We start from the raw sequence: 136,341 nt of genomic DNA, 5'->3' as shown, positions 1-136,341 counted from the left end.
CTGAGTTGCCCTATTTTATTATCCTTTCATTATATTGCTGTGGACCTTGGTTTTACGGGTGTATTTGGATGGAGTCGTATCTGTAAGCTTTACCTGATTAGTGTCTTTAAAAGTTTACAGGTGCTTATATTCTAGGTTATATGAACAGTAGGGAAAGGACCAAACTACCCAGCTTAGTACACTATAAAAACAGGTGTACACGTTTTTCTTAAAGAAACTTGAGTCTTAAAGAAAACCTCTTTGCTCTGAAAATTAACTCCTTTTGGTTTCTGCCTTAACTCTGGCACCATACTAATACATACCTTGCTAACATGCTGCTAATATATACCTATATATTACTAACACTCACGTTTCTGCACTTCTTCTTATGCAGTTGTAGGATAACTTGAATCTTTTCCTTTAATTTTCCTTTTCTGCACTTTGCCCCCTGCAGTATGCATAGACCAAAACTAGGTTTCCTCTCTGCCTTTGTTCTGTAAGGCTAAATAAGATGAAGTGTTTGTTTTTTCAATTGGTACTTTTCTATACTGTCATATTTGGAGTCCCTCCCTGTCCCGGTAGAGACTGCTCAGGAGGTTCCTAAGGAAGCCCCCCACTGGACTGTACGTTGTTACCATTTATTCTTCTCTCTTCTGGTAGTATCTATCCTCCCACAGTACAGTTTGTGTTTGCCTATTTCACAGGCACATCTCTTCCAATGGACTGTAATGATTGACAGAGCTCCTACTTCTGTTGGATCCTCTTGACTATCTGTTGTCTAATGATCTTGGTAGAGAAATACAACCCTGAAGATGAATGACAGTCTCTTGGATCTAACCTCCTAAGTCTACTATCCTTCCCCTTAGGGATAGATAACATTTAGGAAAATCCTGTTGTGTATGGAATGTATCTTTGATCATTTATTAAATTATGCCAAAATATGAAGGTGTTAAAGGAATTAGCTTGCAGCAGGAGAGCCACTTCTGCTTAAGGGGAGGGGAAAAATATGCCAGTTCCACAAACTTTCTAACTTGTGCACGCTTCACTCACTTTATGGTTATGAGGACAGCTTCTTGTTTCATATCAACAAAACAGATATTTCTGTCAGGCCACATCATTGTCAATCCACGTTTAGATTTGGGGTTTTCTTCTTTGCTTAGGAGTTTCAAGGGCCTGTCACCTGAATTAGTATTACACTTTATAGGTACAGCAGTGGTCTGCTGTATTTAAACATTACTTGGGCATAGAAACTGTAAACATTCGAAGTCTTTTGTACACTCTGTCTCCCAGATCCCTTCCTGAGCACAAGGAACAAGATGGAGCAGAGAAATATTTTAACCTGGGATGCAGCAGGAGCCATACCCATCTTGTTCAGAAGATAGGTTTGTAGTCTAATTAGAACCTTGATAGCTGTATAAAGCAACTGTACTTTCCTTCCCCCATGCAGGAAAACACGACTGTTCTTCACTGATGAAACAATGCCATGAACATTTTTAATGGAGATATTTGCTTAAACCAGTTTCTTGCAACCATTAGTGCAAGAATACAGCTACCCTGCCACCCAAATAAACCCCAGGCAAGTGGTTTCAAAATTTATTTATGTTATAGGGGCTGGTTTTAATTCAGTTCCTTCTCTTGGAAGTGATTCATTTCTCTGAATGTTAAAATATTTGTGTGAACCAGAGCTATCCTGGTGGAAGATGGAGTCCAAATCCCCCTGCTGAGTTTTACAGAACAAGAACTGTACCTAGTTGACTGTTGGCTAGTCTTCAGTATCCCTTCGTATAGTCTCATGCATTCTACATAAAGATTATTTACAGTTCCTCACTGTCTTCAGCCTATAATACTCTGAGGTTATCTACTATGTTGATTTTTAAATTGCATAAATGGATTTTGTTTGGTATGGGGTTTTTTTGTTGTGGGTTTTTTGTTTAAACCAACTAAAGAGTTGTCAGTGAAAAATCATTTGAAGTTTTCATTTTGGATAGGATCTGGCAGGCTCTGAACTCTTGCGTCTGGTGACATTTCCCTCTAGAATCTGATCCAAAGTCAGTAGGTGCACTCAGCAGCTGTGGCGAAGTTTTTGCTGATGCTGACAGATCTCTGAATACCTCAGTTTTCTGTTCCAACGGCTCCTCTAGTAATACATCTACTTCTCAGGTGGTTTCAGTGGTTGTTCTGAGTCTGCTGCATCCATCCCAAATACACATGTCCGCTGTTTCTCCTCTCAACCTGTTTTCCGAGAGCATCACGTACAGAACAACCTCTGGCCCCAGTCCCTAGGAGGCTGTGTACTGTCCTGAGCTGCCTTCATTGGTCTGGTAAAAATCTGTACCATAATGCTGCAACCAAGAGCAGCAAGAGCTCCTGGTCACCCTGACAATCAATAGCCATACACTTGTGATGCAAGTCCAATACAGGCTGAGGTGTCAGCACTAAAGGTGGTCAAAGTCTGATATTGGTATCAGGTTCTGCAATGGGAAAAGATCGTTTGCCAACACAAACTTTTTTCATTCCTTGCTTTGGAAGAGTTAGCAGAACCTCTGGTGGTGCTGAGAGTCACTGGTGTGAAGAGAATTGCTGCCCTGAAGCTGGGATATGAAGAGTGACTTCCACACATCCTTCCAAAGCAGTGTTTGATTTCCTTGAAGCTGTACCTGTTATATTGCAGAGTTAATTTAACTGGTAAAGTTTGAAGTCATTCTATGTGAGATGTTTCAGTTTTAAGATTTAATGTGAATATCTTAACAAAGGTGACTGCATATTCATCTGACATGCTTACTCCCAGCTCTTGATATCTTAGGTGTTCTCAACATTGCCTGCTCGGTCATTTAACGTACCCGCTCAGAAGAGTGTTACCTCCATGATTTCAACAGCCTTCCATCTATTTCATTTGCTTGCAGCTTCAGTTCAAAGGAAATTGCCTGTGTCAGCCATCTGCAGATTTTGGCAATTTGTTAAAGATGGTGTGCTTGCTCCTTCCAGTAGATTCCTTGTCCCAGCTATGTATGTCACACTCCATTACTTCCATCAGCTTCTCAAGAATCCTGGGCCTGTTTCAAGCAGGGTGTTTTTTTCTACTAAAACATGGAAGTTCAAACGCCAAGGAAATTCTATCTACATTATGGTCTTTGTTTCCAGATTCTGTTGTTTCACCAAAATTCCTTGAAAGACTAGTTCTGATTTAAACCCCCCTTCCTCTTCCAAATACCAGCTTTATAGCTCTTATCCTTGCTGGCTTTGTGAATAGAGTCCAAAAGAAAGAAAAAACATAATAAACATGAATGTCTCTCTAGGAGTCCCTAGATAGCTGTATTTAAAGCTAGGAACATCGCGCTCTTGCCAAACAACCAGGGAAGGAAAATATGGTTTGAAATGGCCATAACTTAATAGGGAAGGAATAGGGTTTTGGCTCTGACTGTGCAATTAATTAGCCAAGGGTAGGGGTTTGTGGTCAGGCTGTGACTGCAAGGGCACCTTTCACTTCCCCTCTTCTTCTGCCCGTCGGCCAGTGTCTTCCTCCGTTAGTGTTGAATTGTACAGTCCCTGCTGGACCAGGGAGCCTGATATTTCCTCTACAAAACAGAACTGCAGATGAGTTTTTAATGCTGTCACTTTTCTGTTGATGAGGCTGTGCATATACTGCTGCCTGCCATGCGGCACAGAGGGAATGTGGAATCACCCCTCCATTCTACCATGGATTTGGGTACACTTATGTTCATCATGGAGGAACTCCAGCAACCCTCACACGCATTAGTAGTAGCTCTGTATCAAGTAACTGGTGTGTAAGTGGACAGTAAGCTGATTTGTGGGCTTTATCTTTTCCTAGTGACAAAACAAGGAGGCTTCTTGCAAGCATGGATTACCAACTACTCAGGGATTCTTGCTGTCTCCTATGTCCCAAGGAGAGCTCATGCAGCTTTTGAAAGCTGAAGACAGACAAATTTAGATGATAAAGTAGAGATGAAAAGCAAGTTGTTCAACATCTTTGTCGCTGACATGGACAGTGGGATTGAGTGCGCCCTCAGCAAGTTTGCCGATGACACCAAGCTGTGTGGTTCAGTTGATACGCTGGAGGGAAGGAATGCCATCCAGAGGGACCTTGACACGCTTGTGAGGTGGGCTGATGCCAACCTCATGAGGTTTAACCATGCCAAGTGCAAGGTCCTACACCTGGGTCGGAGGAACCCCAGGCACAGCTACAGGTTGGGCAGAGAAGAGATTCAGAGCAGCCCTGCAGAGAAGGACTTGGGGGTGCTGGTTGATGAGAAAATGAACATGAGCAGGCAGTGTGTGCTTGCAGCCCAGAAAGCCAACAGTATCCTGGGCTGCATCAAAAGGAGCATGACCAGGAGGTTGAAGGAGGTGATCCTGCCCCTCTACTCTGCTCTCGTGAGACCTCACCTGGAGTATTGTGTGCAGTTCTGGTGTCCTCAACATAAAAAGGACATGGAACTGTTGGAACAAGTCCAGAGAAGGGCCACGAGGATGATCGGGGACTGGAGCACCTCCCGTATGAAGACAGGCTGAGAAAGTTGGGGCTGTTCAGCCTGGAGAAGAGAAGGCTGCGTGGAGACCTCATAGCAGCCTTCCAGTATCTGAAGGGGGCCTATAGGGATGCTGGGGAGGGACTCTTCATTAGAGACTGTAGTGATAGGACAAGGGGTAACGGGTTAAAACTTAAACAGGGGAAGTTTAAATTGGATATAAGGAGGAAGTTCTTTGCTGTTAGGGTAGTGAGGCACTGGAATGGGTTGCCCAGGGAGGTTGTGAATGCTCCATCCCTGGCAGTGTTCAAGACCAGGTTGGACAGAGCCTTGGGTGACATGGTTTAGTGTGAGGTGTCCCTGCCCATGGCAGGGGGGTTGGAACTAGATGATCTTAAGGTCCTTTCCAGCCCTAATTATTCTATGATTCTATGATTTTAAGTACTGAAAAATCATTAGAAGTATTGTGCTGAGACTGCTGACCATAATGTTACTCACCCCGTGCTGCTGTTTGCTTAGCTTTTGGTTATGAAATGTTCACAGGCACCGGCATAACTCTGCTTTAGAGTTAACTGTGAATGTGAGGCGCAGGTGTACTGTGGTTGTGCATCTGTGTCCCCACCATCAGCACCCCTTATCAGCAAGCTAAGGTAATGCAAGAAACTGTCAGAGTTCTTGATCTCTAATGTCACCAAATACATTGAAAATAAATATAAATATATTACACTGAGGTAATATAAACCTTTCTGTCAGTCATGAGTTCAGTTTGCATATTACACACCTCCTGCATTCATGGTGAGCTCTGCTTTGGGCTTTTCCTTGTGGAGGGACAACATTTATATGTGGCTCCAAGTAAGCCACACAGGAAGTCAGCTCTTTCCTGGGAATAAAGCTAAAGAATAAAAAGCTCTACCAGGTATTTTAGAGTAATTTGGGCCCTCCCTCGCTGCAAACCACATGAATGGACTAAAATTCAGCTGTATTTTAGACATGGTCCCTTTGCTAATCAGACAACCAGAGAGCAATGGGCACTGGCTGTGCCTCTGTGCACGTACTGAGAATGTAATTGAGAATAACAGAGAATATCAAAGCTGTCAGTCCTACTGTCAGCTGGACAACTTAACATTCTAATGATGTCTCTTTCTTTTCTAGATTTTATTGTAACATGTCACACATGATATGTAATGGTTTATGTAAGTCAACAGATATTATGGTGAATGAATAAAGAGGAATACATAAGAGAAATACATGCATGAAGTTCCAGCACCAGTTCTAGTATGTAAATTTAAAAATGTTAAATAGTCATTCCTGCTGTGGTGCCCAAAGCAAGCAGAGATCTGGAATGTGACTTTCCTTTCAGACAATAATAAGTTCACTCTGCTCTTTTTATATAAACAAGAGCTAAGAATTGCTCAGTAATATAGTGCTTATTTAACTCTATTCAGCTAGGAGATTTCAGGCTAAGTAAATAGGTAATATAAGGCCACTTAAAAAGAAATTCAACTCATCATAAAGCTTATTTCAACTGATTCTGAATTTAGAGCTCTATTCACACCCCAAGCACAAGAAACATCTATTTGAGGAAGCTTTAATAAAAGTAAAACAGAACTTCCACACTCCTGGGTGCAATTCCAGTGAGATGCCAGCTCCTTTTCCATATCATAGAGGGCTGGGACATGGAGGCCGGACATGAAAGTGGAAGAGGGAAATCACTAGGGATGTGCATTGAGGGCTGCTGAGCCCGGGGCAGGCGCTGAGAGGTTGTACACTTCTCCTTCCCAGCTTCCTACATGGTAGGAGTGATGGGAGTGCCAAAGAGGGGGCTGGAGGTTGTAATGAGTTGGTTCATTTCTTTATGAAGGTCCAGCACCAGCACTGCCAGAAGGCAGCTGCATGATAGCCACTCTCCTGGGGGAGGTAAGGAGTGGCTGACCCAGCGGACAAGTTGCTTCAGGTAATTCCAAATATGCAATGTCTAACCAGATCCTACAGATAATGTCGGATTAATGGCAATCCCCATGTCACCTCTCCCTTGTTGCTTTTAGTTTTAGAACAGTTTTCCTAACCTGAAATTCTCTGTTGCAATTTATGCCATTTGTTTCCTGTATGACTGTGTATCTTTACAGCAGCTAGCCACCTCCTTGAAGATGCCATTTTGCTTAATCTTGTTTCATTACTTTTCTGTATTCAAAACTCAAAGCTGTTTTTGTTCTCAGCTTTCAGTGTCTCATAGGCTTGCTTTCCTCACTAAAAAAGAAAAAAGAAGAAAAAGAAAAAAGAAAAAGGAAAGGAAGAACTTGAAAGCCTCCATTTAAAAAGAAGCACAAAGTGAAGTTTTCTTCTGTTTTGAAATAAACGCATAGAACAAGGAAAGTTCTGCATAAAAAAATAAAAATAAAAAAATTAAAATTAAAAGGTGCTTGCTTTCCCCACTGTTAAGACATCTGTGATTGTTTTTCTCACACAAAGGCTTCATATTCTTGCCCTGCGGTCAAGCTTTGCAGGTATACGTTAGTTTGCCATAGCCAGGAGCTAACAGACCAAGGAGCCTCTTCAAGTGTAGCCAAGAAAGGAGAAAGGCAGCTGTGCCATATAACACATTCACAGAGCTTTACTGTTACATGGTGCTAGCTTCATTTTTCTGGCATGAACAAAACTCTGTCCAGTTGCCATTATACCCTCATAGATGCTCAGACAATTTTCTTGCATTTTCAGAACTAGGGAAGTTTTGCTTCTGAAAACAGCGATAGCCTCAGGGTGTAATTGCTGAGTACTTAAAGTACAATTGGATATTTGCTGCTATGATTATATACGACAATGCCAATAATCCAAAGTGGAATAATCCCTCACAAGCGAACACAAAGAGAAGCAAATGCTACCGCAGTACTGGATGTGGGGATGTGTTGTGCTGAGGCGCTCCATAAGACAGAGAAGGAAAATTTTCATTCCTTCATAGCAGTCTCCCTTTTAAGACAATAGCAAAATCTTGTTGGGGGGTTGTATTTCACTTAATTCATTTAATCCTTCTCTTGGGGCTGGTCAATTGATTTCTTGAGATAATGGGATTGTCCAAAGACACCAGTGAAGAAAGGGCATCCTTCCCAGATCTCATTCTTCTGCTCCTCTCCCTCTTTTCACACCTTTCTCAAATTTTCTTAGCTTTTATCACTTTAGAAATACTGGGGAAAGGACTGGCAGCTTTTAAAACAGGGAAAGAAGTTCAATTACTTTTGTTTTCACTCAAGGGCATCAGACTTGAAACAGTCCCTCTGCACCAGCTCTTCAATTTTCATCGACCAGGGGAGAGAGATGGTGCAAAGCCAAAATGCAGCGTATCCATTGGACCAATATTTGCTCTGTGCTCGCCCAGCAGCTGGAATATTGTGTCTTGGTCTGGTTGGGATCTGGCAAGGGTGAATATACTAAAATATAATGAGAAAACTTTCAGCTTATTCCAATACTCTGTTGGGGCCAGACTTGTTACAAATGAGAGGTGAAGGTGCTAGTGGGGCTGAACTCCTTGGAAGTGTGGCTGCTTTGCCAGTAAGGAGGCAGCCTTTTCTCAGCAGGGCTGATGTTCCACTCAGGTGGGTTTGAGACCTTCCCAACCTTCTCCCACAGCAAAATGGCACCTATAAGGTGAGTAACTTGCCTGACTGCGCAGGAAGGCCAAATTGTGCATGCTACAGAAAGGGAAGCCCATTCTCAACTACATGCATCAGCCCTATGCCAGCATATCAGCAGCCCTATCAGCATGCAGGTCACTCAGGAAGCTTTGGGGCAAATCGTGCAAATCTGCTCTAGAAAAGCAACTGCTGGGCTGCAGTTTGGTTGGAAAAATGTTTTCCACACAGAGATAGTCCTAAAATAGCCACTAGATGGCAACTGGTGCCTGCCAGGTAGCACAGCGGGCCACCTGCGCGGTACACGCAGACACGACCGCGGAGATGGATGGACCCAGAGCCTGGTCCAGGTTAGACCAGACCCGAAAGGGCTCGGCAGAGGAGCAAGGAAGCATGACATCGTCTTGGGGCCACCGCTGCTGGGCATCCCTACCTGCCCATCCACCAGCTCCTCCTGAGCAATGTGCTGCATCAACATAGGCAGGATGCCACCAGCTTCAGCAGGGATGCCTTTGTTCGGCTCTCTATATACTGTATAGCATACCACACATAGGTCTAAATCCATCAAGTGTTATGTTTACAGATGCAATATATGCATGTTAAATTCCATGTAACGTGGGTCTCTGTTTATACGTCAAACTGCTTGAGAAGCAATGTATTTAACATTTTTTTCTCAAGTGTAACAAGTTAGATTTAGAGGCTTTTATGATCCCAGACCAACCCCAGACCTCCTCGTTTCTCTCATTTTCCAGCCCCCTGCTCCTAGCACTTTTTCGGTGTAAATCCCTCCACCCTCACTTCTCATCTGACCTGTCTTTCACTGCTCAGTGCCCATTTGTTCCCATCTCATGCATTACAATTCCCTCACAAGGTCCATGTCAGCTCTAGATTCTTCCTGCCTTTCCTCTCCTGCCTTCCTTTTTCTTTCCCTCATCACTTTGTTGCATACTCCTGGATCAGACCAGACGTGAGCTCTCCCTCTGCCACTGTCTTCCTTTTATTTCTTTGGAAGTCTTTCCATCAGCTCTATTTTTGCCTCCTCTCAAACTTCTTGAAATGACCAAGAATTTTTGTGGATGGACAGACTGACATCCAAACACGTCAGACTCAGGCGAAGGGGCCTTCCTGTTTACTCTTACTAGTCACTAAGAGGAAAGATGATAGGAGAAGTTGTGAAAATGTTGAGTACAACAATTACAATCCCCTTTTCATAAGCCATTCTTATTCCTCCATTTAGTTTCCTATTAACTCTGATGTGACTGGAATCAGGTTCCCAGGACCCAGCAAGCAAGAACTGGGACAGAATCAACATCCAACAGCAGCTGAGCCAGCAGGTGGGAAAATAAATCCCCTCTTGAAAGAAATCATCAAACACTCTTTGCATCTTGGAGAAAATGCTCAGGGGATTTCTCTGTGCAGGCTGGGGTCCAGACGCTAGGGCACATGTTAAGGGATGCTCATCAAAGCTAGCTACAGCCAATAACATCCCAGGATTTTCATGAGCTGGTCTTACCATGAGGCTCAGAATCAACACTTCTTGAAAAGGAGTTTATTAAATGCAAGAGTTTGGGACTGTGATGTTCATGAGAAATACCACTACCACATACCATGTCCAAAGAGCTAGGGCTATTGAAATGAAGCGATGCAGAGTTTCCTGTCATGACATTGATTTGGAGATGACAGGCTACTTTTCAGCTCCACAGCTGGTAGTCTTGTATTGTCCTCCCTGAAAGGATCTCACTGTCTCATTATCTAGGTGTTCTGATATTTAATATTCCCTCTGTAAAAGCAGCTGTTGCCTCATACGAAGGCAGTTCCCGTGATCTGATCAGGCCTGCTTCTGAAGTCACCATATATTAGAAAGTAGCTCCAGGAGCTGTAGTAGTGCTCCTGGCCATATGCAGACCAAGGAGCAAGGCTTTTGGGGTTTGAAGGTGGGCGCTGTTCCATAGCCCCCATGGACTGCATGGATGTCAGCTCTTGCCTCCAGCATGCTGCTGCTCTTCCCACAGTCTGCCAAGAGTTCTCAGGGTCAACACACCTTATAGCTGCAGAGGTTTCTTACCTTTAGCTCTTGAGGAGCCACTAAAGCAGCTAAATTAAACTCTGTGAATGATATATGAAGGTCCTTTAGCCTTTGGACAATTTCTTTACCTTCCATGATAACTATGTGTAAGGTCAGAGATATGAATATCAACATGGGCATGACTGGTTGGTGTGCATATATATCATTTGTGTTTGGGGTGTTCAGTCAACCAGACAGTCATGGGGTAGTGCATGGATGCTAGACTAAAAGGGCTTTGTTGCATATTCCTCAGAAGACCATACTGCACACAGCATTTTAAAGCTATGAAGCATAACACTTTGCTTTACGAAGAGCTGTATTTCCTGATAAAGGAGCATATCTAATGCAAAACAACACATTGCCCTGCACAACCCTTCTCAAAAGGAGTTCCTTTGACACAGAGGTGTTGCACAAAGTGTGATCTGTGTGAAAGAAATACAGCCACACCAGAAGTCCTCCAGAGAGATAGAAGGACAGTTGATAGCAACATTCTTGGCTGAAGACTGGGTTTTGAAGCTCCCTACAGTCAGCAGTCTGCCATGGTCCTGTAAGGGGCTGGAACGCTGAGAGTACATAGTGAAAAACGTGGGTGTTTTAATCAACTGTTATAAAATACAGACAATACTATAAAGCACCAGAAGGCCACACCACACACTGCCTTCTTTCCAAAGCAGGGAGAGCAGAAAGTTCTCATTCCTCCTGCCAAAAATAACCTCATCCATAGCGCAGGAAATCACAGCTTGCCATCTTGAAAGTATTACCAGAATGTCTTTCCAGCCAGCACTCCTCTGCCTTCCCGTTCCACTTGCAGGCAGATTTCTGCATCCCTTTGTTGCAAAAAAAAACTGGAGAAATAAAAGGACTTCCTCAATTTTCCAAGGGATTCATAACTAATGTTCTGTCTACCCTCTAGTCTGGTCCCTCTCACATTGCAAGTGTTCCACTAAATCACAGGAGACCTTTAGTACTGGAGACTTCTTCACTCTATTCAAGCAGCAGTAGGTGCAAACTGCTTTTGTCATATTACACATATTTATTCTTTGTCATCTGTTACCTGCCTTAATATGTATTTCTGCTGTTAGGTAAATGCTAAATGTGTCTGGCTAACAAATTGTAGAGAGAGCTACTGCTATGACACTGTCATAGAGTACTCTGAGAATGCAGTCAGTCTGTGCTCACCTCGACACCATAAAAATGCTCAGAAGGAGACAACCTATATCTTGTATTTTATTTACCTAATATATTACCTAATATTTACCTCATATATTTATTTACTTAAATTTAGGTAAAACAATACTAATGAATACAGGAATCCTGACAGAGAACTGAGTGTCATAAGGACAAGATAGGGTGCATATTTGCAGTCATCTATAATTGACATGTTCAAAGTCTCTGTTCTCTAAGATGCACACAGAATATATGAACAATATCTGTATCTGCAGACAACTTGTGTCATGTTTGCTAATTTTCAGGCAGCCAATTTAAATTAGCATGTGAGCTGAACAAAGCAGAGTCACTAATTTATTTGTGAGGTTTATGTAAGTGTTTGTGTTCTCTCTGAGCAAGCCAAAAGAATTAATGATTTAATGTAAAAGCTGTGTTCAGATGAAATGTACAGTCACTGTGCATACAAAATCACTGCCAGTGGAAACAATTCACACAGTGAACCTGCTAACTGCCCTAACTTCATAAATGCAATGCTGGATCCAAGTTCTCTATGCTTAAACAGCTTAGCTTGGCTGCTCCACCATGGGTTATGGGGCATGGATCGCAGTGAGGCCACCACCATGGCCATTGAGGCAGCTGCAGGTGTGGAGTTCCGTGTCACACAGCATGTGGAACTGGGGCCTTGTTTTCCATGAGAGGTGTCAAAAAGCTCCTACAGAGCCAGGAGTCCTTTCAGAGAAAGGAGCTACCACGAGTGAGATGCTCAGCATGAACTGCCTCTCTTCCTTCTCAGTTCAACAGAAGGATGGATGCTCCCAGGAACTCAACCAACCACCCTGTGCAATTACCTGGTGAACTCACACCTCTGATTTCTCTTCAAACACATGAGGTCAACCACACAGCCAAAGCAGGATGGATGTACCACGATTCGCATCTCTGCACCTGAGTCCAGCACTGGAGCTCCCGAGTCAGATCTGCTTCTCCGAGCAGCCCACACTGCACACAAGAGATCACCAAAGACCTGTACAGAAATGCCATTCCCACTTCCTTCAGTTAAGCTTCCTATTCAGTGTGAGGAGGATGTGAAACAAATGAGTCCTTGATCTCAGGTTCTGGAATTTTTGGGTAATTGGGGATCTGTGTAAGTTTATAACAGGTAAGTCCCAAACACTCCCAGATATTACTTTTGGTGGGTGCCTCCTCCTGATATGAATAATAAAGACAGAAAAGAAAAATTAATATAAAAGGACTGTTGACTTGCTATCAATAAAGATGTGACTCTTAGACAAAGGTGTGAAGTCACTTTGTAAATGTAAACAGCTCCAGTATCCTGAGAAGCCAGCAGGCTTACTTGATTTACCTAAGTGTCAGAAGCAATAAAAATATTTAAATATTAGCCATTGATTTAATTACCAAGTTAGTCCATCACACGTGAAAAGTGAGCTCAACTATTTCAAACCAAAAGTAGGAAAGGTTATTACCTATTTATAGACTGAGGAGCAATGGTAAAGGAAACCTGGACTTCATATGATGTTGTACCAAATAAACATCAAATGATTAATCTGTGCTACGAGTGTTCTTAAAAGCCCAGAGACTTGTACAAGGCAAATGCACCTACTGTAATATGGTGAATGTTCATTTAAATGTTCTAGTAAATAATAAGGAAAAAATCAGAACAAGCTGATAGATCAGATACTGTACAGATGACTCACACATATATTACCCTGGCATAAGTCATTCAATCTGTTTCTACTTCCATTTTTCTATCAGAAAGTGCAAATTAATAGACTGCCTTCTCCTTTAAAAAATGCTTGAAACAGATAAAAAGCTAAATACAGGGGCTAAATGTTACACTAATTTTTTCACAGAAGAATTCAAAAGCTTTAATTAATGACTATAAAATGCATCTGGCCATTTGGATATGCTGGTTTGCTGTTCATTAGTAAATCAAATTAATCTTGTCCAGATTGTATTTCTGTGCTACAGATAAATACATCAGAAGATGAGGACTATGTTGCCATGTACTGGGGTAGTAGGAAATTGGGCATGAAAATAAGGAAAGAAGCAAAAAGAAAAATCCATTTCAAAGTTGGTGTGGCCTGAAGGTGTTTGTGGGACGAGGCTCAGTGTGAATGCAGCTCATGGCCTCCTGGCACCATGCAGCAGAAACAAGTGCACAGCTTCAGTCTTTCTTTGGAGTGTGATGATTGGAGAGCCCTTACATCCTTTTCTTTTCAGGTCTTTCGAGGAGGAATAATTCCAGAGAAAAACTGCCATGCAGTGAGTCAGATGTTGGTAGTTTTGTTTTCAGGGTTGGTACTCTGCATGCTGACCCTTCACTTCTTACTTGGGGTTACTTGGTAGCAACCAAGAAACAAGAAGGTGATTTGGATAGGTTTTCCCAGAAATAGCATCTCTGAGCAATAAAACTGGGCCAAGCTGTGTCACTGTATATACGCAACCAGCAAGATTCAAGTGTTCCTTTCAGTTTGGTTCTAAAATCCTACCAGAATGCCCGTGTTTGAGCCTTGCAGCTCAAAGGACACAGGCTTTTCCCTGAATAAGGAATATGAGCAGAGAAGGGGAGTGCAAACCAGCTATTAAAACCTACTGAACTAATTTGCTAAGAGGCTGTCAAAGTTCTCATTGTCAGTATTACATTTGCACATTCTCCGAGTTTAATATTCAGTTGGGTACTAAAAATCATTCAGATTTTTCTCTCAATTGTAGGCGGTGTATCCCCCTCTCACGAGTCTGGAAGCATCTTGGAGTTGACATCTCAGCAGCAAAACAGGATCCTGATGTCAACAGCAAAAAGCCACTTGAAGGCTGAGTGTTACAGCAGTTACTTACATGAGGTCCCTTGTGAAATGCAGGGAGAAATCCTGCTAGTAACTTGTTTTAGAGATGCACAACTGTCACCTACTGTGTAGCTGTGGTTACAGTTGCTTGGAAATATATTGTTATTACCTAAGGAATGGAGTCAAAACCTGCTCAAGTACAGACGACCTGAGGTTTTCCTGCAAAACCAGCAAGTTTTCCAGGACGTATTCATGTGCCTTGCTTCACAGCCAGAGGAGCAAAGCCGAGGTAAAAGCCATGAACTGAATCTTCCCCAACTGTCACAGGGGTTTGAAATTCCTTCTGGGAGAGAGCATTGTTTGTACCATTTGCCGTCTTCCACCTAAGCCCCTGGAAGACACAGTGGGAGACTGCGATGATTTGCATCCCTCTGTGTATATCAGGAGGCAAACTAGGAACAAGTCTGGGAGACAGCTTCTGTCTAGGAAAAAAGAGACCACCTCTAACTGGCTATGGCAGAGGTCTTGTCTACGAACACCACTGCAGGCTTTGGGAAGTGCTGTCAAGAGAGCAACAGCATGGGGTAGCCCAGGGCCTGAGGAGGGAGAGCTCAGGGGACAGACAGTAGGGACAGAAGTGGAACTGAGCTGGCATGGCTCTGCTTGGGAGCTGGCACACGGAGCCTTCTTCCCTGAGTAATTTCCCATACTGGGTTAATCCTATCCTGAAGGAAAGGCTGCACTGTTCCCTTTTCCCAGTGCAAGCTGCTCCCACCAGGGAGCCCATCTGGGTCTTTTTGTATAACATTATACGGTGTATAAAAATTGTGTGCTCTTTACAAATGTTTTTTAAAGGTTTTGCAGCCACCGTCGCATGTGTACCATCTTTCACATGTTTATCTGATACTTTCATAAGATGCCCGTGAGCAGGGCACATCCTTCCCTGTTTCATCGCCCTTTGCACTATATGCAGTGCTTCTGTGAGCCAATTTCTCCCCACCTGGAAAGAAAACGCCTCGGGTGACTGCAAGAAGCCCCCTCACTCACGCTGCAGCCACACGGGCTCCGCTCCCCCTCTCCCAGCCCACACCACGGTTTGTAATTGGATAGAGGACGGGGCACTGAGGCTGTGTCTGGGCACCGCTGTGCTCCCCCGGCCCTCGATGTGGCCGCGAACCCGCCGGGAGCCCCGATGCCGGGCAGTGCGACGGGGCCGCCTCTAGGTGGGGCAGCCCGCCCGCCGCAGCCGGGGCTCCCCGCGGGATGCAGAACTGGTTGGGGGGCTGTCGGCAGGGCTCCCAGCGGGGCTCTAGGGGCTGCGATTGTGGGGCACGGCGGGGTGGGTGCTCCCCGCTGCCGCGTGAACACGGCGGATCCGCGCAGTATGTGGGGTTCAGCTGCCTCCAAACCGCGCAATGGCGGGAGCGGAGCCCTTGGCAGGGGTGCGGGAAAGGTGGAAGCTGTGCCTCCGCCTGCAAAATTTCAGGCGTTGCCCTGCCCGCCCTGCCGCCTCCTCCCGTGCCCCCCGAGCCTTTCACTGCCCCGTTTGCACCCCCGCCGCCGCCACTCCCGGAGGGGTGACCGAGCCCGCCGCCAGCAGTGCCCGGTGCCCTTGTCCTCCCGTGTTGCCCCAGCTGAGCGCGGACGGGCGCCGGCTGCGAGCCCCGCTCCGGGTGGGCAGCGGGGAGCAATGCCGGGCCGCCGCTCCCCCATCCCTCCCTCTGCTGCTCCGTCCCGCTGTTCGTCTACCCCGGAGGGGCTGGAGGGCGGGGGCGGAGGGACCACCCAGCTGGCCCCTGGCCTCCACAGCCCCGGGGCCCCCGGCCCTGCCCGGCCTCCCTCCGCCGCTCCCCTGCGCCTTACCCCCGCTGCTGCTCTCTCTCTCCTGCCGGCCTCGTCCCCAGGCATTTCCTTCCCTGAACAGTAGTTTTCTGATCGGGAAGAGGGCGCAGAGATCGCCCCGGGAGGCGGGAGAGAGCAAGAAAAAAAAAAGGGGGTGGCAGGGAGTGCGCTGGGCAAATTAGCAAAGAATTGCAGCCATTGTAAAGTAACCGCAGGTATTTCCAAGAGCTTCGGAGCGAAACCTTGTAAACCAGGGATTCCACGAGTTGGAAGCTGCCTCTGCCGGAGCTCGGTGGGGGCTGCGCCGGGGAGAGCGCCTCTTCCGCCGCATCCCCAGTCCCAAAGGGCCGCCTGCTCGGCTGCCTGCTCACCTGAGCAGAGCCCTAGCACAGAAGCGGCCTTGCGCTGACTTCCTACTCTCATCCGTGCCCGGAGACCAAACCACAGCTCCCACCACCCGCACCTCCAGCCTTTTCCCCTTGGAAGCGTGGAGCCCTTCCTCTCTTCACGTCTAAGTTCACGCATCTCCTCCGATTCCCCAGATTTCACCTCTCGGCTCTTTAGCACCCCTTAAAACGCACGCACAGGGTACCCTTCCTACACCTCCCGCACATCTCCGCTCAAGCGGATTTCTCGCAGCTTCCCCAGATATCTCTTACTTTTCTCCACCTCTTAAAATAAATTTCCATTTTGCAGGAAATACACTGAAGATATTTCCTGAGTGTATCGTGGCACCGAAGTCTTGGGTGGCAGAAGCGCTGGCTTTCCCGGGAAATACCTGGATGGGGAAAAGGGATAACGAGTAAATGCAAGAGGGGTTATTAAAACGGACTGGATTGTTTGTAAGGTTGAAGCCTGCTCTCGCTCAGTCACGCAAAGGTGCTCTCCGGCTTCCCGACACAACTGCGCTGTGAAAGCAAGATTATTTACTTCGTTAATTTATTTTCCTGGTAAGAATAATGACCGAAAACATTTATTTGGTGCCGCACTCGTTGATAATCAATTGTGGTGGCTTCTCGGTCTGCTGAGAACAGACGCTCCTCTCTGCGGGTACAAGGAGGGATGTGCTGGTGGGGGACACATGCCAGAGAAGCAGCAGGTTGGCACCGGGAATGGGGTTCCAGAAAAAAAGGGGGAGTTTTGGAGGCTGAGGGTCAGCGTTCTGATACTCTCCAGCTCGTTATGTCGCCGCGTCACCCCAGCACCAAAAACGCGCGGTGGTAAAACGCTGATTTTTCATTTCCTGCGTACCTGCCGGATACCCTGTCCGGGATTTTCCTATTAGCTCCGAGGATGCAGATAGTGTCTGAAACAAGGGGAGCCGAGGTGCTTGGGGAACCCAGCGGTTTGGTAACGGGCCGCGTCGATACCGTTCACACGTGTGTGATGGTTTCCAAAAGCGTACTGTTTAGGGCTGTTCCCTTTCAGGGGAAGCACAACTTCTCGCAAATTAAAGTCTGCTTTCCTTGAACCTGCCATAAATTGTCCTCTTAAAAAGGTTTTTAAGAGACTCATGGACCCAAGACCGTCCCTGACAAAAGACCGAACCCATTTTTAAATCAGCGAGGTGCGGAAGAGCCCGTTTTCGAAAACCAGTCGAGGCCACTGCGCGCTGACACCCGCAGGGCGAGCGGCCGGAGGTTTGGGCGCTTTCCTCGACGCGCACACTGCGCTGGTCCCGGGAAAGACGCGCTCCCACCGCGGGGCGATGCGGGCCCGGATGGGGCGCAAGGAGGAGTCCCGCGGGCCTCAAGGGGTTAAAGCTCGGTGCGCCCCGCCGCGAGCCCCGCGGAGCCGCATCTCCCCGCTGCGGGGAGCCAATCGCCGTGCGGGCCGCTCGGAGGCTGCCCAATGGGAAGGCGCGGGGCCGGCGCTGTCAGCGCGGTGAGCGATGACAGCGCCGCCGGCAGAAAAAGGAGAGGGCGGGCGCGGGGCGGGACAGAGCGGGGCGGAGGCAGCCCCGCGCCTGCAGGGACCCGCGGCGGCGCCCGGCGGAGCGGCGGCCCCGGCGGCCCCGGCCCTATGGGCGGGCGGGCCGGCAGCGGCTCACACAGGCTGCCCCCGCTGGCGCCCGCCCTCCCGGCGGCAGAGAAGGGCCCGGCACCGTCGCGGCCGCTGCCGGCGATGCGGTCGCCCAGCTGAAGGCGCGGCGCGGTCCGCTGCAAGCCCGCGGGGGCCGCCCGCCAGCCGCCGGGCCATGGCCGTCCGCGGCGGCAACGCCCTGACGCCTTTCTCCATCCAGGCCATCCTCAACAAGAAGGAGGAGCGCGCCCGCCACGCCGCGGGGCGGCCGCCGCCACCCGGGCCGGCCGGTGGCTGGAGGCTGTGCGGAGCCGCCGAGGGCCCGCCGCTTCCATCGCCCGCACCCCGCGTCCCGGCACCGCGGACGCCAGCGGGCTGGGACTCGGACTCTGCGCTTAGCGAGGACCCTGAGGGCGAGCGGCGCTCAGAGGAGGAGAGCGCCGGTGCCAGCGCCCGCCCCGCCGAAGTCACAGGCAGCGGGCGGCCAGCGGTGGCAGAGGAGGCGCAACCCCCAGAGGCGGCGGAGCGGGACACCGCCGGCCTCAGTGACAGTGAGATGTCGGCCGCCGTCTCGGGTAGGGGCAGTCCCGGCAGCGCACTCGCGCGAGGGGAGCGGGTGGGTCCGGGAGGGGTATGAGGGGGATTTGAGAACGGGAGATGATCGGCTGTTTCCACCGGCCCCGCGGGTTTGTGCGGCGAGCTGCGCCGGGGGAAAGAACACCCGAAACGCGTCCCGCGGGGAGAGGGAGGGAGGATCGGGGAGAGCCCTTTGCTAGGCCTAGTCCCCAGCCAGAGAGGGCGCCCGGCGCTTAACGAAGAGCGAGAAACCCCCACTGCCCTGGCCCGCGACGCGGTGGGCAACTCCCCGCCCGTCCCGTCGCCTCAGGCTACCCGGCTGCGCGGGTGCAGTCCCGCCGAGGAGTGGGGATGCGGGTGTCCCAAGTGCCCGCCTGCCCTGACCGCCGTGCTCTCGTCCTGCCTGCAGATCGCAGCCCCCCGGAGGAGGAGGACGGAGCGGGCAAGTGCGGGAATCTGTTGCCAGGAGAGGAGGAGGCAGCTGCGCCGAAGCCGCGGAAGAAGCGCTCCCGCGCAGCCTTTTCACACGCGCAGGTCTTCGAGCTGGAGCGGCGTTTCAACCACCAGCGGTACCTGTCGGGGCCCGAGCGGGCCGACCTGGCCGCCTCGCTGAAGCTCACCGAGACACAGGTGAAGATCTGGTTCCAGAACCGGCGGTACAAGACCAAGCGACGGCAGATGGCCGCCGACCTCCTGGCCGCTGCCCCCGCCGCCAAGAAGGTGGCCGTCAAAGTGCTTGTGCGCGACGACCAGAGACAGTACCACCCCGGCGAGGTGCTGCGGCCGCCCTCGCTGCTCTCGTTCCAGCCCTCCTACTACTATCCTTACTACTGCCTGCCGGGGTGGGCTCTGTCCACCTGCGCCGCAGCCGCCGGCACCCAGTGAGGGGCAAGCAAACATAACCCACAGCACCCCCACCACACACACTGGCAGCCAGGAAACCCATCTCCCCTTCTGCCACCTCCCATCCCTCCATCCGGCTGTTCATCCATCCAGCCAGCCAGCCAGCTTCTCAAATCCAGAGCCCCAGCTGCAGCTCTCGGTGCCTCGGACAGTATTTATTATTATTTTATTGTTATTTTTATTATTAATATTATTTGGATGGTTCCTCACTCTCTCCTCTTCCAACGTAGGACTCGCGGGCCACCCCGCCCCGATCCTCACCCCGTCCCCACCCTGCCAGCTGAGGACTTGCGCGATTCGGCACGACTAATTCATGGTATCCATGTTGTCAGTGTATTTGGTGTAGACTTTTTGTTTGTTTATTTCACTTCGGATTGGTAGGGACAAAGAGAGAGGAGGAAAAAAAGTAGAGGAGAAAAAAACCTCAAATAAAAGCAACCAACCCGCAAAACCAAACGCAGCTCAAAAGAGGAGATCAAGGACTCCCTCAGTGGATTGTAAGGAAGATTATTTTTGACGTCTGTTTGAGTCCTTGGTCTTCCAACTTGTTGCAAACTGATTATGCCTTGTATGGTGCTGAATGTAAGGAAGCCTCTTTCAGATCCCCCCTGCTCTTGTTGCCCATGTTATTCCTGTACTCCGTGAGCCTTGGCAAAGGATAAATATGTCACCAAAGGGTGAGACTTACATTGAAACGTCAGATTTCTTTTCTTTTTTTTTTCCTGAGATCTTTCCGTGTTCGGGGAGGGAGGAGTTACGGATTTTTCGCACTTTCCAGTTGTATTAAAGTTGTTATTATTATTTTTATATTCAATGTGAATATTTCTAGTCAGGCTTTTTAAGAAATCGATGTAATGGGAAATCCTAATACCATCAGTGCCTTTTAGAGTTCTTCTGCAGCCCTCTCCTTCAGGGGTGGGGATTTCAGATCTGCTCAGCAATGTAATTACACTCTCTTTCAAGGTAACTCATTGCTTTCTACTTTTTTCCCTTCTTTTTTTTTTTACCCCCTCCCTTTCTCTTTCAATGGCACTGTGCACTCAACTAGATTATTTACTTCGAATGAATTGTGAATGTTTGTAAGCTACCCGCTGTACTTTTGGGGTGGTATTTTTTTTTCCTTTTTAATTTATAAACTTTAGTTTAACACTTGGCTCTGCCGCTTGTGTCGTTTCTGAGAGTGGGCACGGATTTCCCCAGCGACCTTTTCCCCGCAGCTGACTTCAGGCTGTAGCACAGACCACATCCCGGCTTTCCCACTCGCCCGCAGGCTGGCAGCGGCTCCCCAGGGCCGCCTTGCCGTGCTCACGGGCAGCGCCGGAGCCGGCTCCTGGGTCGGTCCGGGAGCCTGGGGGAGTTACTTAACGCGTGTCCGGGATGGAGCCGCGGAGCTGCTGGTATAGTTTGCGGCTGCGCGGGTTACAGTGAGCCGTAGGGACATGGGATCGGTTTTCCCGGCAAAGGCGGCTTCGCTATGCAGGACGGGCAGTGCCTGCTGCCACAGCCCGCGTCTGTTTAAATACCCTGGCGGCTCTGGTAAAGGTGTGCGGATAGGAGAGCGGTTCTCTCGTTGCCGGAGCCCGGGGGGTCGGGCTGGGTCTGAAGGATGGAGCTGCGCACTCTTCGGAGAAAACGGCCGAGGCCGTTTGTATCCCGACACAACAGCGCTAGCCGCTGGGGCAGCCTCCCCCTTGGACCGAGCCCCCGCGGCGACACCGGGCCCTCGGCGCGGTACTGGCAGTGCACCCTGCCGCAGTCCGCTGTCCTCCGGCAGTCCCCGCCGGGGCCAACGCGGCCGTACGAAGCGGGCAGTCTGTGCTGTGGGCAACGGCGTTCGGAGGGACGGGACCCGGTAGTAGCTGTGGTACTTTCTCCAAGACGACGGAGCCCTTTCACAGGCGGCAGCGCTTCCCGGCGCCCTCGATCCTCCATCGCTGCCGGCTTCTCTTCCTCCGCAGGTGAAACGTCCCCAGGGTCGGGCTGCCTCTGCTCAGAGGTTGAGATGACTCCGGCTGCACTCGGCGGTGGGGAGACGGGTGACGGCGACTCTAGCCCTTGGGGTTGGAGTGGCTCGGGGCGAGCACTCAGCTCCTAAAGCCATCAGCCGTCTTGGCACCGCGGGAACGCTTCGGATTTGGTTTTGTTCCGCCGGCGGGTAGGCGAGAGGAGCACTCCGGGCGTAGAGGTCCTGTGCGCTAGAGCCAAGACCTTGGCGGATGCGCAGAACTGACCCTTTTCCTTTTTTTTTCTTTTCCCTTCCTTTAACTATTTAATATCATCATTCCCCACCTCTTTCTCTCCTGGAAAAATTAAATGTTTGGATGTCAGGAGCACTTGGGAAGATGAAAAGGAGTCTCTGCTGCCGCGCAGACAGCTCAGTTTGCTCCTTTTTTTTTGTCCTTGGGGAAATCTCTCTGCCCGCAGCCCCGTGCTCCCCGGTAAGGTTTGCAACCCCACAGCAGACACCGGCCGCCGATTCCCACCCCAGCTTCGACGGGACAACTCATACCAGGGGAGGTGTAGCCCCCGGTGGGAATGGGGAGGCAAAGCGGTGGGGTGGCTTTCGGCGAAGCTGATAATGCTTCCTACCGGGCTCCTCGTTCGAGAGATAGGATTGTTTCGAAGCCTTCTTTTCCCTGTAGGTCGCCGTGTTTTGTTATTTTGCTTCGTGCTCGCTGTCGGATACAGTGCTGGAGGGAACCGCCTGATATGAAAAGAAAGCGTCTGTCATGAAAACTTCCCGGGGGGGGGGGGGGGTAACACAGGAGAACAGGCTCAGAATAAAGCCTCGGACTATTTTCCCTTGAACCCGGTAAAACCATGATGCGTTTTACTCAAGATAGAAATTGCTGGAAAAGTCGATCTGAGTGAAGTTACTTGGAATTTTAGGATTGTGTTTAGTATCGAATGTTTAAGCATCGAGGGTGACTTCGTTTGCCGTTGGCGAAATCCAATACTTGAGAAAGAGCAGTATTTTTGATAGGGAAAAATAAATCGATAATTTAATGTGATCTTATTGGAATTTGAAGGCGTTTCTATTCCTGTTTTTACTGATAATTTTACGATTTAAAATATAAAGCAAATGTTCTGAGGCTTTTTGTCTTTTCTCAGTGACGAAATCCCTCGCAACCCAAGGGGAACTGTACCAAGGCCAAAGGAATTAATCTGGATTTTCGAAGTTTAAATCATCAGCAAAACCTGGGCTCTAAAATCCCTTCTCCACCTCATCCCCCTCCCCGAACACGCGTTCAGCTCATCGGCACATACGGATGCAACATGAAAATAATGCCCCTAACGATATGTTCCGACTTCAGTCTCTCTCCCAAGCCCCAAATCCATACAAAAGCCGTAGGAATAATTTTCCATCCGGACATGGACAAACTCAAATCTTAAAAAAGGAAAAACGGTCGCAATAGAAAGAGAGAGAGAGAGAAACTGCCGCCGCTATGAGCAATTCGGTTGTTGAAATGTAATGTAAATTGTGTATACTTTGCATATGTCTCCATAGGCGCTTGTGTTTGTCTATTAAACACTAGCACAGGCGCGGAGACGAACTCTGCAACAGGGAAGCTGCCTGTATTTAGATACCTCCCGCTCGCTCGCAGGGCAATAAAACAGGAAACCACCAGAGATGTGTGCGCGTCCCTACACACTTGTCAGGTAGAATCTGCAGCGGGAAGAAGGGGAGGAGAAGCGGTAGAGGATGCCGGAGCGCAGGCAGCCCCCCCCCCCCCCCCCCCCCGCACACAGCACCTGCCCGGCCTCCCAGGGGCTCCGGAGAGCAGGGGGCAAAGGTGGCCCGGAGGTTAAGGGCCTCTCCACGGCAGGCCTGGGGCTTTGGCAGCCAATTTTCCGCTTCTCTTCTCCTGTCACTGGGGGGGCGACGCGCCCCGAGGGTGGCTCCCGGGCCGGGTCAGGGAGAACACGGCGGTTCCCCTGGGTCTGCAGCACCCAACCGGAGAGGGGACGTCCCGCGGCTGGGATGGTCCTCCCCGCGCATAGGGGAACACTGGGAATCTGGCGGAGCTGGGCAGCCCCAGAGCTGGGGCCTGAAGGGAAGCCTGAAGGTGGTGCAGTGGTGGCCCCAGCGAGCAGCCCGGGGCCATTCTTTTGCTGAGGTGATGGGGAAAATAAAGGGCAGGTCTTTCTTTCTGCCCCTGCCCCACCACCGGGGATGCCACCGCTGCCAGCCTGTCCGAAAGCCTTCCCAAAGCGGGCCCTTCTGCTCGGGGAATAACGTAATTTCCCTGGGGGCAAGGTAAACCAGGGAGCAAATGAAACATGTCCCAGCCAAGCCTCACACCATTAACGCGGGCACCCCGCACAGGGCTGAGACAGAGCCGAGCTCCCAACGCCAGAGGCGAGCGGGGGGGGCCGCTGGGCGAAGAGGCTCATCCCAGAGACCCCCGGCCCTGCTCGTCCCTGTGCACCGCTCTGCGGTGTTCCCCCGCTCCGAGACCGCTCCTGTGCCTGGCCGAAGGACCGGGGAGCGGGCGGACTCTCATCCTCAGGTGGTACTTGTCGTTTTTGTAACTTATGGTTTGTATGTGTATTATTTCATTTCTTTCATTATTATTTTCTTTAAAGGAGGGAGAGAATACCGGCAATCCCTACTCAAACCCCCTCTCCCTCCGGAGGGCGAGCTCACTCACGGGACCGCCAGGAAGCGGGATGCCGCAGTGCCCGGGGGAGGCCAGGGCCGACGGATGCTGCCACAATCCCGGCAGCGAGGCCATCGGCCTTCCCGGAGCCCGACCGGCTCCAGTGGTCCCGAGGGGACAGCCCCGGGCGCGGGCTGAGGGTTTTGACTCGGCTGCCTCGGGGCGTCTGAAGAGCAATCCACACCTCTTTCCCCGGCTGTTTCCCCAGCTCTGTACCGTCTGGTCCCCAGTAATGCTGGGGAGGAGCGCAATCGCTGGGATGCTTCTTGGAAAACTAACAGCGGGGAGCTGTGGCTGCAGAGCTTTCAGGTGCGACAGGGGCTTTTTCCCTAAAATCTGACTCGGTAAAAAAGAGGCCGGCGCTCGGGCTCCCCAAAGACGCTGCTGACAGCCAGCACGGATCCTCCGCTGGGGCATAACTGCTGGTGAGCAGGGGAAGGCTTCTCCTTCCTCTTGGCTTGGGGAGCGCATGCGAGGGGCGGCGGCGGGGCTGCTGGACACGGTGGAAGACGACCTGCAGGGACTGCCTGCTGTCTGCAAAGGGGTGCCACCAGGACTGGTGACTGATGTCCCTCCCACCAGAGTAGGGACACAGCTGTTAATAAAAAATACATATCTAGGTAATAGTGCTCATAGGTATTTCAAGCTTCTTTTTTTTTTTTCCTTTCTTATAAAAAGAAAAAAAAAAAGAAGGCCTGTGAGCCAAAAAGGCCACACGCAGCCTTTTCATGCACGGCCGACTGACAACCAAAACAGTGCTTCCACATCGAGAGAGAATGGCCAGAAACCCGTAAACCGGGTGGAAAGGCACAGGAGGGGTTCATTTTCAGCCTCTCGGGGCTGACCGGCACTGGCGAGAGCCCCGGGGAGCCGGCGGCAGGGGCGGAGGGACCGGGGGTAGGCACGACACGGGAACATCGCTCGGAGGTCGCTGGTTGCTGTTTTGTTTCCTAAATTGTTCTGTGGGGAAAGTAAGTCCTGCCGGCCGGAGGGGATGGCTCTGAAAGACGCTGCCTGCCCTGCCCGGGGCTCCAGAGCCCGCCACAGCCTTTCGGCTCTGGCGGCTTGAGGACCCCGTTCGGCGCCGGTGACCGGGCTCGGCTCCCCGTTAAAGCCACCCGAAGGCGAGACACCACCCCCTTCCCCCCCCGGCTTTTCTCCCGGGAAAGGGTAAAGCACTTTTCTCGTGGATCTGCGCTGCGTTGCGCTTAAATCGGCCGGGGAAAGCCTTTGTGTCGCAAAGGACTCGAGTGATAATTAGGGATGAAATGCGCGTGGAGAGGACTAATATTATTTTTGGCTTGTGCGGGAATAATACAGATTTGCAAACCGTACGCATAAAGCAGGGCTGGCTGGGACGGGAGGGAGGCAGTTCTGCCGGCTGCCGGCAGCGCTCGGGCTTGCGCTGGCTCTTCTGCTCTGGATAGGGAAACGAGGGAAGGGTCGGGTCCGGGCTTTGCCTGTTTGGCACTGGGTGCCCTGGCAACGGGCGACGGGCTTGGGGCACAGCCGCAAATTCATCGCCGGGGACCCGCCTGGCCGTTTTCCCCCGTGGGGGTGTCGTGAGCGGATTTAGGGTGTCGTGAGCGGATTTACCGAGGTGGCTGAGTGGGCGCTGTATCCTGCACGGGGGACAGCACAGCAAAATGAACACAGCCAACAAGGGATTTTTATTTGGCTGATTAAAAAAAAATAAAACAAAACAACGATTCGCGGTTCCTTCATTCAGTTTAAAAAAAAATAATCGCAAACGGGAAATTTCTACGGGCGTACAACTTCTTTCCAGAGAGCGCAACAAGAAAAGCACATCTGCACTCATTCGCTGGTTGCAAACACCGCTCTGCAGGGGTGCTGACTGTTATTTTGTCAAGTGACTCTGAAGAATCCTTTTGTTTTCTGAAATTTTACTAATTTATCGGAATAAACCAATAAAATCTCTGGAACAATCGGTTTTCCTCTCCTGAGGAAAAGAAAGCTTTTACGTTTTCTTTAAAACCTGCGCTCTGTGCCGCGGATTCGCAGACTCTGGGAAGTTGTGCTTAGATGTCCGTGTGAGGCTGTGCCCCGGGACATCACAATGGGATAGCTTTACTAAAAATACCTCGCAAGGATACTGAAATATCCACTTCGTTTTTGCGAACAATTTCGCTGAAGAAGCATCAGTAAGGAAGGAGCAGGGGAAAAAAAATAAAACCCTACCACAAGCCCTCACCGTAAGAGGCTAACTTTGTGCGGAAAACCCGACATTTTATCTTAGAAAAAATATATGCAACCTTTCCAACCTGGGAATTGCTGGAGAGCTGCTCTCGCCCCGGCAAGAGTATCGTTTGCAGGGTAATGGCACGGTCTTTTCGTCAGTCGGGCTCGGCGGGGCCGGGACGCTCTGCACCCCCACGGGAGCAACGGTGGAGCAGGTCCCCGAACGGCCCCTTCTGCCAAAGCCTGGGACAATACGGGAGGGTCAGACTTGTCCCTTACAGAAGAATCACTCCCCACCACTTCTCTCCACCGCGAGGTGCCTGCTGGTTACTCGGGACAACCGCATCCCGCACGGCTCCCTGGCCCTCGCCTCCCTCTACCAGCAACACATTCTCCCACCGCCCAAGCTCCTCTCCCGGTCTCCCCGACTTGGGCAGGACACGCGAGTTCGGGGCAGAGCCCTCGCCCCGGGCCACCCCATCCCAGCCCCGGCAGCGGGGTCTTCCCGGCGCCTCTCCCGGGCCGCTCCCGGCCTCCCGCGGCCCAGCGGGGAGGGTCTCCTCAATGCCAGGCCTGTGTATTTGTAGTTTGATTTCGCACGTCAAGGATAATTTCTTCATACAACTTAATGGACGCGGCTTGACATCCATAATGATCGCTAATCATTCAAATTATTTTTGCTAGTGCCCAGACATGTTCCAGTTGTTGTGATAGATCGCGTTTCACCCATAATGATGGACAATTACCATTTCTAATTCCCCGGCTTTTGACACCTAAATCCACCCACCATATGTGGCTGAAACGCGCCGGGCTCGGCGGCGAGGCCCTGATGACATTTGCAGCAAGCCCCTCTCCGGAGAGCGGGGCACCTGGGGTGACACCCAGCCCACCACCCCCCGGGCCCCTGCTCTGCCCGAGGCCTGCGTTTGCTACCGCAAGTTGGCAGCTCCGCAGCCGCGGGCAGGCGTGGGGCGAGCAGGCAGGGACAGAAGCGAGCCCTGCGGGTTCCTTGTGCTCGGCCTCGGGGCGGTCACACTCGAAGTAAAGCCCCGCTCCCGGTCGGGAGCTGCCTGAGCCGGTGGACAGAGGCGTCCTGTGGGCTGTAAACCGCCTGCTGCCTCATCGCCGGCACTGCCAGGGAACCCCCGCCTTCATTCGTGCTTTCAGCGCAGGCGAGAAGTCTCGATTATCCTCGACGTGGGGACACATGGCCTTGAACTACCCCGTACGGTAGAGACAGAGAAGGGTGGCGGGGAGGTTCAGCTGTTGAAAGTGGCTTTCCATCGCATCCATCGTTTTCCTGGGGCTTTTATCTCCGCGTTTCCCCTGGAAATCCGGTGCACACGATGGAAGGTCCCTGAATGAATCCGACGGACGCAGCATCGGTCCTTCCGACTGCCACCGTCCTAGCCCCAGCCCCACTTGCCCAGCCCGGCCCGGCCGTCGCGGGTCCCTCCCGCTGCACGGGCAGACGCGCCTCGGTGTCCCCGGCCCCTCCGCACCGGGACATGCTTTGCCAAAGCAACCGGGTGTCGATTTACCCTCGGTGATTCCTTTTAAATTTTGAGTGAATGAAGGAACGAAGCCATAGCTTTTGGGTTTACCTCCCGCACGACGGAAATGCCGCCGAAACGTCCACGGCACAAAGCTCCTGCTAAGTGCTACAAGGCGAGAAACCCCCCTTTCCCACAGACTGGCAGGCATCGCTTGCTTTTTAGCCCCCCAAATATTTCTGCTGCACCAATGTTTAAAGAGCTACATGAAACATTTCCTTCGGCAGGAATGACCGACTGTGGCTATCCCAGTCAGAGCTGCGAGGAGCAAACAAGGTCCTCCCGCAGCGCTGCTCTCCTTGCAGGGTGCAGCCTAAAGCGTAGTGAGAGCGACTGACAAACACAGGTTCAGGCGAAGACATGCAAGTTTCCGCTGGGAAAGGCAGATTGGGCTGGTGATCACCAGTGAGGGTGAGGGTCACACGTCCGAGCGCGTCGCGGCATTACGCGGGGCTTCGTAGCGCGTTCATCCCGTTACTGCGCTCCTTGAGAGCCTCTGCAAAACGCACTCATGATCCCCTCACACAGACCTTCCTCGCTGTCTTGGATATCGTTTCTCTTCACCTCAAATGCTTAAAACCCACCCAAACCCGACAGCTACGGTTTAAATTTTATTTTATTTTATTTTATTTTATTTTTATTTTAATTTTTTCCCCCTTGCTGTTTCTTCCCTGGGCACCTACTAAAAAGCTGCCGCTGGCGGCAGAGAGAAAGCATACCGTGTCGGGGCCGGGAAGATGCTGCAGGGATGCAGGCGAGGGAGCGGCCGGCCAGGACCTATCTCGGGGCAGCGAGAGGGAACTATCACTGGCAGGCCAGTGCTGAATTTGGACCGACCGCCGGCCCGGCCCGGCCCCGCTGTGACCACAGTGAAACGGCCCTGCAAAGAGCAAAAGACACTGAACCCCGCTTTGGACAGTTGGGAGGCAGGACGTGTGTCTCTCCTAGCCTTTCTAACGGAGAAAGCAGAAGGATTTCTCCATCGATGTAATTTAAAATAAGGACTAGAGGGATTGTCTGCCTGAGGCTTCTCGGTTCCCGGCAGGTATTTTGATTAAGATGTTTATTTCTAGTTAAAGTTTCACGGTATGTCTGAGGTGTTATTGCAGTTTCCCCAAGAACTAAACAACTTACTTTCTCAGCCCTCTATTTCGAGGTAAAGACGATGGAAGACACCAGCCCACCACACGTTACAAATGAGGGCACTACGAGTCACCTTGTACAGACTACCAGGGCGAGGGCTTCTCCGAAACGCGCTAGTCTTCAGGCGGATCCAAGCACGCCGCAGGGGAAAAGGGAAAGCGAAGGGATGGGCAGGGAGTTTGGGAGCCGAGTCCCTCCCCTCTACCCTCGCTTTCTTCCTGCATGCAGGACTCCAGCCCCTTGTCTTTGCCATCCCCCTCCCCTGGTGCTTTATCCCTCCAGCCCTTTCTTTCTGCAGGGCCACCAGCACCTCTAAGCTCTTGGACCTGTATCCGCACCACCTGGATCTTAAAACAGTTTCTTTTCCACCCCCCTCTAGCCCCAGGGGATCTTCCCGGTCCGAGGTCAAAGGGAGAAGGGCTCGACTTGAGTGTCCAAGGACACCCAGTGAAGTTTTGCTTGGTTGCTCCTGGGAGGTTTAGGGTCCCGAGCTGCATCGTTCAGGGGAAGAGAGCCACGTCCCTCAGAGGGAGCAGGGCTGGGGCTCAGGCGCTCTGAAAGTCATCGAGGACAACCCAATAAGAACCCCCCAGACTCAGCAGAACAATAATTGTTAATAACATCCCCCCGGGTTTGGACATACTGACGTGATTAAAGGGTCTTTAAAGAGTATTTCCCCACCGAGGCTCTGCCAGGTGTCTGGACTGCAGATAGATCAATTTCTGCCAGGTTTGGTCTGCAGCTTTTGCAATGTTTTAGATCACGTTCACACCTTCTCCACTCTGACCTTCACGTGCTCACCCTCACGGATTACAGTGAGCTTCCTAAAACAAGCAACAGGACAAAGCCATTCTTAAATAGAACTAATAAATGCATTTTCCTGTATGTCTTTGATAAAGATTAGGCTTTTACTATATGCGTCACTCTACCCACTACAGAGACTAGTGATGCATGAACTTGGATAAAAAACTCTCAAACCACGATCAAACACAATTTCCCCCCTCTCCTATGTTTCCATTCTCTGTTAGGATAACTCCAGGGGAAGAAAAACAGTGTTCCAGAAGGTCTGTTTTCCTCTATAACTTTTCAAGACATACATTATATTTTGTGTCTTAAAACACTATCTTAAATCTGAAGATCTCGGACATCTGTATGGAAGCAATGCCTGCTCCGCAGGGAGTACCGTTTCTGTGTTCCTTCTACAGGACATTTTCTAGGTATTTTTGGAACAGAAAGGTCTCTTAGCTTTCTAGCAAGAGTTCCATGGGAGTATCAAGGAAAGCACGAAGCCCCCAGGGCCGTTTGCTTCTGTCCCTCTGCCAAGAGACCCAGTGGAACCAACCAGCCTGCAATCCCCCGCTGGCTTGGTACGTGGTGTCTGACACTGCCATCTTGTGTTCCAGAGTTTCACCTATTATTTACAAACCCGGTTCAATTTGCACAGAAAAAGGTGTAGCTGGGCCTGCAGAGTTTAACACATGCCTTCAAAGTGCCAGGTGTCCGTTTTATGTAACACGCTAAATTTCGACATTTTAGCTTCTAGCTAAAGAGCACAGTTTAAGTTTAACTGAGCCTGTTGTATCTTCTTGAAGGATGAGCAGGGCTTTTTTGTGTCTGTCAAGATACAACTCAGTTTTTTCTGATCTCTGAGGTCTCTCCAGTGGCACTCTTCTCCTAGTCATGGTTACCATTCTCTAGGAAGAAACTAGTAGAGTTTATTTATCCTTTGTAGACACAAACATGAAGGTCTTGTCAACAGTTTCCTGCATATTTTCTGCCTTTGCTACCACCACTGTAACCTCAGACAAATGTCTGCAGACTCACCATGAAATTTTGGTGAATGGCGAACTTCATGAGAGGTGAAACTTCATGAAAAGAAAAAAAACTAAGGAAAATAATTCAAATGAGGCAAGACAAGGAAGTTTTACCCTAGCTTAAAGATTTGAACTGACTGGCACACACATCTGGACAGTGAGGACAGACGGAGGTGAACTGAGGGTGCTGTACCTCTTTTATACCCACCAATAAACATAAAAACCTTCTGGGGAGCTGTAAAGGGATGGGTAAAATGGGGACAAAAGAAGCATCTCTGGAAATGCAGAAGAACTGTCAAATCATGTCTTTGTGATCTATCTTTTTTTTATTTCCTCAGAGAAGGCCTAGTGGCATGTTAAAGATAATGACCCAAAGTTTATTTAATGTTTCCTTCCCCCCATGTTATGAGCTAGATTACTTAAACACAGTTTTCTTTCTTAATTAAAATAAGTATAGATTGCAAATTACTGTATCCTTTTAAAAGTATTAAAGTCATATAAGACTGGTGTAATTAGAGTAAGTGATGAAAACTTTCTGGTCAGGACTTCAAAACATGTCAAATTAATAATGAACAACTTGACTAAGGTGTTGCAAATAATGTTAATTAAAAATGTCCATGTGCAGTCCCTTTGAGGGCATGTGAATAAATATCTAGCAGTTTCTATTGGGGTCTCAGTTTATACTGAAAATGAGGAAGTCTTTATAATTCATAACTATTACAGAGTCTTTATGAATGGTCTTTCTTATATTTCCCACTGGAAACCATTAGATAATCTGTTTTTATTGTAAGAGCCAAACATTTGGCTTAATATTTTTGTTTCAGAACAGACCACAGAATCGCGGGGATATTAGCCATCTCATAATTTCTAGGGGTGCCTTAAAACCATGTGCATTTATTCCTGTCTTGAGAATTTCTTAAAGTTACAATCTTTGATCCTTGTTCTCCTAAAAATGTTACCCAAGATACATATAAAACAGGTATTAAAGGAGTTTCCTACTCCATGTTTCTTCATTAACCATCTACCTTACCACCCACCAATGCTATGGATTTAAGAGTCTGCATAATTGAGTCTGTAAATTAACAAAAAAATCCAGACAGCTGAAGCAACCAAGCTGTAGATGGTACATTGGCCTTAATGTTCTCATATTAGCACATTAAACAAGCAGAAATGGAGCTTTTAATTATGCCTATTTATGATTTTATTTTTAATGGTAACAAGATACATGTCTTTCCCTGACCTTTCGGCAAAGCCAATATGTTTTTGGGGCCAAAGCTGAATTAAGAGACAACAGAAGTGTGTGAATTGAAGTATTATTCAAAGTATCTGAAAAAGACTGTGAGTAGGAAGCAGTGAACTTCAGGTGCAATCAGTTTTGGTGTTCTAAACTATGAGTTATTCAGTGTTTCAAACTGACAGCTTGTAAATGTAAATTTTCTTAAATGCAGAGCAATAAAATTTTGTAAGTTTCTGTCATTTTGAATTTTAGCGGCTCAGATTGAAGCCTCCAGCCTTTTAAATCACAACTTGTACGAGCACAGCTCTAAAGCATTCACCATTCTTAAACATGTGCTTTTCAAAGCCTCATTACTGCCTTTGGTCACAAAATGTCCCTGTCAGGATTCAGGTATGCATGTCTCATGTCAGTGATAGGCTGACAGGCTCATGCCCTCTGTTGTGTTTACATTGTCTATTGTATAAAGCTTTCTTCTCTTCATTCTCACTAGGCAGAAAATGAAACAGGGTTAGCAGTGATTTCACCCTTCAGACCAGCCAGATTTTCTCCTTTGATCTCCCAAAAATTTCTTATGCCTGTGCATGGCAAGAGTCTGGTTCAAGGGTCCTTGTTTTACATTTAGACAGACACTGAATGATTCAGGACAAACAAAAACATACTTACACCTACCAGTTAGGGCTGAAATCTAGCAGGGAATATTCTCGAAAAGTGTTTGCGTGACAAAGTGAAGTCAGTGGAGATCTCTGGTAACATTTTAATGGATAACAGAGCCTGAGGAGAAGGCAGTTCTGTGTAGGCAAAGGATAGCAGGAACTTGGCCAAACAGCTCAGACATTTATGAGACCAAATTTTCTTTTCCAGAAGATTACAGCTGTCACTGAAGCACCACAGTGAAGTGACAGAATTGCATAGCATCCAACAGGTTTCGTTTTGCCAGTGGGGATCTAAAATCCAGGCACTTCACTTGATGTGCTTCAGCAGTCACATATACATACATCAGTGTGGGTGGCTGTGGGTGTGAGTGTACATTTGTCCATTTAAAAGGAACACTACTCAAATACTGTGTTTTCTTCTAAAAATGTGTACTTTAGTTGCAAATAACCAAAGAAATTAACTGCAAACACTGCAAATTGTGTTGCATGGTGAGAAAGATTACAGAGCTAGCACATTTAATTTTAAGTCTGAACCTCGATTCATCTGGTTCTAAGTCTGAATCTCTATTCTCATAGTACTCTAGATGTGTATTTTTAATAGTATTTCATCAGATCCATGCAATAAGCTGTGTAAGATCTTAATTTATTGAAGGTATTGCCAAACTGAACATGAATTTTAGTCTGTTATTAACCAGCACCAATTTTGCCTGAGTGAAGCAAAACCAACAGGATCTGATCCAATATTACATGCTAAAAAGGGTATGTGGTGGTATATCCTTAGTATTAGGTAATCTCTGATTAGGAATAGTTGAATATTCCTTATTCTCAAAACCTAAACTGTAAGATTTCATCTTGATCTATCTGAATACAGAACTAGACATGTAAACTGTTACAGGTGTTATTTTTATTTTTGTCAGATGTTCTTCTCCTGACTATTTCTTCCTTACTATTTTCTTTATTTACTGGGTTGCTACTATCTCTATAGTTTAGCTAAACATAGACCTGCGATAATCATGCCATAAAACTACTTCAGATCCCTCAAGAATGCCTATAGTTTTGGCAGTGGTAAATGAACTGCTCTCAAAGATGTAAAATTTCCTGGGAGGAAATTAGTCTGGGAGCATGTAGGCTAGTGGTGATTGAAAGCATTTTGCGTGAGTCATAACTTTTGATACCACATCAAAAGAAAATCAATACAAAGCAGGGTGTTGAAAATCAGTTATCACAGATCTGTAACTCTGCTGGTCATATTCGCTTATGGAGTATTGACAAAATCTGATTTTATTTTGTCATGTGCAGTAAGAAAGATAGACAAGAAAAGTACATGAAATTTTAGCCCTTTGTCATTCCAGCTGTGAGTGTTACTGTGCTAAATAATGTCAATAATATCCAAAAGAGTATGTTTATTAGAGCTACGACGGGCCAGCTGCTGAATCAGATTGTGATGCCCACCTGACCAGCCAGGACATCTGCTCCCCAGTTTGCTGGATGTCCCAGCAGCTGAAGTGGCAGCAGGGATTTGTGCCTGGCCTTGCTGCTTGTATCATGGCTTAAGTCACTGACGAAGGTAAGTTCACATGAAGGCATGAGACTGTGGTGTGGGTGAGGTCCTGGTGCACATTTGTGGCTGCGAAATCTCTTGCTGTGATGGTAACTGCGGGCAAAGGTGTGGTAGCAAACAACAGAGGGAGTGGGAATGATAACATCATGAACTGCTGCAGCTGTTTGCTCTCTGAACGTGAGTCAGAGCCCTCTGCCACACTGGGTAGTGACACAAATGCCTGTCGGGCACGTTAGACATTTCAGAGCTGATTATGACATATTACATTTAGTTACCCAAACGGGGATCATTTTCTGGCAAAGTATACTGGGGTGGTTCGTGCTTCAGTCATCTTTGCCCTCATTTGCTGACATGCTGCACTGAAATAGCACCACTGATGAATGGCTGGATGGTTTGTGGGAGTACCGAGGCTTCTTCCTCTCTTGCCCTGTATCTTATATAGACTTTAACAGCTGTATATAGCTAAGTAGGAGGCTACTGAATGACAATTTTACAGCCACTTCAAATTCATTTTGGACTAGAATAGTTGCCTACTCAAGAAAATCATGCTTTGGTGTCTGCAGTCAATGCAAACCTATCTCTCCTGTGAAAGTTTCACAGGGAAGTGTGCATCCAGCTGAGTAATTCCAGACTGAGATGCACACCTGACTGTACTGCTCATATATCCACAGCATCTAAAAGCTGTAGTCAAGCGTGAGGACCTCAGCTCACTAGGTGATGTACACAGGTATAGTCAATATATCATATCTATTCCTTAAAAAGGCAAATTGCAATCTAGGGATAAAGAAAGGAACAAAAACTTGTTGCAGTCACGGGGGAGAACCAAGAAACAATGAGATAATTTCATTCAGTACAACACAAAACTGTACTGGATCATCAGTATCTTCCAGTACTGACAAGGAGGTTGAGCAGTGAAGGAGCAGAGGAGTAGTCTCTCGTCTCTTCACATCTGAGTCCTTGTGTAATCAGACTGGTAATGTTTTTTCACATACAGTATGGGAGCTTCTTGAAGAGCTATGTAGATGCATAACTGAAATAATTCAAGATCTAGAGAGATCTCTTTCTGGAAGAAAAGCTCCTGGAACAGGGATGCAGGTTTTGCCAAATGGATCACAACCCAGAATATTTTTTTATTCTATTCAGAGACTACTAAAAGAAACCTTAGAGGTCTGGGGAACTAATTAGGTTTGAACATACTGAAAGCATGGTTGGTATGTGCTGCAGTGAACACAGAACGGCATGTTTAGGCGTAACAGTCACGACTATAACATCTGCAGTTTAGTGTTTAAGATAAATGTATTTTTTGAGAGGTTGAAGTAGGAAACCCCAAGCTCTAATCTTACCTTTGAGGCTGACATCACAGATGTCAGGTGACCCCTATGTCACCTGATGAGCAGGTCAGTTAGACTTGGCAGAAAGGGGACTTTAGTGGGTTTTCCATGTCAAGATTCATTCAACTCATGTATGCGCTCTTCCTTGTTGGAGATCAGTAGCAAATGATTATTGTTGGAGAGTCTGATCATAAAAGTGCTGAAAGGGGTATATTTGCTATTATGGAAGTCTTAAAAATCATGTGCAATTACTAATTTATTCAGAAAATTCAGTTTGTCTTTCTGTGAATTGTTCACAAGTAAATTCTATCTTCACAGACTGATGCATTATATAAAGGCATTTACTGATGTTCTTCCAAGGTAATTCTCTTGGCATAAAGTTCAGTGTGAAAAAGAATATTAATAAGTACCTCCAGGCAAATTGAAAATAGGACACATTGCAACACAAGTTTACTTCATGTGTCATTAATGTGACAGCTTTCTTTGCTGACAGAATTTTTAGACAAGGGTGATATCGTAGCATATCGGATTTGTGTGTCAGGGTTTTGGTAGTGGGGGAACTACAGCATGGCTTCTGTGAGAAGCTGCTAGAAGCTTCCCCTATGCTGGATGAAGTCAATGTCAGCTGGCTCCAAGAAGGACCTGCCGCTGGCCAAGTTTGAGCCCATCAGTGATGGTGGCAGTGCCTCTGGGATAACATATTTTATGGAATCATAGAATGGTGTGAGTTAGAAGGGACCTTAAAGATCACCTAGTTCCATGTGCAGGGACACCTTCCACTAGGTTGCTCAAAGCCTCATCCAACCTGGCTTTGAACACTTCCACAAGGACATCCACAAGTTCTCTGGACAACTTGTTCTAGTGTCTCACCACTCTCTTAGTGAAGAATTTATCCTAATATGTAATCTAAATCTCTCTTCTTTCAATTTAAGACCATTCCCCCTTGTCTGATCACTACTTGCCCTTATAAAAATCCCCTCTCCAGATTTCTCGTGATCCTCTTTTAGGTAGTGGAAGCTGCTCGAAGGTCTCCCCAGAGCCTTCTCCAGGCTGAACAACCCCAACTCTTTCAGCCTGTCCCCATAGTCCATATTGGACTGGTAATAGGTCAACACTGTAAGAAAGACAGCTTTCTCCATTCTAGCAAGCGTGGTGGTTTGGAGGCAAGGAGCAGTAGTTCTCAGTGATCATCTGTGTTTGGGCAGGAAATCTCAAATTTGCATGATGCTCTCAGTAGAAGTTAGATATACTCTGTGTGAATTCCCGTTGCCCTTTCTTACAGATTAGTTCTTGTTCTGAAGCTCTCTTTGACCCCTTCTCTTTCTTTAACTGTTGTTATTTACCCGGACTGTTGCTGGGTTTTCTGCTCTGAGCTGGCTAGCACTTTCCTTCCACAGTGAGAAAAAGTGTTTACCACACTGAAGATGTGGTGTGGCTTTACTAGTAAATTCAGCTAGTGAAAAGACCAGAGAACTTGTTTGTGCATACACACAACTGGAGAGCAAGTTTCCAGTGTGGGTTTTACATGTTAGCTGTGGCCAGAATTACTGTTCATGCCTTAAATACTAGCCAGGTGTTGGTTAGCAGGGAAAATTTAGCACCTTACACAAAGGAAAAAGCTACTACTTACTTTTCTCTCCCCAGCACAGACAGGGTAGAAGGAGATACTTTGCTTGGGACCACCAGCCTTGGTCACTTTTGTGGGAGGGTGGATGCGGTTAGCCTTCTCTTAAACATTTAGCTTGGCCTCCACAGTCCCATGTTTAGTGAACCTCACTGGTCCTGTTTTACTGGGTAGTTTGTGGAGAACAGCTGGCTAGCGGTTCTTCCCTGTTTTATTAGGCAATGTAGTTCATAAAAGTTGCGGCCTTTGGCTTAACCATATTCATGTGTGGAAAGTCTTGCTCACTGCAGCGTCTGGGCCAGAGGCATTTACATCACTGTAATCAACGAGCATTTAAAGCAGTTATTCCTTAAATGACCTTAGATTAGAAGGAAGCAAGATGGAAGAATGCCCTTCAAAAAGCAAGGATTTCCAAAATGAGTAGGAACTGCTTTTTTTTTTACATGTATAAAAACAAGTGATTATTTAACATTTCCACTCAGTTGTCAGTCTAATCCACCACATTAATCACCAAGTCTCACTCAAGCCATGCAGAAGAAAAGACTATCTGGTAATGACATTAGAGATGGTACTGATGAAGAAGAAACAGTTTGAGTTTTATTTGCAAAACTCCAGTGCAATTAAAAGTAACAGCTGCTTTCTACTCTGCTCCAGGGATGAGTGGCAAAATCAACACAATAATGCAAGTAAATCTCTTCAATTTTTTTTTTAATGCATATTCCACTTTTTTTTGGCAATAGTTTTGCTTTTCTTTTCCAAGGACACTTTCCTTGTTCAAACAGATATAATGGCAATTTCCACCCTGAAGAAGAGGAGCATCTATGGATCCCAGCTACAGAGACCTGAAATAAAAAACTGGTATGAATGAAACACAAAGAGAAGTGCACGTGTTTGCATAAGCACAGGGGGAGAAAAAGCAGAGCAAAAGTTAAAAGAGTGGTTTTTATTGGTAACAGAGGACACAGCTCCTGTCAGTCACTGTGAAAAATGTGTTGTTTCCATCAAGCACTGAAGAGGACAGCAGAGATGCCTCCCTAGCTAACGACCCTGCATTCCTGAAGAGGATGGCAGAAAGTTTGCAGGCCCTCACACATGCCATTCCCTTTCCTGTCAGCCCAGAATCCCACATTATTCAGCTTGACTCACACCTTTTCTCAGAGTTTAGGAGAAGCATACAGCTACTTCCTATGTAGGTCATTGTTTTTTGCTCTTCTGTGGATACTTGCATGTAGGAAATTCAACTTTATACTATACTCCAGAAAAATCACACACTCACAAAGATTCCCACTATCCTTGAGAATATTATCAGCTACCAGTGGATTATTAGTAAAATGTCTTCACAAAAAAAATATAATGAAAACCAACAGAGCAAATAGCAACTAACTGAATGTCCACTAAATAATATGGTTGTTTCCTGTGCCATTGGGTGACACAGTAATTTTTCAGTGAAAGCTCGAGTCAAAGGCAGTGCTTGAGGATTTTTTTCTTAGTATTCTAAAAATGCAGAAGAGTTTAAAATTATTTGGGTACTGCTATCAATAGAAAAAAAAATGACTGCAGTGTGTTCTGTTTGTTAATTCTAGCGCTTTTCAACATGCTTAATACATTTTCATTACCTGTAAAGTATCAAGCAGTTCATTACTAGCTTCCTTTAATCTATAAAATTAATATTTGGTGTATGAACATATTATATTCATATAGCTATATTCATATATTTACCGCATAACAAACTAGTGAAGATTGTGCTGACTAAAATATTACAGTTTGAAAACCTCTCTAAAGGGGATGTGGTGGTACCAATGATCTGTACCACTACACATAAAATAACCATACCATGCTGTTAATGTGCTTGCTGAACACTGACAAATAAGATGTATACAGATTTGCAGTCTGATTGTGTGCTAGTATAAAGTGAAATAATGGTAGTTTTGATGGTTTTATTGCTAATTAAAGCATTAACTCCACCAGGCAGCTTTAATCTTGTACACTGATTTTTTACAATTAACAACTGCAAGGAGGCTCTTGGAGGGCTGAGCTGTCTGATTATGTTACTATGCTGTCTCCTGGGGTATTTTCCATTCACCCTTTTTGGTAGTCAATAGCAAATATGCATGTTTATCCACAGCAAGTAATCTTTGTATTTCCCAAATTAGGCCTTAATATGTAAGTGCTTATTTAAACAGATCAGCTGCTCAGCCTCAAGGCAACTTTAAGCCTGCAAATGCCGTGTTCAAGATGAAACAGTTCTTTCTAAATTGTTCACTCATTTAGATGATGACTTTCTAAACTTTTAATATGCTTGGGTTATTTGTGGAGAAAAAAATATTATAATCTAAGGAGAAAATTAAGTTTGGGGATGTGTATTATAACTCACACATTTTTTTTGTTGCATTTCAAATGAGAATACATGTGGCCCTGAGACCAGGAGCCCCTAGCTCTCTGATCATTCTGGTTTTGTGTGTGCAACCTGAATACTCCTAATTTTTGTTTTGGGGGTTGAATAGAATCCTGCTTCTCCCCAGAAGCATTGGGAAGATTTGAATTAATCTTTTATGTTCTTTCTTTTAATGTGATTGAGGCAGAATTGGCAGGAATAGGAACAGTTCCCTCAACAGTGGTTTATCAATCATCAGTCTGCCTGGTGTGAGATGTGGAGCTTTTAAATGTCTAATGCCAATTGTACAACCGTTCAGTATGTCAGAAATCATAAGGGAAAATTCCATTTTTGCCCTGTTGCACTTCCTTCCAAGACATGCTGTTCAGCTGAGCTCTGGTGATGATCTTGCTGAAGTCCCTAGTTAAGAGAACTTGCAGTATAATTAGGCCAGATGATCTTAAGTGGAAAACAGTTGATGAGTAACACATATAATTTGTTTTGAAGTATGAAGAAAGTCACAAAGATGTGTGTCTGGTTTTCCACTTGAAATTAAGGTATTTTCTGTTTTTTGTTGTTTCACCCCCCTTTTTTCAGAATGTCATTGGGAAAGCATTTGACCTCAATTCTGCAAACACTCAAATATGTGAGTAATAAGGAATCTTGATCCTGCTGAGGACTCAGTGAAACAGTGTACTTGTAATACTGGAAATTTCTGTCACACATTTCAAAAAGAAAACCTGAAAGAGATTGAAACAGGAACAATTTTTTTTTTTTTATTCAGGCATTACACAAAGTTCTACACATTCCTAGCTTGATATTGAACCCATTAAAATACGTCTATACTTTAAAGAGTTCTAGCTGTCTCTTTTGTTCAAGTTGTTTAAACTATGCCCAAAGAACTGTTATCACTTGTTGGAAAGATACATTGAACAGGGGATTGCTGAGATCTGGTACTACTGGATATCTTTATGAATTACTTTGGGACAGAGAATACAGTTCTTAAGGTTGCAGATAAAACTGAGTTGGAAGGGATAGCATGCATTTTGGAGGAAAAGATTATAAATAAAATTACACTGACAAATTGTGTGAGTAGCATGAAATATAGTAGTAAATTCAATACAGGCAAGCAGGACAATACATTCAATACAGGACTACAGTTAGGCAGGAATAAAACCTGGGAAAGAGTATGAAATTCTGATAACAGGAGGGGATTCAGGTGTTTCAGTAAATCAGAAACAGTATGAGTCAGCAATGTCATACCGTGAAGAAAGCAAACATCATACTGGGATATATAAACAAGAGTCTCATATGTAAGACACATGAAGTAATACTTCCACTCTACTCAGCACTCATAAGGCCTCAACCAAAGTACTGTATCCAGTTCTTGGCACACCACTTCAAGTAAATGGAGAGATGCCAAAGGAAAGAAACAAGAATAATCAGAAGTCTAGAAAAGACAACCTAGGGAAAGACTGAATGAAGAGGAGTTGTTTAGTCTACAGAAAAGACAGACTGAAGCCATGCTAACAGTATTCAAGTATGTGGAAGGCTGCAATGGAAGGGGAGGTTACAAGCTGTTCTCCATGGTCAATGTGTGTAATAAAATATTGGTTTAAAATTCAGTTAGGGCTATGTAGACAAGTTTTCTTACTAATTGGATGGATAGAAAGGTTCCAAGTAGACCATGTAAGAAAGCAGTGGCATCCCTATCTGGTGGGGTAGGATGGTTTAAGGAGAAATTTAGGCAAGAACGACTGTGCTGCACCTTAGGGATATGAGGACTCGGTGCAGTGCTTGCCACCGTTATGAGCTTTCAGTGTTAGCTCACTTCTTTAAGAACACTAATATATCTTCCTGCCGCGCGGAAGCCCAGCGCTGAACGTGACCTGGTCATGGAGGCGGGTGCAGCTAGCACGGAAATGCAGCCCCCCGGGGAAGCGCCGCAGGCGGCCGGGTCTCTGCTCCCAATCTGAGAGACCGCCCCGCTCCCAATCCGTCGCTCGGAGCCCTCAGCGCGGGCGGATCAGCGCTGGGACAGCCGCGCAGAATGACCCCCTCAGGCAACCCAACCCAACCCGCCCCGCCCTGCCCCGCCCCGCGCCCTCTGACCTCCACGCTCCCTAGTTACCGCGCAGGGCGTCACTTCGGGACAAACCATCGCTGCGCGCAGCAGACAGCCGGGTTGAACCATTCGCCCAGCCGCTGGGGAGGACCGGGACGGGGACACAGAAGTGAGGGCTTCGCGGGTGCCTCCTCCTTGCGCCCGTACCGGCTGTTGGACTTGTTGCTATAGCTCTCGCCTGCGAGCTACCCTCTCCCCCCTTCTCTCTGGTCTCTCGTTGGTTTCGTCCCGTGCGGGCCATAGCGACGGTGGTGCGCTGAGGGAAGATGGCGGTTTCGGCCTTTGCAGTGTTGCCGGCTCTGTGAGCGCGGCGCTCCTTTCCCCCTTCCCCTCCTAGCTGTCGCACCCCGTTCCTCCCGGCTGCCCTCCGCCTCTTCTCCTTCCCCGTCGGGGGCGTAGGGATCATGTCGGAGTCGGAGGAGGAGGAGAGTCCGGACCACCAGCTCAAGCTAGTGGTGCTTGGGGACGGCACCACTGGCAAGGTCAGTGCCAGCCCCTGCCGGCATCACCCCACTGCTCTCCGTAGCCTCAGTGTCCCGAGCCCTTTTCCTGGTATTCCGCCTCAGCGCTCCCCCCGGCTCTCCCGCTGAGGAGGAGCAGCCCGCGGCGGCTTCCACTCTGCCGCGCCGCGTTGTCGCGATAGCCGGTGCCGTGACGCTGGCTGACTGCTCCACTGTCACTCCGTCCCTGTACTCTCCTCCTCCGTGGTCTCCCCCCTCGTGTGTGTGGCGGGGAGTAACGGAAAGCCGGGACGGGTTCCTCGCCGGGGAGCTGCGCCCCGGGACCGCCTGTGTTCGCTCCGTACTCGGCACCGAAACCCTCTATCGGCGTTTCGGTACCCTTGCGGGACCCGGCGAGACTTGGTCAAGAAACAGATGTATACGGCTTTAATCCCATTTTCTTGAGCCTTAATGAAAGGAGCCGCTAATAACGTAGTGACTGTGGTGCTGCTTGGTCCTGGTTCTCCGCAGTGATGCCCGTGCGCTGCTGGCAGCGCATTGGCGGCGGGTGGTCTCCCGGCTGAGGTACGCAGAGTTGTTCTCCGTATGTGTCAGTGCCCGAGAGGGGGCCGGGGCAAGGGCCTGGCATGTGAGTTCGACATTCCCGCCGAAAGGGCGAGCAGGGAAGGTTGCCTAGGTGGATCAGTAGGCTCTCTTCGTTTCGGCTTCAGAGCTGGTTGCCTCTTGAGGTGGATAGAACAGCGTGCATCTATTTGAGTTCCTGTTCAGAGTTTGGAAGGGCACTTCTGAGTCAATTTAGTTTTTGTTTGTGGCTTTTACAAGGTTTTTCTTATGTCAACATAACGACGTACTACTTATAAAACTTCGTTTATAAACAAGTTGCGTTTTTAAAAGAGAAATTTTGATAGATCAGAGAAGGCAAAAGAGATACTGCTTTCTTACCTATTAAAATACTGATCTTTACTATGTACAGGTGAACATTAGTGCTATATGTAGCCTGAATCCTTTTGTGAGATACACCTGAAAATAGTAATTTTATTGAGTGTTTGAAGGATACAGTTTTTCATTTATCATTTACTTTTGAAAACACGGGGAGGCAGAAGGTCTGCCTGATTCCAGTTCATATGAAAAGTAGAAGTATTCTTAGTGGTGGCTTAAATGAGCTGCCTGCCATTAGTAGAAATAAGGTCTTGAAAGTATGTGCATGGTTTTGCTCACTTACTTGTGCAGAACTCTGTGAAGAAACTAAACTTTTTTTTTCGTCTCCAGTGGTTATAAACTCAATATGAAGTGGTATTCTACTCATCTGAGTCAGTAGATAGGCAATTCCAAGTGACTGTGTTATGAGAGCATAATAAATGCACAGGATTGACAGCTGAAGTCCTGTTTCACTGGTAGTGTTCCCCAGGAGTTTTCCATTCAAACTGAGGAATCCTTTCACTACTGCTATTCAGCACCTTGTGGGAAGACCTCTTGCCAAACATGGATTTTCAAGTGTTCTTCAGTTTTGATGTATATTCCTTCTGGTTCCTACCTCTTATGTGAGAGCTGCCACTCACTGGATCTGCTGCTGGCTCTAGGAATCCTGTGCTTCAAGTGCAGTTTATTTTGCATGAGCAGCAGCTGTATTGTGGTGGGCTGCTTTTCCTCCTGTCCCCCCTAGATGATGCTATAATAGAGGCTTCTTCCAGCCCTCCTGAGGGCCTAGCAGCAAACACTTGCAATAATAGATTTATTGTAAGGTCTTGTGAAAATAAAGAACTGATTGGGTCATGGAATGGAAGGATAAAATATACCTAGTGCTATTTCAAGCACCTCAGAAGACTAAATTGTTGAAGTTCCTGTCCTTTGTTGGCTACTCGTTCTGCTTGCTTGTTGAAACATGTATGTCTATATGTTTTCAACTCTAAATAGCCTCTGACATCTGGTTCGCAGCTGGTCTTTACACACATGCATACTTAGCCTCTAACTTACTGTGCGAGACGTTTTTTCCTCTTCCTCTGTTGCTGGGATCATTGGACAGGAGGAGTGTAGGGAATAATGGAATATATCTTAGAAATATTGTGTCTGGTGTTTAGTGTGAGATGTTCACATCTGACTTCTTTCTATTGCTCGTCCTCCTGCCAAAAAAAAAAAAGAAAAGGACATATTTTTATTTCTTTCCACTTGGCCATCTGGGGCTCTCTGGTCCTCAGTTCTCCAGGGGGAAAAATTTATGTCTTTGTGAGTCAGCTGGCCAAAGGTGTAAACTTGCTTTCTTTTTCCTCATCCATTGTTTAGAAACAATGTGGTTCAGGTTATATACAAGGGTTGGTAGCGGTTTTAAAATGAATCAGTGCCAGTTCAAGGTAAGAGTGATGTTTACGTTTCCACTAGCTGGGAGTTGCTCTATCCATGAGGCAAGGGAGGGTTGTTGTACTTCTACTAATTTGTTTTGTGGTGGTTGAATGAATAATTGGATACTTAGAGTTTTAAGGGGAGAAGAGCAGAAATGGAAGAAGGAATGAATGGGAGGAATCAGACAATATCTCTGAAAAAGTGTTTGAGAGCAATAGAGATGGTAAGGAAAGGGTAACTTGTTAAAAAGAAAAATTAAAGAATGCAAAATTGGTTAGTAAGAGGATAATAACAAAAAATATTTTAACAAACTAGACAAATTAGGAGAACAATCCCAAAAGAAATTGTAGGTGGGAACAATGTGAGATGAAATAGACAGCACTTATTAGTAACAGTTGGCTCTTTGATTTTGGTTACAGGAAGAACCATATATATACAGAGTAGCCATATGCACCTAGGATTTAAATCAAGCTACTCATCCTGAGCCAGAATGATTTTCGGTTAAAATAAACCAGCAGTACTAGTATGCATTAAAAAAAATGATGTTATGATTCAGATATTTCTACGCTTGCTATGCACAAATTGGCTTAATGTTGAAGTATATAATGATGCTGATTTAAGAGAACTGCTCTGACTTGGTACTGTTGAACAATGTTTTGGGCCTCTGGAAGCAAATCTTGGAGCTATTCATGGGAAGGGAGGTCCTGAAAAATAGCTGTGCAGGAGGCAGAAAGCAGCTGAGGTTCTGTCTTCTGTCTGATGCTTGACCTGATGTAGGAGCTAAAGTGTAGGCTGGAATACAGAGTGGTGTCTTGCTTCCTTTAGTATTTTTTAGGATGCCAGATTTCTAAGCATTGTGCCAATTCTGGATCTTGTTTTTAAACATGGACTCAAAAATTTCATCAGTGTTGACAAAAACACTGTTGTTATTGTTGAGTCCTGCAAGTGGAAAATTGCATCAAGTGTCCTGTGCAAATTGATCTAGCTTCATAGATCCATGGCTAATGTTGAAAAAGTCTTGATAATTTTCTCTTTTAGAGTGAACAGAGTTTCATCAGTAATTAGGAGTGTGGTGGAAAGACACCAGCTTCAGGTGGCAGAACTTCTTTCTTTTTTACAAAATACTTCCCATCCAACCCCAATAAAGCTAGACTGTTCTCAATGAGAAATTCTCTGTGTTGGACAATTAACATGTTTTTATGCTAGTTAAAGCATGTCATTATTTAGCTTAGTGTTTCTTTTCATTTTGTTTGTTTTAAAATTCTTGCCAGTTGGGGTAGGACGTGACTGGGGGGTGAATGTTGGTGTGCTTGGGGAGTGACTTTGATGTTCTAGGAGTGAGGGAAGGAATAGATAAGTGTTTTTGAAAAGTGGATTCTCAGTTGGCTGGTAAAATTGGTACATGAATGGAAATACATGCCTTCAGAACTGCGTGCTTGCATCCCATTGAATTTTGATTTTAGTTTTTTTTTCCTTACAACTATGATGCTACACTTTGACTTTCTAAAAGCTTTCTTCTATAGGATTTTACTCAAAGAATCATCATTGGTGGGGTTTTCTCTACAAGTTTTTTTGCTGTCCTGGTGAGTAGTCAGTGTCAGAGCTGGCTATCATTGCTTGTTCTGTTTGACGATCAGTTTATTTCCATTTATTTAATAAATAGGATATGCCTTTTTTTCTCTTCTGTTTATACAGTAGGTAGATGTTTAGGAACAGCATGTCAGCAGTTTGTACTGTGACTTGTTGACATTGACAGATGGAAACAAGAAATTGTCTTGCCTTGCCTGTGAGAATTAATCTCATCTTTGTTTCCAAAAAAACCTTCCAAAATATTGCATTGTATTTTGCCCTTAGGGTGCTGTAAATTTGATGTATTATTTTTTTGTTGCTGTATTTTAAACTCAGACTTTTTATTGTCTGAAAGGAGGGAGTTTGTCACACCAACCTTCAATAGTGTATTGCTATTCAGAACATTCTAAACATTTGCTTTGAAGTATTTAAGACAAATGTGTGAACCTGTCAGACCGGGTCTAATGGAAAGTCTGCTGTGAAAGTTGGTGGCCTGGTTGTCTCGGGAGATAGATAAAGGAATAAGGCCTTCTTGATATCATACTGATATCATACTCATTACTGATCATACTCTGATCTATATACTGGTGGTTGAAATCTTATGAATGTAGCATAATCTTTTTCAAAACCAGTCACTGATCACTACAGTTCTACTGAATGATTATTTAACTTTGGTTATTTTTTTACATAGGTTGCAGTCAATGTATTCTTAAATTGACAGAAAAGATTCTGTCATACAGAATCTTTTATGGCAAGCATGGCAGGGAACAATTTTAGGATTGAAGGGAGTATCTGCATTGTAGAGGTACCTGAATATGCATTGACATAACTTTGTTGACTGTTGTGGAGAAATTTGAACTGTTGCTCTTAGTATTTTGTGGATAAATGTTTGTTCTGTGAGTAGAGGAGTCTAGTCTGGTAATCCAGTGCCTTGAGCCCTAATATTTATTAGGAAAAAAAAATAAAAAGGAATTAGTCAATGATTTTTTTCTATAAATTCCTTTGCATTCAAGAGCATGGTAGAGGAAAACTGTCTGAGAATTTTGCCATGCTGTTGGTTATTTGCTGCTCTTGTTGCTTAGCTGTTAATTGAATGCGTGTTGTTTATTTTCACTAACACCCCTAGAGGCCCTCAGGGAATATCAAGTGTCACAGAGTGATAAAGCTAATATTTACTGAGCCCTTAAAACAAAAAGGGAGTGGTTGCTTATTTTATGGGGATCTAAATTAGTGTGTTGGAGAATATAGAATACTATGATATAGTTAGATGATGTTTTAATCTGTACTCTGGGTACTGGTTGCTTTTATGATAAGGAAAATCTGAAGGAGAAGGCTGTATGGTGTATTACTGCAATGTTTTTATTTTTATCTACGTATTTAGGGTCATGACAGATTAAAAATAATAACTTTGTAGCTTTGACAGACTAACTATTGTGATTAAAAGAGTAAGTTCTACTGACTTTTTCAGTACAACAGTCTAAATCTGTATTGAATTTTGTGTATGTTGTTAGTCCTGTCGCATAGCTGTAGGCAGAAGAATCTTCTCACGATTCATCCTCTGTGGTCTTCACCTTTTCCACAGTGATATAAATATATAACCCTATTCATGCTATTTCTAGTTTACTTGCCTTTTGCCCCCCCAATTTATTTATTTATTTTTAATCCTCTTGGGGCTTGAGTTCAGTGAAGTAAGTGAAAATGTTGCCATAGTCTCTAATTGACTTTTTGGATTACTTCCCAAATGTATCTTCTGATATCAAGATATCACTTACTATATATATAGGACAGTGGTAGAAATAGAAATGTGATATAGAAACAAGAAAACAGTAAATCTTGTATTTACTTCATGGGTAATTTAATTGTAGAATAAATGTTTGCCTATTTTCTTACTAGAGCTTTAATGCTGGAGGTCTAGTAACCATGTTTTCATGCAAAAAGAGTAATTTATCTTTTCTTCCTGTGTACATTTGAGATTTTTAGCATACTTTATATCTTCATTATAACCGTTCTGTTAACAGAGCTTGCCTATTTTCATTGTTTCAGAACTATTGGCATTATTTTGCTACTGCATTAATTCTGTGTGCTCTATCAGCTATTTCTAATAACAATGTGACTCATCTCTTTATGTCTGGATGAACGGAAAGCTGGCAAAAAAAATTCTTCTTGCCCATCTGAGTGTTCTCAGGCAGTGAAAGGGTTTTGTGAGGCCTTTAGGCTTTTATTCCCCTGTATGTGTAAATGCATATTTAGATTTTTTCTGCAATTACTCTGTCTTGATATTTTCAGATGTCACATCATCAAGATATTTAAGTGCACACCTCTAATGTGATGTAGGATGTATTTTATCAGTGCGACATGTTTTTTTAATGTATTTCATTTTTTTCACAATAAAAGCGTTTGTATTCTTTAAAATTGCACCTCTCTTTTTTTTTTCTTTTGCTTTTTTTTTTTTCTTTTTCTAATCTGTGGATTGTGGGACTTTCTTCCTATTATGTAATATCTGATCCTGGAACTTTGATATACAGTGGTGGGAATCTGCCACACTTTGGGCCCCTGAGGGACTCTTCACTGTGCAGATCTCGGTTCCCTCCCAGAAAGTTGGTCTGGGATCTTGGTGTTCTGTACCAGGGAAGGACCCTTGTTTGGAAATGAATGCTTTTTAAAAATAGTCTCTTCAGGTATGGCTATTGTCACTTAGATTTGTTTCAGTTTGAGTGTACTAATGATGCCTTATTCAAGTCTGTGTAATATTTTCTAATATGACTAAGCAGTACCTTTGAAATATAAAGGAAATATATACCTTGCTTCTTTTTGCATAAATTAATAGCCTTTTTAAGAAGACAAGTAACCTTTTATTATGTTGAAGCTGGCTGGGATGCTTGTCAGTCCAAATCCATGGACGCTGTTGGCATGCAATAATTTAAAAAGCGCTTAACTGTATTTCATACTTCTGGTTTAACTTCACTTTTTTTGCTGTTTAAAATGACAATTTAATATTGTTTTGTTTTAGACATCCTTAGCTACACGTTTTGCTCAAGAAACATTTGGAAAACAGTACAGACAAACCATAGGATTGGACTTCTTCTTGAAGAGGATAATATTGCCAGGTAAGAAAATAAAAAGTAACACTGAAAGACTGGGCAGAAGTAAGGCTTCCAGAAACAGATTCTTCAAAGTAATGTATACCAGATAAGCTTAGTACAGTGCTTTTTATGGCAAAGTAAATTAGGTTATTCAAGTAAAATTTTGTTAGTATGTTCTTGACAGGTGACAAAGGGTTATGCATTTGCAACTTGCACCTAAAACACTGAATTCATATAAAAGGAATGCTATCTATATTAATGACTTTTATTATCTCTACTTGAGTGAACTCGCTGACCGTGTGGATAGTGTAACATACAACAATGAAATGGAACTTTAAATATATTAATTCAAAATATGTATGTGCTCTGAAAGAAATATTTTTTTTTTTTTAATGAAATACACAACTTGTATTTGAGTTGTGTGAGAGAAGCATAATGCAGCTATGGAATCGCAGTGCTCTAATATGTGAATGCTGTTTTATGCAAGGCAGCATGAAATTGCTGGCATTTAATAGACCACTAAAATTTAGGGTCCCTCGGCACTCATAAAAATACAGTTTGAGCATTCAAGATGTTCAGTTCATGACTGCAAAGAAACTATTTAGATGCCAGTTGCAGCACACTGCATGGAAAATGAAAAGAAATAATTATAAAAGAATAGTTGCTGGTAAAAGTTTGTCTCTGAACAATTGGGGATTTGAAATAAGGCTTTATTGATTTGTGTTTGCTTAATTTCTAAGTGTGCAAGTATTTCATTAAATGCATTTTCTTCTGGCTTCAAAAATCAGAAGAAGATGGCAAAAGTATGTGTAATTATTGTAATAATTGTAATATAAATCTTGTAGTGAGATTTGATCAAGCTGATGCAGGTTCAGTTCTGTAGTTCTCTTTTTTCCTTGTAGAGGACAAGGAGGGAAGCAAAGCCAGAAATGAAGCATTTTAGCTGTAACCTGAAGTTATAAGAAAATATATACAGTTCTTGAACTTATTTTGTTAAAATTATATTGCCAATAACTTCTTGATTATGTTTATATATTTTGGTAAGTGAAACAGAATAATCTTTTCAGACTATTCCTGCATTCACTATTTTGGTTTGGCAATTTTGCTGTATTTTTTTAGTATCTGGTGAGTGATAAAGTACCAAATTTCAGTGCTTATTTCTCCATAAAATCAACGGAATAATTTTTTTATTGTCCTGCTCATGCCTCTAAAAATACCAGTGTGTATAATACTTAACAGCAGTACTTGCAAGTGGAATGTGTACACAAATCATGCAGTGTGCATGCTGAGAACTTCTTTTTGCAAGTTTTTTTCCAGCTGTTAAGCATACAGGAGCTATTAGTATGTTACTGGGATTCTAAATATTGTGGAGTAGAAAATTTGTAAAATTATCAACTATTCATTCATTCATGTTTTGCTTTCTTCTAGTTTATTTTGTAATAAAATCAGAATGTTTTGTAGCACCATATAGCACGAAAATGGCAACAAAGTCTGTACATCTGTTTTCCTCATTTATCATTAACAAAATAGTAATATTTGTGGAATGTGTTCATATTCAGAAAGACACATTTTTCTACAGATTGTCATTCAATGGTTTCGCCTATGCCCATGTATGTGTTTAGGTATCTGAGGGTTTCTGTGTCTTATAGGTAAGCTGAACTGGTGGTGGGGAGTGAGTGAAAGAAGAGGGAGGGAGGTAAAGTTTCTAAATACTGGAATGGGAAGCATTACTTAAGTAAGCGGATTTTTCTAATTTCTTGATTATTTCTGGGTTTGCAGAACTGCTGTGTTTACTTGAAAGGCTAATTCATACCACTGCACAGGAATTATAATATATGTATATCAATAGGAAAACCCCCTCAATTTCTCCTATTTAGTAGGAGAATTGGTGCATAACTGTGGTTCAGTAGTTGATTTTTTTTTTTTCCCATAAATGAAGTTTTCAGAAGTTAAAATTACTGATTTCTAGAATTGCAGAGGTGTTTACATTAGGCCACATTAGGAATGTATGTTAGCTTGTAAAATACTGTTTTTCTGGTTTTTGGGGCTTTTTAAAAAATACTGTTATTTGTCTCCAGTTTTAGTAACTGATGCAGTTTTGCAATGAAAATAAGTATTTTATATGGTAAAACAATATGGTTTAATACAAATAGGAAAAGAATTAATTTTGAACAAAGTGACTTTTAAGTGTTCAACTGTTGACAGTGACTTCTCTTCACGAAGTTTGTAAAAAATTTTTTTTTTCAAATGCAAATCAACTTCAGTATATTTATTGATGCGGTGTCTTGTGTAGTCTGGATGCAACCACGGTGTAGATTTTACTGCTTATATAGTGTATTTGTTAGTCAAAGGGTCCGCTGGTAGAGATTCGTAAGAGCCTTAGTCGAATACGTTTAGGAGGGCTGTGGGGTGCAGTCCAGTAAACAGGATTCTTCTGTTAAAAGTTTTTTTTTTCTAAGTCAGTGCAAAAAATGGGCAGACTCGTGTTTTTAGTTTCATCTTGACTGTGAATTGCTTCAAATAAGGTTAACCAATGCACCAGGTGTATTTCTGCAGGATCACTACTGAGTCACCCCAGTGGCTTCAGTTCATACCAGAAACAATCTAGATTCTTGCACGGTGTTGCCTCGATTAATTTAACTTCTCACTCGTGTATTTTCTACAGAGTAAAGAAGTACTAATGTTTTATTGTTCCATGTCAGCATATTGCATATTATTTTTATGGGATTCTTTAGTTCTTTTTATTGGTATGTTAATCTTGTTTCTTAAAAACTGTCTTGTTATGCATGGTTTCTTTTTGTTGTAATTTTCCAGCTTATATGTTCCTCCTAAATCTATGGAAAACCAGAAGATTTCAAACTCATTGCAGAAAACTTCATGTACTGTTATCATAGTTGTTAATTAAATATTTGCTAGGCACATTGTCTGGAGTTTTTCCTTCTGTCAGAATAATCCTAATATCATTTTTTTCACCCATAAAATCAATTTCTGAACACAAAATAAGTGTTATGGCACCTAACTGAAAAAAAAAAGAAAGAAAAAGGAAAGGAAGGATTTTTCACTGGAGATGTTCAGCCTGAATTTCAGTAGTTAGTGAAGTCTTTATGAAGAATCACTTCACCTTAAATGAACATTCCAATCTTTTTTTTCCAGTTTCTTTTTTTTCTTTTTGTTTCTTTTTTTCTTTTTCTTCCAGTTTCTTTTTGTTGCAGTGAAGGAAAGTAAATAATTCATAGCAGTAGATTTTTAAGTTGAACAGTCACTGTTAGACCATTTAGTTTAACTTCCTGCATTAAATTTTCTCAGATAATTTCATACAGTTACCCAGATACTAAACCCATATGTTGTGCATGATTACTACTTTTAGGAAGAAGAATGAAGTTGGAAACTTTTTAAAGCATTTGAACACAAAATTAGGCATTTGAAAATTTGAGTTTGAGTGATAATATTTATAAAGCTTTTTTCCCCAATAGCTGACATGAATGACATGGTAAATTTCCAGAAGAATACAAACAACCAAGTTAGGGGTAGAACACTGCAGCATGTTAAGCCTTTGAGCATGTTTAGTTTGTTTACCCACTGAGGATGCATAATAATTTCTGACTGTAGATTGGCCAGTTTATCCATGCCAGATGCTATATGGAAGACTTTCCTGCATTGTTTGCAGTCACTTATGTTCTAAGCTTTAAATACATAGTATATGCACTGTCAAAAGAAATAAGCTTTTATTGAACTGGAATGTTATGATGTATTTATTGTCCTACAAATCGAATTCTTTATCTTACTGTTAGATAAAACCCAGTGTACCTGAAAAATACTGAGTAGGTAGTCCCACATTCATTTCTGTATATTTGAGAGCAAAGCAGCAGTTTAGGAAATCTGTGCTTTTAATCAGATTAAAGCAAGATGCTTCATAAAAATACAATATGATATATTTAATACCATGAATAGCATATATTCAACTATATGGTTCTAATTTGCTGTTTATATTCACTGAGTGCTGGGATATATTTCTGTGGAGCACACTTCCTTACTTAATATGAGTGTGTTAGTTATAAATTGATTGTGAAATAGATCAGACTGTGTAAAATAAAGTTGTTAACAAGATAATTGAATTAAGAGTGTACCTTTCTTAGTAGCCAAAAATGATGTGTTCTTTTTTGCTCGACAATCAATTGTTGTGATGTAGAATTTTTTGCATTTTTTTTAAATCTAGGAGTAAAATTAATAAGGAGTTATGATTATTTGTGAGTATATAGAATTGTTGTTAACTTGTAAGTCATGTGAATTGTATGTAGGTTAGAAAAATTCTCATCAGACCTCACTGTATTAAAGTTTGGTGCTTCCAGGTAATAGTACAGTTTTGAAAAGTTTTCACAATGCAACATGAACCAGTTTATACTTTACTATGTACGCATGTGTGTGTTTAGTCTGTGTTCGAGTTAATAGCTTGCAGAATATGTGTGACGGTATTAAATATTCTGTATTTTCACTGATCTTTTGTTTCGTTTTTGAAAGCCTGTTAACTGAAAGTGTTAGTGTCTCTCTCTCTCTATATATATATATAAAAGAAAGTCAGTATAGCTTAAAAACTGTTCAGAGTAGAAAGGAAGATCTATTCTTGGTGTAGATTTTTCAAAGATGAAATTGGACATGTAGATCACGTCCAGTTTAGTTGCCTGCTTTGGGGTAGTGGGTGGAGGAAATAATCGTAGTTTTGCATCCTCAAGTTAGATGTGTGTCAGTATTTCCATTTTTCAATCTGTCATCTATTCTTTAACTGTATATTACTAAGAGCATCGCTACCAAATGCAGTTACTGTGAAGATTTTACCCGCTTCTAGATTTGTAAACTTGGAAGGGGGAAGGGAAGGGCCATGGCATATGAAATAATGTGTTGAAGTTGGTATTAATTATATATTACCTTTCAATTCCAAATACTGTGCTTTAGAACTCTCTCTGTAAAGTTGTACAGTTTTCTTCATCAAAGTATACTATGTTATTTATAGTCAGGAATATTATACTATGCAATTCCACTTATTTTTCTGTTAATTTTGAATATGTTAATGTCTACCTGTAGTTTTACTACCTCTTAACTTAGCTGGACACAAGTGAGTTTTTTCAAATGATACGTTCATTTTTGTGTTGAAATTTGGTTACTGTTGTATACCTGGTAAAGCTATTGCTGTTGATATACTAGAGCTGTATTACCTGCTGTGATGATATATCCTTAATTTTATTTGTATTTAAATTTTCCAGGTTACCCAGTATCTGTATCATTTTCTTTTTCAGGAAATTTGAATGTTACTCTTCAAGTGTGGGATGTAGGGGGACAAACGATAGGAGGCAAAATGCTGGACAAATATATTTATGGAGCTCAGGTACAGTATAAATCATGATAATAGTATCTATAGTAATGATATAAAATTCCCTGAAACTTTCTTCTTAAAATTATACATATGTTACAGGTTATTATTTTGTAAATCTCACAAATGTTGAATCACTGCTTAACCTAAACTTAATTGATCTTAAACATGCACATCTAAATTTGGTATGCAGTTAATTTTTTAGAGCTGACTTGAAAATCAAAGCATGAGTACACGTTTGTAGATCTGAATAACTCTTAAGAGCAGATGTATGCATGTTTTCCATGCTTTGTGTCTTGAGTTAAGAAAAGCAATCATAGTAAATAAAAGGCTATTTGGATATCCACATGGTAGATATAGAGTGGCTGCTTTTGGAACAGATGCCTCCTGCGGGGAAAAGTAGAAGGAGGAAATTAAGGGCAATCCTACACCATTAAACTCATACATGCAACTGGAGTTCTAAGAGGGCAAAGAAAAGGAGGCAACCAGGTAGCTAAACATTTTTGCAGAACTCCTATCCAGTGAAAATTAATTTTATCTTGAGGTTAACTAAGCAACTTAAAGTGAATGGTAGGATTAAGTAAGAGCTAAATGTTATAGAAGTATCTAGAGTTATGAGATGATTTTGGAGGATGTAATATATTTCAAAGTTCTTAATATGAGCGATCCCAAAATATGCTCTGTTCTTTAATTTGGAGTTTGTAATGAGGGCAATAGACATAACATGTTTTATTATTTAATGTTAAATTTATCTGAAAAGAATATGAATGCACATAATTTTTCCCCAGTACTTTAGGGAATAGGAATACCGAATCCTGAAACTTTTACTGGACAGAAACTTTGTACTAACAAGTACAGCACAGTAATGGCTAATTAAGGAGATCAGGATTTATTAGTTAGTAGGATAAAGACAAACTTGTCAATTTAACATTCTTTCACTTTCAAAAAATGTCAGAATGTTTCTGTTGCATCTGTTTTATAGCGTTTTCTTATTTTTGATAAAAAACATTTTGCTGCCCTGTTAAAGATCTACCAAGCCACAGAATAAAGTGGCTTCCATGATAGAGAATTTGATTGATCACAAATTGTTGCCATATGCCCAAACTAAACTTGATGAAGGAAATAAAAGGCTATTAACTTCTTCTGTATTGAATTTGGTGATAAACTTAGGAGTTTCTTATCAGCAGTAGCAGGTCAAAAAGTTAATACCAGTGCCCCAAAGTAGTGAAAAAGTGGATATCAGTAAGCCTGAAGTTACAAAAGTTTGATTTTTCAGTCATTCTGAGCACATTAACAGAAAACCCCTACATCAAATCTGTTCTTCTTTAATCCTTCCCCAACCCTCATTGTAACCCTATTATTATTTTTTTTTTTTTTTTATAATGAACTGATAGCTGCTTTCTCTCCCATTGGTGTCATGTATTGCCATTGTTTGTAATAGGCTTCTTACCATGAAAGTTGACTTGTAATGCACTTTTCTATTAGCTTTGTAACAGCATCATGTTAAAGACACATGAAACTATTTTCATCAATTCATGAAACACCGTGAATAATTTGGAAAGGCACTGTGTGCAGCAGGCTTCTAGGCAGAAGCTTATTTCATGTTGAAATGTATAGCTTTTTAGAAGAAAAAGAAGTAGGAGTGTTTAGAAAGAAAAATCATTGTAAGTATGTACAAAAATTCCTGTAAATGGAGAGCAAAACAGAAGAGAGTAACTGGGAAGAGCTAGCACGTACTTAGGAATTTTTAAGTGTTGCCAAACCAACCTGAATGCCTTCTGTGGTTGGATGATTGGCTCTGTGGAGAGAAGAGCAGTTGATGTCCTTTACCTTGACTTCAGCAAGGCCTTTGATATAATCTCCCATAATATTATTACAGACAACATGTAAAGATACAGACTAGATGGATGGACCATAACGTGACTGGAAAACTGAATGGACAGCTGGACTTAAAGGGAGATGGTCCACTGCTCAGTGTCCTACTGGTGTGTGGTTCTAAGGCGTATTCCTTAGGGCTTTGTACAGAGGTCATGTCTTATTAATTCTTTGAACAGTGGAACAAATTATTGTTTGCAAATGGCACCAAGTTGGGGATGAATGTGCTGGAAGGCAGCTGCTGTTGAGAGAGGCTATTTGCTGTCTTAGAGCAGTCTTTTCCGTACCTGTTTTTAATCTGGTGTTGCTGCATCCTGTCTTGGTAGCTGAATTTCCTGATGGGGACTCTGCAAATTGCGGGGGGGGGGGAAAGAGCTCTCTGATCTTTATGAATAAAAGGTGCTAATAAACAGCTTTCTGTCAGTGCTGATTAAAACTGACACATTTATCTCAGAATTGAGAGAGGCTAAGAGTAATTATATAGTCAATTACCACAGCTGAACTGATAGACAGTAGCTCAATTACAGCTACTTAATCATGTGCATTTGGGTGACCATGTCCTCTGTATCAGCAGACAACTGAGGTAAAGTATAAGTAGACTGTAAGATGTTTTCACTTGTAAAATTAGCATTTCTGCAGATGTGCAAGATATCATAATGAAGTTACTCTTTGCTAAAATGAATAATCTGTGACTAGAAAAATATTTTAGAAATTTGGTCTGACATATTTCATAAATATTAATGAAAATTTTAAAGTTAATGTTGCTCCTTCATACTAAAGTCAGTCATAGGATGAGGGCAGCTGAGGATAAACCTGAAGAAGAAAACATACGGTTTTAATTAGTATTTTCTGTAGCTTTCTTTTATTGTGACAGATCTTGACATAAACTTGACAGCTTTTAAATGTTGATTGTCTAGTGTGAATATATTGCCTGGTTACAACACTTCCATAACAACAGTTCTGCTGTATAATAGTACCATTGCTGTTTGCGTGGCAAATATTTCAGAACCGCTCCCATCTCTTACCTGTAATTGCTACCCCTACCCACATATCTCATTTAAAGTATCTTTAAGAGCTGGCATATGCTACCTCATAAATTGGCTTGTTAATAGAATAAGAGTGCTGCAGACCCTACCTTCTCCAGAGACCAGCAAATCATTTCTGCAATATTTTCACTTTCCAGTGACCTATTTTTGAAAATACTCTAATTCCAAAACAAAAAGCACTCACATATGCACTAATACAGGCAGAATGTCTCTCTTACTAGAGTGCAATTATGCAAGCGGGGACTATTTACCATGTTGCTGGAGACTAGAGAATTAACGTGCTGTTCTTGGCATGTTGTCTGCCATGTGTTTCAAACCTTTTTCATGGCAGGGAAATGGGCTACTTCTGTGTAAAAAGGCCAGTGTTAGTTTCCTACCTTAGTTGCTCACACATAAGGAGGAAACAACAGCTTTTATACTATTTACTTGTTCTATAGTCCATATACTGTGGAAAATATGTGTGGTTTTTTTTTTTTTTGTGATGGGGTTTCTATGTTAAATAAAAAAAGGTGAAATAAATTTTATCTATGAGTTACGACTAGTCCTTCATTAGTTACATATATCATACTAAGTTACTTGTAGAGTGCTGTTGTGGCAAAAATCAAAACAAGAAGTATTCCTTATGACCTGGATGCCATGCTGCCTTTTCTTGCATCTATGAGATGTCATGCCTGCCATCTTTGTTTCTTAAGTATAGCAAATATTGACAAGATTAAAAAAGAGAGAGGTTAAGAAAAGAACATGCTTTAGAGGAAATGTTTTAGATCATGGAGAAAGGGGCCAAAAGGAAGTTAGGTGAGCTCTAATTGCAGACTATATTCAATTATTTCTGGCAAATCCACTGTGAATGCCCTTTCTTCCAAACGTGTAGGTAGGCTCCAGTTGTCTAGAGTATATGTAGCAGAGCACAGTTTGGTGAAGAATCAGAAACAGAGCTGGCCAATCTTAAATGCTCAGATTCTAACTTTGTCTTATATCTAATTCTGATACAGCTCTTCAGTGGTGAAGATGGTAGATAGAAGATAGATAGTCTGTTCAATTTTTCTGCAAGCTGCCGAGAGAACTTGACCGCTGTTGAAAGAAGCATGCCATGTGCGCTTTGTTATTTACAACATTCAACCTTATGTCTGGGTTTTTTTAACTTTTAAAATACCTGTCCTTCAGCTTGAGTTTCTTCTTTTCCACTGAGCATTTAACAACATCAGTATGCCCTTTTTAGAGCAAGTCTTATGTTATGGAAGACAAACGTATATATACATGTCCAGGCACTTGGATAGTTATAAAAACAGTCAGGAAAAGTTAACTGAGATGCAAGATAGTGAGAAATAAATTATACAGAGGTTGGAAGCTGGAACTGGATGTTTAATTTTGGATTTGATTGGTAAAGGAGAAAAGATAGCAAGGAAAAAGGTGTATGTGAGTTCTTAATTTCTTTGAAGGAACTGCTGAAAGCTGTTTCACAGAAATTAATAGTGGCCATATAAATATAACAAACAAGAACTAATTTTTCCAACTGTTGATGTTTCACAGAAATTAATAGTGGCCATATAAATATAACAAACAAGAACTAATTTTTCCAACTGTTGATGGCGTTGAAGGAAAAAACAGATTTGTATTGCTATCATAGGGAAGTAGGAATTGAAAGGATCTAGGTAGGATCTTTTACTCTCTTCTGAAGCTATACATATACAATGTTTATTTCATTTTTATCAACCTTCAAAAATCCTCCAGTGTTGATGAGTGTCTCTGAAGGTGGTATATTTCAGAGCTTCACTATTCTTATTGTCTACATGTTTGGTTTTTTTTTTTCCCCTTATACGTACCCTTGCTATAATCTTCTTACTGCAGTTAAACTTGTTGCTATGTGCCATATTGATCACAGAACTGTAAGAAAGTTCAAGGTGGAAGGGATCTCTTTCTGCCTGCATCTAGTCAAACCTCCTGCTCAGTGTATGGTCAGCTGTGAGATGGAGCTAGGTTGCTCAAGGCTTTAGCCACTTGTTCCTTCTTGAAAACCTCTGAGGATGGAGATGGAGCAACCTCTTTGAGCAATGTATTTGACTGCTTGAATCTCCTCCTGGTGAAAAAGCTCTTCCTTATATCTATTTTGAATTTCTCTTGTTTCAGTTTATGCCTGTTGTTTCATCCTCCTGACATGCACTTCTGTGAAGAGCTTTGCTCCATCTCCTTGGTGGCTTCCTCATGTGTATGGAAAGGCTGCTTTTGGGTTCTCCCAAGGCCATCTCCTCTTCATGCTGAAGAATTCTGGTTCCCTCAGCTTTTCCTTATAGGATAAGTGTCCAGTCTTACAATTTTGGTGGCCCTTTGCTGAACTTACTCCACTTCATTGATGTTATGAGGGGCCTAAGACTGGATGTATTACTGCAGATATGATCTAACAAGTGCTGAGTAGAATGGAATAGATCCCTTGATCTAGTGACTGTGCTCATGCTAATACAGCCTAGGGTCATGTTGGCCATCCTTGCTGCCATGGAACACTGTTGACTAATACTTGGCTTGCTGTCTACCAAGACCTGCAGGTCATTTTCAGTTGCTTCCTAGCTAGTCAGTCCCCCCAGCTTATGTCATTTATTCATCCCCAGTTGCAGGGCATTGCATTTGTCCTGGTTGAATGTTGAAAGGTTCCTGTTCATTCATTCCTTAAGTGTGTTCCTTAAGCATTTCTTAAGCCTTGGGCCTATTGGCTGGTCTTCCCAAATTAGTGTCATCTGCAGACTATATATAAGAGCATATAAAAAGATAATGGTTATCTTCTCTTGAAACTTTTACCAGTATCATCATACCTGCCATCAGTGTTGCATTAAAATACAAGGTTTTATTCAAACTTCTGATGTCAGTCATGGTTTCTAAACCTCCAGCACTATTACTAGTCTCTTCTAGTTTACCGTTTTCCTGACATTTAGCATCCAAAGCTGGATGCATTATTTCACATGGAATGTTTCATGGCACTGTGATATTTGCATTTTTTCTATAAAATAAGCTTGACATATTCAACTGTGATCTACTATAAGTCCTTGATCCTGTTGTATGGAACCTGCTACAAAGCCAGATGTTTCCTATTGTGCAGGTGATTATTGCTTCCTTTGAACTTGTCCTGGGATTTACTGAATTGCATCCTGTTATTTTTAGCTTGTTTCTCATCACATAATCTAAACTCTCTTCAAATAATCTTGTGGTCTCTACCAGTTTGTTGTCATCTGTGAAATTCATTTTAAAAGTGTGCATCCTATTTTGTGGTCTAAGACACTGTTCATGAAACTGAGAAGTAAAGCTTGTCCCAGACAAATGCCTGAAAACACTTGACTTGAAAAAAATCTCTGCTGTTGACAGTGGCTCATTGAAGCAGCTAATTTTGTATGTGTTATATTGGGGTCTTTTTTTGGAATATTTATACAAATTTTATGTGAGGGACAGTGTGCAGTTGCAGGGATTTTTTTTTTTTTTTTTCTTCAGATGTGAACTTCATGAGGACAAGTACAAAAGAAGCCAATTCTGATTTTATTCCTCATCAAGATTAGAGTGAGATGGAAAGCCTCAGTAATTGAGAGGACAGTGATTTGTGAGAGCTAGTATTACAATTACGGAGGGGAGGAGGCAGGTGTTTGGGCTGTCAGTAGGCATTATAATATTGGACATTAGCTCTGAGGAATCTTCAAAGTAATATCTGCTGTGAATATTTGTTAAGTGTAGCCTGGCACAAAACCTCTGAAATATATGTGATTGCCTTCTGACTACATCTTTAGTTTCTTCTTTGAAAGTTTAAAGTTTGCCAGTGTTTCTTGCTTGTCTCCTACAGCAGTGGCCTTTCTTCTCAAAGGAGAGTAGAGAAACAAGTTGGGCAATGTGCTGAAGTGTACAATTGAACTGCCTTTTTTTTCCTTTTTTCCCTTCAAAAAGAGAGCAGTGAAACTACAAATAACATCAGCTAAAATAAAAGTCCTTCTCCATTGTGATTTTTACCTTATCAGTAGTGTGAAGTGCTTTTGGGGTTTTCATAAAGCATATGCAGTTTGGAATATTTCTAATATAACTAATTGTGCCCTTTATTGAATTGTCTTTTTTTTTTTTTACTACCCTTGTAGTTCTGTTAGCATCTGAATTTGGAACATGTGGAATGCTGGAGATATACTGCAATAATGTGTTTATTACAGAGATTTATAATTCCTTTAATTATTCCTGAAAAGATGCAATGCCATTATTTGTTAATGCTCTGTTTTATGATAATAGTAATTTGGGCAGGTGCAAATTTCACCATGGTAAAATTTTTTAATGTCTAGTAATATTTTTTATGTATCTTGTTATTTAGGCTGTTCTCTTGGTTTATGATATTACCAATGGCCAGAGTTTTGAAAATTTAGAAGACTGGTATAATGCAGTAAAAAAAGTGAATGAAGAATCAGAAACACAGCCACTTGTGGCCTTGGTTGGAAATAAAAGTAAGTTATTAATATTTAAATATTAATTTAAATGCTCCTGATGTTGCTTTCAGTTGAAGAAATGGGACAGGGCATATATCTTAGTAAAATGAAACTAAATACCATCTTGTGTGATGTTGCTGTATACAGATGACATATTTGGGTGTACCTCAAGATTCTGGTTCTGGGCAGTGTGGTTGAGAGACTTGCTGCATCATGCTTTACCTAGCCTGCAGCCTCTCTCCTTGTATTTTCTTTTCTTGGAGAGCAGCACACAGGAGTAGAGATCTCTCTCACCGATGTTTGAATTTGGTAAGGCCTCAGGATGTAGCCGTGGCATGCATCTGGAATGGAGAACTGGGAAGCATTCCTGGGTGTAATATTGGATGGTTCTGGATGTCAAGAGACTGCTAAATTAAGTGCTGGTGTATATATATTATTTAAAATAATTACATTATATAGTTATACATATATGTAAATATATATAATATATATATAAATAAAATACTATATATTACCTAAAATAGCTACAATGTTATGCAGTAGGCATAATATTCAAGTTGCTTATTAGGCTGTGTTTTTGTATGCTATCTGTAGTTTTGCGCATGAGGTTACTTATTTCCTGTTGTTTTGGGATTTTTTTAGCCTGTCCTCTTTTGATCATGTAAGTATAATACAATGAATTTCTGCTGACCACCAAAATGTGCTACTTTAAATAATCATCACCTAGGTAATTTCCGAATTAGATGCATTCCAGATTCCCCCATTGCCAAATAAGAAATTTTGTATTAACATCCTAATTAGCATATCTCTGGACTTGATCCTGTCTCTCTTACCTTTTTTTTTTTTTTTTTTTTGAAGATGCTAAAAGGAAGATAAAGCAATTTTAGAAGCAAAGTGGTAGAAGCAGATACAGATTTTAATTTTTTTAACAATGTAAATGTATTTATTTGAATAACAAAACCTAAATTTGATTTATTTTACTTTCCAAGTAATTCATGTCCATGTCTCAATGTCCTTAACATGAACAACTCCCCCCAAAAAGCCCCTCATCTAGCAAGTTAGTATTGTTTAAAAGCATTTGAAAACAATGTAGAAACAACACTTTCATTCAGAACTGTTAATTGTAATGTTGCTAGCTAGTGTGATGCTGTAACATGATATTAATTATGAAAGGCTACTTATTTTCTGGGAAGAAAACAGAGAATCTCTTAGAGTTACAATATATAAATAGCACTTCTGAAAGTATAACATAGACTGTGTTGTACTCTAGCAGACCAGAGTCAATAATACAGATTCTGTTGAAATTCAGATGAAAAATTTTTTTCACTGATTTATATTTTGCCCCAAAATTGGACTTCCTAGCTGGAGTTCTGCAAATCTTATGAGATATCTACAGTAAGATACACTGTAATATGGAATAAATAATGTTCTTTTGCTGGAATCACACCACAGATGGAAAATCAGACACTGGTTTCCATTTGAAGGAGTTTCATTTCTGTTATATACCTAGAGTATATATTCTCATATATGTGTCTGCAATTCTTTAATATCCAAGTATTTCCTTAGGAGCATCTGCTGATAGTATCTGGTTTTGTAGGTGAGTTTCCAGATAAAGTCTGACACTTGCTACTGTAAGGGCTTTCATTTTATGACAGTAGCAGCTGAAGGACCAGCATGCTTGCTACCTTGTTTTCCTTCATAAGCTGTGCCTAAAGAAGGAAAGCAAACTATTGCTTCCATGTGAGTCTAAGGATGTTTGATGTTGTTGCACATGTGGAGCATGCAGGGGATGTGGTTCACAGGGGTCACTTTTTAATTTATTTCAGCAGATAAAAATTAATTTTTAGTAGTGTATTGCTTTTCTGAATTCTATAGTATTAGAAGAAAAGCTAGGAGGGCTTCCACCCCAGTGCTTTAATGACCTGTGAGAAGTAACCAGTCAGACTCCTATTGTTTCATAAATAGCAGACAAGGTAAGTGTTTATTTAGAAGCGTGGTGTTGACTTCTGCATATTATGAAAGGATAAAGCTACCAGTACTAACAAGTTCTTTAGGTGGAATCACTGTGTTCAGAATAGCTCAAGTTCTTTACTCAGTAACTGAGAAGACAGTTGCAAGAGCAGTAATAGGTTTAAAGCGATTTGATGAACTGATGCATTTATTTGACCCCTTCAGATATTGGAAGGCTGCTATGAGGTCTCCATACAGCCTTCTCTTCTCCTGGCTGAACTTTCTCAGCTTATCTTCATACAGGAGGTGCTCTAGTCCTCTGATCATCCTCGTGGCCCTCCTCTGGATTTTTGTTCCAACAGTTCCATGTCCTTTTAATGTTGAGGACACCAGAACTGCACACAGTGCTCCAAGTGAAGTCTCACAAGAGCAGAGTAGAGGGGCAGGATCACCTCCTTCAACCTGCTGGTCACGTTCCTTTTGATGCAGCCCAGCATATGGTTGGCTTTCTGGGCTGCAGCTGCATACTGAAGCCGCCTCATGTTCATTTTCTCATCAACCAGCACGCCGGAGTCCTCCTCTGCAGGGCTGCTCTGAATCTCTTCTCTGCCCAACCGGTAGCTGTGCCTGGGATTGCTCCGACCCAGGTGTAGGACCTTGCACTTGGCATGGTTAAACTTCATTAGGTTGGCATCAGCCCATCTCACAAGTGTGTCGAGGTCCCTCTGGGTGGCATTCCTTCCCTCCAGCGTATCAAGACCAGTCCCAACACCAATCCCTAAGTGACACCATTCGTTACTGGTCTCCAGCCAGACATTGAGCCATTGACCACAACTCTTTGTGTGCGGCCATCCAGCCAATTCTTTATCCACCGAGTGGCCCATCTATCAAATTGATGTCTCTCCAATTTAGAGACAAGGATGTCATGCAGGACAGTGTTGAACACTTTGCACAAGTCCAGATAAATGACATCAACTCTCTACCCCTGTCCATCAGTTCCATAGCCCCACCGTAGAAGGCCACCAAATGGGCCAGGCAGGATTTCCCCTTAGTGAAGCCATGCTGGCTGTCACCAAGCACCTTGTTTATCATGTGCCTTAGCATGCCTTCCAGGAGAATCTGCTCCAAGATTTTGCCAGGCACAGAGGTGAGACTGACTGGTCTGTAATTCCCCAGGTCATCCATTTTCCCCTTCTTGAAAATGGGGGTTATATTTCCCTTTTTCCAGTCGTCGGGAACTTCACCTGACTGCCATGATTTTTCAAATATGATGGCCAGTGGCTCAGCAACTTCATCTGCCAGCCCCTTCAGGATCCGTGGATGGATTTCATCAGGTCCCATGGGCTTGTGCATGTTCAGGTTCTTGAGATGTTCTCGAGCCAGATCCTCTTCTACAGTGGGCCCTAGGTCTTCATCCTCACAGTCCCTGCGTCTGCCTTCCAAGACTTGGGTGGTGTGGTCAGAGCCTTTGCCAGTGAAGACCGAGGCAAAGAAGTCATTCAGAACCTCGGCCTGCTCCAAATCCAGGGTAGCCAGTTCTCCTGACAGCTTCCGGTGAGGGGCTACGTTGTCCCTAATCTGTCTTTTATTCACTACATGCCCATTATCTTTCATATCCCTAGCCAAGTTTAATTCTAACTGAGCCTTAGCTTTCCTAACCTAGTCCCTAACTTCCCAAACAGCATCGCTGTTTTATTCCCAGGCCGCCTGTCCTTGTTTCCACCTTTTATAATCCTCTTTTTTCCCTTCAAAGTTTCTTCAGCAGCTCCTTATCCATCCTGGCTCTCCTGCTGCACTTCCTTCTGGTTGAGATGCAACATTCCTGAGCTTGTAGCAGGTGATCCTTGAATATCAACCAACAGTCTTGGGCCCCCCCTGCCCTCTAGGGCTATATCCCATATATTATGTTCTCATTTGTCCGTTTTCACTTAGTAATACTGTCTGACAGAAATGCATGTTTCTCCATTTTGCAGTCTTCCTATGTGAAAGTGGTACTTTATTTAAGATAACTGTTTTCTTCCTGGGTGCTTAGTTTTATTTTTCATTCTTCTTCCTTCCCATACATTTTTTTCTTTTCCATAGGCTGACCTACTCGTTTGGTCAGAAAGAGTAGAAAACTGATTTGAGTCAAGATCTTACCAAGATTATCAGTTAACTCTGTCTTTACATAGATTTTTGTCTATGTGTTTTGTAAACAACAAAAGGAATTTTAACATTTAATGTAGATTTTTTTTCATACTAAGTCAGAGGATCTTCATAATCCTAAAATATACAGTTGGCACTGAATCTTCAATTTAACTTTCCTTGTAACTAACTTTGCAGTATTTTGATCTTACTTAATATAAAGTGTGTTTGAAATGTGCTTTTTGTGTGTGTGTTGCTAATACCACTTTATTTGCACCAGAAATAGGGGAATAAGCCTTATTGTTAAGATTAACAAACTTCTTTGAGTTTCAGTGCAGTAACTTAAAACTTTTTTAGGTAGGTTGCTGTCAAATACTTTGACTTATATTGAATAATATAAATGAGACAATAGTTACCAAGTATATTGTGTTTTGTGCACTTAGGTTCTTTGCTTAAATTTGGTATTGACAGAGTTCAGTAATCAGATAGATCTTCTAGACATTAGTATGAATTAGAGAGTTTTTACTGTGTTTTGTATAGGTGATGTGTATCTTTCCTTTATGCCTTGACTCCTTCATATATTTTCTTCTGCACTAATCTGTGAGCAGTCTCCTCAAGTGTCGTACCAACATTTTCAGTGGATATATTGTAAACAAAAATTAACCCAGGTTGCATGGGAGCTACACTCATTTTGATTTATAGCTACCAAGATGGTCCGAGGGCGGTGGTTATCTGTAGCTTATAAAGGGGGTAGGAATTATCAGGTACCAGTGTATTGTGGATAGATGAATGATTTGTATTCTTAGAGATATTAACCAGATCCACTTCTCAATAAAGACTAATAACTCAGATTTTTAAACAGTCTTCATGACAGATGAGGGCGCAAAGGAGAATGCATCAACACTAATTAAGAATGTTGACCGTTTGTTCGTCTTAGCCATGATTAATTGATCTTGGAGTGCTATCTCTGAACAGGAAGTGGTATGCTGTTACATTGTGAAGTTTAAAGGTTACATTTTAGTGTACCCTTTAGCTTGCCTTTACATACAACTTAAAATGTTTTTACCTATCTTATCTGAACACAGAAAGAAACATTTTCCAGCCCAGATACCAATGAATGTTTGGTGTACTGTGTACTAATGTGAATCTGACTGGGAACAGCACATACCCAGACTGCTTTAGGCCATTGACTGCCTTACATACTTAGTTTCCTCAGTTCTACTCAGAAAATTTCTTCATTAATACTCACCTTGATATTTTTGATTTATTAAAATTCAGAACAATGCAATCATTCTCTTGTTCCTTCCAGCCTTCCCCAGTTTTCTCTTCTTGTTTCTTTTGGGCTTGCCCTTGTTAGGTGTTCACCTGTGATTAAAACAAGTGTTGAGCAGCAAATGCAAAGACCCCTGTTCTTTTGAGTCTTATGTCCGATTAAACTGAAGTTCCTGTATGCCTGACAGCAGGTCCAGTCACCTGAGCCTCACACATGCTCCTGGGATTGGAGGGTAAACTACCTACATGTAGAGACTCCTTTAAAAAGAAAACCTTGTCCTATACTACGGTCAATTTACCAACTCATTTGAATAAATGTAGAATGCTACCCTGTTTTAAAATATGTATAGAATGTGTGTCTTGACAAACTTGTAAGATTAATAGAAAATGGCAGCCCTATGGATTTGTTTGTTTCAATGGTTGGTTAACTTTTTTCAAGATGTTTTTAAGGAGGAACTTCAATGAAAGGGGAAATCACAGGTGAAAATAAATGTTTTATTCACCATAATAATACGTTTCCAATCCGTTGACTGGATATGCTCTGTGTTACTTTAGAGATGGGAGCAACTTAGGAACACACAGTTTTGAATGAGAAAATTATGTTGCTTGTCTGAGACAGAATCTGTCCTGCAAGATTTTGATCCCAAACCATGCTTGGTTTAATAGTAATGGTGCTGGCTACCCTCACTGCTGAAGTGATCTATTTAATTATGTCTGTTAAATTGCTGAGTGGGTAAGTCTACTAAACTATGTTATATGCTACACAGAAATACATAATTGGAGCCTGAGCTGCAAGTGTCTTTGTTTAGAAAGTGGCTGAGCTCACATAAAATTATACACAACAAAAGAAGGAAGGTTTATTGCTATTGTGTGGTATTTACTTAGACATATTCCATTGGCTGAGAAGGGGAAGCACCTGACAGCATAGATCACAATGGTTCTGGCCCCAGTCTTCATGCATTGTGCTGTGATAAATGTATCTCTTGCATCTGGTTGCAAATCAGCCGATTTTTTACTTGGACCCTTCTTTCAGAATCCTGCATAAAATGATCACTTGGATGGGAAGTCACATGGGAATGTCACACAATGGGAAGATTTAGCAGCTGCTAAATCACCTGATTAAAGGAATATTTTTAGACTTCTGGACTTTCTTCCAGTGCTGTAGCATTTCTGGAGCATGTATACAGGATGGGTTTTGATGGTGGCTGTTAAAAGCCAACTGGCCTGTGCCAGAATACTAACAACAAAAGTAGAGTAGAAAGGGGAAATATTCTGTTTTGCTTCTCAAAAGATAATTAATAGTCATTATTATAATTTTCTGCCCTACCTGTCTAAAGTCTGGTTTCTGATGTTCAACGCAGATAGGATTAGTTATTAGTAGTGAGTTTCTTTTTTGTTGTGTTCTGCTGCCGTATGGAATTCAGTATAGGGATGAAACTGAGTAATATATACATCTTGCATGTAGAAGATATATTACTGTTATACCACTTGTCTGAGTTTGAGGTTTGTACAGCTAGACATAGCTCTGATAGAAACAGGTGTAATTCCATGAAAATCAATGAATTTGCATTCATTTGAACCAGGACAAAGTAGATAATGTGCAAACTGCTGATATTAATGTTTTCTTATTCAGATTGTATGGTGCTTTAAAAAGAAAGTGAGGATAGCCATTAAGAAGTCCAACTGTTAGACAATTCTTATGCTTTTACATTTTAGTGACCATGAATTATCTGGTTTCTTCTTCACGCACTTACGATCTTGAGGCTGCGCTTCAGTTTTTTATTTGGGCACATAATTTTTGCCTGCTAAGACCAACCACTAATTAGGACCAAGTTCAAGGACCTGGTAGAATATTGTTAATGTAGCTGGAACTCAAATGCTGGTGTGACAGAAATGCCTATAAATAATGTATTCTCATTCACAAACAGTTATGCTTACGTTCAGAGAAAAATTTAAAGATGTCATTGAAAAATGGAAATAAACCATTTAAATACAAAGGTTAGAACAATATATGTATCCTATTTTTATAATAATGCACAAATGAAATGCTGAGAGATCTCTTACTGTTTCCATGGATTTTGTCTGTAGTTTATTTAGCAATGTAGACGTACATCTAATAAAAAAGATGCTGCATAAACCATAGTCCAGGCTGAATGTGCTTCTGTTTTTGGTTTAGGTAGAAATGTTTTTTCTGGCTGCGTCCTTCATACTTAGGTCTTCTTACAACAAATGGAAAGCCCTTAATTGTACCTAAGGGAATAGTTAATCTATGGTGGACATATGGTGGACAAAAGCTGAGTCTAGTAAATGAAAAAAATTGTAAACAGAAAATGTGTGAATGTCTGCACAGTCTGAGAGTCATGGGAGATATTGTAATGTTGGATTGTAGCTTATTTAAAGATAATTTGCTATTCTTTTCTATTAGTATATTAATGGAAGTCAGTGCAGCTAAAATATGTAGTTTTAAAAACCAGTCCATTTCATATCTGTTTTCTTGGATTGAAAAAAATACCTACTTTTAAGACAGGACAGAATATCTTCTCTTTGCAAGTTGTTCTGCTCCCACCTTTTGCCGTATGACATAAATGGGATTTGATTTCATTAGTGGAATGGAGCTCTCTGAATTTTTTTAAATTTGTAGCATTTGATTGGAGGCAGTTAATCAGTGTTAACCCTGAGAAGCTCTTGGACTTTATGGATTCGAGCATTATATGTGGTTGCACTGCTCCAGCAAAAGGTTAAGTATTAATGGAAAATGTTCACAGCTCTTTTACTCAAAGAAAACATGTTACTTGTAAGTTTTCTTTTGATTTTACTTTTACAGTTACATTGAATGTCTTCATTCATTTAGCCATCCATAAAGCAAATATTGTTGCACATGCAGTGGATAATAAGTCTTTTTAGGACTACTTGTGTGGTATGTCACAGATCATTAACTGCAAGTAACCACCTGACTTGAGGGAAGTCTGGAAGCATCATTACAGTGAAATAAGCTTTTATTTCTGTATCACTGCAGCACATTGATTTGTAGGAATGTCTCCATTAGCTACTGTGGAAATATATTCTCATATATTATTATTAAAGGAAGTTGATGAGAGAGGATAACCAAATTTCAAGTGTGAATAGAGCATTAGTTATTAGGACTTTGGACAAAGTGGGAAAAGGACAAGTGCTACTATAGCATTATTTTCTATTTAAAAGCTAGATAAGTCAGTAAAATAATTTTGTAATGCGCCACAGTTTCAGAGTCAGTCTGATAAATACAGTAACAGTTGTACAGTATTTGTGTACACTGCAACTTCAGCGGAAATAATTGAATGTGTTTACTATTCTGTACAGGCAGAAAGTGTGGAAGAGAAGTTTCTTCCTAATCACCAGGAAAAATGAGCTTTTTCCATTTATTTAAATGAACCATAAACATGTAAGATTTTTATTGGAAGTAAACAGTAATTATTTCAGCTCAATTTAGAGGATGAAGGGTAGCTTGTATCAATATGGGGAATAATAATAATGAATAACCACCATTAATATGATCAAGTTTGTAGTGTGAAGAATGCAGTTCTGAAACATTGTTCTGAAAATATGTTAGAAAATTTGAGGTTCTTACAGAGCTTAAAGTTAGGATAATACTGTAAGATTATCTTGCTATGTTTCTGTTTTTCAAAATAATTTGCAGTCAGCTCCTTTAGGAGCACAATACAATAGAAGATGAATAAATTAGTAAAGTGTTCAAATCAGCCTCTCAATGGCATGAATGGTATGAACTATGTGCATGCAGATGTAAGACTGCATTATATGTATATTTAAAACTGTGTATTTATCAGGACATTGTCATGTTTATTGGGGATTTGCAAGAGAAGAAGCAGAAATTAAAGGTACTATTTCAAGTTTAGTCCACAAGCTCCAAATACTCGATATAATGAGACATACTGAGCTTATGATGCCCATTTCAGTATAGGAGCATGTACATGCTGCTAAATGCGTGGCTTTTTTGATAGAGCTTTTAGCATATTAATGCCTTCATGACATTAACACCTCTTGTTATGAATTCTTCATTGTTCCAGTATTTGAGATGGTATGTCCTGATGAGGTTCTGAATGAGCTGCAATATTTTCCTCCTGTCTACTTTTTTAGTTTATTTTATAAGTCATTTTTTTCTGAGGGGGGATAAAAAGTTTAGGCTAGAAAGGTTCTGGGTTTTCCCTGAAGTTACTTACTACATTCATTACTTCTTGTCATGCTACAATAACTTCTTGCTACAGTGACTGTAACTTGCTACAACGCTACTGATGTCTATCCGGATCTGTTACTGAAAATGTCTGGACTTAATAATGTTTGAACTTACATGTTTGTTTTGGGTGTTTTCCTGTGAATATGAAAGGTTTTTATTTTTGAAGTTGTCTCAAGCTACGCAGTAGAAGTAAAAGAAAATGTAATGACAGAATAAAGAATAGTCATTGTAGAGATTTCTACTGGCAGCTAATACCTCTCCTATTTAATAATTAACAGTTTTCTTGGGCTGGATTTTTGAAGGACGTATGTTAAGATGACCTCCTCTTACAATGTAAGTTTTGCAGTTTTATTTTGGGAATAGTGTATCCAAAAGGTTTCCAGAGAAAAGTTACTGGTGTAGTTGCATGTTTAAGTGGTTGATCACTAGGGCAATAATGCTGGTGTCTGAGCACAGCCAGTACTTTTTCCAGCTGCTTTATAGTGATATCTTGAAGCTTAAAATGTAATCTATATGGGTAAGCCACAAAAGCCACTATATATTAAAGCAGACTCTGACAGTAAATCAAAATTGAACAGCTGGCAACACTACTACAGTCATAAACTTATTTATTAAAAAAACTAAACAGAAGAATTATATTAAAAAGAGAGGAATATGTTCTACAGGCCAGTGGATATTGCTTAAAACCTGGAAAGTGCTGCAGATTAAGGGCCCAATTTATGAACATCTGTTCTGGCAGTTTCTTTGAGATTGTCATGTTCTTTACAATTAAAGTGTGAAACATGTCGTATTCTCCCCCCCTCCCCGCCCTGTACTAATCATGCTTTTCTGCAGTTCATAAAACTTGCATTGAGCCTTATGCAACTGGGTCTGTCTGCTTTACACACTTGCTAGAGTAATTACTATTCATGGAAGACTAAGTACTATAGCAACGTCACAGTCCCATGGTATACACTTATCCTGACTTGTTCCAAGTAGACTCATTGGCTTTCAAAAGCAATGAAAGAGCTAAACTAAAGTTTCCTTCATATGTGTAAGCTTAGAGCATACCAATGAACTAACAATAATGGAAATAGGTCACTTGAGAGCAAAATAGACAGAAAAATGTCTTGTATGTGGTTTCTTTAAAATTGAAGCATGCTTACCTATCTGCTGTTTTGCTCTTTAACAGTCACTAAACTGTTAACTCCCCTAATATCTTAATTTTGAAATAAAAGATGATAGAATGATTAATTGCGATGTTTACACTTAGTACCATACTTTTTTTATCATATTGGCAGGTATGTGAGGGTAAGCTTTAGGATATTCTTGATCTGTTTTGAGAGGGAACTGAAAAATCCTAAATTTAAAACCAAGTGTCTAGTTCCACGGTACTGTTTTGCCTTTGGTGTCAGTGCGATCAAGATTTTTTTTGGAAATTTTAGCCACAAGCCCTGCTTTATAATCGGGCTTGATATGAACAGGACAGGTCGTAATATTTTGCTCTCTAACTCTTGCTTCTTGTCTAGTAATTCAGACTGAACTGGAAAAGGCCACTGTGAAAGGTTTTTCAAGCAGTGCAGACCCTACTAACATCCCAAGCCCTGCTTGCCGTTAGGAGACAAAGTCAATGTCTCAACAAAGTCAGAGGTCAGGAAACCAAGGTGCAAAGGGAACACAGAAGAAATATGGAGTAAAACCACTTTCCTTATCCTGAGCAGATAATGTTGCTTTATTGATGAAAATGGTTACATTTGATTTCCGTTTGATTAGTTTCACTGTGTTATGCAACCTAATAAATAAAGGCATAACCGCATGCTTTTGTATGAAAGAAAAAGGATTCCAGTATCCTTTGGACAGAGAAATATCTTATGGGAACAAAGTGTTTTCTGTTTCCATGCCATCCATTTTTGAGTGTTTTATAGCATGGATGCATGTCTGTGGTCTTTGTAGTGTGTGTCCATTTCTGAGGTTGCTTGGCCTTTCCTCCCCTCAGCACACCCAGCCAGCTTGTGGAAAATTAAGGAACTGTATTTCTGCCAAGTATGTATTGGTCATTGATAGTTCCTTTTGTATTTTCATTGGGTGATGCTTTTCTAATTGATTTATATATATTTGTATTGCTGAGAGAAGCGTTAATAGGCAACTAAACAAAAAGTGACTTATAACCACTTCACAGTTATGGAAGTTGAATTTTCTATCTGTTCTAATAGGAAACATGTTTTATTAATTAGTGTGCTGTGAATCATTTTATCTGTCAGTGACATACAGTATATTAATCTCAGTTGTTAAAGCATGGTTTTGTTTGTAGAAGGTACAGAAATGTGAATGCTGCATTTGCTTTATCGGTGTGTTTACTTGTGTTAAACTTTTATTTGTTATGTTTGATGTATTAAAGTGCACAAATGTATTTTATATGCACCTGCATAAAGCATTTTACTTGTGACCTGGCTTTCATTTGTTAAACTGTGCCTTAGATTCAGCAAGAATCAGAAATCAAGGCTTTATTTCATCAAAGACAATATCAAGTTATGTCCCAGAGGAACCCTAGGCCGGGATCCAGGTTGTAGTGTTTTTTATTGGACCTGACTAGAACATTCTGGATTCCTGGTTTTGATTAGCTCAGATTTTCATACTTGTTACGAATGCTTTGTTTCTCATCCTTGAGTCTCTTATATGTGGGTAGACAAGGGAGGCAAGCAAATGACTGCATCAGTAAAATTTTCCGCTTGCCTCCCTCTATAGGCTCTGCTGTCCAGACTGGATTACATGTGTCTCTTCCTGCACTTTTTATCCTCTCCATTCTCTTTACACCTTATCTCTTGTGCTTGGTGCAAAGGGAATGCTTTTAATGTTGTTGGTTTTCTGTTTTATTTTGAGAAATGTGTGTTAGTTTGCATGTATTTTTAGTCTATTATACATCTGCTAAAAATTCTAGCAGGTTCTTTGACAGAATAAACTTGATGGATGAACTACTAAGGTCTTTTGGTTTAAATAGTAGACTGTACTAGTGCACTGGAAAAGATTTCTTTTGGAGCTGTTACAGACTACAGGGTATATAATCCATGTGGATTAATGTGGCATTTCCTTCGTAATCCTCTGAATTTTCTGCCTTAAAAATACTTCTATGTTTTTCCTAAGAGTTTTAGTAAAAAAGACCCTTTAAATATGTGGTGATATCTAGAATTATTACGTTGTCATTGTGTGCTTTTATACTTAAGGTGTACAAGTAAAAATAAAATGTAGCATTTTAATTCTCTTTTCTTTCTGTGGGTTTTTTGTTTGTTTGAATTTAGTGTCTAGTGCTACGCATTAAGTCTTTAGGCCAAGAGGGCAGAATTTTTGTGAATATGCCGGTGCTTAAAATTGTAGACTGCTGTCTGGTGGGATTTTCAGATGTGGTGAAAGCATTGCCTAGTTGCCCAGTAGTTGATCTGGTACTTTGAAAAGTCTCTCTAGGAATGCCTGCCTGTGTCTTAATGTATCTCGGTACTGTTGCAAATCTGATTCCAAATCTTTAATTATTCCAAGAAGACATCTAAATGCAGGGGAAGTTAAATTCTTGTGGGTTCTAAACCAGTAAATATATGACAGTACTAGTGAGCTAGTTCTGAGTTATCTGTCTGAGTTTTATGAGTTCCTAAATGTATTTAGGAATAATATTGGAACCTAGGAAGCCACTTCATTCTGGAATTAATTTTAGGATTACTTTGCGGGAAGAGCATAATAGCCAAATTCTATTATATTTGCAAAATATAATTTAGTTTTTGGAAAACATTTCTGAAGAAGCATAGAGTTAACATCCCATCAGCTAATAAAATCACTTAAGTGTGGTGTGCACTTAGTTTTGTGAAACTTACTTTGTGTGTTTACTCTACCTCACTTCTTGTTCTGGAATTCTTTTCCCTAGCATCAGCACAGCTGCATCATCCATTTCCACGGTCCTTTTAACCTCCACTTTTAATTAAAAAAAAATTAAATCAGATGCTGTTTAAAGCTTCCCGTTTAGTTTGGGGAAAATAAAAGTTCACATCTAGCTTAGGCGTGTGTGAACAGCTGTTAAAAGCCACAAGCAAAACGATACTTATAAAAGTGGTGGGGGGAGTTTTAAGAGCAAGCTGCCAGTTTGACTGTACTTTTCAATAGCTCTTCGCTTTCAGCCAAAAGGTTTTAACAATGATTTTCTTTGAAAAAAAACCCAGTATTTTATAGAAGCAGCAGCCCTAGCAGTTAGGCCAGTGGTAATAGAAGGCAACTTGCCATGTCTCTTTAACTTTTTATGAAATTTTTCTTTGAATCTGGGGAAATTGCTCATTAGAGAGGTTGGAGGGGCTGATGTCCCTCTGTGCCCACCCACCATGTAGGTACATCTGTCCCCATCTGATTCTAATGAGGGATCTTGTTCATTGAAGTTCCCAAATTCCAAGACTAAAGTAAAAGGATAATACTTCCCTTGCGCCCTGTTTTGCAGGCATTATAGTCCTGCTCATGACTTAAGCATTTTGAGGTAATCATAGGATTTTGTTTTTGAGTCTGAGTTTCCTAATCTGACTAATCAGTTGGACAGAAACATGCAGGGAATTTATCAGATGTTAAGATTTAAATGAAAGAGGAAAGATTTGGACTGTTTCTTGTTTATTTTGCCTTCTGTAAACAGGCGTGACCTGTCTCACCATGTTACCTGGTTGTAGGGGATCGTAGGTTCGCTTAGCTTAAAGCTTACTGTGTCAGTGTACACAAGTATTCAGATGACACATCTGAATGTGGGATTGTCTTCATACAGTTTGGAAGCCTGGCAGATACATGGCTGTAGCACAGACCTGGGCTACATGTGGCATATAGATACAACCTTGTGTGTGTGAATGTGACAAAATGAGCTTTGCATCCTAACTTGTGTTGATCCACTGAAATGAGATGCCCCCTGAGCCACAGTTTCTAATTAAGTCTCTTAACTTTATGTGGGGCAGCAGAATGAAAATGATCATAAATACTTTTTGAAGCTGTATTCTTTCTTTTAAATGTATGTTGTTGAAGTATCTGTAATATCTTAATCTTGGCAAATTACAGCCTGTGTTAACTGGTGCCACCACTAAAATGATCTGTCTTGGTATTTGTTGCTTTGTTACACTTCTGACTGCCGTGCTGGCATTTCTGCACTTGTATTGCACTTCCAGTATCACTTTTGCCCCCAGAAATGTAGTCTGCAGTGTGCAGCCTAATTTTGAGGGGTCTGAAAGTTTGGTATGGCTTCCATTTAACACATCTGTCTTTGCAATATGCCCATGGTTTTTTTGCATGCGCAGCTAGTGAAGGAGAGTAGGGTGGCAATTTCTTTATTTTGTAATTGTTTTCTGCTTACATGCCTAAATATATTTATATTATTAGCAAGCAAGACCCAAAAAGATTGTTAATCACTTCCAGTTTTGTGTATGTCTCATTTTTGCATTGGTTAGTTAAAATTCCCTAAAAATTTCCTGCTATCATTTCTGACGGGAAAAGAAGAAACAATTGGGACAAACAAAATGCCAAATGAATTATTTCTTTCTGTCACAATGAGTGTCCCTGGGTGAAACTGTAAAGCTCTTGCAGGACTGTATGTGCTGGGATGAGAATTTTGGGTGTAATTCATAGAATTATCCTCAAGAATTGGGAAAAATTTAGGTGGTCCCAGTCTAGACAGTGTATGCAGGAGACCAGTAATGACCAGTGGAATGAAGAAGCTTTTACATGAAGAGGGATGAAATAGATTGAGTTCCTTAGCAGTAGGAAAAAGATTTATAAAACCGTGAGAAGAGACTAGAGAGCAGTTATATAGCAACTTTCCAATACAAGCCCAAGGAAATCACATGCCTTTTTATTAAACAGTATGCTTAAAATAGATGAAATAATTTTTTCATGTCGTGGAAAATGAAATCGTGGTAGTCATTTATTGAATGTTGTAGAAGCCAAGAGTGCACATGGGTTCAGAAAGGAACTGCAGAGACTTGTGAAGGGCTGGTCCACCAGTGGCTGTAAAACGTTTTCGCTGTGTTCCTAGGAACCTGCAGTGTCAGGCTGAGGAATGCAGGTTGCCTGAGAGTGAGGTGTGTATCAAGTGTGACCGCTGTAGTTGTACAGTTTATTTTCTCGCCTCAATACCTGCTGTTGGCTGCTCCTTGTGGCAGGTTACTGGCATGGGTTATACCAGACCTTCAAATATCAGATTAAAAAAAAACCCAAATTCCTGATTTTTGAGCTGTTGCAACTCCTGCTCTCCCTTTCCACCCTCCAAAAAAAACCCTGAACAGTGAACAAAAGGCCTCTCTTTACCATTTTGCCCTCAGTGCGTTAGGTTATGTAGCTGTATTTGTGTGTACTACTTTGTAGCTGATTGGTTGGAACAGTGCAGGTAGAGGAAATGCTATCTGGATTCTGGTGGTTGCTCCACAGTCTCATTTACTTTTCAGTAGCACAGTCTCTGGATAAAGTAATTAAGAGGTCTGTGGGACAGAGAAAGGCACTGGGTAGCTGAGTAATCCCTGCTGATTAATTTTAGCCCCTCAATCTTTACAGTATTGACAAATTCAGCTGTGTTAAAGAAGTTTTTTTTTTCTGAAAAGGGCTACAAATCTAACATGTTGTTTAGGATATTTTTATAAGCATGTTTTAAATGGAAGCCTGAGGGTGACACAGTTTTTCAGAATGAACATGATGTTTAACCGTTAACTGAAGTCTCTTTGCTATACTAAACCTGAAAACTTCACCCATGGAAATTATGCCCGTGAAAACTTCACTCCAATGTATATTAGAAGACAAGGAGTGTTCTAAGTCACAAAGAAACTAGGTCATCATCAGGGCCATGCTAAAATTTTGGTATATGATATCTTGTGGCTATTTACGAGGGATTTATTAACTTCTAGACTCATATTCTCCCCTTCCTTTTCAAACCTAGCAAAGGAAGTGCTGCTTATCCTTGAGGACTCCTAACTATAAAAAGTAGAGTGGGTTTGTTTAACTGTGTGAGGTCATTACTGACCAAATGATTTGGGAAAATACACTTTCAGCATCTAAATTCTTCTATAAGACAGATGTAGCTGGTTTCTCGAACTTCAGTAAAAATTGAAGGAAGCAGGAACTATTAAAAATCATCTTTGGTTTTAGGAAGCTTTAGAAAAACAGTGTTAAAAAGTTTACAAAAAGTCCCAGCTGAACCTTAACTTAGTATTTTCAAACTAAATTGAATCCTGAAATAAATTATTAGGAGTGCATACATGTGTCCAGATTCAGCTGTTCTGTGTTGTATTCCCTGCAACACTCAGCCCAATCTGAGGAGGTAGTTTTGCTATGGACTTAACTCAGTTTCATTTTTATCAACTGGTAGCAGTTTAGTCCTGGTAGCAATGCACAGAGAGTTGGTTCAGTTCACTGATCGAGCCTGAAGTGAACAGAACAGTGAGAGGAGTTCTTGTGTGAAAGAACTTGTGGATTCCTTTTATTCTGCAGTGGTGCTATTACATGCGAATGTTTGGAAGCATAGGGAAAGCCAGGACCATCCATTCGAATTACAGTTATTGTAGCTTAAGCTGCTAACAAAACTACCACTTTTCTAACTTGAATTTCAGGGCAGCCCCTTCTACTGAACCATCAACTTTCCTGATAAAAATTTCTTTTTATGTGAGTTTTTTTGTTGTTCTGTTTTGTTTTCTTTGGTTTTTTCTTTGGTTTTTTTTTCTTTTTTTTTTGGTGGTGTGTATGTAAGAGAGATGCGGCAGGAGGGAATTAGATTCCGCTGCGCAGCTAGCTGGCCACATTAGCTTTGAGAAGAGTATGGACCCTGCTGTGTTTGATCTGTAACAAGCAAATCATGTACAAAGTACTTTTCTCGTTCCTTTGGGTCCTTTATGCACTATGTACCTTTTTAAGTCTTCGTTAAAATGTTAATGATTTTTATTCAGTCCCTTGTAGCTAGCCTGATGAGTTGGTTCCCCTTCCTCACCTGAGACTGTTTAATACTGTAAAGTTGCAATATTAGTATATTCTCTCTTAGTATGTCCACTATTGGATGTCTTCAACTTGTTTGGAAAAACAGTAGATATAAATGTTGTGGAAGAGCTTTTATCCTTTTCCTCAGAATCAATCAACTACAGCCTTTTATTAAGTAAATGAAATTTGGACTGAAGTGTTCACATCATGATATAGATTTATGTCAGGAAGAAATAAGCGATATGCGAATTCTACTTGAAGATGAGTTCTTCAGTACAATAATGAGCCAGTGAGTGATGTATTCATTAAAATTCGGGTTTTTTTTTTTGCTTGTGTGACTACTTAGTGGTAATGAAATATGTGAACTGAGAAATGTGAAAGAGGTTTGTGCAGCCCCACTGCTACTGTCTGGTTTGAAATAATCATATTGTTGAAATATGTTGAATTCAGTTCTTTGTGGTCTTTGAAATGCTGTGGCTCAATTAAAGAAATAGCTGACAAATCTGCTATCAGCAATCTGAGTATGTTTGGGTTTTATTTCTCCTTTTGTAGCTAATCAAAGTGTATGTCTTTAATAAGCAATCTTGCTTTTTTGTTATAAAAAGTAATTTAATATAAAATTGAGTTGTACTATTAATTTTTTTAACTGCCAGTTGAAAACAGTTTGGCTTGGTAATAATTAGTTACAAAAGCTTCCAAATGGAAGAAAAACTGGGCTGCTGTCAAACAGGATTTGATACACATGGAACAGTTAAGCAGTAATAAATTGCCTAGTAACTGAGTAATTTCACTCAGATATGTGCCAATCTTGCCTCCACACTGAAAAAAAAAAAATGGAAGAAGAACTGATGTTTAAAATTGCTTAATGCTGGAGGTTTATTGTAATAACAATAATACTGACTTGGCCTGATCTTCGAACATTTAAAGCTTCTTTTTATATCCTAGTGAATGATTTCATGTTCATTTATAATTTTTGTTGTGGGAGAGCTCCCAGAGGGGTATGTAGGAGAAGCACAAAGTGTCTCCAACTCTTTATTACATCTGCTGGAAGCAACAGTGGAATCAGGCATGGAAGGGCCCTGCAACTGACCTGAGCTGGCTCTGTCAGAGGCAAGTAATTCAGAGTATTAGATAAGGGCATTGCACTTGAGAAGACAGCCAGTTTTTAACATAGGTGTTTGGCATGAAGTCAACAAAAGTATACCTGTGGAAATGGTCTGTGTAGATAGATGCAGCAGCAGCCATCAAGAATGCTGGAGTGGGTCCTGTGAAGAATTGTTATTTGTTAGGTAAATGCTTTTTATAGGAAGAAGTTCTGTATTAATAGTTAATTAATAGCATCATGACATATATTACTTTGTGATACGTTTCTATGCTACACTAAACAGTGTTCTTTTCAGAACACTGTTTTAGGAACAGCTATGTAAGGACAAATCTTTTTGTTTGATGTTCTAGTATGTCCAGATTTACTGTTGTTGGAAGAAATTACTTGTACAGCTATACCTAGCTTGTAAGGCACTGTAGAATGTTTGAATTATAGATGGAACTCAAATGTGTCTAACATTTTGTGAGTGTTTGGTGGGGGCAAGGTAGGTGGGTTTTGCTTCATATTCTGCCTCTAATGACTGCATCTAATCTATTTATAAGGACATATCTGCTTTTAATAACAGGAAAATTTCACAAGCAATAGTGAGTCAGACTGTTAATTTGCCTGCCCTTTTGATTGCTGGCAGGGAATTCAGCCCTTCTGAGCTGACAAAGGCGGTTCCATGATCGGTTGGTTTTGTGGTGAAGCCAGTTTACAGCTTGAAGTTAGCACCACTGCCCCATGGGAAGTAGGATCTGTGACTGGGGTTAAACGGAAGATTGCAAAAAGGAATAGCTATTTTTAGCATGGATCAGCTCACTAAGCTTTGTAAGCTTGTATGAGTTGCATGGCCTCCTAAGTAGGTGAAGAGAGAATAGTGTGCTGTGGCATGTGGGTGGGCATGAATAACCAGGAGTGGGACAGGATTGTGAGATTTTCCAAGTTTTGGCGCTGGTATCGGTAGGTCTTGAGACTGTGTCTGGAAACTTGCTGTTGTCTGCAGGAGACAGATGTGAGTGGCTGGAAGTAGGATCTAAGACATGTTGTGTGAGTTTACATTAAGAACCCAAGACTTTGAGTTTATGAAATTATAGTGAGCTTTATATTTTATGACTGTCAATCCAGTAAATCTTTGTGGATTTTAGAATGATAAATAATTTAGTAGTGTTCTTATTATTTAACTGAAGATAATTGTACTTTGTTCTTGGAATTGTTAAAATCAGTGATGATGTAGCAGATACATCAAATTAGAGAAAAGATCTGAGAGAGAGCTAAAAAAGCTGATCCATCCATGGCTTGCAGGTATATTGGACTAGCACCATCTTCTGAATGTTTAGTACATTACAGTTTTATGTCTTCACCAAGGTATTGAAGAGCATTTAAAAAAATACTTGCTCAACTTTGAATTTCAGTAATCACAGTACTGTAATATTGCACATACACTCTATTCAGTTTATGAAATTGTTAAATTAAACCAAACCAAAGGTCAGCTAGTCAAATTAGTGGGAAGTTAAGATTTTTATTTTATACTTTTTTAACCTCTGTCCTAAAAAAGTAGATTTAATATTGCAAGGAAGGAAATTACTTTGTGAGAAAGCTATTGAGAGTCCAGCAATTTGTCAGTGGTAGCTCAGCTAAATCAGTTTAAGCAGTTTGAAAAAAGTTTCAGTAATCCTGATAAAAATTGTTTAATGCTGAACCAAAGAAAGGTCTCTTGCTATTTTTCTGTCAGCAAGTCATGTTTCAGAGCACTTGGGCAGTTGTTAAGGTTCATTATAGGAAAGCTTAGAAAATCCTATCAAAAATTGTAATCTGTAATTTAAAGGGAAACATATTCTTTGAAATTAGGCTCATAGAAGATAATTTGTCCAGAGGAGTTCATACTAATGTTTTAAATGATGTATTATAGTCATAGTGCTGTTAAAAATGTCTTAAAAATATTATAAAGCAAGTAATTCTATGTTTCTCATGTGTTGCTCTGTAAAGAATAATACTGAGAGAAAATATAGGTTCTAAATGGTATAACTTTTGTCTTGTTACTGTTGCTAAAACATTTGCAATTAGAAGATGACTTATCACTTGAATCTTGCTTTTTTATCAATGTATATGTTTAATTGTTGTTTTTGTGAAGGATGCTGGGTCCAAAACTGAAATATTATTACTTGTAGAAACTTTTGTTTGTTTTTATTTTGCTTTCCCAATGTCGTTCATTGAAAACCGTCAACTGTGTTCACTGTGACTCCACAGTGCTTTTTATAATTTAATGAATATAGCAAGAAAAATCCATCTGTGGGGTGTTCTTGTGTCTCAGCCATTTTCTCATTTCTCCTTGTCTCCAGGAGACAGCTATTTATAAAGATGTTTGAGTCTGAGTTAACAGCTTTAACTTAATAAGGAAGTAAAACTAATTGCTGTCAAATTTCTCATTGGCACAAAGGTTAGGAAGCCTGAACACAAGTTTTAAAGAAGATGAAAGAGGATTTAATGCACAAAGTAATAAATAGATATTTCAGTGAAACTTCATGGGATCAGAGACAAGGCTTAATTTATCTTTTCATTAATGTTTCATTTTTCCCTTTGTAAAAATAAGAATAGTATTTGCCTAATTTACTAGTAAGAGAATCAGTCAGCAAACGATCTGCAGTAATTGCAGAGTGGTTATAAACTGGCAGTAAGGGCCATGTAAGGATCTGACTGGATAAAAAGCAGCAGTGAACAAGCTGTCTTCCTTCCAGGAGGAGTTTGTAATCTAATAATACAGTTCTCTGTGGAAAGTAAGAACTAATTAACCAAAGGTGTGAAATTGGAGAACATTAAAGTCCTGTGAGATGATTATTTTTTTGAGAGAGTGGCATTTGTTTCCTGAAGATGGGCTGTTCATTCTCCATACCAGTATGCACAAAAGTGTTTCGTGTTCTTTCATTCACATCCCCACTTAATTTGTTAAGCTTACCCTAAGGGTTTGTTTATTTAGGTCTGTACACTGCAGACAGTAAACAGAGATATGTGATAAAATCTTCTGTACAGGCGTCTGTGCTGCCACATCTAAACTCCATGTGCCAGATTAGTACTTTTCAAGTTAACTTGGTCATCTCTGCTAAGCCACTGCCTGCCACCTAGATGTATCTTCAGTGTACTGAGTCACTTGAGTTGCAGAGTGGGGAGATGACAGTTGTCTTTCATCCTCCTCTCTTACTGTCTGTGTCCTTATGGTACCCTTCTAAAAAGAAGAAAAAATAAATAGTTGTTCCAATTATGTTTTAATCCTAAAATAACACTATGAGGTGACTCAGTTGTGTGTAATACCATCTTTTTTGAATACTTGTTTCCAAACTTGTCCCCATTAGTGGCAGGGGTAAGGAGTAGGGGATCAGACTGTAACAATCTGTGTAATTTTAGTTCGTTCAGTCAAATAATAACTGGTTGCAAGAATTTCTGCCAACAATTTAATAAAAAATGAAAATGGGAAATGTCTAACTGAGAAAAAAATATAGTCTTATTTTCACTTCAGCTGTCTCTTCACGCTGTCTAAGCCAGTCATCTGTCATCTTAGTTTTGAAAAGAAACTTGGGTGTATTATTTTTTTCTTCATAAGAAATTTCACTCTGGTATGAGAAGGTGCCTGCTGTTTGTATTTGCAAAGGTTAACATATCTTGTTAAAAATGACCTGTCATCTGCCAAAACATTATATGTGCTTCTTAATAGGTGAAAATCCTGTCACATCGTGTCCTCCATAGTTAGCTGCACTTGGTGTGCTGAGACTGGGACATTTGCTTCTGGCTACTCTTCTTGGTTTTTGTTGAAACCTGTTTTAAATCTTGGAAATGTTAACCTCATTAACCTAAGACGTACAAGAGATACTGGTTTTATAGCTTTAGAAAAAGTGCTGTAATTCTTCATTCATTAACAGTATTTGAAAGTCTCATTTAATATGGGATGTTTTTATGCAGGAAACAATATAAAAACTATAGCTACTTCCATAAATACAAATCAAAGAGAACTTTTCATGCTAAACCACATTCTTTCTTATTGTTTCCTATGTTAGAACAAAATATTATTATCAACCTGATTTTTATTTTGTGAATTACCCTTATTCTAAGAAGCTCATCACAGATTTTGTGTCTTCAAATGTCTTTCTTTGAGAGGAAAGAGAATTCCACGTAGGCTTTGTACAAATAAGTTGAGACCCATAAGAGTTATGAATAAAACCAGGCAAACCTCACTTCACAGGCAAGATGCCTTTCTGTTTTTAACTGGAGACCTAGGAAATTGCTCATCTTTCCCATATTAGGCATACATTTTCTTGTCTTATGTCTTTAGGAATTTGTATGTTGGTTTAGAAGGAGCTCAGATAATAGATTTGACATTTACAGAGTTGTACTTTTAATAATTGAGAAACATATTTGCAGGTTTTTTTTTTTTGAGGAGAAAGTGTTACTATATTTTGTGTAAATTATAAGTTTTTAAGCTTTTTTTTTCTTTCTGAAACCAGTAATTTCCTATTGTAGCTGGAAATGTTAAGTGTAGCTTTTTAAGTAATAAAGTACAGCAGCAACTATTGTGCCTTAGCAGCTTTTCTAATACAACGTTTGATTTGTTACTGTGTCCTCATAGGGGAGCATCAGCAGTAGAGTGTACATGACAGTGAGAAAGTAAACACATGCTTGCAATCAAATTAATGTATTTCATCTGTCTTCAATTAATAACAATCTGTCATGCTATCTATCTGAGAAGCGGCATAAACAGTTTATTTTGTGTTTGGAATAACTTCCTGGAGGTAGTTAATGTGACATGTAGTTTGTCTGACATGAGTATAACCAGATCAACGCTCTAGATGTTTTCTTGATAACCTAAAAAAATTACTGAGAAAGTCTGTACTGGAGCTATATTTATATTTTGGTTTGAGCTTCCTTAAATCAGAGTAGTGGCATAGTTTTCAGGACTTCCATGGAAGAGGTTTCTTTTCTTGGCAGTTACACAATTTTAGTGTGAGAAAAAAGATTGAAAGCATTAATAAAAATTTAACTATAAAACGCTGCAGTTAGCACTCAGAAATTCCGGTCCGAGTATTTGAGAAGTACGTGCTGTAGTAATTTAAAACTACCAAATCAAAGATGATTTTTAAAAAGCAAGATAATACACAAATTCTGATAGTAGTGCAGATTTGGTGCTGTTGCTGTCAAATTAATTTATTACTTCTGCATAATTCTGGTTACCGTTTTTATATGATTATTAATAACATCAGATACTTGTTCTATCAGATGACTTTATTTGCGCAGAAAGATCTTTTCTGTCTAATTGGAAAATGAAAGTGCACATGCTTGAAGTTCTAAGTAATCTGGTCAAATATTCTATTCAAAATGAAATAGTTTCCTCTTTTTAGTGGGAAAGCAGTAGGTTACTGCTAAGCTGAGAAAAAAAAATGAGGGAGGTTTTTTCATTGCCTGTTTTTTTTTTTTCCAATTTTTTTTTGAGTTATGGCAGAATTAGAATTAAAAGTGGTTAATTATGGCAGAAGAGGTCTGAGAAGGCTTCCTTCTGGCCGAGCAGTGGGACCTGCTAAACTATGCTCTGCTGAGGTGCTATGGGGCAGAGGTCTGATGAATTGGGCAGTAAATCCTTTTGCCCAGAGTGCTGCTCCCAATGTTCATTGTGATTTCTGTTTTATTCATTAGAATAGTGGGTATTTAGCACATCTTGGAGAAATCCCTCTTTGATTCCCTTTCTTGTGCTCTTTGCTCATGCATGCGAAAAGCAGAACCTTCACATTCTGAAATTAAGATGATTTGTTGAACAGTGTCTGCTGCATGAGGATAATCCTGTGTAACAGTATCGTTGTCTTCAGATTTTCGGGGGCTCAAGCTAGGTTTGTCCTTAAGAAATAGGTCTGAAATTATACCAAAAAATAGGGTGAAAGAGAGATCGTCATATACAGCCCCCTTTTTTATGACCCTGGAGTATTTTCAGAAGAGAAAATATGTACATAATTTTAAGCACATGTAAATCAAATTAATAAATTATTAAAGCATTTTACTTGTCATGTCTGTGTGGGCTAATCATGATAGCTCATTATTTAAACATTATGTAATTGTATACCTTGTGTGAACAGCTGCAAATACTTTGCAGAAAGATTTATATTTCATTTTTCACTGCATACTATAAAAGAATATATTTTTGTGTGGTACTATAGATTAACACAGATGTTTACTCGTAAATTTAGAACTACCCTCCATTATATTAAGATATGAAACAGTTATAATATGCATGATAAAAACAAAACTAGATAGTTGTAAATTTGTGTTAATAAATTTTTTAATGGAAAATACTGGTATTATCAATAAAAAGAAAAAGTTAAGCTTAAACAGCAGTGGTATTATCAATAAAAAGAAAAAGTTAAGCTTAAACAGCAGAACTGCCTCTTTGTAGCAGAGTCTTTTGCAGTTACTTCAATTTCAAGGCTTGAAAGTGAAAGATGATCAGATTTGGGTGGAGAGGCATCCTTTTACTGAGGTTCTCTGAACTATTTCATGTTTCTTTTCATACATGCAGTTTAGAAGATGGTTGGGTTAGTTATCACTGGTATGTAATAATCTAAAATGACTGTATAGTGCCTTACAGTTTGCAAGTGTAATCTCATGATCCAGGAGAAATGCCAACAAACTATTAAACAGTCACAGTTGCTTAATATGCATTATGCATGCCACTCAGCTGTTTATGCCACTCTGAGCAAGTACTGTCACCATTTTTTCAGCTGCTTGGAAGCACCTGTACAAGTTATATATTTGTGTTTCTTTCAGAATTACCTGAAAGGAAGATTCATGCAAAAAGGATGTTCCCAGATTTAAAAAAAACCCTGTACTTTTACATGGAGTTCTTCTCCAGTGATCTTATGAAAGAGACTGGCAGTCCTGTGGGAAAGGGAGATAAATAGCATGAGTAGCAGCCTTAACATTCTGTATAAATTATGTTCTGCTGTCTTTTTAGAGTATGTGCAGTTATTTGCTTGTGTGATAATATTTAAATCAAAATATACTATTACATTTTTGGCAGTTTAAAAGATTATAAACCTGGAGCATTAATCATTGTTCTAACTAGTGAAATATATTTTAAAATACTGGCTTTGTTTCTGTGAGTTGTATTACTCTGATAAATTGTTACGTGGTTTTTATTATTGCCCTAATTTAAAGACAATACAGCTGTGGGATTTGATATCACACTTATTCCTCGAAGCAAACTTTGGTGAGCAAATTGCATCTATTCTAGTTCATTTTGGTGAAGTTCGTGAGCTAAAGTAGTATTAAAGATACTTAACTATTGGTTTTCCACATACGTATGGTGTAATGGAATGGAAATGATCATTTCTCCCTGCACGGTGGTGCTATGTGGCTTGTTTCAGGCCTTTTTTTTTTTCTCTTATGGAATGGTACATATATCTATATGGTGTAAAAGGAACAGTTACGGCATTAATTTATTTACCATTAGTGACTCCAGAGTCTAAAGTCAAAAGTAGCATTATTATTCAGTCAAGACTGAGTTGCTGTTGAATGGCTATGTGTGGGTAGATTGTAAAGCACCCATTTGTGTTTCATCTAATGTTTTTTTTTTTGTGTGTTCCTTGCTACTACCCAATAAAATTTCAGTGACTTAATTTCTCAAGTAAAGTTATATAGAGTTTTGACTTTCAATAACTATACTCTCAAGTGTTTGCTCAGTTTTTCTATCATTTGATATCTAGCCTTGCAGACAGTCATTTAAAGTAAGGTTTCCTTTTCCGCTTAGAGTTAGTACTGTCGGCTTTTCACTGCAAATAAGTGATGTATAGCAGCAATTCAGAGGGTAATGAAAATGTCGTTTGTATAAATCACCTGAAGATGTGACCTAATCAGTTCTCTCTGGTCCTAATTTAAAGCTACTGTTTTGTCCTTGCCTTCTTTGAAATGTCTTTTGCTCTCCACAGAGGTGACCATGATGGTTTTTAAATATTTTTTTTAACCTAAATTCTGCAGTGTTCTTCTTACCTATTTTTCTTCTCATGTTGTCAGGAATGCCTTAAAGGGAGTATCCCTGGGATTTGGGATGTAGGAGTTCCATACTTCTCTCCTAGATTCTGTTTGATTTTTTTTTTTTTTTTTTTACCTTGGTAGATCTCTGTTTAGTCTCACCTACAAATCAAAACTGAACTCTCCAGAGTTCGTGAGAAGCAAGTATTTTAGTAATCCTTACCTACTTTTGCTGCAGCAGACATTGATCTTCATCTCTGGTGGAAGGTTTTCACTTGGATCCATTTGGCTTGGTGGAAGTTATGTCTGAATTCCTGAAGTTTCTGATATATTTTTGTTGTGCCAGTATTTTTATGGGGTATGCAATACATACAGATGCATACAGATGTGTTATGGAGCAACAATTTATCTTGCTAGCTTTAATTGAAATGACTCTACACTGGACAGGCTTAAAGGTGAATGTTTAGTTTTATTTCAAAGAAACAAAAAGTTGGGCTGTTGACTAGCTAGTTAGGAACAGATTTGCAGGAGAGGAAAAGGAAAGCAATGGAGATATTTTTTGGAGAGTTACTGGCAACCATGGTTTTTTTTTATACTTGTCATATGAACATTTTTTAGTGTGCATTTTGAGCATAAAAATGAGCAAACTGCAGCAACCCATATTTTGGATGCCTTTTCTTAGAAAGGGTCTTCAAAATGACTGGCAGCTAATAAGCCCCTTTTTCTGTCCTCAAGTCAATCAGAAAAACACTATGATTTCTCCCTCTTTCCCCCATTGCTTGTGATGCCCTTCCGCTCTCCTCCGTTGCCCCTGATGTCCCCTTGCTTCCCCTGATTCCAATTTTTATGTGGTTTATTTAAGCATTCCGTTTAATGCAAGCATACTAAGTGGTTCCTGTATAGTCAAGGAATTGGCAATGTGCTAATTTGACACTATAACTACTTGAACTACTATTCCTGCCAATTGGTCCCATTTTTAAGATCTTTAGAATTTTACAAATGATACATCAAAGAAATGCTGTCACCACATTCTGCAGAACTTGCACATCTTGGGGTTGCTTTAGCTTTTTGTGATCAGAAAACATAAATTTATTAATGTAGATAGTAGAGTTTATATCCAAGCACTTAAGCAAAGTACTGGTTTGTAACATTTGTGTGCTTTAGACATTCACTGTTTGCAAATAAATCTCTTCTCACTTTAAAAACTAAAATCCTCCTGTCTCCTTTAGACATCCTATTGTGAATTTCTAGCCATCAGTTTATATTCTACTTGGTAAAAATGGAGCTATTAATTTTCCCTTGTCACTCTTGCCTTTCTCATTCACTTCAGATGAGAAGGATGACTGTACCATCTGGCACATAAACTTCACTTTGGGACTTTCTTTAAATGTTTGTGTTTGATGTGTGTCCAAATCTTTCAGATTCTTTCTTTGAGACCTTTGTTAGATATGGCCTGTCATAACCATTACCGCACTTAAAATGTTCTTATTTTGCATCTTCATTTCAGTAATTGCTTTTTCTTGGCCAATGCAATGTTATTTAGCCATTTAGAATATTATGCAAGATCATTTTCCTGGTTTGTAAAATCAAGCCATATTTATGTATCTGATTCTATCCAAAACTTATTTGTCTCTGCCTTTCAACTTTTCATGCCTTAAGTGCATTTTAGTCTTATCATTCATCCTAAGATATCTATTCCTGCTGTTAATTGGCTCATCATATGAGGCCACATTGGCCAGCTGTTTGTTTTATTTCTATAAAGTCCCTGCATTCCTTTTAAGCATCTTTTTAGAAAATTGTTTTTCTCCTCCAAATCCCTCCTTAAAGTCTTTTTGCTGTGATGTCTAAATAAAAGCTGGACAAGACTTATCTCCTGGTGTGCTAAGAATTCTGCCTGTCGAGCTGACCGATATCAGATGTTAAAAAAAAACAAAAAAAAAACCAAAAAAACCTGGAGGGTATCTATTCACTTTACTTTAGCTGATCTTCAGTAACTATGTCTTTGCCCTTAGCCTGGGGAAATGAAAAGTAATATGAGTTAGGATAGTCGTCTTTCATTGACTGCAAACTGCAATTTTGTGTAGATTAATATTTATTACCACTTGAAACCTGTTTCTTGTACTAACACTGTGCCCTCTTTCATTGAGAGCTAATGTAACGTGAATTGCCTTACATTTACTGTGGGCTGAGAGTATGCATGTGGACAGTTACCTGGCAGTTATCTAGCATAACAGTAACTCTGCAGTTCACAGCAGACTGCCCATAATTCAGAAGGGACAAGGTAAAATACTTTTAAGTGGGGAGGTGAACTGAGAATTACAGAAAATTTGGAAACATAATTTCACCTTGATTTTTCACTTCCAAGTCTGTTAGATTCTAGGATTGTTTGTGCTTTTAGTTTTTCTACTGTAGTAAAGTATATGCTCCACTAACCATATAATATTTTTGATGTTTCTTCAAATAAAAAATAGGAGACATTTGAGGATATGATTTCCAATATGGCAGTGGCATTTTATCCTGAAAATTTATCAGTTGTTGTGTTCTTCTACTCCCTAATTCTTTCCATCTTGGGAAAGAGAGTTTGAGCCAGATTGTAAATTGTGAGCTTGTTTTTACATACACACACACATATATATATATATATATATAATATATATATATTATATATTACTTACATAATCATGACTGGTATTTTAGAGGGATGGACTGTAAATGCTATCTACCTGTCTATTTTTACTGTTATCTTGTGTAGGTTTTTGGAGGTGAGGTATAGTCAAAGAAATACAGCGGGTGAAATTTGAAGGTAGGGTTAAGTTTCCTTTAAGGGCTCATCAAATAAAAATAAAGAAAATATATTTTTATTTTTCCCAAAAGAGTAATTTCACTGTTGTGTTTTCCAAGCTGCACTTAAAGCTAATATGCGAAGAGTAAAAATAATAGTTAATAATTATATGGTTTAGGCAGCATGCTGTATTTTATCCTTAAAAGCGTTTCAACAGAGGCTCTCTTCTGGTAGTTATGTTTCAGAGAAAAAAATTAAGTAGCTGTTTCATAGACTGCAAAGTCAATAGCAATTTTTTAACAAAATTGGTATTGACTTTGGGCTTTGTCTTAGTAAATGTTCTTCCTTTTGAAACTATATATTCTGTGTTTAGTATTATGAAAAACTGTGCTACAAGCATTAGTGTTAATAGCTTAGTATTTTAGTCCTTCACAAATTAATGCTTGTGGTAACTGGATGATTTTAGGCCTGTTCTTATAAACAAGGCCTTACTGATGTGCTAGGAGCAGTAATATGTGGCAAAAACTCCACATTAACCAAGGTAAGCAGTATAAATGGGGTGTAGGAATCCCCTGCTAGACTAAAAATCTCCAAGAGAAAATCTCCAGAGCCTACAAATTAAAGACCTCCAATGTCATTTTAAAATAAAGCCTTTTATGTAGTAGGAGAGCATTTTTTCAGCTGATAATCAAATGACACTATTATGCAGGCTTACTAGATTTGCAAATTTACAAGTTTTTACAAGTCAGTTGGGTCCCTTCCTCAGGAAATCAGTTTAAGTTTTTTTTCCTGTATTGACTCAAAGAGCCTGGTTGTCCTTAAATCCTTCTGAATATATTTGCCTTATAATTTGACGGCATTGAGTCAACACTCTTATAGGAACTGCAATGCAATAAAAAAGAGAAACTGTTCAATATGGTTTCCAGTTACCTTGGGATCAGATTTGGAGAGACTGGAACATGTACAATAAAACCTGTGCAAGGCTTCCATTTTGCTTTGGAAGCACCCAGTGCTTTTTCAACATAAATATTAATTTGAAAGCTTTGCTCTGCTTCCGGTGGTTGTAAAATGATAGAAATGAAAATGTGTGTGACTCTTGAAATATGCATTTTACTGGTTTTAATCTTCTGAACTGTACAGTTATGGAATTGAAAGCTTCATGTATGAGTAATGAAGAACCAGTGCTTTTACTCAATTCATTTTTTATTATAGTGTTTTTGTTCTACCATATTCTGCATCTAAGTTCTTTATAACTTATTACATTTTTTTAATTAGAAAAAAATATGTAGATTCAGATGTGCTTGGTCAACTCTATTTTGTAAAAGTCTTTAGATGACACTGGAACCTCCAATATGCATCATGCTTGCAAGCAGAATGTGCAAAACTTAGTTGTCTCAAGTTTCTGTATGTGGTTAACAGTAAATTTGTTACGAATTGTGTATATCCAGCAATAAGTTTCTCCTTTATTTTAGATAAGAATTAGTCGCATTTGACCATACAGTTTTATTTGTGGTTTTGTTTTAGTTTTGCAAATAATATTAACCTGATGTAATTTGTTATTTTTATTAGGGCAAATGATTATAGGAAGAAAGAAACCTGCATTTGCATACACCTGTAAAGAAAAAGATTACATCTGATGTGTTTCCAATGAATAATTTCCAAGACAGGTAACTGAATGTGCTCCATTTTAGTAATTTTTCCTTCCTTCAACTTTTTAGTTGACTTGGAGCATATGCGCGCAGTGAAAGTTGACAAGCACCAGCGATTTTGTCAGGAAAACAATTTCAGTAGCCATTTCGTGTCAGCCAAGACAGGAGATTCTGTAAGTAAGAAAAATAAAACCCTTGTAGATGTCTTGTTTTTATTTTTAAAGATGCTGAAGTTTTATTATACTTCACATATCAAACCATGGAGAACAGTGACTGTTGCAGGTTGTTTTTGCCTGCCTAGTTAAATGAAAAATAGATCTTTGTGTATATTCTTTATTAATTACAGTGATTTCTCATCTGATTTGCAGTTTAATGTATAGTTTTTAATATGATAAAGGTCTAATTTATACATCAGCATGAGAACAGCTATATCTCTTTGCTGACAACCTGTAGTTAAATGTATTCCTTCATTCCAGGTGGAGTCCCATCTATAGACCATCAATATAGAAACTTTGAACAGTTGATAGTGTCACGAGACCCTGTTGCAATCAAAAGTTTTTAATAGGGGTCCTGAGCCATTGGAGACACTCCTACTGCAGGTCCATTGAAATTTGAACATTTGGTGTTTTTAATACTTTGCAGAGTATATTTTTGAACAACCTTTTGACTCTGAGCTAACTGGGTTATTTGTTTTAGTTGTAAGTGTATGGAAGTAAAGGTTCTTTCTTAGTTGACTCTGTCAGTCAAATTAAATCACACTGTATTGTTTTGCTTGATTTGTCACATGCTTAGTAACTGTCATTCCCATAAAACAGTCTTGTATCTCTCTCCTGTGTTACTTATGACAGCATACTTAATTTTTGTTATTAAACAGTAAGACCATGTTCAGTTATATGCAAGTATAACTCTGTAACACAAATAGAACCAGTTTTTAAGATCTTTGATGAAACGTCTGCAATGTACTGCCTAATTTTATAAGATAATAGCTTTTCTTTGAAGTCTAACAATTTTGCTGTGACAGATGCAGTGAGTCCTCATTCTTCTTACAGTTTGTGTTGAATCTTTGGCATAATTTTTTGTTTAAATTAAAGTTTTTTAAGGTAGAAACAGAAGAAAAAAATGTATAATGCTTCACCCAATGAAGTATGCATCTGATAAAACGTATTCCTTTCTCAGGCAAACAATCTTTTTTTTTTTTTTGAGATTTAGTAACAGGAAGAAAAAGCAGTCCTTTTTATAAGGTTGATATATTTAACATAGCAAAATATGAAGGAATCTTTATTATGTCTTTTAATTGATTCATGAATTGCAGCAGCATCCTGCTGTATGTACTGATTGTTCTTTTTTTCACTTGCTGTATAAAGACAAAAGTAAATTTAAACGTACCTAGAAAGCATTAACCAGAAGTCTAAGTATGTACTAAGAAAAGAAGGTATGAGGTATGGTTTACAGTATTTCATTTTTTTTGTTTCACTATAGATTTGAATTACTTCCTCATGTTTTTTAGTAGTTGTGCAGGAAAGACAGGGTGCTTACCCTGGACAGTGATCTAAGAAGAGACCATCAATTGCTGCTTTGGTTATAGGCTTAGTTAAGATAAATGATTTTTTGTTTACCTCGGATCTTTCCAACTGACTCATTTGCAAAAGATAATTTTGTATTTATATTTCATTCTTATAATTTAAAAAAAGCCCAAAATTCTCCTTAGAGGAAAAATAAATTTAATGAAAGATTTAGTATAGCTGTCTTACTGTCTATCAAATTGTATACATAAAGCACTGAACTTGTGCCTGATGTTTTGCGCACAAAGCATCCTCATGATAGGTGGTCTAGCTCAGTACACCGAGAGCCTGGTGTGGGTTAAAGTAGGCATCTGGAAAAAAGAGACCTTGTTCAGGATTTCTTGCTAAGTGGATTCTAGTAGAATAGACCAGTACTAGACCAAGTAGTTTAGAGAAATTATTTTGGAAGCTATTATGGTTTGTTGGTTCTTCCACTGATTCATTGCTGTTTTCCATCTTGGGTGTAAGAAGAGGTTGTATAAATTGTCTGGTTTTGAATTTTCACTGAAAATTACAAAAATCACTTACACAGGCTCTTTGGAGTCCAGCTGCCTGATGAAAAGCAGTGTTTGTTAGTAGTTTAGATTGTGAGCTCAGTCGAATAACCATGTAGATGAAATATAATATGGGGTTCAGCAGCAGTGCAAACTTAAGCTGCTCCTCTTTAACATCTGTTGTGTTCTTTAAACTGATTTAAAATGCAGCTGCCTAAACTTTAAGATTGGTGGACTGGATTGAGATAAAGTAAACCATTGCCACCCAGTGTTACCTGTCCAACCATGTCCAAATTCTAACTCTGCAAGGCTGCTGCATCATCTTGCTTGTTTTCTAGATACTTGCTTTCGTTATAACATCCATAATGTTTTATAAGACTTCAGAACAAATAGAGCATTGTATGGCTTTCATATTGACAATGTTTTTTAAACATGTGCAGTATAGCTTTTGGTGATGTTGATGCACAGTTCTGTTGCTTTCAATTTCAGAAACCTGTAGGTTTCTCTATTGCAGAATACACTGGTAATATATTTTTTGTGCTAAACATTAGTGAATACCCTTATTCATATTTTATAGCACTGAGAGTAGTATTTTAGAGGTGAGTTGTGTAAAAGCTTGTTTAAACTTAAGTCTCTGGAGGCAGAGTAGAAGTGTTGCTTAGTAATCCAGCATACTGTTCATTCCTTGTACCATTGTTGAGTTATTTTCTCCTGATTTTTAAACAAAACTGAATGTACCAGATGAGGTTGTTTTCAGATCTCTCTTGCACAGATCATAATTTAATATATCTAATTGTTTAACAGTTCAAGGATGTTTTGATATATTTGAAAGAACCTCAAGAATGTCCGTTTTTAATCTTTTAAGTGCAATTTAATTTTTTTCCATAGGTCTTCTTGTGTTTTCAGAGAATTGCTGCTGACATACTTGGCATCAAACTAAACAAAGCAGAGTTGGAGCAGTCACAGGTGACTTTTCCACAAATACATATTTTTTTATTTCCAGGTATTTTATTTAGTGTTAAAAAAAATCATTGGAAATTAGTAAGTGTCCTTTAAAGCACTTCAATATAGGGAGAAAGTTCAAATTGAGAGCAATTTTTTAAAAATAGTGCATAAAATTGGTTTGGAAATTAAATCCTCTCTCTATGTATTCATATGCAGGTAGCATGGAAGATTTTTTTTTTTACACACTTTAAATACTGTACATTGGTGTCAGATATGGTTTTTATGAAAATTGTTCTTTTTTCTTTACATATTTAAAAACCAATTTAATTTTAAAACTACACATTTAAGTCATAAAAGGCATAAGCTTCTGTGAGTAGAAGTGTTCTAAATCAACCTTCATTGTAGTAATACAGGAAAAACCAGTATTTTTTCAATCTGAGGGTTGGGAATTAACCATGTTAAATCCTATGTTTGGTTAATCTCAGATTTTCATCATCTTTGTGTGCCTGTATAATACAGGACCTCAGAAGTGACTCTCTGCCTTGGGTAAGGAATATTGGTTTTGTATGGTCGCTATTTCCCATTTTATTCTGATTTGCAAATGAGAAATGAATCCTGTTCTGGTTCAGTATACCAATTCTCAGTGGCAGGCAGAGCTGTGGAATTGTGTGTTTGGGTAGCTATTATAGCTACCTGGCATCTGCAGTTATTTTTCTCACCATACCAGTCCCAAATAATTTCCCCCTAAAGGAGCTGCATGGTTTATGTCCTTGCATTTTGTGTTTTGTTCTTTGAGTTATGAGTATTATCTTGGGGATTTTCTGTCATTTCCTCTGCAGTGAGAAAGGGCTGAGAGGGAAGAATGTTTCCCAGCAATAGGTGGGAAGGTCATCAAGAAGGTTGTCCACCATTCCCTTACATTGGTTAGCCATAAGTTAGGGATGTGAATGTAGTGATTTCATAGTGAACATGTGGCAGAACCCTGCTGCATGTCATGCTCTGAACTGTAGTAGAGCTTTGTTGCAAGCTCATCCTATGCATTAATTGCTATATGCAGAATGGCTCTATTGAGGGCATTGTTTTAGGACCTTGTGAATTTATTGGGAAAAGATATTTTTACTATTTTAAAAAATTAGAACTGTAACTATATTAATTAAAATGTGAGCACTTGCTTAACTATCTACTAGAGTTGGAAGTCAGTTTTTGTTAGTGAAAGTTAGATAAAAAATGTGTTAATTGTTCAAATAAGCAACAAGCAAGAGGTTTTCTAGTATAACCCTTTTTCCCTTATCCTTCCCTTTCCTTCCTTCTTCTTAGCTCCTGCTTCTAAAAATAGTTTTCCTGCCTGTAAGACTGTGTGCATAGGTTTAAACCAAAAAAGATTGTATACAAACTTTGTTTCAGAATCCTCAAAAACAAAGATTATACTACTGAATATAATCTTACATGTACATATATGTAGTATAACCTTACTATACAATGATGTTTGAGATTACAATGCACTTATTTTAAATTTACTTATTGAGCTAAAAGTAGTTGCTTCAGTGGTGTAATATCTTGGAACTGCTAGTTACTACCAATGTTCAGCAAGTACCACAAGGTAAGTCAGCAAGTTTCTTAAGAAAAAAAGGAAAAAGGCAAAACATTTTTTACCTACAGCTTGGCCTCCTGCTTTTTGAAATATACAATAAATATGTAATTTCTGAAAGTGTTTTGCCATGGTGGTGTTTACAATCCGTGTTGAAGTGGTTAACTAGAAAACTGTATTTTAAACAGTAAAATGATAAAATACACTTACAGTGCATACCTGATGAGCAAGGCTAAGAGGTTCTGAAAAGCTGTAATTTATGGCTAGAGAAATACTGAGCGTGTTCATTCAATGGTTTTTACTACTAAGGCACCATCCATCTGTTGTTCTGAGCTCTATGATTATTTGCATATAAATAATTCAGCACATTAAGAGCTCTTCAGTTTTTCTTTGGTTGTTTAGCTAGAACTGGAACTTCAGTCTTAGCCCTCTCTGTGCTTAGTGATTTTGTAAGTAAGTAAGATAAGTAAGCTTGTAGATCGTTATTCAAATACCTTAGATTAAAAAGAGAATATAATCAATGGAGTTATACAGAAAATTGTAGCTTTCTAGATAAGGTGTCTATTTTTAGGTTAAAGTAAGAACCTTTGTATAGTCCTGACTCAAGAGTGCATAACTTTCTGTGTCAAATTGGTATTTGCTTTAAGTAGGCTTCCTCTTGCCTTAGTATTGTAATTACAGTTTTTAATTTTGTTGAGCAGATCAATGGAATATGCAGTTATGGATCAGAGTAAATATTATGCAAATTGCATTAGCAATAGCTTGTAAATAGTTAATAATGCATAAACTACTCACTGTGGCCCACCCATTACTGTTCATGTGAATCCACACTACAGTGATTAAAAAAAAAAAAGATAAACAGTAAATGGAGCTGGATAAAAAAGAAACTTCAGTGTTGCCATTCAGGTACTGCACAAGTACGCTGTGCATGTAGAGTAAGAGCAACTGCCTGGCTTTGCAAAGTTCTACTAATTGAGCATAGTTTCAGTCTACTCTGAAGAATCACACAAAGTGAATCACAAATTCTTTGTCACAAGAAGAACATTTACTTCCTTTGAGTGGGCTGTAGGTACTACTGCTTAAGTCAGTGAGAAACCAGTGGGAATTTTATTTGAGTGTGTGTTAGCTGTATCTTAAGGTTCATTATTGTATAGAACTGACTACCCTGGTCACTTCTAAAGATAGAAAAGGAGAATTCGCTACATAAAACTTGAGAAGGAGAACTTTAACCTCAGAGAGATGAATAGAATGACATGTTTTGAGAGAAATTTACGAGTCTGCGGTGGAAAAGCCTATGTAATGTGTAGGTGCTATTTCCCAGGAGCATGGATCTGGTCTCTTAGCTGGAAGGAGGTGGTGTTACATGATGTTGCCATCACTAGGTTTCTGGTTTACCACAGACTTTATAACAGGTACAGGTTCCTAAGTGTGGTGGTGATGTTTGGTTTTTTTTTTTTCTCCTTGTTTTGTTTTGTTTTTTCTTTTCACCTGTAAAATGGGCACGGGGCTTCTTTAAATTAAGAAACAGCTATATGAATGTGTCCCCTTAAACTTTTAGCCATTTAATACTCTAGCTGTTGAACTATAAAAGCATACAGAAAAATCGATAGATGTACGCTACATAAATGTTATAAAGAAACAAAAAACTAATCTAATAGTAGGTGTGACTCATCCTTGAATCAGTAAGTATGCAAATGTTGACTTGGATTTAATCTTTAAACAAAGAGTAAAATACATTGTAGTTTTTACAAATGTGCGCTACTCAGATAATGGATCATATCTTTGAATTTGCTGTATTTTGTGTAATGTGAGTTTTCCTTATTTTGAAAAACAAGAAGGTTGCTGCTTGAAAGTGTTTGTCAGAGAACATCAGATATCTTTGTTCAGCCTAGGTGGTAACAAAGGGGAAGATGGAATACTGAGTTTGTGTAAAATGCCAACAGTGACATGCTCTATGTATGGTTTATTATGTATTTCTTCATTATTACTGATTGTCTAATGTAGAGAATGCTCTTTAAAACATATTTCTAGTGCTTTCAATTTTATGCCTGAAGATCATATTTCTTGTGTTTAAGATCAATTATAATTGCCACACTCACTGGGAGGTTCTTAGAAGTGGCTCACAGGTGGTTAGAAATAAATAATAGGAATCTCAAACATGTTACTTATATGAATTTGTGGTGCTTGACTCTTGACTTTAGAGCTTTGATGACTGGCAGAAGCTTTTGTGAAAAGTGGATGGGTGTTCCTGGTCCACTTCGAGTTAACAACACAACTTCTGTTAATGAACCTCAAGAGCGAGCCTTAAAAATTGAGTTATTTACCACCCATTTTTAGAAGACAGCTGCACCAGTTTAAGATATTAATGCAACCCAAGCTATTTGTTACTGCCCTTTTGCTGGAATTTATCACTCCCACAGCAGAATCAGAAAATGGAAGGTGATCATGTGCCTTGGCCGCATCAGGGTGAAGTAGAGCAGTTTAGCTTAAACTGCTGCTGAAAGTTGTTTTTAAGTGAAGCTGCCAGACTTTGTGCTGAAGCGGATGAGGTGCAAGTATATGTTACATTCCACCAGCTCTCCTTTGGCGGCAGTGATCTCCAGCAGAGGAATAGGACAGACATTTGGGGGTGGTAAGTTTTTAAACTATCTCAGCTAGAGCTACTAAACCTTGTCTGTTAACATGCTGAGATGACTGTTAATCAAACCTTTATTTGGACAAAACTGTGGTGAAACAAAGAACTAGATTACTCCTTATGCGTGACTGGAAAGTAGAGAATGTTTTTGAAATGGAACAGTTCCAAAGTAAGAAAATTGCAGATTCTGACTTATTTTCAGTCCTCAAAATACTCCTCCTTTTAAATCACAAGGGTCTGATGAAATTTGAGGAAATAGCTCCTTTACTAATCAGATGTTTTTCTTTCTGTATTTTTGACTTTCAACTGTAGTGTAAAAACTGCATGGGGTACAGCTTTGTTCCTTGGCATTGGCAAGAGCTAGCATTTTTGTAAGTGATGTGTAGTTTTCTATTTAACTAAATGCCAGTTCAGCAAATTGGGGTGTGTGTGCCAGGTTTGTACAACAAAATGTTTGGCAGATAAGTTTGGTGGAATTCAGAGCACCTGCACCAAGAAAGGTTCTCCTTATTGAGAGTGGTTTGAACCATGGCAATGATATGCTTAACATAGAAACTGATACAAAGAAACCTAAGTTTTTAATTACCGTGAAGCTAACAGAGGAAATGTTGCAGTGGGTTTTTTTCACTCCTATTTAGGCGAAATTCCTTTAGAAAATCCAAGTCATTTATGATAGTCAGTTTCTTGCTACATTGTGCCTAAGCATGGGTCACTAACCTGCCTGTGTTTACAGGATGGGATTTAGACAAATGTTTTGAGGAACAATTAATTGCCTACTGATTGTGAGACCTTTTTTTTTCTTTCCTCTCAGCTGTAGTCAAAAGATTGGTATGAAGAAACTAGGTCCTGTGAGGTCAGATAACACTGTTTAGTGCTAAACCTCCTACTACCACCTTACATGGGATTTGGCAACCTTTCCCTTGATAACATCAGTCCAGGAGTTGAGTAAATCATGAGTGGTGTCCACTAGATAAGATAATATGAATGCAATCAATTAAACTCTAGGCGAGTACATCAGCAGCTAATAAATCGAGATCCCTTACCAGCCAATTCAACTGTTGCTGCTTGTTTGACATTCAGGTTTTATTTACAGAGGTAATCTTTAACATATATACTGTTTATATATTCACATAATCCTGTTAATAGTTTCCTTTAACATAATAGTATTTATTAATGTATTCATACATTTTAACCTTGAAAATACGTTGTGTAAAGCTGAAGTATTTCAGAAAAAATTATTAAACTGGTTTAGGATATTTTTTGTAACTGACCAACCTCCTCTGTTACTTTTTTGTTCTATGAATTATTCTCCCCTTTGCATGAACACTGTACTAGTAGTAAGAAAACTTCCAACAATTTTGTTTGACTTTAGCAGGGAAAAATGAGAGCCTTTTATTTTTGCATTATGTAGAGCAAAGTCAAAGGTTGCAGCACTTGGATGTGAGGTTGTTAATTGATGTCAGTTTTAAAATTATATATTTAGTTATAACGCAATAGTTGTGTAATGGAAAAGATGCGTGTGTACGTCTAATGCACTTGCTACAGTTGCTGGTAGGAAGTTGAATAATGTAATATTTAAGTACCTTAAAGGAATAGGCCATTGCCACCTTTTCTTTCACTGATTTGCTTTTCTTTTTATTCTTTCCCTTCTCTTGCTTTAATACACTTTCATTGCTTGCATGTATAAATATTTCATTTTGGTACTTTGATAGGTCATGTCCTTGAAGGAGCTCGAGAAGCAGCCCTAATGTTGATGATGCTTTCAGCTAGACATGTTGCTCCTTCATTGTCATAAAGCCTGAAAAGAAATGCACTTTTGTTTTGCTTCTGCATAGTCTTCTTATTTCATTCATTCATTCATTCTTTTCAACTACTGATTAATCTCTCCATTTCTCTTTCCTTTTCTTTTTACATTCTTCTCCTTGCCCTCTCTCCATTATGCTGATAACATGCTGATTAACAGCATGTTGTCAGGGCAGAACTAGTGAAATATCCTGAAGAAGATAGTCAACATCACAACACTTCCAACTGCCAGAGCAAAGTCTGCTCAATGCAGTAGTTCAGGTATTGGTGGAAAACTTGGTTTGTTTGTTTTTCCCAAGCTGCATTGCTTTTACATGAAGTAACAACTGTTACAGTAAGTTCTATCAGAAAAATGGTTTGTATTGTAGGTGCTTGTAATACTTAATATATTAATTTGGAACTCTGTACAATTGCATGTTGATTCTAATAACAAGGTATTTCATAGAAATTAAATGCTTCATGCTGCTGTGTTAAGGAGGTCCTTCAGTGCTGTGTATTAAAAATGTTGCATAGCTGCCTCAGGTAGAAATAGACTTATTTGGAAATTGGCATCTCATTTCCTCCTCCTCATTGGGAGAGACCAACAGTCTGATCAAATGCTTTTAAATAGAATGAGTAATACCTGTTGGATCTGTATTAAAAAATAAATACGGTATGCAGAGGTTCTTTTTATATTAATTTAATCTTTAGTCAGTCTGCCTATCAAAGACTTTGAAATATGGTTGTATGTAAAATTTACTTTTGAGTTCTGTCTGTGCATTCTTGTGCAGTGCTTGGAGTGAAGACCGAAAGACAAACTTATGTACAATTTCAAATTACAGTTTAGGCAGTTATTCTTAAAGAATGCATACCATAGACTTTGTAAGCAAGTATTGTTTTATTATTTCCATTCAAAGCAGTTTTCATGGAAGTAAAACTGTATTAATTGCTTTTGCAAAAAGTCATGATCCATTTGTAGTGGTGTGAAAATCTACCGAGGCACTTCCTTCTGCTTAGGACGGATAAACTGGTATTTAGAATGAGAATTATCACCTAGTAAGACTTCCTGTAGGGTAGTGGAAAAAACCCTAAATGGTACCTGTTTTGCCTAATATTTCATATGCTTTTACAGCAAAATATCTGTTGAATTTTTTGCCAGCATGAAGATTATATTTCCTAATTGTTAACTGTGTTTTCTTTTATGACAGAGGGTGGTGAAAGCAGATATTGTCAACTACAGTCAGGAGCCTGTGACAAGAACCATTAATCCTCCTAGAAGCTCAATGTGTGCAGTGCAGTAACTGTGCTATTCTCTGTTTTGATACCTTCGGTGGTTGTCCTACCTTGACACAGGCTCTGGGTTTACCAGGAGCTTTAACAGTGACTGTCGCAGCAATGCAGTTAGAGGCTTCACAAATGTGTTACACCACTGTACGCTGAGAAGCAGCAGGCAGGCAGTTTTTATACTGGCTGAAATTCAAACCTGAGACCACACACTTTGAAAAATTAAAGTCTCTATTCTTTTAAATTATATTTAAATAAAACAGTATAACTGTGTTTATATATTTCTTCTGATCTATTTGACTGGAATAAAAATGGATGAAGAAGTCCGGCATTCAAAATACTTTAAAGACATCATCATGGAAGGGTATTTTGCCAAAGCATTTTTAAAATTTTTCCTTTTCTTTCTCCTGTGATCTGAACTAACACTCAGTGAAATGTAACTTGGAAAAGCTATTGCTGGAATAATTTCCAGCACATAATGTATTTTATGTAGGGGTAATTTGGGAAGTATTCCATTAATATATGTACATAGTGCAAAATGTATAAATTATATCCACTAAGACACAGTGCTTGAAATAAAGCTGTAATTATAAAAACAGTTACTGAAGTCTCCAGTTGTCTCCATGGATGCTCTGAAAAATGCTAGTGCTTTTGTGTATTTTTATTACCACATCAACATTATTTCTTGCAGTAGTAGATACACTCATATGTCTTCATGAATATGGATGAACCTCAGTCGACAGTTTGGGCTGTAAATGTTGAGTGATATATTCCGCATGCATTAGAAACTTGATAGATCAATTAGGATCAGTCATTTTTAATAACTAAATGAATTACCTTTGGCCTGATACTCTTTTCTTTCTAGTTCAGAGTAAATGACAAATAAAAAGCTGTCTGCTCTGTGATCAGTGCATTTCTCCTCTGTTCCTTTGCTAGCAGTCTCTTTTAGATGTTCAGTTCTCTGCTGGCACATCTGAATAGAAAGCTAAGGAGAAAAAAATAGTAAGCCAACTTGATTCCAAACTAGAAATCTATCTCATGTTTTAAGTCTAGAATGTGTTTTCTTATAAAGTACAACAAAGCATTTCAAGATTTAGAGAATTAATGAAGCTGAGTGAAGGAAGCTTATATATCACAAGTGAAAATGGTGAGCTTCTTCATGTAAGTTCTCCTATTAAGCTGTTCAAGCAAGTGCTTAATAGTTGGAACTACTAAACTATTTAATAAAATAGTTGACCTATCAAATTAAAAAAAAAAGATTGCAGATGGCAAGAATGTGCTTTTTGTTATTATTTTGGTATATTCCAAGTTCATTGGAAAGCTAAGTTCATTTTACACCGTGCAAATGCAGCTTGTCACAGTTTTATAGCTGTGTGAGAATGACTTACTCTTAGTATTGTATCATTCAAATATGGAATAGTCTAAGAAACAAGCAGAGATACTGAGAAATTATTCTACACTAAGGTAGGTGTGAATTTGCAGTAAAATATTCATTCTAGGGTTATAGTTTGTGTTCTTGTTCCTGTTCTGTGGAGCTTGTATCCCATTGCATAGTATTACCTTATGGTTAAACACAACTGAATGGTGAACTGTCTTCCACTACCACCAGATGAGAAGTTCTGTTCAAACAGTTTCTCTGGAGTAGCTGTGAAGTTTACAAGGTTATGCCCTCCAAAGCATGTGGTATAAGGTTCTTTGAACCATCAGATTTCTCTGTGTGTTTGTGTCCTGAACTCTGCCCAATATGCTCAAATATTCATGAGAACTTCCCTTTCCCTGAGGAGCTGAGCACAGCCTGGCTCAGCTACGTGGCTAGAGCCATCTTTGCCTCATGCATGTGAGCCAGCTTCATAGTTCTGCTTTCCAAGTAATATGCAGCATGATCTTAAAAACCGCAGTGCTTTTCTCTTAAAAACTTCTGTAATCTTACATTTCAGAAGAAAATGCTTTTTCATAACTTGTAACACAAGGCCCATTATTACCCTGAATGATAAAAAAGTTTTGCTTTTATACTTGGGGTAATCTTGCAGTATGAAGGGTGTGATATGTGTCCCAGTCCAAGGTATTTTATGGATGGATTATACATTTGTCTCGTCATGATCTTTTATTCTCATGCCTGTTTCTCTAGCTGTCTGTGACTTGTACATCGTTTTGTGGTTTGTTCACATTGATCTTTGCACCATTTTCTGTGTTAAAGCCATACCTCCTCTGGAGATATTATTGTTTACATTTCCAAGCTGCTCTCATTCTTCCTCTCTAGCATACATGTATATTATTTACGCTAACCCGGAATCTCTTGTCTTCTGTGCCCCCAGCCCCTCCTTTTGCTGCCACTCTTAACCTCCTCAGCTTTTCTGTATTGTATACTGACTTCCATTCTCCCTGCCTTTCCCTGCCCTTCCTGCCCCATTTAGATCCATTACCTGTCCATGTTTTAATCCTTACAAATGAGCTTTGCTCTTTTTGCTCAGCCCCAGGAGACCCACCTTGAGCCTTTGGATTCCAGCTGCAGCCTAAATCCGTGGCTGTGGTAGCTGCCTTTGAAGTGCTGCAGCAGCTGTGGCTGAAGGTTCAGGGGTACCTTTGCCATTGCTACGGCCCAAGTTCCACCAGGCAGAGCAGAAAGGTCAAAGATAATTCTGGAGGATTAAGCAATGCGGAGAGGGGGAGTAGACAGACATGTTGTGCAGGGATGGCAAGGGATCTCTGGGCACTGGAGGGATGGAAACAAATCTAGTGAGAGAGGTGTGTAGGGGGAGGCAGGCTAGACACTAGCCTGTACCCAGTCTCCTTGCCACTGCTAATCCACACAATTCACATCTGGTAGAGTTAAAGCGTGTGCCATATTAATGCACTTTAAAGTTTTTTGGAAGGTGAGAACTAGTTGAAAGTAATTCAGTGAGCAATGATGAAGTTAAATAATGCAAGGCTTTCCAAAAGTGAGGCGACATATGCTTAGTGTCCATTGACATGGGGAGTGGGCTAGGGCAGGGGTAAGCATGTTTTCTTCTGAAGCTGAGGCCAGATGAGGGGAAGAAACATGCTCAGGCCCTGAGCTTACACAGATCCACACTGGTGATCTATCTGCTCAGAGCTGTTGTAACTAATCATTTCAGTAACAGCTCCACAGCTAAAAATTGTTTCTAAGTTCAGCTCCTCGCTAGGGTCAGCCTTGTGTGATGTGGTGGATACCAATACGCACATTGTGTCTGGCTGTGTGTTAGATTACTGGTGCTTTTAAAACATATATTTGATGTGTTACTAAACTCATGCAACTTCTTACCTTTCGTGGCTCTAAACTTTGGTGGGGTCAAATGGAGTCTCATGAACAGTGGTGTGAAGATATTTTCCCTTACGACCAAATGCTGTGAGCACTAGAGCCTGCCATGAGATCATGATCTTTCTGAATACACGGTTCTTTTGACAGTTTGTAAGAAACCTCTTCCATAAAGTACTATTTGGGTTTCACTGGAACTAAAGGGCTTTTGGATCAGGTGGCTTCAAATGCAGAGATAATTTGCTAGTCAGAGTAGCTGCTGGCAAATGCACCTGATAATGAACCCAGTAGCCCAAATTTCATAATAATTTTTCAATGAAAAATGGTAGCAATACTTAAAATTGTCTATTCTTTTGTGGGTTTTTGTTTTTTTTTTTTTTTGTGATGATGGCAATTTAAATAAGTCAAATCTTATTTTTTCTTTTTACATTAATTTTATGTAAGGAATATAATTGTTTCTTCACAAAAGAATGTTTGTAATCTTTGTTTCATGGTGATCATGACCTTTTCGTAGTGTTTCTAATAGAGACTACTGTTTAGAAGGTGTCCCTATTCCATGTGTTGATCTGAAACCAAGGATTTGAGAGACACTGGGAAGAGCAAGTGGAGCTGAAGCCTTATCGCTATGTACCTGTGCCATACTGGGATCACTGCTCTGGGCTGGCCCAACAGCTTTAACTGACTGAAAGCAAAATAAAATTTCCCATAACTTGATGTCTTTAACCCCTTCAAAGTAAAACCTGATATATCTAATTAGCACTGTACTGTCCTGTGTGAATTTTGGCATTGACAGAAGACTAAATTACTGTTCCTTAATTAACAATTTTATAATGGAGATTTTCTGCAGGAGAATTTTTCCTGTTTTGAATACTTGCGTTCATTTCTGATGGAGCTTAAGGGTTTGTATGAAGGGCCTGATAGGTGCATTTAAAGCTGCACTGGCTTTTATAGAAGTTATAGTTACAAAGCTGACATGATTAACTACTTTTCCTTCTGGAATTTGAGTATTATTTCCCAAGCAAAGAGGTTATTCCACAGTTTTGTGTTCCTTTCTTTCTTAGTTCAAGTACTACTGCTTAACATACCATCTGATTTCTTTAGGCTGTCTTCATTTAAAACAAACTCGTAACCACTTAAAATGTCAAAATAGGTGAATGCTACTGAAAAGAAAAAGCCTGAATTTTTCCATGTTTACATAAGGGTAATGGCATACATATGAGATTAAAACTCCAGTCCAGATAATTATCCATAGGAAGCAAATACATACTCTGATTTCAGATGCTATGAATAGAATGTGATTAGAATTTAATGCACTACAGTTTTATTTGCAAAATACACAGGTCTTATATAAAACCTCTTTTTATAAAGTACTCTCCAGAAGCCTTGGGGATCCCTGTTTAACTTGCAAATGCCGAAGTTTGATCTTCCCCAAATAGAAGATAGTGAAGCTCCTGAGTTCCATGAACTGATTTCTATTTTCAGCTTCCCATAGAGAGCTGACTGTTCAGCCAATGCAAACTCTTTTTTTTTTCTACTCCACTTCATCTTCGTTCATTTTGGCACCATTTTGAACTGGAAAACTTCCAGTTAGCTAATTGGCTATTTGCCTTGTTTTATGTGGGGGTGATGTCAAGTGCTGAAATAACCAATTGACTGAAAGCAATCTTGTTTCAAAGGCTGGTCAGAACCAAACCTCAGAAGGTACCAATTTCAGGTTTGTTTTGTATTTAACCGCTACACAGCATTCCTTATCCTGGTGGATGAACCTCAGAGAAGAATATAGATTTGAGGTCAAGAGCCTGTGTTTGCTCAGATACCACATTTAGAGCACTGAGTTCTGGAGGAAATAGAAATCCAGGTATTTTTTTTTTTTTTTTAATTTCACTTCACGACTTTCTCTGCCTCTACTTTCTAATGTCCTGTTGGCAAGCAGTGTTTTTAAAATACATTAATGTCCTCATTTATAAAAAAGATGTGGTAATTATACGATAGGAAAGTTTTGCTCTTAAGGATGAATGGAAAAAGCTGCTTATGTTGTATGAGATATCACTGGCATAGGTGAAGGTGTTCATTAATAATCTACTTTCTATGATTTGCTAAATATCATCTATTCTGATTTCTACTTTTCTAGTTTAAAATACACTTCAGAATTATAATAATTAAAAATACAAAATACCAAACTATTTTTAACTAATTTGTGCCTCAGAAAACTGGTCCTGCAGACTGCTGCAGGCAAACATTTTTTCTTTGCTAGCTAAACTCCATTTCTGTCCTTTCCTGGGCTGATCCATACCAGGTAGCTTGCAGGATCATGACCTACTAATCCTTTTTGATTTCTGGTGAGCTTTTAAAAACAAAGTAGACCAAGAAACATCAAAAGAGGATTTAAAAGACACACACCGTGCTCTGAGAAGTAAATGTTGCTTTGGAAAGCATTCTCTCCTTTACAAAGAAGTGAATGCTGTGGTTCAGTGCTATTCACCAAAAGTACTTAAGCATATGCTCAAAATTAAGCGCGTATTTAAGTCCCCTTGAAGTCTATGTGATTTAAGTACACACTTGAAGCTAAATACATTCTGGCATACTTTGCTGGTACAGAAATTCTGCTTCCATTGAAATGAATGCTTTTGAGGCTAAAGGTCTTTGAGGAATTTTGGTGTTGTTTCTTAAATTTCCTACCCATTGTGAAGGGTGTAGACTACAGCCACTGCCAAGTTAAAATGAAAAAAAGGTGTTTCCCATCTATTTAGTTGCTTTTCTGTTACTTTTGCCTAGCACAAACGATACACAAGTTGCAAAAAAAAAACCAAACCCAAACAACCAACAAACTATAAGTTAAAAATTGGGTTCAACTGTGTGATCAGAGCATTTACTTGACATGGGACAAGTTGCTGGTCTTGGAACAAATGGTCCTCAAATCCATAATGAAACACAGAAATGAATCTGGAGGTGTGTGGCAACTCTTATTGCAACCTGAATACTGACCGATGGCACAGGAAAACATATCAAGCTCTGCTTTCTACTGTCTGAATTGCAGATCTGACATGGTGGATAAGCAAGAATCGGTACTTCGTGCTCAGATTTGGGAACGTATTTGATCCATCTTGGAAAAAATGAAGTGTGATCTCTGGATATGTTCCAGTATATGTCAAAGAATGGTGAGGCAATGTTTAACTGCATAATGGAAACTGGAAAGAAATTTTGACATCCCACTCATCAATCCAATTGCTTTTTTATCTCTCCACTGTCTTGGAAAGAAAGCAAAGTGTAAACCAACATTTGGCACAAATGGGCTGTCTGTGCCATTTAGCAGCAATTTGTGTGTAATTGGTAACAATTATACAGACAACTCATTTATAACAGTGAGTGAGCTCACAACCTAGCATAAACTACAGGAAAACTGATCATATCCCCCAGGAATCACACACTGATGTAATAAAAGCAATGGAAGTTTTCCGGTTGAACCCCTTTCTTGGTTTTATCACCCAGAAATTCAAACAGGTTGCACATTCTCAAATTAAAAGCACAATTTGTGCCAGTTAAGCTTGAATATAATCAAGAGTCTAAGAGAGTGTTCACTATCTTTCATTATGGTTCCGCTAATCTTTCAGACTAAATGGCCAGTTGTTGAAAGTCAGAATTTAACTGTGCAGCCATCAGGTGAGTTGACTAGGTGGCTTTCCAGTCTCCTCTGTCCAGGAGGCCAGCCAGGTCCAGGGCAGCAGAGATGATGGCTAGTGTTGATGCTGAACCACAAGTGAGCGTGTTTGAAGAAGGTGGAGCCAGATTTTGCAACTTCAGAAGTGTAAATTAATTGATTGAGATACGATTATTTGGATTTGTACACATCAGCAGCAGTTGAATTCTTCCATTGTGTTTTGGATAAGAAACAAACTTACTTTATTTTTATTATTATTATTTTTAGGGAAGTGTATATTTATAGTAGCTATTTAGTTGTGACAACAGGTTGTGGATGTTTCTACATCCTCCTGGATATGGGCATAGTCTTTTACTCTTTGGTTGAGAAGCTTGTTTCAGTGCAGACTGAAAGTAACCATTTCATTAACCATACTGACCATACTAACCATTTCACTAACCATACTGATTCAGGTTGGATGCTGTCCAGGTTGTGGAATTCTGGAAATAATAAGTGCATGTTCCCATTCCATGTGCAGAGCAAATCCAGTTTCTTGCAGCTGTTATATAGATACTTGCATGACATCTTTGCTGTTGTATTATGCCTAATGCTATTGTTGCTCTCTGTGTAAAAAAAGATGTATTTGAGTTCATATAATTTAGCCTTGTTAATAGAGTTTCATTAAAATAAATATAGGGGAAAACCTCAAATTGACTGATACTCGGGAGTGGGAAATCCATGCCCTCGAGAGACAAAACAGGCTCAGAGAAAATGCAGCAATTTCAAAATAAAGGTGGGTTTGTGCACATACGTTCATCTCCATCGTAGCATAAATTATGCACATGAAGGCTGCAGTCAAGGTTCATGCAGGAAAGTTTCTGTGTCACAGAAGTCCTACACTGATCTGTGCAGTGGCCATGTGGAAAGGTAGAGAAATGCTAGATGGGAACAGCAGAAGTGGGCTGTTGACTCTGTGTTTTTTTATATGATAAAGTCTTATAACCCCTTTTGTACCCAGAAACTTCAAAGTGACTGCTCATAAATTACTACTGCCCTCTGTGCACATGAACCTCCATTATTTGGTAGATGTTTCTCTCTCAGGGCACATTTTGAGGCTTTTGTTCAGGTTTTCCGAATTCTCAGTGTTTTCCAGTTTCCGAGGCTGGAATGACAAGGATGAAGTCAGACCTCACCCCAAAAGAGTGTGGATTCTCAGTATCTGTTGGTCATCTGAGGAGGAAATTGTTTGTTTGGAGATATTTGTCTGAACAAGTAAATACAACAACTCTCAGTGTTTTCTGACAACTAACTTGACACCAGTGTAAGAGTCACAAACCTGCTAAATCATGGCAGAGATGTCTGCAACCATGGATTTGCCTATTCTGGCAAAATTTTTATTTGCCAACAGAAATATGGTAGATTATGGCAACTGTAGGGGGTGTGAAGATCACCAAATCATTAACAATGATCTACTGCCGATAAAAATCCTTTGTCATTCAGCATAAGAAAAATATCTTTCTTGTTGAATTGCAGAGGGCTACGTGCAACCTAAGTTCTTAGTAGCATCATTTTTTGTTTCTGGGTATGAAATTAATCAAAGCTGTGTGCTCTGCCTGGTTTGAGTCATCAGCAGGGAACTGGAAAGAAAAGGGAGGGTAAAGGTGCTTGACAGAGATCAGTTTTGCCATTTACCTATGTATGTCTTTGGAATTCTACATAGCCGAAGATCTGTTACCAGGTTTGTCAGACATTAAAGTTTTCATGCAGAGGAATGGGAAGATGGCTGGAGAGTAGGTATGCAAATCAGCTCTTGTCCTTTCACCAAAGCACTTGGATGTTCCCAGCGGTATCAGCCTTCAGTGTTTCAAATCCACCCTCCACTCATCTGTCACTAAGGCAGTACAATGACTTTTATGGCCATGTTGTAATCTGGAGTGGGAAAATGATCCAGTTTATAAAATGTGGAAGAGGAGCATAAGAGAATCAGTTTTAATTAGAAGACAGGATTGATGTGGCCTGGCACATGCTCTAGGCACAGCTGAGGTGGCAGTAAGCTAAGGCACAACACACCACCAGTGAATGTTTAGGTGGAAACAGATTCTCCTGGAGTCACAGATCTGGGAAAATGTATAGCTTTTTATGACCTGCATTCCTCAGGCCATGCAAAAGATCTGAAGAAAAGTGATCTTTTTCTCATCCTTCTCACCACTGTCTGACCTCCTTTTGACATCAGTTCCACCTGCAGAACGTGAGTCTGCAAACTCATCCTTTCCTGTGCTCCCAGATACTCAATTCACTTTGTTTTCCTCACATGTTGCTGTTAATGGGAGAAACATAGCAGGTAATTTTTTTCAAGAATTTCCCTTTTTTTCACCCAGCCAGCTGCTTCATCAAAGGACATCTGGCACCAAAAGACATCCCCTCCCATTCAGATACAGAAACAAATGATGGTATTGCCCTAAAAAGCTGTGCAGGAGTCAGTAGGAGTCAGGAGCCAAACATGGGTGCAGAAAGATGAGGGTAAAGTGAGGCACAGGTACACCTTAAAGGTGGAACTGAGAAGCTGCCTAGGTTGGATTTTAACAAAGGCAACAGCCTACTCTTTGCAATGTCTGTGATGTTTGGTGACACTGATTTTGCTCACTGAAATTATTTATCTTACTGGTAAAGGCTAAGTAGCCTTTCTCTTTCCGCCTCTCGAGGCAGAGGCCAAATGAGGCCTCTTGGATTCCCAGGAGACCAAAGAAAGTCTGTCCTCAAATTCCTACTATTCACAATGATACTTTCATATGTAGCGTAAATGGCAATATCCACAATATATATATTCAATACTGTCCTGGGTTCAGCAGTAGCAGTCATGTTTCTCCTTTGTAGCTGGTGCAGCGCTGTGTTTTGACTTCCAGCCTGGGAACAGTGCTGGTGATACGAAAGTTTTTGGTTGCTGCTAAGTGATGTTTACCCTGACCAAGGACTTTGTGAGGCTCATGCTCTGCCAGGGAGGAGGGGAAGCCGGGAGGAAGCAGAGATGGGGCGCCTGACCCGGGCTAGCCAAGGAGGTATTCCATACCACAGCACGTCATGGCCGGGGTGGGGGGTAACTGGGAGTTACCTGGAAGGACAGGGGCTTCCGGGTGGGACTCGTTTCTTGGCCGGTGGTATCGTATTCTCTTCCCTTGTTATTTTCCCTTATCATTGTTGTAGTTGGTGGTAGCGGTGGTGATTTGTGTTGTACATTGGTTGCTGGACTGTTCTTGTCTCAACCCATAGGAGTTGCACCCTTTTGATCCTCCTCCCCATTCCTCTGGGAGCGGGGAAGGGGAGAGCCCCGGTGGGGGGGCCCCTCGATTGTTTTCAGCTCGGCACCACTCACTGGGAGTGAGTGAACAAGTTGCCTGACTGGGTTTAAACCACGACAAATACGAAGAAGCTGCATGGTGGTGTTGCAACACCTTCCAAGTAGGAGGCAAGAGCTGGGAACACAACTTGCATGTTTGACATCTCCTGAGCCATCACTGGTAGGATCAGAGGACGTGTTAAATATCCAGAACTTGTGTTATTGACTGAAAAATTTCCACTTCAGTGCTAAATGGTGACATCTAAGCAGGTACCCAATTGGAAAGCAATTCTGGTTAAATGCTGTCAGCCAAACATCTAAAAAGAGAGTGGTTTCCATGGATGGAGCCCTCAGATCGGGTCCAGGAGACCTGTAATTCTTTCCCTCTGCTACAGACATGCAATGGCAACTCAGGGAATCCATACCTGTAGAGTGGTGAGATTACAAGGTTTCTTTTCCTTCAGATCATAAAATCATAGAATCAATGAGCCTGGAAAAGACCTTTAAGATCGTCAAGTCCAACCGTGATCCCAGCACTGCCAAGTCCACCACTAAACCACATCATCTGCATGTTTTTTGAACACTTCCAGGGATGGTGATTCCACCACTGCCCTGAGAAGCCTGTTCCAATGCCTGATCACCCTCTCAGTACCTCACAACACAAGGAGATGGCTGTCACCATACTGAGTGTTCACATCCCTCACCTGTAGAGTGCCATGTTTAGTAAGTGTTAAAGCTATGAGCCGTGCAAGTAATTATGACCAAAAAGCAGAGGCTCCTTGATTCAAGATTGTTTCTACACGAAGCTGGTGTGGTCTTCAAAACATTTGCTAAATTTTAATAAATAATAGAATGCATAAAGGACAAAGGGTTTATCCATGCAGCTACACAGTACTTAATCTCCTATTTAATAGAGTCAGGAGATGGATTTCATAATAGTTGGATTCCTGCCCTTGATTTCTTCTTGGTTACCAATTACTCAAAGAGTCATTGACCTTTCAATTTGAAATTTATGAGCGAGTCTTACATCTGATGATACTTCAGAATATTTTATGTCTTACTTTTTATCCAGACCAGCTGAATAAATGTTCTGAAAAGTCACTGAGATTTGATAAAGCCGAAATAAACTCAAGCCCTTGGTGTTTTTTTTTTTTTTGTTTGGTTTGGATTTTTTTTGTTGCTTTTGTTTTCAATGGGCTGTTGTTTTATTCATTTATTTATTTATGTTTTGAACTTGAGACATTTTACTTGGTCTTATAGTTGCAGTTAGGAAAAAACGATCTGCCTTGTTCTCTAACATTAGGAGGCAGGGAGGGTTCCTGTGAAGACTGAGTGCTCCTGGTTGCTGCGAGGACTTTAGAAGCTGACATTGCAGGGGCAATTCTTGTCTGAATTATTTGATAAAACAAAAAGTTAATTTTGCCTCGCAACTCTAACAGAGGCTTGCTACAAGAGCTGACACTGCACAGTGGAAGGCCAGTACCTCTGTACTGTCATGGTGGTGTTTGGTCTATGGAAATTAAACTGCTTTGCTGTTGATCATGTGAGTGCTTACAAGAAGCTTGGCTGCACTGCTGTCATGAGAAGAGGGGCTTCAAGGGGACAACAGTGACTGAAAGAGTGCAGACAGGCCTCCAGTCTAAGCACTGGATGAAATACTACCAGTCTTGGCCCCGAGCGTCTACACTCATACTGTGAACTCTCAGGTACACTGGGAGTGCTGGGATTTTCTTCAGACTCCAAGGTTTAAAGTAGCTGCTGGGGACTTGGTGTTTGAGAAGCATCTGTTCAGAGCCAACAGAGAGCAGAGTGCTAGGTTTTAGGACAGCAAAGTTTTAAATTAACACGGTATTCCCCATATGACTTTATGGTTTCCCCTTAGGAGCTGGTATAATTTGTGCTCAGAGATACCACAGAAGAGATGTATTTGACCCAAGGCATGTACCCACAGCTGATTTGTCTGGGTTATCCAGATTGTGCCCTGTAATGTTGGGTTGAGAAGAAACTGCTGACAGGGATGCAGAGGAATACAACCTTTATAAAGGATGTCTGGTTTTGAGTTTGTGAATGACCAGCTCATCAACACAGGATGTTCCTTGACATGCAGGAGTGTATTGAATTGACCATCAAAATGTGTGTTAGTGGGAGAAAATTTCCAAGAATACTTTAACCAGTGACTGTAAAGACAAGAAGTTTTAACATTTTGTTTAAGCTTAACCTCCCACAAAACCTCAGTCTTGAGGTGTGATTTTGTATTAGTGTCATTTAAAAAGAAATAAAAACTCAAATCAGCAAAGAGATTGAATTAATTCAGAATATGTAATATATTTTGGTTTTTGAGCTAGAAAATGCATATAAACACTTTTCACTACAACTGTTAACATTGCCTGCTTTCCATACAGTTACCTTTCTTGCCTTGGCACGTTTTGCTGGGAACTGGCTCTTAAAGCGATGGAAAATGAAGCACCCCTAACCTACAAAGTGGCCTTCACAAGTGACTGCTTCTCTCTGTTCCAGGGGTTGGTTTTAACCCCATGTGCCTTTTGTGTTCTCACTTCAAAGTCCTTTCCCACAGAAGCTGGCGTCCTCTTTTATAAAAGCTATTGGCAGAGCTGCTGCAACTTCTGCAAAGATTTACCATGTTACATTATCCCTTCCAGTTCCCTGCCTTCAGTTTGTGAAAACTCTGCTAAACTCTGGGTGTTTCTTCTCTTGAGCAGGTCTGCAGGAGGTGGAGAGGAGGTTCATCACATGGGCTTCAAAGAAGTCAGGATTAAACCCCACTTTAGAACTTTTTTTTTTGCTGGAGCTGTGACTTGGATGTAAACCTTGTTCTGTAGGTGTGGCTGAGACCAGGATTACATGAGGAATTGGGTGACTGGAGTGTGAAACTCTGGAAGGCAACAGCCTGCCAAAGGGATTGGGACCAAGCGGAGTGACGGAGGATGGAGTCAGAGATGTTGTGAATATATGTGCATGATTGATGCACTCGGTTACTATGGGGTTGTGCAACACCACATTCACCACTGAGGAAATGAATCCTGCCCTCATGGCAAGGCTTGCATGCTGTAAATAACAGAATGTGCTGCACCTTTCTGGGTGAAGAAAGGAGAAAATATGCAGTATCTGGGGGAGAGTCTCTTCAGGGAAAACACTAAGCGGTCACGTAATGGAAGATGGTGTCAAAATGCATGTGCATGAGCAGGCAGTGCTAGAGTGGGACAGGCAACTTGAACTCTGCTTTTTGCAGGCTTTTCAGCGTTTGGCTTTGGATTCTTAATGTTCTTCCATCTGTGGTTTTTTTTTGCATATAATATAATATACATGTATAAATAAATATCCTGTGGTGGACTGAAGCTGCTCTGTTAAGTTTAGTCGACTTTAAAGCAAATTATCTTACATTTTAATTGGGTTTTCAGTTAGATTGAACAAGCAACATTGTAAAAAGGGGCCTTTGCAGATTCTTAAAGTATGTTCCTGGAGATTATTGCAAGTTACCACAAACAGATTCTGCTGGGAATGAGTTCATTTTCCTAAAGTTCAATCAGAAATCTGTGAAAAATTATTTTAGACTGTTTTTTTTCTATACTGGTTGCTGCAAGTTATTCATGCCATAAGATCATTCTTTGGTTTTGCACATTATTCTTTTTGTTTCCTTGTGGAAAGCTTGAAGACTGAAATGTGCTATCTTGTTCTCTGTTTCCAAGTTGCTTAAGGATGCATAATGGTTATTTCTGTGCTGTGAAATAAGAGCTACTTTTTTTTCTGTAAATGCAAAGCTTGACTGCCTGTATCCATGGTGTGAGACAGCTTTAAATTCTTCCATAGTCCCATTGGCTTGGCTCCGTGTGAGTAGTAAGTTCTGAACATAAGCACTAAGCAGGATCCAAGGCCTAAGTAAACAAGCAGGGTGCAAAGACCAGTGCAATGAATCAGCAGGAGAAATAATCAACAAGGGAATAGTATTTGCAAATAAATGTTGATGTATTTGTGTAGCACTATTAAATGAAATATCTGGAAAAAATAACTGCTGTGATTACCTGACAAGTAGCAAAATTGCCAATAGTCACTACCAGTTAGGCTTGGAATTAGTTAGTCATAGCAGACTGGGGGGTGAAAAAATTAAGTACTAATATGAAATGCCAAAAATAACTGCAGATAAAACAGAATGTTAATATTTTTTTGCTTTCTCTGGCCTCATTGCCCCTCCCCATCTGGTATTAATTTTGATTTGATTTGATTTTAAGTAATCTTTAAGACATCAAGGGCGTTAGGGCTTTGTAGCTTTAGAGCACTAGGTCTGCTTTTCACATTGAAGTGAAAAGTGTGGACCTTTGAAGTACTCTCATGGTTCAGAAAGGAATACCCCCACCCCCTCTTTTAGAGCAGAGTGAACCTCAGATGTGTTTAAATATTGGCTCGATATGTTCAGTCTGAAAATGTTCTGGAGCGTTCTGTTTCCTCTTGAGCTTTGTATCAGCCTTGAGGGGGACGCTGCTGACTCAGAGACAGATGGAAAGATGTATTTAACAAGTGGAAGATTTAAATTCATTTCTTATTCCCACCCAATTCTACACCGCATAGGCTGGATTGCGCTGCATGTTGTCGGCTCCTTAATCATTGTCAAAACTCCTGTTATTTCTCAGAGTGCACAATGATGAAGGTCACAAACAAGAGACTGCGTTTTTATGCCAGACGAACTTTCTTCCTATTGTTTGTCACGCGTGGTGCTTTAGAGAGTAAGAAGTACTACTGCTTGTCACTCAAAGATACCTAATCTTGAAGCGTACTATGACAGCAGTATGGTAGCATGCTAGCTGCTAGTGGATAGGATCTTATTTTAAAGGGTGCCTAAATAGTGAATAGTTTAGGCATTCCACTTAGATAGAGTGCCCATTCTCATAGCAGGGCAGAGGTGCAAATTTTATTCTTTCCTTTTGCTGACGCTGTTTGTAGGAAGCTGGTCTATATGCCGGTCTATAAGGAAATGCCATTATTCAGCTCATCAGCAACATCTGTGTACCAGGTAGCAGCTCTGGCCATCTCTGTAAGACTTGCAGGAACTCAGCTAGTCTTCCTTTGTAAGACCAGAAGTTTGTCAGGCATCTCACACTTCCCGGGAAGGATGGCAGAGAGTTCCTGCGGGTGTTCTGAATGTCTGTGCTTGGCCAAGTGGCCATTCTCAGCACTGTAGAGAGTAAGACAGCAATAAAGCAGCAACCTGCTGCAGAACATCGCACTTCAGCTGCAGTGTATTTTGATTACTGGGGGGAGTAAAGCAGTAAGTTTACTTTTCCTTCTGAGGGCAGCCTGGAAGGCCCAGGCTGGTCTAAACTGGGAGGCTTTCAGCCTATATATCCAGAGCTGTTCTTAGATAGCCAGCTAGGTGTGCTGAGCTGGTATCATGGTATCAATGCTCATGAGACTGTGGAGCAATACAGGCTTGCTGGCTGGGGCTGCCAGGTGCTGCCTCCATGGGCAGGCAGTAGTGCAGTGCCATCTGTAACATGGGGGGTCAGCAGTGGCATACTCCTTTCTCCTGTACAGCACAAATCATCTATTAGAGCCTTTCCTAGAATAATACCACTTCCCTGGGGCAGATTTTGTTTTCATATCACAATTTTTTTGCACTTCTTTTTTTTTGTCAATGTTAATGGAAAACAGGAAATCAGGGATGTGTGTCTGCTTTGATAAAGTGCTGTGATATTAGATGGTAACTGTGGTGTCTGCCTGTGGGGGAATTTCACTATTTGCTCATCAGTGTTAATGTGAATTAATTTGCAGGCCTGTGAAGTTCTTCACATGAATAAAAGGAAATATATAACAAGAATAATATATATTTGAAACCTGCCCTTTCTTTGTCATGGTTAGGAATGCTACATCATTAATATCCTCTATGTAGCAGACAGTTTTATGAGGAAAGGAGCTATTGTAAGTGCAAGGTTTACAATTCCTTTGTCTAACTTTGTGAAACAATACTAATTTCTCAAGCTACTGCCTGAAAGAAAATGTCACTGTTGATTTATAGCCTTTGGTCAAATACTTGCATAGAGTTTCATCCATTTGCTACACTGTACAAATTTTTAGAACGAGGACTTGAAGCATGTGAATTACATCTTGTTGAGGTATGTCTCACGTATGTCTGTCAAATAGATAATTACACTGATTAAATTTGTCAAAGAAAAGGAATTCTAACCAGATGTATGAATAAATGTTTTGTGCTGTTATAGCAATTAAAATCTTCAGTTAAGGCAACAACTTAAGGAAGCATTGAATTTATTAGACTTAATAGAAAGGGGGTGTTTCCATAAAACTACTTACGAGATTTTGCAGCAATGAAAATATTGAAGGTATTTGTTACATTTCATTACAATACTTTCATTTTTTCCTGGATGTTTCTCTCAGCACATATAGAAATACAGTGCTTTGAACAAAAATTGTTCACCTGTTTTTGGTAATCACATGTCAGATGGGCAATGTCAGACTTGTGGTACTACATATGTTATACAGTGGTGAGTTTATGGATTGAATTGCTGTATTTATTTAGGAAGCAATAAAGTCCTTAACCAATAACAGAGTATAAGACTATAGGAATCTCTTAGGCTCTCATACCCCATGGAAAGCAGATGGGCCTCACAGTCTTTGCATAGTCTTTCCATAGTGATCTAAGCTTCTCAGCTTATGTTTAATATGTCCTGTATTTTTTACCATGACATAATTTGCTTATCAGACAAATATTAGCACGTATTGCTTATGAGTGAGGACAGAGTAAATGCTCTTAAGTAGAGTTCACAAAGACTAAAAACTTATGTGTATAATTTTACCATTTACTGAGTTGTACTGGGGAACAGATGACTGGGAAAAAGCATGGGAATGTAACTGGTATGTGGAGACCAAGAAACTTAAATGTGTGAGATGCTTTTGTCTTAAGTAAGGGAAAATACCCTGGATCTGCTATCACATCATAAGTAGTACAACTGACAGGAGTTAGGATTGCTTTTGTTGAACTTTGTTTCTTTGTGCTAATCAGAAGTGCATCTTTACATTTACTTACTGTGGTCAAGAATATCTTACCAAAAGGAGTTTTATTTTATATATGAATGTAATAAAAGAAGAGTAAAATGTGATTTGATTGAATAGCGAGAAGGTGAGAGAATAAAATGTACAATGATAATTGTTCTGACTTCATATGTGGATGTGAATAGTTCCAGTAATTGCAGTGAGACTGCTTACGGTAGTGAAGTGTTTGCCTGCATATTGTGGCTGTGTTCATTCATTCTGTTGCCATGCTTTTACAGCTATATGAGACATGGGAAATATATATTAGACACAGGAAATGTAAACTCTATCCACTGTATATTCTCAGTCTTCTGAAGTTGGTTGTGTTGGCTTCCCCTCTGCCTCCCAACAAACTTGTATTGAAGAAATGCCCTTAAGGTTTTTAGCTGTAAAATTGTAGATTCCCCATGAACACAGTTTGGCTAATTCAAAACCTGTGTATTTCTGTTGGATAAGTGAGAACAAAACTGTACTCTTGAGCAGATATGAGAAGCTTGGCAGAATCTAGCAATTTCTAAAGATCTAGAAGTAATTAATCTCCAAATTTTAGCGGGAATTGGCATGGAAATTTGTATATGAGCAGATATAAACCCTTGTGGAACCATTCCTGACTGAATTTCAGAGAAACAACTGAAACAGCATGTGCAAACACAACAGATTGTTAGGTATCCTCAGCTGACTACATGCATAGCATAAGAGTTCAAAAAGAAAAATAGGCTTAGAAATAGATTATTCAGTTTATTATTGTGATTTAAAAATAGCGTACTTATGGTTTTGACTGTGTACACTAGGTGAGTTTTAAATAATTGATCCAAACACTATAACTCCTGAATCGTTCTAGAAGAATACATGATCCTGCTGTTGGGTGCTCAGGAAGCTGAGGAAAATATTTATTGCTCTTACTGTAATTCAGCACTGGGAATGGAATACTGTGTTTAGTATTACAACTGGTTTTCGTCAAAACGACTTTAAATCATGTAGCTATATCCTTTTAAGGGAAGTGCTCTTTTGGGGGCTAGTTTTGCCAGAGTTTATTTCAGCACTGCGTTAACTCCACCTTTAATACTCTAATGATTTGTTGTAATCTATCTTCATCTTTTGAGAAAAATGGAACTTTATAGAAAGTCTGTATCAGGGGTTTGTATCACCCAGTGTTTATCTTACGTTTGTGTGTGCAGGATAATAGTAGTTCCTAGCTGTTGTTTTATTATATAGGATTCAGGGGTTTGAAGTCCACTTGCTTGTAATTCATGGCATGGTGCAATTCAGTCTTGCTGAAGTGCTCTACACTATTTCTGAATAGAAAACCAGAAGAATTAGAGTCAATTGGGTTTTTATGGTAAACTGGAGAAACACTCAGCTTCTAATACTAGAGTAACTACAACTAGGTTATTTTGATGTGCCTAACAGCACATTTAAGACAAATTGGCTGTTTTTAGTCCTGTCTATCATAAGGAATTTTACATGACAGCTGGCTGATGAGGCATAAATTGGCATTCTTCAGTGTAACTGAGATGACCCTTTCTTACTTCCAGTCTTTGCAGTCCCTCTGCTAATCTGACAGCTCACAAAGGTGACTGGTGTCTTTGGCTTTTAAAAGAGTTCAGGTGATCTAAGCCTAACAGCTGTGTGTTTTCTCCCATGAACATCTGGCACTCATCGTGGTATGTATTATTGTATGCTTTGTTTTACATGTGCCAATAATGCCTTAAAGCTACTAGAAGGCCAAAGTTTATTTTGGCTGAGTAGTCAAGTATTTGGAATACACAATAATATAGAACTGCTCATTTCCCTCCAAACTCCTACAGCTGTTTTGATAAGCTATAAAACGAAGAGGAAAAACTAGACATGACTGTAACTATAAGATGGATTCTCTGGTGCATCTGCAGTGGGCTCACAGCTTGGGTGGTTGTAGGTCAGATATGTAAAGGAAAAGGGATCGTTTCACACTGGTATCCATCATTAGTAGTAACTTGGGACAAATATTAATATTAGTGAAATCAAAGTTCCTTGATTTTTAAATGGGCTAGTTACATGTAATAAACTACTTAAAACATGATGAATAGCTTTAAAATTGTAGCCTCTTCAGTAATTAAATGTACATTAAATAAATTTCTGTACCTTTTTAATCATCAGAATGAATTATTTGAAATTCAAGATATTAAGATGAAACCAGTGATGGCAGTAAAGGTAAATCTGCCACTGGTGAAAATGTAGAAGGTTTTCCTAAGCAATGTGTGTCAGAAAGATGATTGTGAGGTATCCTTTTATTATAATGATTTCTAAATAATTTGTGACCATAATAGCTTCTCTAATAGGGGAAGAAAAGATAAATTTTTAAAACAAGTAAGAATCTCCACCAAGATCATAAATTTATGGAACTTTAATCAATGAGGTAAATCTTCAGTCTAAATATGAAAGAAAAAAGATTAAGTCACAAAAGGTCTGTTAGTGGGTCATGAAGGAGAAACTATCCTGAGCTGGTATGCAGAAATTCATACTCAATGTCTGGGTACAAATTTACTCAGTTTTCTGCAATGGAAACTTCAGATGGTATGTTCCCTTGTTCACTTTCATGTATTCATCACAAATTGCAGAACTATTCAGTTCTGTGTGAAGCAGAAAGTGGAAAGAGTGTCTTGCTCATTGAGTTTAGTGCTTAAAGATGGAAAGAGAGTATGCACTGGGAAACCCACTGGAAGGATTAATTTTCAAGTTATATTTTTAGGCAGAAGAAGATGGAATTAATTCAGAACTGAAGGTGGCATCGTATTTATCATGAACCCCAGTTTTATTTCTCTTTTATGTCAAGCTGTCTGTTGGACCAGCCATTTCAGAGTTACGACTCTTATAGGACCTGCCATCTTTGGCTATAAGACAAAAAAGGCAATTTAGTGTAGTACAGCAACTTGTTAGCAATTATATGTCAAAAGGAGAAATTAGTTTGGGACAGAAGTATCTTTAAGGGGATTCTGCCCTGTCTAGTTGGAAGTTCCATTAGCTTTATGGTAGTGTGGAAAAAAGTCACAGTCAGAAATGGGGCACCTAAAAGATACTGCTGTCTGGGCAAAGGAATGGGATGACTGTTAGGTGGTGACTTGAAGGTAAAGGTAAGCTCTTTTTTTTTTGTTGGAAATGCTTAACATAAAGGTGTTAGTAGGTAGTGGGTATTTGTGTTAAATTGGTCGCAAGGGAGAGGCATGGGAAAGTTGGGTGTGTTTTAAGTGTTTCTATGTTCTACTTTCAAAGCTGTTATCCTGCCTCTTGGGAAAATAATATTTAGAAAATATGTATAACATATACAGTCAGCTTGATGCTTAGGTCTTTTAGAGCCTAGGAAAAAAAAAAGAGTAGCAGTAGTGTTAACATGGTTCAACCCTTGTGTACTTAAATTGTAAACTCATGGAGGAAGAATTACACAGGGATATATTTGCACAGTGCTTGATACAGTGGGTTCTTGGCTTCTGTATCTTATTATACTACAAATAGCAGACAAGAAACATAACTACATTACAGTCACTGTTTTAGAATTATAGTTCAGACAGTAGTGATCAAACCAGTGGTAAAATGGGATTTCAGTCTGGTTTTGCACATGTATAATTTGAAATTAAATCCTCAAATAAGCCAGGAGAACTATAGCTGTAGGGGGAGCAGATGATCAGAGTTCAGATAGTGGAAGGAAAAATGGGCTCTGGGGTTTCCTTTGTTTCACCCATATATATCTGTAAGCCATACAGCTGCAAAATTGTCTAAGTTGGCCAGCCACTGCCTCTCTCCTCTCTCTCTCAACATATGGCTTCTTTCTACTCACACAAGCTACAGCTGTAGAGCAAGTAGCACACAACACTAAGGCTAGTATTACACTAGGCTTGTCATTCCTATCCTTTTTCTCTTCAGTACCTGCATGTCACCCTCATCCCTGGAAGTAAAGGCGTTATCCATTTTTAGGTGCTTTTGGGTGCTGTTAACGAACATATCTCAGATATTATTTTGAAAGACACAGGACAGTATCTTTCGTTATGCAGCAAAAATGGTGTGTTTTGTTTGTTTTTTAATGATAACATGAGCAGATAAAATCCTGGTGGGATAGTGCAGTCCAGCTATGAAATTTGTTCACAAGCTTTTCTTGTTCTTCCGTGTGTACAACCGGAACAGGGGTACTTGCATTTTTGATGCTGTAGAGAGGTGAATATTTCAATGATACTATCCATTCTGGTCTTCCTTGCAGTCTTGTTAAAATGCAACTTCTTCCCCGCAGGAATCACACGTTAGATCTCAGCTCTGCTATTCTGCCTCATCTGCTCAGGTAGTAACTCCACTGCTCTGCCCACAGAAGGAGAGCAAACAGCAGCAGAGATGAAAACCAGCATGGATGTGAAAGAGGAGAATTTTGCTTAAGGCATCTGAAGTATCATGGGGGGCTTAAGATAAAAGTTATTTATGTGTTTGGAGTGCAGCTGTGGAATATCTGACCCCAGGCTCAATAGCTACCAGGGACTTTTGGTTTCATCATTTGATGGTATAAAGTTTCAAGAACCTTGATTTTGCCCTTCGAACATTTTAGATGCAGTGGATGCTGCCTCTGGTTCTTTAGATGAATTTGCTGGAGGGCATGAACACAAGAATTTTTCTCCGTGTTTCATTGGGTAGGAGAGACTGACACTAGCTTTACATGCAGGTGAATTCTAAGTATCACTTCCTAAAATTCTTTTTACCAGAAAGCCTACAAAAAGAGTAGCAGGCACCTGGCAAGCTGAGACTGCTGCCCTTGAAGGTGCCTCGTTCAGTTCTCTTCATACTTTCCCATCTGCTTTTGTCTGTACCTTCTTGTCTGGTACTGGAACTGCAATGTTTCTGTTGCAGGGGTCATTCTGCTCAGGGTCAGGCTACACTTAACACACTGATGTCCATATCCAGCACTTGTTTTCCCTGCAGCTAATTCAAACACAAACAAAAATGGGTTTCACCACACTTCAGGGACTGCAGTCAGCACCTCTCGCTCTGCAGATGTCTGTGATTGCTGTCACTTACATTGGCAGGTTAAATCCTCAGGGTATAATTTCTGTTGTATGCCTATTTATGCTCAGATTACTTGACCACAATGCTTTATGTTACCGGAGAATTGGGACTATATTCTTCTCAGAGGAGAGAAAAATATATTCCCTATTTCAGTGGGATGCACAGCCCAAAGAGACACATTATGCTAAACCAGGCCAAACTGAAAAAAAATGGTACTTGTGTTATTTTGTCTGAGGCTTCACTTCTTTGTAGCCACCATGCAGGGGTGATATCACCTGGGAGATTGATTACTTAAAGAAACGGCTATGTTCTCTAAAAGTCACAGCTGAAGTATGAGCTCTGTATGAGGTCTCTCAACACTGGACACTTTCTCTGCAGTAGGGTACAAAATCTTTCTGCAATGACTCAGAATCCCAAGTGCTGCACACATTGCTTGTAAAAACATTCTGTACTGTTTGAAGATGTAAGTCAGTCCCCATATCTTTGTAAACAGGTTGATGTCTTTTCTCAAGCAGTCAAATGATGGGAGAACTCATTTTGTCTAATTTAAAACCCGCTCAGATATCATCACTTTCAAGGTTCAGCTCAAGCTTGAACATTAGTAGCATAATGTGATATATGGCAATTCCAGTGCTACTTGTTACATTTCTTTCATTAAAAAAAAAATAGTTTGCAGTATGTTTTGCTTGCTTGCTTGCAGTGTGTATGTTGCTCTTATTATTTACCTGCGGAAATTAGTTATGACCTGTTGCTTACACTATGGAAGCTCTTGGAAAAGATTGGGAAATCCAGGGATTGGTACCTAAATGAATGCACCCATTTCTTCTCCCTCTCTCAAAAAAAAAAAAAAAAAAAAAAAAATTCTGGACCTTAATGAGCTCTCCATTTTGTAGACCAAACCGGTTGGGTATGGTTGTCATTTTGTGTCCATATCTACTGATTCTGCAGTGGACAAGAACCATGCTTTTTGACTTCCACTGTTAAAACCTCATAAGGTTCATTAATCTTTTCATCCCACACCCCTAGATTTTACTTTTGTGTTATATTTTAACCAACTTGTAATATAACTACACCTGTCTCTCTGGATGGGCCCTGATACTATAATCCTGTAACAGCATTTAGGGGCAACGATGTTCTGATTAGCTTCCAGTGGTGATTAATCCTTCTTTTCCCTCAAATGGCAGTTGTTTGTACCATTGGAAGCACTCTCAATTCTTAGCAGCTTTTTCTTATCAGTCAAGCCCTTTTTCAACACCTGCACTGGCAACGAATTTCATGCATCAATGCCTAAGAGCTATTTTAGAGCCATTAACCATACCAGTGCTTACAAATATAAACGATACACTTGCCAAGCAGCATCCTGCTTCCCAGTCCCCATATTCCTCTTCCTTCCCCTCCTCACCCTGTCCTTACTTACCCCCTCAAATTATTTTGAAGTAACTCTGATTCAGGCTAGCCGAGGACCTTTGGCAGTCTGTCCTCACTTTCCAGTTTCCAACTATACATTGACTTTCAATACAGAAAAAAGAGGTATTTTTTTACTTTACCGAACCTGGTTTAAATATCTGCCTCCTCTTGACATTGTCTCAACTTGGATATCTAACAATGCTGTACTGTGAGTTGGCCAGTAGGTGTCAAAATAACCTGTCATTTGAACAACTGTGATGTGTTACTGATAGGAAACTGATAATCTTTTGTCTTGTCTGGAGTTTATGAAGAGCTGGGCTCTGCGAGTATCTTGTGTCCTCACCCAAGAATAGAGCTGATGTTGCAGCAACTTACTGAGAGTTTGATACTGCTGTAAATAATAGTATTACAGATGTCTTGAATCTAGTGAAACCAGCAGATACTGGAAGTTTACCCAGTTTGGTAATGCTGTAGAAAGGAATATGCTTCTCTGACTGCCTTTCCCTCTCCAGTTAACAAACTGTACATATGCTTTGTAATAGTCTGTGTGTAGTGCTGCCATACATTGAGATGAGCACTTCATTTTGCTGGTTGTCTTGCCTTTGTTCTCAGTTCTTTTGTCCTACCACGTTTGACCTTAAAACTGATTTTCTGAGAGTCTTCTACCTGAGAGCAGACACAATAAGATGAGTTTTGCCCTCAGGGGTGCAAGTTGGCTCCTGCTGATGTGACTGTAAAGTGAAACAGCTTAGCCATTGTGTTCAGTGTCTCACTGAAAAGTTAGGGAGCCCCTGTATGTACTTGGGGCATTTGGATAATGAACAATTCTCAGGTTCTTTGAGCACTTCAGGTTAGAAAACAAAATAATTGATGTTTTCATGCTCTTTTCAAAACCAGCAGTTTATGTAACATTCACATATGTGTTTACTGAACCAAACAGGCTATGAAGAATAGAATCAAACTTGTTAATATGTATGGTGCATTCTGCAGTCTCAGTTTACCAGGATGAATGACAGAGGTTTGCTGCACTAAAACTTCATATGCTTGTACAATTCTAGGTTAGTAGTGTGAAGGAAAAAGTTTACCGGGGTCTGTAATTGCATATTTTATAAACAATTTTTTTGTATTTCAGTTTACTGATGAACAGACTGAAAACATAAGCAATGAACAGAGATTTAACCTGTCATCTCTTTTGGGAATGCAGTTTTATCTGATTCGTATGTGTATGTGCATCTGTGTATGGATAACCTGATGTTTGTGAAGGGTGCTGTTACTAATTAATTTCAGTTTATTCCAAGTTTGTCACCAGCATGTGGCAAAACACACAGCCCTTTGGCTTCAATGGCATTTCCAGGCACAGGTCTGGCTGCAATACTGCTCTCCTGAAAATCAGTCCCTTGCGTCTCTTTATGATGGTGATGCACTGAGGTAGCTACGGTAAGTCAGAGAACTATGAATTCGTAAAGACTTCACAGAGGAAAAAAAAGCCCTGCTTTTATGTGGATTTTCACTGAAAGAGAAGTTAAAAGCTGAGAACTGCAGTGACATGAGCAGCAGAAAGATATAGATTGGTCATAGAAACACAGCCAGTCAGGCTGCAACTGAGAAGGCTTCAGCCCCTCAGAGCCGTGAATTTCTACCAAACAGTCTTCTACCAAGACAAATATGAGAAAAACCCCATAAAAACAAAACAAGCCACAGAGTATTTGAGGTGAATTATATAAAATCAGTTACCTGAATTGGTGTTTGTGAGAGCCAGGGCTTGGTCTGATGACATGAAGGGTCCTTCCAAGCCTGTTTCCCTTGAAAATAATGCCTGATGCCGCATGTTCCCTCTCTGATACTACAGAAGAGCCTGAATTCATGTCACAGGATTCCTGTGCTGGGTACCATGTGGGCTTAGATGAACAGTTGTTTGAAGTCTTTTGTTTTCTCTGTCAGTGTGTGCAATGCTGAAGCATCTCACCCAGCAGTGGACAACTTGTCAAAAACAGGGCTTGTTATTGTTGGTTTTACCTGTGCCACCTCTTCAGCTTATGCTTTCATGGCTCCTCACACTGTGGGTTCCTTCTTATTGCTTTATGTCCATGAGTGACTGTGGTGGAAAACTTGTTTTCAATTAGTATGAGACCAAAACCAGTAGAAAATATTAAAGCATGGGCAGGGGGAAGTCAATCCTAAATGAGTCCAGAAAGTGCCTTGGGTAGGAGGTGAACCAAAGCCCAAGGGACAGTCAAAGTGAGTCTCTTCAACTGAGCAGAGTGATCAGGCAGTGTTTGATTTGAACTGGAGAGGTCTAACTGATGAGATCTTAGAAAAAATCACTCACCTGGGGGACCTGTTGGTTCTTTGAGCTGCTGAGTAAATGTAATTAATTTTAATAATATTTTAAATTGAAATGCAATGTAAATTGGCTGCTGCCCTTTCAGCTTTCACTTTGAAACTCAGATGACTTTCTGATCCTTAATGCCACACTACAGTAACAATAAAAATAAGTCTTTTTAATACCTTCTTGTATCTGCCAGTAATAGCACTGGTTTATAATGAAGCCAATAAATACTGAAATTTGAACAATTTGTGAAGTCAGTAGAAAATCTGTAACCACATACTCAGGCAAATAGGCTTTTCTTATATAATAATCACCCTACTTTTATAAAAAACAGATGCAATTTCAAAGCAACAGAAAATATGTGTGCTGCATGTTGGAATATGCTTGTTTAAGAAATCATCTCTTAAAAAGTCCATGGCTTTGAGTTTACTGTCTGTGTCTCTTTTTTCTCATTGAGATTGTTTTCTGGTCCCCTTTGGCCCCCTATGGAAGGTGCACACCACCCACCACGATCATGCTCCATTAAGCTCTTATGCTAAACAAAAATGTTCTACGGAGCTTTCATTTATCAACTTTCCCCAAAAGTGCTTTATGCGTTTCATCAGGGATTTGCAAAACTATTCACAGCTTCGGAAGCACAGCACTGGAGCACCATGATCGATGGGAGAGGAATTCAATAACCGCCCAATGCTACTGAGCAATCCTGGGTAGTGGTTTGGGACAGGAAGTGAATGAGCAGGAGATAATGTGCTGAGGTAGTTGATTAGGTCCCTGTTTAAAATGGTCTGGGATTTTTAAGTGTTTTTGGCAGTTAGAACCTCACTTTTAAGGCTCATTCAAAGAATGCTATTTCTGAGAAAAAACATTGTTTAACACAGCTACAGATTGATTCAGGCCTGTTGCAAGTTGGTATTTTACCTTGCAGAGAGGTGAAGTAAAAAAATATTTTATTATCACAAAAGATCTCATTTATATGCACTGATTTTATAAAGGTGATGTTCCACTGATGAGCAGTGATAAATACACATGTAAAATTTTGCAGAAGATGTATAGTATTGCTGCGAGACAGAATGGTGCCCTGTAACCACAGAGCCTTGTTTTCTGGATTTACCTTGGTGCTCTCCATCTGAACACAGTCACAGCTTAGCACTGCTTATCTTAGATATCCTATTAATTAAAATAGAAATACCTTTGTAGTCAACATTTCCCCTTCTCTCCTTCAAAGCCAGGACTGGTGTAGTGTGATGTGATCTTGTGAATACAAAGGTTTGCTTTTGCAAACAGCTTCAGAGTGTGTCAGCGTGAGCTGCTTTATTCTGCACTGTAGCTGTCTGGAAAATTGCTGTGTCTCCTCAGCTGGGTATTCTCATTGCTTAGCACATTCCCTGCAGCCCCTGACAAGAACGTTACTGTGGGAACAGGGGAATGTCCAAAGCACACGATGTTCTGGCAAATCCCAGCTGGCAGGCAGCACTCTGGGGTCACAGCTAGCCAGATGTGATGTGGGCTGTGCTAAATCAGACCATTGGCAAGCTTGAAGGGCCAAGAAATTTTTCGCTGCATCCACTTACCCCCAGCAGATACTGGGGCAGCTGAGGTTAGAGGCTAACATAGTGCTTCTCAGCAATTTTGAGGTGGAACATCGATCACTGGTTTCCATGAAGAATTAAATGGTACATTCGGTTTATTGACATGAGGAGATATATAAAATTATGTTCTTTTGTAGTTGAGACAGAAAATTACAATGCTTAAAACATTCATTTAATCCACAGGTTCTATCGCAAAAACAAGGGGTTGACAGCAGTGTTGTTTAGTTTTATTTAACCTGGAGTTAAATGGGACTGTGCTTGTGGCAAGCTAGAAATAACTATGAAGTCACTATAAATAGAAGTTGATTTATTTCTGAATCTCGTAAGAAGGACTGGGGTCCTGTCATGCTAGGTTATTCATAAACATGGAGTAGAAAATTCTTTCTGAGCATTTAATGGCAAAAAAGGACAAGACATGACTTGGACAAATAACCAAACAAGAAGTGGATTAACTAAATGAAAGTAATCATATGAATGAAGGATATGATTGTCACAGCCCTTTGCTAACGCTCTTATTCACAATCATAGGTGAAATTGTAATTACTGTGAACAATTCATAGCTGGGTTTTAAAATGACTGTACGTTGTATTTAAATGAAATATTGTTGGATTGAAGACTGCAGAATTTTGTAAGATTTCTTTCATTACAGTTAATTCTTATGCAGATGGTATTTGTCTTATGTTATAAATAGTTATTTGCCATGTATTCTCTCATTTCATTAAAGCAGCCATGATTTTTAATGTCTTTTAAGTTTCTTTGAGTTGTTTGGTTTAGTTGTGTTTTAATCACAACCCTAGTCAAGTGGTGAAGAATAAATAGTAGATAACAATGATGAATGAAGTTGAGTATCACAGAAAATAGGTGTCTGATCCAGCTTCTGCTGAAATACAGGAATAGGCTCCCATTGACTGTAGTGAAAACGAAAGGAAAAATGGTCTTTTGATTCAAGTTGCAAGCTTTATGAAAAATTAGTCTGCATAGTTAAACCTACATAAACCCAGCCATGAGGCCCAATAGCACTATAATTTTTAGACCTGAGAGGGGTTATTATTTGAAAAGCAGCTTTATTTGTCTGAGAACAGAAGAGGTGTCCTTTCATGTTATTGATTATGGGTAATTTAGAAAGACCTGGGTGGTCTTATGAAGGGGAAAATAAATTATGACAGAGTATAAGTATGTTGTAGATGAGGTATGACTAGGGCATACCATATAACAGTGGCATATGTCAGTGAATTATATATTACTTTTTTTACTATTGCCTAAAAATACTAGGACAGTTTTCAGACAATAATTTTATATAAGAGAACAAGAACAGAAACAAAGGAAAAAAAGAATGATTCTGTGTCCTTCTGTGCAGTCCAGGAATGTTGCTTATTTACAGAATGTAATGCTACTTATTTTGAATGTTGGTGACTTCACCTCTTTCATGCACAGCCGAAAAAGTCATTCTACTCGAGAACTTTGTCTTAGAAGACAACTGAAATTGCATTCTTCTTTTTCCTGAAAGAGTTGTAATTTAATACTATGTTTTTTCCTGACCAATCTCTCTGAAACATGTTTATTTCTGGCTGTGTATATTTATTGGCTATGCAAAATTCTTGAAGTTCAGTTTGACAGGAACCAGAATTTTTATATAACTGGCCTGTTTTCATGCTGAAGACTGCACCAACTCTTGGAGAGAAATTGAGGTAAGTGTTGACCAAAGGCTCTTTGATAAATGGCAGAAAATCAGTGGAAACAGCAAAGACATGAAGTGGTGGACACTCGAAGAAAGCTCTTGATGAATCAAAATCCAAATGATGTAAGAAGAAAGCAAGAGGAATACTTTAGACACATACATTAGATGTATAACTTGGCCACAGTCAAAGTTAGTCCTGTGATCAAGTGGAGGGCATGGAAACTTGAGAGAGATACTGGATTACGCTAAATTTATGACTCCACACAGAGGAAGGCCACCCAATATATATGGTTTTGGACAGCTTAAGGTAATTCTGCAATGGGACTGTAGACTGGAGAGAAACTGGAGATAAAAATGACAGATATAAAGAAGTTTGTGAACAGAAGGAAAAATAGCATAGGCAGATGATGGAGTCTTGGGATCCTTTGTTGAAAGTGGGAAAGAAAAGGGAGGAGAGATGAGTAGTATCTATAAGTGTCAGCTGTTTGAAAGACAGTGTTATGCCAGTGTGGGCAGAAAACACATGTAGCACAAAGCCTCCTTTGCTGAATTTGTTCCAGGCCATGGCCACAGTCCAGTAAGATGCTGTGCTTATTTTATGCACAAGCAGTTGGTATAGTTCTTTATTTAGCATATTTAGCACTGTTAGGTATATGGTTGGACTTGATGATCTTAAAGGTCTTTTCCAACCTAAATGATTCTGTGACTCTGTGAGAGACATTGGACAACATGTCGAATGCTTAATCAGAATGCAAAAACACAAAGGAAGGCTGGATGAAAAGAGGAGAAGCCATGACAAAGAGTTTGCAAAAGCAGACAGAAAATTAAGGGACAGTGAATTTTGAGCAAGAACATCTGGTTTCAGGTAGGAAGTGTGCTTCACTGTTTCTAGGACATAATTTCAAGGGAGAAGTCAGGCTGGACTGAGTGAAGAATGAGGTCAGTGGGGAGGAATTCAGTATGACTGTTCATAGCAACTGTTGAAATGGCAGCATAAAAGGATGGAAGCCAGAGAGGGTTTTGTGTCTTTCTTCTTCACATGGTGGAGAAGAGAAAGGCACATTTCTGTCAAAAGTGTGAGGAAACTAATGGGAGTGAGAGGCTGAGGAAAGGCAGGGAGAGTAACAGGACAGCAGGGAGGATGGACTGGATCGCTGTCTGGTGGGGGGAGTTAGAGGGGTAGTAACAAGTCCTGCAGTTACTGCAGCACAGCGAAGAAGGAATAACTTTAATAGTAATAGCTTTCCCTTCGAATGTGCTCCATTTATTAAATGGGTTTGCGTTATATCACTGCTGATAGACTCATGACTCTCCCTGATGTCCAGACAAATCTATGCACAGGCTGCAGGACCTTCTTCTGGTATGCTTATGATGCAGCTTGTGTTCCAGTTTTGTGTCCGATGCTAATGTTAAAAGAAGGCTCTGCTTTTTATTTTCAAGGACTCAGGCTTTCAAGGCTTTGGACTTAGTGCCAAAACCAATTCATCAGGAACGCTTTGCAACTTGGTGATACAAAACCTGTTAGGATACAGATCACCCACAAGACAGAGTTTGAGGAGGAAGTATGTGAAGCACTGGTAGACCTCAGCAGGATTAATGTATTTTAACACATTGAACTGTGTTTCTTACATTGTGAGTTTTATGCTGGCTCACCCGTGAATGGTTATTTTTATTTATTGAAGGAGGGGGAACCTCCATTTGTGAAACTCTCATTCATTTAGAAGTTAATGACAGTCCATGTATAACAGCAAAATATTATATTGAGACACAACTGTCCCAGCTGATTCTATGTCTCCTCAGCAGTTTGTTTCCTTCAAAACCAGCCTTTAAAAATTACAGACTATTACAGACTTTGCAGAGTTTGTGTCACTCATCTCTGTCGTGAAAGGGTCATTTACGGGATGTGAAACTCTTTTAATGGTCTAGAGTAATGAACGGGATCTCTTCTATAACTATGAAGCCACCCAGTCCCAGCTTGTTGGGTTAAGAATATTCTGATCTGAAAGGGACGCCTGATGATCATGAAGCCCAAATCCTGTCTCCACACGTGGCAATATAAAAATTAAACCATATTTCTAAGAGTGTTGTCCAAATGCTTCATGAGCACTGACAGGCTTGGGCCTTGATTACTTCCCTGGGGAGCTTTTTCCTGTGCTTCACCACTCACCCAGTGAAGAACTTTTTCCTAAAGAAAACAAAGTAATTTTGTTTTCCTGGGATAGCACAGGCCCAGCAATGCTCAGTAGGCCTGATTAGGCCAGTGGGACTCATAGAGCCCCTTGTTTGTGCCTCAAAAAGTGAGAGAAAATTGGTTATTAAAGCTGCATTTGGTGCCTTGCATCTGAATGACATCTAGCGTACCTATCTGTTGCTAGGTGCTTATAGCTGTGGGCTACATCTGTTTGTATGTAGTGAGTGAAGCCACCCTTCCTCCTGAGCCTGCTTACACCCAGGAGCTTGGTCCTGTCAGCTGCTGTGTTCATATGGTGTGCAAGAAGTCACCAAACAGCAGCAAGTGCTCCATGATGAAGAGATTTGCCATCTTGACTAATCCAGTCATTCCTTGTATTCAGTGCTGCTGAGTCCTGCCTGACACATGGGACATATTTTCCAATTACGGACAGCAATGCCTTTTGGATGCAGCAGATCCTGCATTCAGAGGCACTTGGACACCTGTACCAAGCATATGGGATTTGCTCCAGTTGTGCTGTAGCTGAGCTAAACAGGGCTGAGATCATTTCTGCTGTCAGTGAATGGGATCTTGCTTTTCACATGTCCTTTTGGGGTGAGGCTGGGCAGCAGCTGGCAGAATGAGAGCTTCCAGCCTGTGAGTCCAGCACTTCAAATCTGCCGTGGACCATGTACCAGCCATGTCCCAGTCGAGGCAGAGCAGTCCAGGACACACGGCACATTGGAGGGTAAGCCACTACTTACACCTTCTGAGTTTATTCATCGTCGTCTTTGACAGGACTTACAAACTTTCAAAGCCAAAGGATTCCTTGCCTTGTCCTAGTTTCAAGGAGGCCAAAGACATTATAATTCTTTCTGGGCTTAGCTGCAAAGGGAATATGTTCTCTTTGTTAGCAATACTAGGAAGGGAGAATAAATCGGGGGACAGTTGCTAACCAAGAATCATGCACGCAGTCCCTGGAGGACCAGTTCTCATCCAGAGGTTTCTGCATCAAGTTGAAGACTTAAGTCTTCATCCTTCTTCAAGTCACTTCAGCGCAAAACAGCAGCAGACAAAAAACCCTACTGTGTTAGAAATGCTCTGGTACTAGGAGAAAAGTGGCACCTGTTTCATGTACCTTTAACCTAAGCTGCAGCTTTTGTCTGCTTGACCCCTTATATAAGCAAAAAGTCCAGACCTGTTTCTCTAAGTTTGTACTATCCATTCATCTCCCAATAAGACAGTCTTCATATTTCACCCTTGCTCTGACTAGTGTTACTTGTTAATCCTGAGCTAAGTTTAGAAGAATGAACATATTACACAAGGATTACAACAGCTAGTTGAAGTTCCTTTAGCATCGGGTAACTTTTAAGTCAATTCACTTAAAAAAGAGAGAGAAAAAAAGAGTTTTGACCATTGCAAGTGTTAGACTTGCAAGTGTTTGCGAGTGTTTTCTTTGCAAGTGTTAGACTCCAACACTTTTCTTCATATATACATTAACATTTATCATAATTCTTAAGTTAAAGCTCAAAAGTTACACATTTAAGCCCCTTAGAAACAAAGATGTTTTTAGAAACATTACCTAACGTTTTTGAGGTTT

General features: G+C 40.4%; 2 protein-coding genes across 6 annotated transcripts; both read left to right on the top strand.

Moving 5' to 3' along the window:
* Positions 1-18,161: 18,161 nt before the first annotated feature.
* On the top strand, positions 18,162-19,831 carry NKX3-2 (NK3 homeobox 2). The gene is made up of 2 exons (XM_057426673.1): positions 18,162-18,561; positions 18,972-19,831. Exons 1-2 carry the CDS (start codon positions 18,162-18,164, stop codon positions 19,445-19,447), a joined length of 876 nt encoding a protein of 291 aa, XP_057282656.1. The 3' UTR covers positions 19,448-19,831.
* A 22,014-nt stretch (positions 19,832-41,845) lies between these two features.
* RAB28 (RAB28, member RAS oncogene family) lies at positions 41,846-103,840 on the top strand. Of its 5 annotated transcripts, none has more exons than XM_057426576.1 (9): positions 41,846-42,222; positions 46,062-46,121; positions 49,118-49,214; positions 54,482-54,570; positions 61,804-61,933; positions 93,022-93,125; positions 95,897-95,974; positions 102,140-102,240; positions 103,167-103,840. In XM_057426576.1, the coding sequence occupies exons 1-8, from the start codon at positions 42,145-42,147 to the stop codon at positions 102,233-102,235; spliced, it is 732 nt and encodes a 243-aa protein (XP_057282559.1). In that variant the 5' UTR covers positions 41,846-42,144; the 3' UTR covers positions 102,236-102,240; positions 103,167-103,840. The 5 variants fall into 5 exon arrangements, with proteins under 5 accessions (XP_057282559.1, XP_057282560.1, XP_057282561.1 ...); XM_057426574.1 differs by lacking the exon at positions 41,846-42,222 and adding an exon at positions 45,348-45,631; XM_057426577.1 differs by lacking the exon at positions 46,062-46,121.
* Positions 103,841-136,341: the final 32,501 nt, after the last annotated feature.

Source organism: Pezoporus wallicus, unplaced genomic scaffold (assembly GCF_028554395.1).
Source record: "Pezoporus wallicus isolate ANWC-B61680 ecotype Strahan unplaced genomic scaffold, APGP_CSIRO_Pwel_v1 scaffold_13239, whole genome shotgun sequence".
Classification (NCBI taxonomy): Eukaryota; Metazoa; Chordata; class Aves; order Psittaciformes; family Psittacidae; genus Pezoporus; species Pezoporus wallicus.
The sequence above is the reverse complement of the archived record's forward strand: the minus strand, read 5'-3'. Positions and strand labels throughout refer to the sequence as shown.

Bases quoted from the DNA above. Each gene is read 5' to 3' on its own strand.
- NKX3-2 (XM_057426673.1), top strand. From the start codon at position 18,162: ATGGCCGTCCGCGGCGGCAACGCCCTGACGCCTTTCTCCATCCAGGCC. The intron at 18,562-18,971 runs GTAGGGGCAGTC...TCCTGCCTGCAG, and splicing joins GATGTCGGCCGCCGTCTCGG to ATCGCAGCCCCCCGGAGGAG.
- RAB28 (XM_057426574.1), top strand. From the start codon at position 45,536: ATGGCTAATGTTGAAAAAGTCTTGATAATTTTCTCTTTTAGAGTGAAC. The intron at 45,632-46,061 runs GTGGCAGAACTT...TTTCTTCTATAG, and splicing joins TGGAAAGACACCAGCTTCAG to GATTTTACTCAAAGAATCAT. The intron at 61,934-93,021 runs GTAAGTTATTAA...TCAACTTTTTAG, and splicing joins GGCCTTGGTTGGAAATAAAA to TTGACTTGGAGCATATGCGC.